Raw genomic sequence first — 143,041 nt, 5'->3', positions numbered from 1 at the left:
TTCCAATCAGAGCCAGTGAAGGGAAGCCGCTTTAAAGAACACAAAGAAAGAAGGGAGGGGGGAGGAGAGATTTACATAGTGGCATAATCTTGCCAGTAATTTGTTTTAATTACTATTAAAATCTGCTCTAATCATACAAGTGAGGTTTTATTAGCCTCCTTGCCAGAGCTAAGTGACTGCGGCGCAGTTAGCGGCACAGACGACTTGTTAGGAGAAAATAGAGTCTGGGGTTTAAGGTCGCCCCAGAACCCGTTTGGAATGTCAAATCTTCGCCCCAGAACCCAGGCAGGAAATATAATGGAAATAAAGTTTCTGTTGTACAGAGAGAAGCTTCAAAATGTTGGGGTGGGATCAATGGTGGCGGCCTTTTTGTTTGTTTGTTTGTTTGTTTGTTTCCTTATAGAGAGGTAAAAATATGCCAGGCTGTGAGCCAACTTGAGGGCAGGCTGCAGCCTACCCACAGTACATGAAGCTCACACCTATGGGTTGCCAACCTCCAGGTAGGGAGCTGATGATCTCCAGACTACAGCAATAAGCTCTTCTGGAGAAATGGCAGCTTTGGAAGGTGGACCGTATGGCTTCACATCCCTGCTGAGCTGCCTCCCCAAACTCCATCCCTCCCCCGGCTCCACCCCCAAATCTCCAGGAATTTCTCAGCTCAGAGTTGGCAACTCTACAATGCTCGCTATTTCTTGTCTTGTGGCGGAACATGAGCAGGGATAATTAGGTTCCGTGGTAGAACAGGAGTCTTGCCATAAACTATACCCAATAAACATGTATTTGTTTACTTAATTTATATCCCACCTTTCTCTCCCAATGGGGACCCAAAGCGGCTTACATCGTTCTCCTCTCCTCGCAACAACCCTGTGAGGTAGGTCAGGCTGAGAGTGTGTGACTGGCCCAAGGTCAGCCAGCAAGCTTCCACGGCAGAGTGGGAATTTGAACCTGGCCTTCCCAGGTCCTAGTCTGACACTCTAACCACTACACCACACTGGCTCTTTTAGACTACACTCTTTGCTAAAAGAGGAAGGGTTGGGTACTTCATTCTTTAAAAGAGCAATTCTGGAACTCTGCTCAGACCCTGTGACCTGGGCAGCCCTGCTTTTTAATTCTTAATCCATGGGAACAAGTTGCCATCACCACTGGAGAGAGAAAAGCTCTCCGCGCACGTTCAGAGGTTCTTTTAATACTTTATAGCTGAAGAACAGGCCTAGCCACAGAGGAAAGGACAGTATTAGTACTCTATTTCTGCTAAAACCACTGCTTTTACCCATAACATGGGAGAACTGTAGAACTTGTCCCCATATCTTAGAGGAAGTTGTTCTGGGCTAGAGGGTGTGAATTCCAAGCAGTTTGAACCAGTTCATAATAAACCTCTGTCCTTTGCAATGAACAGAAGAGAATAAATCATTCTATAGGTCTCAGATCTGGCTGAAATAATTTGCCTTACCTATTCCCTGCTGCACAGACAGGAAAGTCAGACACCACTTTGGAAATGAAGTACACTTTAAAAAGAAAGGTCTTTTGAAGCTGGGGAGGCGAAAGGAATCATCTGAGAGCGTGCGAAGCCTCAGTGCGCATGCATGCACTATTGACAGCCCATGGGTGCATTTGAACTCACTGCACAGATAAAATTATTAGGGAATCTTGGGTGTAGGAGCATGGCTCAGTGGTGAAGCCCTTGTTTGGCACATCAAAGTCCCAGCTGCTGGGAGCCAGCGTGGTGTAGTGGTTAAGAGTGATGGACTCTAATCTGGTGAACCGGGTTGATTTCCCCACTCCTCCACATGAAGCCAGCTTGGTGACCTTGGGCTAGTCACAGTTCTCTTTGAGCTCTCTCAGCCTCACCTACCTCACAAGGTGTCTGTTGTGGGGAGGGGAAAGGAAGGTGATTGTAAGCAGGTTTGATTCTTCCTTAAGTGGTAGCGAAAGTCGGGGTAACCAACTCCTCCTCCTCCTCCTCTTCCTCTTCTTCTTCTTCATCTTCTTCCTCTTCCTCCTCCATCACCACCACCACCACCGGTGTCTCCAGGTATTAAGATCTCAGGCAGCAGCTCTGGGGAAAAGATCTATTGCCACTAAAGTGGACAACCCTGAGCTAGAGGGACCACGGATCTGACTGCTTCCCACATGGTGACTTGCACGTGTGAATGAACTATCACAGACAGACCCAGGAGTCCAACAGCACCTTAAAGCCCAATAAGGTTTCCAGGGTATAAGCTGTGGAGAGTCCAAGCTACCTTTGTGTGATATCTGAGGAAGGGAGTTTTGACTCTCAACAGCTTATGTCCCGGAAATCTTGTTGGTCTCTTAAGGCGCTACTGGACTTGGATCTAACTGTCCTACAAACACCTTTCACAGTAACTGAAGTACTGTTCTTTTCAAAGGTTGCTTTTCCCACATTCAACTGAGAATCCTCAAGTAACAGCTGAGGAATCCAACAATATGGTCCAAAAGATTTATACACTGTGTGAACGTATCCTTCAAGATTGCTTTGCTGCGATTTGCTTTCTGGAGAGGAAATCCCATTGAACTCAAGGGTGCTTACACCTGAGCAAACAGATATGGGATCACAGAGCAAACAACCGGCATTTTCAGCTAGCTCCAGGTTATTTGAGGTTTCACACTTGCATATTTTTACAGCTGCTTGCTGGATTTAATGCTTTCATTTAGCTTGTTATTTTGCTGCTGTTTTTAGGACCAGTGGGTGCTAGGCAGTCACAAAATTCAGACCTTACAAATAAGTAAGCATTCACTTTTTTAAATCCCTTCCTTCCTTCCACGGGAATTAGGGAAAAGTACAACTTTCTCCCTTCCTCCATTTTATAGTAAACCAAGAGAGAGGTCAAGCGAATGGCCCAAGGTCACCCAGTGAGCAAGTGGGGACTCGCTCCCAGGGCTCTCTGATCTCAGCCCCACATCCTAACCGCTACACCACATTGTCTGCCTTGTTAACCTTAGTGTCAAATGTGGGTTTGCATGTGTGAACGAGCCCTCAGCAAAGACCGGACTCTCTTTTTTTTAACAGGGGCATTCAGTGGAGAGAGCATCCCATCCCCTGATCAAGGGGTAAGGTATCCCGGGAGATATCCGCATTTCTGAACTATCCCTCAAAGGATCCAGGTCAGCTACTGGCCTCCTTCATGTTTGTTCACACCTGAAAACAAGCCAATTTACTCATCCGTTGATTAGTGAGCGAAGCATATGGCACACGATTCCATTCGTCCGCTGCGTAACTTCCCCGGCAGTCCTCCTTGTGCCGACTGAAAGCGATCTTCAGAATTAAACACACCCTCCAATCTGAATGAGCGGCAGGCATAGGAAAGAAAAGGCACTTTTGATCTGTTTAGAGCGTGTCTACACAGGGGGCTTAACGCAGATTAACAAAAACCACATTAAATTCACCCATTCAATACAGGTTAATTAACCTGCTTACAAACCTCACATGCACCAGGCCGTGATCAATCGAACCATACAAAGCTTCTACACCGTCACTTTCCTTGGTTAAATGTAACTAGTTTTGCTCACATGGGCCAAACACCAGCCTCAACGCTCTGTGGCGAAGCACGCACCCCCATCCATTCCCACCAAGGCAATGCGATAGGTTCCTTCATTTTGTGCGTGCGGCAGGGAAGGGAATCCCCAAGGGCTACACAGGCCCAAGGGTGTGTGTGCATACTACATATAGGAATGTAATGCGCACCCCTTCACAATTGGTCTTTTCATATTTTCCTCCATTCCCATGAGGACAAGAAACATTCTCTGTTTATTAAGGGAAAGAATCTTTGAGCTGAAGTGATTAGATTTTGCACTGATAACCATAATGCATGGTTTGAAATCAAGTGGATTCCTTGCCCCTGCTTAGTTCTTATCTGTGGATCTTCAAGATGTTGGTCATATGTGAGTTTGGGACATTCCCTGAGCCACGGAAGTTCTACACTTCCCTGCCTTGCCACAAGAGTGTCGTGGCACCTCCAGTTTGGGGTTTTTTGCTCCTAAACTACTGGATGTGCCTCAAGTTATCTGGCAGCCCTGGCAAAAATCTGTCCCATGAAAGGATGCTCTTTGCATCAGAGGTAACCATTTCAAATACCAAGACCCTTGCTTTAGGGAGATCTTAAGAAGAGCCTCACTGGATCAGACCATCAAGTCCTGCATTCTGCTTATGCAGGGGCCAAACCAACGGCCTCTAGGAAGTCCACAAGCAGGGTGACTGCACTAGCAACCTCCTGCCCATGCTCCCTAGCAACGACAAACAGGCCCACTGCCTCTGGTACTGGAGGTAGTAGGTACTGTAGTCATTGAAAGCCCTCCATGAATTTGCCCACTCCCCTTCTAAAGCCCTCCAAGTTTGCAGCCATCACAACATCCTGTGACAGTGAGTTCCACGGTTCAACTATGTGCCGTGTGGGGTTGACAACTTCCAGGTGGCAGCTGGAGAACTCCTGCTATTACAACTGATCTCCAGGTGACAGAGATCAGTTCACCTGGAGAAAATGGCCGCTTTGGAAGGTGGACTCCATGGCATTATACCCCATTGAAGTCCCCCACCCCAAACCCCTCCCACTTCAGGCTCCACCCCCAAAATCTCCAGGTATTTTTCAACCTGGAGTTGGCAACCCTAGCACCATATGAAAACTCACTTTGTTTTGTCTGTCCTGAATCTCTCACCCTTCAGCTTCAGTGGATGCCTCCAGGTTCTAGTATTATGAGAGAAGGAGAAAACCTTCTTCCTGTCTACTTTCTCCACACCATGCATAATTTGAGAGCCAGTGTGGTCCAGTGGTTAAGAGCGGTGGACTCTAATCTGGAGAACTGGGTTGGTTTCTCCATTCCTGCACTTTGGGCTAGTCACAATTCTCTCCGAACTCTCTTAGCCCCACCTACCTCACAGGGTGTCTGTTTCAGGGAGAGGAAGGCAAGGCAAGTGTAGGCCAGTTTGAGACTCTTTAAAGGCAGAGAAAATCGGGATATAAAAACCAACTCCTCCTCCTCCTTTTTCTTCACCTCTATCATGTCGCTTTTTCTCTCTAAGCTAAGCAGCCCTGTTTTAACTAGGGTTGCCAGGTCTCTCTTTGCCACTGGTGCAAGGTTTGGGGGGCGGACCCTGACGAGGGGGTTTGGGGAGGGGAGGGACTTCAGTGCCCTAGAGTCCAATTGCCAAAGCAGCCATTTTCTCCAGGGGAACTGATCTCTATCGGCCGGAGATCACTTGTAATAGCAGGAGATCTACGGTTAGTACATGGAGATTGGCAACCCTAGTTTTAACCAATCCTAATGGCAGTTGCTCCCTGGATAATTTTTGGTTGCTCTTTTCTGCACATTTTCAAGCTTTACAACATCCCTTTGCAGGTGCAGTGAGCAGAACGGCACACGATATTCCAAGTGGGGTCTCACCATCGATTTGCATAAAGGCCATATAATAGAGACAGTTTTTTTCCTCTATTTATGTTCTAATTATGGCCAGCATGGAATGTGCCTTTTTCCGTACCAGCTCAGCCCCCTGTACAGATATCCTTGGGGGCCACACCTCCCTTAGCTTTCACGAGGGTTTTGCACCAGTGACAACTTATTCAGCAGTACGTCCACTCCAATAAAGACAGCCAAACTCTGTCCCAATCTCTTGCCAGTTCTCCCACAACTCCATCCAGGTACCAGATTTTTTTTAATGAACTTTAGCGCCATATCTTATCTTTTCTGTGCTCCAAGTGAGCTCTCAATTCTACCTTCACAGCATATGCACAATGGCCAAAAAGGCAGCTGCAAGAGAGAGACAGTGACTCGGCTAAGGTAACCTGGTGAGTTTGTGGCGGAGGCTAGAATTGAATTGGGACCCTCCAATGACACGGCTGATGCTCTTAGACAGTACACCAGGGGTCCCAAATGTATAGGGTTGCCAACCTCCAGGTGGTGGATGGAGATCTCCCACTATTACAACTGATCACCAGGCCAACAGAGATCAATTCACCAGGAGAAAACGGTTGCTTTTTAAGGTGGACTCTATGGCATTATACCCCATTTAAGTCCCTCCCTTCCCCAAACCCCCTCCCTCTTCAGGCTCCACTCCCCAAATTCCCAGATACTTCCCAACCTGGAGCTGGCCGCCCTACCAACGTCGATGCCTGCGAGCAGCTTTCCTGGCACCCACGGAGTGTTTTGAGAAAGTGGGTGCGGCCAGGTGGGGCTTTTGCCCAGCAAGGCTTCTGGTTAGCCATTGGAGATTTGATTGGTTGTGAAGATTTTGGCGGCAGCTGCCACTGCAACACAAGGATCTTACTGTGTGATTGAAGGGAAGCTGTGGCAGCCATTCTGTGGCTGAGCCTGCCACACTGTACCCGAATTCCAAAGTTGCCCGCAGGCTCAAAACAGTTGGGGACTGCCACACTGGACTATTCACTAGTAGCACTAAGTGGCCCATTGTGCTTTGCTGTGGTTGCAGAGACAATGAGAAGCCGTAACAGTGGCACTCTGCCTGATCAGCTGCCCTCACTAAGCCTCCAAGAATGCCCATACCTGTCTTTCCACCTACCGGTTCGAAAACACGCTTCATCATTCCATTCTGGAAAGAAAACGTACATAATTGAACGCCATTGGAATCTCAGTATATTACGCGATGCCCCGTCCAGACTGAGTCCCACGTGAAATGCCCCCATCACACCGTCCTAGTTATGAATAGTGAGGCTTAAGTCAAAACCCACTCCAAGTTGGGGGAAGCCAACAGCGTTGGGGACCAATCTAGTCCCTCATCTTAGAAGCCCCAGTCCTCATTCCCCAACCTGTTCCCTTCTCCCTCCCAACTCCACTCTTTTAATTAAGTATCTGTCTGGGTTAATTGATCATTTCTTCTATTAAACCTTCAGCTCCTGGAGTAGCTGTTTTAATTGCGACTGGGGAGGGACGTCCCTTTACCCGCAGGGCCCTGTCAGGAGTCGGCCTGGCCTCCTTCACTCCAGCCCCGGGGCTTTTCCTTCTATGACAGATCCCACCAGTCTTGGAACCTCATTTATCAGGGTCTCTCTCCTCCCCCCCCCGCCCCGCCCACCCACCCAGTTATCTGTACCTTGGCATCGTTTCACACGAAGAGCAGAGTGAGCCCGGCAGCTTAAACTTCAGAAACTGGGATGTGTGCTTATTTGGGGCTTTTATGTGGTCAACAGCACGAGGGGGGGGGTCATAGGGTTGCCAGCTCCAGGCTGAGAAATACCTGGAGATTTTGGGGGTGGAGCCTGAGGAGGGCGGAGTTTGGGGAGGGGAGGGACTTCAGTAGGTAGGGTTGCCAGCTCTGGGTTGGGAAATACCTGGAGATATTTGGGGCGGAGTCTGAGGAGGGCGGGGTTTGGGGAGCGGAGGGACTTCAATGCCCTAGCGTCCAATTACCAAAGCGGCCATTTTCTCCAGGGGAACGGAACTCTATTGGCTGGAGATCAGCTGTAATAGTGGGAGATCTCCAGCTAGTACCTGGAGGTTGGCAACCCTATCAATGGGGTATAATACCATAGAGGCCTCCTTCCAAAGCAGCCATTTTCTCCAGGGGAACTGATCTCTGTTGCCTAGAGAGCAGTTGTAATAGTGGGAGCTCTCCAGCTACCACCTGGAGATTGGCAACCCCAGGGGGTCACCACAGTTGCATGTGCAGAGATGGTGTGACCCGAACCTGGGATCTTGCGCAGGCAAAGCGTGTGTCCTGCCATTGGGCCCTTGACCTAAGGTGCTAGATGGGCCAAGAGTGTGCAGATGCAGGGGCCCTTCTTGGGCCTAAATATCATGCTCTGAAACCATGGTGCCTGAATGGCTCTGTTGTAGCCCCCCACATGGGAAAGACACCACAGAGGGGTTTTGGGGAGGGGCTACGGCTCAGTGGCAGAGCCTCTGCTTGGCATGCAGAAAGTCCTAGGTTCAATCCCCGGCATCTCCAGCTTAAAAGGGACCAGGCAGTAGGTGAAGGGGAAGACTTTTGCCCGAGATCTTGGAGGGCTGCTGCTAGTCTGAGTAGGCCTTTGATGGACTGAGGGTCTGATTCAGTATAAGGCAGCTTCATGTGTTCATGTGGACTGCATACAATTGTCATACAACTGTCTTCGTACCGCAAACCATGGGCTAGACAAGGGAAAAAATAAACCTGCCACCATAATTATGTTTCTCTCTGTGTGTAAAGTGCCTTCAAGTTGCAGCCTAAATTTAGGTTGAACAGGTCTAGTTGTTCTGTACCTTGATCTAAAAATTTTTGACTGGCTCTTCACAAATATGCTTCGACACTGTGCTTACAAGCAGGGTTGCCAACCTCCACGTACTAACTGGAGATCTGCTATTACAACTGATCTCCTGCCGATAGAGATCAGTTCATCTAGAGAAAATGGCCGCTTTGGCAATGGGACTCTATGGCACTGAAGTCCCTCCCCTCCCCAAATCCCGCCGTCCTCAGGTTCCACCCCAAAACCTCCCACTGGTGGCGAAGAGGGACCTGGCAACCCTACTTACAAGCCATGATATATTTTTAGTCTGGCTTGTTTCGGTTTCTTTTCATGCTGTATTCTAACAATATTGCTCTCTCACCAAACCATTTCACTTCTCACCTGTGCGCAAGGAAAATTACCCTCTTATGCAGTTTTAAGATTACAAAACCCATGGGTACAGGTGAAAACACATCCAGGGTCTCACTGAAAGGTGGGACAAGCAGATAAACAAGTGAATGGATGGAAGCCAAAGTAGAACCAGCAAATGGCTTTTCCCATGGAAATCAGTAGCTCCCGGCTGAGATAGAGGAGCAGAGATGGAAACCCACCTATCATTTTACACACACCTAGGAGGAAAGGTATCCCTCAACTTCAGTACCACCCACATTCTTATTTCTTCCACAGCCCCAAATCTTCCCCAGACTTTCACTCTGCATCATTGTCTTTATGATCTTTTATGCCCCCACAACTTACTTTCTCTCCCTTATACTGTTCTCAGGCCTTCCTCCCCACACACTCTCTCCCTCCATTTGCCTCTCCCCCCCCCGCACAAACGTCTCTCCACCTCTCCCACCAGCTCCCCAATCCACACACCCCCTCTGCTTCTCCACAGCCGAAAGTCCCAATCAATCAATGAGCCAAGGATGTTATCAATAACCCAGAAGATGGATAAAGCAGCATGTCTTGATTACAATCCCTGTCTGCCGCACTTTAATTAACACTTTAGTTAATTAGTTCGGGACCATTTACGAGTAAAATGTTTTTATTAGGGAATTTGCATGATGGCGCCATTTGATGAATTGATGTGTTACCCAAACTATCCGACTGTTCTTAATAGATAATAAACAGGAATCAATCAGCCAGCGCCGAGACGGAGCCTCCCACGACGGCGGCGCATCGTCTCCGCTCATTAAGGCAGGGTGGCGAAGAAAGTTTCCTTCCTACCCAGCTTGTGGCAAAGCCTCAGAACCTTCCATTCCGCGCGCCTAGAGAGGCTGGCCACAGGCCTGTCAAAACCCGTTCCCTCCCATCTGATCACGCAAAGCTTGTTCGCCAGCAACCCGGTGCTACAAAAGCCTCCAAAGAGCGACTCCAAAGGGCTGCCAGGATTGGTACTTTGTACAAGCTCACTACCATTCTGTTCCCAGCTGATAACCCAGCACCCAGCTAAGGTGTTTATGGATTTCAGGGCACTCAGCAGTTACGTTTGAGCATCAGCGCTCTTGTTCTGCGGTTGCCACACCCTGCCGGGTGGTCTTGCCTTGTGGGTGCCGGCAACTCTGTCAGTATAGCTTCTCCCACATGATGCTTTAGCCAGGCCCTTCTCCAGACATATCCAACTCAATTAAGGTTTGTATAGCGGAGCTGCCCCAGTTAGCGTTGCATCACCTTCATTGATACTCTGGTGCAACCCCACCCCAAGTGGTGGTGGTGGAAAGGTCAAGTCACAGCCAACATATGGAGACCCTGTAGGATTTTCAAGGCAAGAGATGCTGAGAGGTGGTTTGCCATTCCCTGCCTATGCGTAGCAACACTGGATTCCTTTGGTGGTCTCCCATCCACCAATTCCACTTCTGGGATGGACAATCAAGTAGGACCGTGCAAAAAAAAAAAATTTAAGTAAATTTTGGGTTTGGTTTTATTGTGCCCAATTCCCCCCCCCCCCCGATAAACCTGGAATAAGCCGAATTCCCATACTGGTATTTCTGAGTTTACCGAAAAAAATTGGGTCCATTATACTCTATGGGAATTTTTTTGAAGTTCCTATGGGGGCATTTTTGGAGGTAGAGTCAGCAAATTTGCAGCATCGCTGAAAGAGACTGTCCTTAGACAGACACTGAAGTTTGGTGGACATTGGGACAGAGATCCAATTTTATAGGCTTGCAAAGGTGTCACCCCCATCCTCCAGGCATTTGCAAGCCAAGCTGTCCATCAGCTTTCAGGTTCAGAAGTTCAGCGTTGCCGAGGACTGGCGGAAAGAGCCAATTGGCAGGCTGGCACTTCAAAGTCTGGGGCTCAATTCGTATCTGGGGCACATAGCATGATGTCCATGCAAATTAGCTTCCAAACTGAGGGAAATAGCTTAAATGCAAGAAAAATAAGTCATGGAAAACATTTCTTTTGGTGGCAAATGACATCCTGTGAACAGTCCTTTATTATAGTAATCAAAATCTGATTTCAAGAGATGGTCACGGTGTGGGGAAACGAAGCCTCTACTCGGGGCGACCTTCAGTTTGTGAGCAGGTTTTCAGGGGGGGGGTGATATTGGAGCCAGCCAAAGTCATGATCAAGGCAGCTCCTGTGAAGGAGATTGCTCATCCGCACAGGTGAACAGACTTCTTCAGAACTGAGGCCTGTTCAGCAGTTGTTGAAGCTGGTGCTTTTTAGTTGGAGGGTATATCCCTCTGGACGGGACTGGGTCAGCCCCATCTTTTAACTGGCCCTTCTGCCTCCACCCTATACAGATCACTCCACTGAATGGTGATGGATAGTTTGGTCAAACCAAGTTGCCTCCTATTACATGACCCCTAACAAAACCAAAAATGGGAGAAAGCACAGAGCTGTGTATCTGAGCAAAGGTGAATGTCTGAAACCCAAAAGAGCCGAATATCTATTTGGCTTTTTCAGGAATTGCCTATTTGGCTTCAGGTAGATCCCCAGGTTTTGGTATTCGGTTGACCCAAAACCCGAATATTGCCAAAACAGCTAATTTCAGGTTTGTTTTCAGTTCGGGTATATTGATATGCACATCCCTACAATCAAGACATCGTTTCTCCCAACAAGTAGCAACTCTAAGATCCCCTCCCCACCCTCAGGTAGGGTTGCCAGCTCTGGGTTGGGAAATTTCTGGATGTTTGGGGGCTGAGGCCTGGCAAGGCAGGGTTTGGGAAAGGAAGGGCATTATGCCTCGGTGGGGCACAGTGCCACAGAGTTCACCCTCCAAAGGAGCTATTGTCTCCAGGGGAACTGATCTCTGTTAGATGGAGATCAGTTGTAATTCTGGGAGGTCTCCAGTCTCGATCTGTAGGCTGGCAACCCTAGGGAGGGGGCCAATTCCAGCAAGACCAAAAGGTAATGAAGCCACATTCCTGTTTGCTCCACAATTGTCACATGATCCTTGCAGGGGCCTCTGATAGGATTTCCTGTTCAACAAAGGGAGGGGTGCCTGATGACAGTGGAGGAAGCCGAGCATTAGGCTTGCATGTACCTTCAGTAGGGTTGCCAGCTCCGGGCTGGGAAATACCTGGAGATTTTGGGAGCGGAGCCTGGGGGGGTGGTTGGAGAGGGGAGGGACTTCAATGTCATAGAGGCCAATTGTCAAAGCAGCCATTTTCTCCAGGGGAACTGATCTCTGTCACCTGGAGATCAGTTGTAGTAGAAGGAAATCTCCAGCCACCACCTAACATTTAGGTCACCTCAGCACTAGTCACCCCAAACAGCTGTGTTGTGCCATGAGCCCATGAGCACATCCTCTCAACTACCCATCCTCTTATCTTTCTTGTTCTGCCTCCCATAGGGTTGCCAACTCTGGGTTGGGAAATTCCTGACATTTGGGGGCAGAGCCTGGGGAGGGCACAGTTTGGGGAGGGAGCTCAGCAGGGTATAATGTCATTGAGTCCGCCTTCCAAAGCTGCCATTTTCTCCAGGGGAACAGAGGCCTGTAAAAGCGAGAGATCTCCAGGCCCCACCTGGAGGTTAGCAACCCAACTCAGCCGATGTTGCGTGTCTGTCCTCCTCGACACATGGAATGGTGATGTGCTGTAAGTTATTGGTTATAAGTTATATGGATATAACATAATATCTAGGTTATAATATTAGGATATTATAACATAGATATTAATGTATATTTCAAAAACATAGGCATGTTGGCATAAATTAAATGGATCGTTGCCTGATGCGGTTGTACATTATCAATGTATGTATGAACAAAATAATATTAATATCTATGTTATAATATCCTAATATTGTAATATATATCAAAGTGGTCCCTGAGAAAGGCCTAAAAGGTCGAAACAGGGTGATAACCGGACCCCTGTAAACTGCAAACTGCACCCCATCCTACAAGGGGAACATCGGAACCGCAAGTTACCGACGCTGAGAGCATTACCAAAACGCGGGATTTCAACACGTAACATTAAAGACTGCCCTCAAGCGAGTAGTTTACCGTGAATGTTAACAGTTTACTGTATTTGTTATTTTGTAACCTTGTTTGTACTTACAGTGGACAATTTTTGTAATTTGTCATGAATATCAAGGACATTCTATTTGGTAAAATTCTTTGTGGATAGTCACCACAAGGACTTAGTTTTTGGCTAATTGACTGCTGGTTTTGTTTGCAACCTCCAGCTGATGGCTGGAGATCTCCTAGGATTATAACTGATCTCCAGGTGACAGAGATCAGTTTCCCTGGAGAACATGGCTGCTTTACAGAATTAATCTCATTGGCATTACGCCACACTCAGGTCTCTCCCTGCCTAGGGTTGCCATCTCTGGGTTGAGGAATTACCTGGAGATCTTGTGGGTGGAAACAGAGGAGGGTGGGGTTTGGGGAGGGGAGGGGCTTCAAGGCAGTAAAACGCCATAGAGTTCACCTTCCAAAGCGGCCATTTTCTCCAGGTGGATTGATCTCTTGTCACCTGGAGATGAGCTGTAATAGTGGGAGATCTCCAGCCACCACCTGGAAGCTATATCAAAATAGACACCACCTGGAGGCTGGCAACCCTATCCCTGCCCTTCCCAGGCTCCACCCCCAAATCTCCAGGAATTTCTCAATCTAGAGTTGGCAAGCCTAACGAAATGGTTGGTTGGGGTGCCTGTCTGGACTGGAAGAGGGAAGCCTCCTACGTAGCTGAAAATGGGGAAGCGCAGGGGCCTGTCTGCCTGAAAAGGAAGCACCGTGCTTGTGCACGGGAAGAGGCATAGAAAGAGCGGCAGGTGAGACTTCCACCGAGTAGGGTTGCCAACATCCAAGTGGTGCCTGGAGATCTCCTGCTATTACAATTGGTCTCCAGATGACAGAGATCAGCTCCCCTGGAGAAAATGGCCGCTTTGAAGTTGGACTCCGCGACATTATACCCTATTGAAGTCCCTCCTCTCTCCAAGCCCCACCCTCCTCAGGCTCAACCCCCAAAATATCCAGATATTTCTCAACCCCTAGGTGGCAGCCCTGAGAGTTGGCAGAAGCTGGAGGGGCAGCCAAGCCAGCACTCCTGGGGGGTCGTGGAGTGGTTGGCCACAACAAGCAGCAGCCCCAGCGAGGGCAGCTTCCCCGTTGCCCAGAGGGTCGTAGAGTTTACCTGTCTGTGTGTGCTGTCGAGTCACAGACACCTCATGGCGACCCAGGAGAGTTTTCGAGGCAAGAGATGTTCAGAGGTGGTTTGCCATTGCCTGCCTCTGCATAACAACTCTGGACTTCCTTGGTGGTCTCCCATCCAAGTACTAACCAGGGATGACTGTGGACTTGGGACTTTTCTCTACCTTTATGGAGTCTCAAACTGGCTTACAATCGCCTTCCCTTCCCCTCCCCACAACAGGCACCTTGTGAGGTAGGTGGGGCTGAGAGAGTTCTGGGAGAACTATGACTGGCCCAAGGTCGCCCGGCAGGCTTCATGTGGAGGAGTGGGGAATCGAACACAGTTCTCCAGATTAAAGTCCGCCGCTCTTAACCACTACACCATGCTGGCTCTAAGGCATCCAAAATCCTTGTGTTGGCCCAGCTAGCCTGTAGATGTGCCTCTACCTGTACTCCAAAAGATGTCATTAAGTCATTAAGTCACTCTCCTCCTCTCCAACCCAGCTAAGTGCAACCCCAGGGATTTCTCTCAGCTCAGAGAAATGGGGGTACACATTCCCCCTGTGGAACTGGCAAAGAGGAGAGTTGGTAAGTCCTCTGTCTTTAACTGGCCCTCCACATTGTGAATCCTACTAAGCTCTGCCATGCTCTTTTATGCACCATCCCAAGTAGAATCCCTCTTTTGCCCTACAGAAGAAAGGAGCAGAGAATGGTCAATAGGACAGAGGCTGGTGGGGTGAGCGGAGCAGGAGAGGCAGGGGCTACATCACCCTTCATGTCTGGGAGGAGGTTACAGAGACAGGATGGACACCCCACTGTTGGGATCAGTACTCTTCTCTCTCAAACACGCGCCCCCTAACCTTTGTTGAACGTAACTCTAAAGGCCTGACACGTACAGGAATGACTGGTGGCAGCTTGACGAGGGGGAACCCAGAAAGTAGGACAGGAACCAATGGTTTGAAATTAAATCAACAGAGTTTTCGGCTAAACATTAGGAAGAACATCCTGACAGTTAGAGCGGTTCCCCAGTGGAACAGGCTTCCTCGGGAGGTGATGGGCTCTCCTTCCCTGGAGGTTTTGAAGCAGAGGCTAGATGGCCATCTGTCAGCAAGGCTGTGAACTTAGGCAGATCATGAGAGGGAGGGCAGGAAGGGATGAGCCAGTACTCGAATCTCATGTCCCTCTCTTACATTCCCAGGGAAATGCCGATCGCCACTTTGGCAGTAGGACTCTATGGCATTCTACCCTACTGAAGTCCCTCCCCTCCCCAAACCCCACCATCCTCAGGCTCCACCCCCAAATTCTCCAGGTATTTCCCAACCTGGAGCTGGCAACCCTACTTTGGGCATAGAGCAGAGGTCACTGGGGGAGTGGGAGGGTAGTTGGGAATTACCTGCACTGTGCAGGGGGTTGGACTAGATGGCCTTTGTGGTCCCTTCCAACTCTATGTTTCCTGACACTTTTCATACAGACAAGAGAGACTGCTCCTGCCACACACACACACACACACACACACACACACACAAATTACCTGCTGATTTCTGCAGTGCATAGGAGCAGGTCTGTCAGGTCCTCAAGCCAACCTAGGTCGTCTCAAAAAGTCACTCGCTCAGACAGGCATGTCAGAAGCAGGTAAATGTTTATTGAGAGCATCTAGTAAGCATGGATACACTGCAGCTTCAAAGCTGTCAATTCAGGCCTGGGCTGCAAAGCCTAACTTAAAGCATGGTTACACGATTACATCACAGGTGCAAGATCAAACAGCCTGGGAAACAGCGAGATAGCGGAGCACAGGGGAAGGGAGGGAAGAAGGAGTGAAACAGGAGTCTAAACACGGCCTGGTCATTAGCTACTCAAGGTCAGGACTTGGGAGGGGTGAGGAACAGGGAGTGGGAATCACAGAGCAACTGAAAAGCAAAGACAGGCCTAAAACATGTCAAGAGCCTGAACCAGGATCTGACCGCTTGTCTGGGCCAGACCCAACAGCAGAGTGTAATGAGACAATTCAGCAGACGTCCTCACATTCTGCCCCCCTTAAGCCCCCCCCCCCCGAGTCCGCGAACGGTTGTGGCTTCTGGGGGTAGGAAGCATGGAACTCACGGACCAGACAGGGGGCTGCTACATGTGGGGCCGCCACCCACTCGTCCTGGGCCGGACCCAGATGCTTCCACCGGACCAAATAGAGCAACTTCCCCTTTCTCAGTTTAGAATCCAGAATTTTAGAGACTTCCAGGTGCACTTCCCCTACCACCACAGTGGGCACCTACAGTTTGGGCTCCGGGTGGAAGTGAGGGGCTGCGGTATACGGTTTGAGCAGGCTGATGTGGAACACGGGGTGAACTCCTCGAAGCGCCTTGGGCAGAGCTAGTTCCACAGTCACCTCATTGATCACCCTGGTGATGGGGTAAGGACCCACATACTTATCGCTGAGCTTTCTGCATGGACGCAAGGTCTTGGTGGACAGATATACCTGATCCCCCACCTTCAACTCCCACCCCGGGAACGATGTTTATCTGCTTGCTCCTTATATTTGCGTTTGGCACGGTCCAGGTTTTTCTGAAGCCAGGGCCATGTAGTCTGAACCACCTGAATCCACTCATCAACATCAGCAGTAGCTCCCATGTCCTGGGAAAGAGCAGCATTTCCAAAAAGACCAAAGTCCCTGCCATTAACCACCCGGAACGGACTGAAACCTGTGGAGGAATGGGGGGCATTATTGTAAGCGTACTCCGCAAAAGGCAAAAGATCTACCCAATTGTCCTGAAGGTAATTCACATAGCAACGCAAATATTATTCTAGCACAGCATTAACTTGTTCAGTTTGTCCATCCGTTTGGGGGTGATGTGCAGACGATAGCCCCTGTTCTACCCCCATGATTTCTAAAAAGGCTTTCCAGAATTTAGCCACAAATTGGGAACCTCTGTCGGAAATTATCTTGCATGGAAAGGAATGATATTTCATCACGTGTGTAACAAACATGCGTGCCAGCTTCTGGGCGGTAGGCAAACCAGCACAGGGAATAAAATGTACTTGCTTGGAAAACAAGTCAGTTACAACCCACAACACTGTTTTTCCCCGACTGGGAGGCAGATCAGTAATAAAGTCCATGGCAATAACCTCCCAGGGGACTGATGGGGTTTCTAAAGGCTTAAGAAGTCCCGGAGCTTTCCCCATGAGTTTTTTCGAAGTTGCGCATGTGGGACAACTGCGCACAAAGAGCTCAGCATCCGCTCTCATTCCCGGCCACCAAAACTGACGCCGCAACAAGTGTAAAGACTTGACAAAACCAAAATGTCCTGCAGTTTTGGCACCATGCACCATAGCCAACACCTCCCTCCGAACACTTTCAGGTACATAGAGCTTGTCGCCATGGAACCACAAGTCCCCGCAGCGAGTGAGGGCTTGGGGGAAAGTTTGCCCCCCCCTCCTCCTGCAGGGTGGCCTCGGATAGCTTTACTTGGAAGGCTTCCGGCAGCCCGCTGACCGAGGCGGGGACCTCCGCCCGGCTTTGAGCCCGAGTGATCACAGCCAGACCGGACACCTCCCCCCGTTGTTCCGGGGTGAAGAGGGACTCGACAGGACGGTCAATGGGACCGCAATATTGGGGGAGTTGGGACAATGCATCAGCTAGACAGTTGTCTTTCCCCGGGACGTGCTTCAAGACGAAACGAAACTTGGCAAAGAATTGTGCCCAACGAACTTGTTTGGCTCATAGCTTCCTAGAACCTTTGAGCGCCTCAAGGTTCTTGTGATCGGTCCAGACCTCAAAGGGCTCCTCCACCCCCTCCAGGAAATGCCTCCAGATCGAGAGAGCATGTTTAACAGCCGCCACCTCCTTTTCCCAGATAGCCCAGTTGAGTTCGGCCTGGGAGAACTTTTTGGAGAAGAAGGCGCACGGCTTTAATTGGCCGTTCTCATCCCTTTGCATGAGGGCCCACCCCATCACCGGGACTTGAAGGTGACTTTCGATGGGTCAAGCGACCTACTGTCTTATTTTCTGGTCCAAGTGGATATTTTTATGCGGGAGCAAGGCGAGACCTTCGCCTCGGAAGAGAGCCGGGTGCACTTTTTGAGGTCAGGCCTATCTTTCCAGCCCCTGACAACCTCACTCTCCCCCTTGGTGAGCAGAAACCACATCTAAGCGATCAAACAAGAAGGCCATACAAACCTGGTGTGTGGACGTTTCTTTCCAGGTCAAGAGTGACTAGCATCGAGGCATACAAGAGCAAAGAAGCCGGGAAACGTTTTCACAGGCAAGTCCATTTTAGTGGTCTGCTTTGGTGGAAGGATCCTAAATAAGAACACCAGCCTGCCAGAGAGCCCCGCAGGCTGGTAGATACCCAGTTGCCTGTGGCACCCTCAAATTCTTCTGCTTTGATTCTTCTGTTTATTTATTTAATTAAAAATAATTCTGTCGTGCCTTCTTCCTCAGATTCAAGGTAATGGATGTTAAGTAACAAGTCGCAATTTTTTCTTTAAAGTGTATTAAAAATGCCACCCAAAATGTACCTTAAAAAACAATTACAAGATAACTTTAACAGTAATTTATCCTCTAGGTAGGGTTTGCCAGCTCCAGGGTTATTTGAAATCCTAGTATGGGAAAAGGTAGGCATCCCTACTGAAAGAGCACACCTGGGCATGGTCTACTCCAGGGGTCCCCAACCTTTGTGAGCCTGTGTGAACATTTGGAATTCTGACGCAGCACGGTGGGTGCAGCAACAAAACGGCTGACACAAAATGGCTGCTGCAGGAGGCGGAGCCAACCATGAAATGACTGCCTCAGCTTAACTTCGGTAACACTGTGAACAGGCTTCCTTGGGAGGTGGTAAGCGCTCCTTCCCTGGAGGTTTTTAAGAAGAGGTTAGATGGCCATCTGTCAGCAATGCTGATTCTATGACCTTAAGAAGATGATGAGAGGGAGGGCATCTTGGCCATCTTCTGGGCATGGAGTAGGGGTCATTGGGGGTGTGGGGGGGGGGAGGTAGTTGTGAATTTCCTGCATTGTGCAGGGTGTTGGACTTGATGGCCCTGGTGGTCCCTTCCAACTCTATGATTCTAACTGCAGAATCCCAGTATCACAGGAGGTTAAGGTTGCCACCCTCCAGGTACTAGCTGGAGATCTCCTGCTATTACAACTGATCTCCAGCCAATAGAGATCAGTTCCCCTGGAGAAAATGGCCACTTTGGCAACTGGACTCTATGGCATTGAAGTCCCTCCCCTCCCCAAGCCCCGCCCTCCTCAGGCTCCACCCAAAAAACCTCCCGCCAGTGATGAAGAGGGACCTGGCACCCCTACATGGAGGTTTACCTCTTTGCTGTTCCTAAGTCTTTGCTGCTGCTTCACATGTGCATGGAAAACTCACTTTCATTTCTCACAAACATGTGAAGTGGCCTCAGACTGAGTCAGCCCATTAATCTCGCAAGGTCAGCCTTTAGGGTCATCAACCTCCAGTGTTGTCAACTTATGGCGACCCTGTAGGGTTTTCCAGGCAAGAGACGTTCAGAGGTGGTTTTGCCATCGGCTGCCTCTGCATAGTGACCCTGGGTGGCCTCCAATAGCTTGGGCTACCCAGGTCAGGGTAAAAACAAGACAGAAGTATTTAAGTAAATAAGTAGACATTGCCACATACCATTTACAAAAACAAAACAGACATTTCACAAAAGACAAATAAAATGCAGAAGACACCAGTGAAAGGCCTTAGCTGAATGTAAAGCACTTTGAAATAAAGCTTTTCACATGCTGCACATGAGCCAACAGAGAGGACATTAAGTGACCTTACCTGAGGACAGAGTTCCATTGGTGGGGTATAAAACCAGCATGGGCGGCTTCAAACACTCACACAAACCCTTTCCCCCATATTGATATAAATGATAGGTAGTCTCAACCAATATGCTAACAATTATGGAAAACAAAAAAGGAGATGTCAAAGACTGCAGCAACTATCAAACCATAGCATCACAAAGCTGTTAACGATAGGAATTTTGAAGGTAATTAATTCATAGGTGGAGGGAAGGAGTCATGGTATATAGCCTGATCTTGTCAGATCTTGGAAGCTATGCAGGATCCTTACTTGGAAGGGAGACCTCCAAGGAAGGCAATGGCAAACCACCTCTGCTTCTCCCTTGCCTTGAAAGCCCCTTGCTGGGGCTGCTGTAAGTCAGCTGTGACTTGACAGCACTTTACACACACACAGAATCTCAACCATTTCCTGTTCTACATGACAGATAAAGGCACAGGTTCCTTTGCTACTAGTCATGCCAATTATTCAACCATCCACTGTTACTGTGCAGTTACAGAGTGGTTTAATGTACAGACCTTAGCAAATGAAGATGCCCCCTCCACAATGAGAGAAGCTGTGCCTGCTGGTTTCCTGTGTATCAAGGTAACTGTTCAGAGCACAAGAGCAGGCCCTGCCTGGTTTCTAGTCAGTTGGCAACCTATTAGTAAATTAGGGTTGCCAGCTCTGGGTGAGAAATACCTGGAGATATTAGGGGTGGAGCCTGAGGAAGGCAGGTTTTGGGGAGGGGAGGGACTTCAATGGGATATAATGCCATAGAGTCCACCTTCCGAAGTGTCCATTTTTCTCCAGGTGAACTGATCTCTGTCGCCTGGAGATCAACTGTAATAGCAGGAGATCTCCAGCCACCACTTGGAGGCTGGCAAACCTATAGTAAACTGATCCTCTTTGAATAAAGCCCATATTGAACTTACAAGCCTAGGCCTCGCTCCTACCAGCTGCTGCGGGCTACTGCTTTTTTGGGGACATGGCGAGGGCATCTCTGTAATCACAATAGGAATTAGGACCATGGAATAAGTAGGCATCTATACTGATCCAGCAGGCCTTTGATATTCCTAGGGTTGCCAATGCCAACTGGCCAGGAAATCCCCATCCCAATCTAATCTATTCCTTTAGCAGAAGTCCAAACTGCAGATATCAGTAGGTGAAGCTGTTAGCAGAAGGGAGAGTTGTAGTTACCACCTGGTAGCTGCTGCAGATGAAACCCCTGTTAAATGGAGAGCCACGGGGGCCGGTTCAAAAGCTGGCAACCCAACTTGCTCCAGAGACATAGGAACCCTGGTTCCCTTTGTTTCCTTTCCACCTACAAAGCCAGCATTTCTACAGGAATGGAAAGTGGCATGAATCCAGCCCAGTTTTTAGCTGCCCTCGCTTGTCCTGCCAGGAGCTTTTGCTATTGATACTCATGAGAGGAGTGCCACCAAGTGGCCACTGTGAGTCATTACGCAAGGGATAACTAACAGCTTTCTGTTCCCTCAGGGACCTTCCCCTAAACTGCATTCAACCCACATTCGCGTCACAAAACATAGGCCTGCTGTCGCTTTTCAGTGCAACTCTGCTTTAAACCTCAGTTTCACCTAGGTGAGGCTTCCCCTAGCCCAGGGGCTTTGAACTCATTTGTTATGAGGGCTGGATATGACATAAATGTCACTTGGTTGGCCATGCCTTGCCAGCCCAGATTGGGGATGTGGGGGTGGCTGCCTCGACTGACTTGCGAGCCGGATAAGACCTCTCAAGGGGCTGTATATGGCCTGCAGGCCTTATGTTTGACACCCCTGCCCTAGCCTTTAATCCATGCCAGAGGAAGTAATTAGGAGCAAAATATATAGATCAGGGTTTCTTAAAAACTACTGTTGGAAACCCCATCTTGAAAGGTGCGACCTGACCAGGAAAGGTATCAGACTTTTGAGGAAGGTGTTGTTCAGTGGCATGAACCCAAGCATCTCTAGGCAGAAATCCAATGGGGTTCGGGGGCCAGATAAGTGCGCTTAGGTTTGCAGCTGATGCCACGTTGCTCGGATTTAGGCCTGGCTGCCACATAAGCTTCAACTATGAAAAAAGATGGGCCTCGAGAGCCCTGCAAGTCCCACTCCCCTGACGTGTAAAACATGAGGGCTGGATGGAGTCACACACAGGGAAGGGTGAAAACATCATGTGAATTACCAGAGCATCCTTTGGTCGCATCATTATGCCTGTTTCATGTTCTGAGTATGATCACCAACCTTTTAAATTCTGTTTCCCCTTTACCAACTGTACAATAAACACAGTTTAAGCAAATGGGGGTTAAAAAAACATGGTGATGACAGAAAAGGAGTATTCTTCTCAGACATCTGCTAAACACTTAAGAGTTCTGCCCAGAAACAGGTCGGCAATCTTCATTTTATTATTGAATTGCGGGGGCTGATCCTGATAGCTTGCGACATACATGGTGTCCCAAAGGTGAAAGTACTGCTTACAGCCCAAAAGGAACCAGCACGGTGGAGAAGAAGAAGAGCAGCAGCAGCAACAACAGTTCTCTAACTTTAAGGAGTCTCAAACCGGCTTATAATCACCTTCCCTTCCTCTCCTTGTGAAGTAGGTTGAACTGAGAGAGTTCAGAGAGACTAGCCCAAGGTCACCCAGCAGGCTTCATGTGTAGGAGTGGTGAAACCAACCCAGTTCTCCAGATTAGAGTCTGCTGCTCATATGGAGGAGTGGGGAATCAAACTCAGTTCTCCAGATTAGAGACCACCGCTCATATGGAAACACGGGGGAATCAAACCCAGTTCACCAGATTACAGTCTGCTGCTCAAGTGGAGGAGTAGGGAATCAAACTTGGTTCTCCAGATTAGAGTCCACCGCTCTTAACCACGACACCATGCTGACTCACATCCAGCCTATTTATTATTATTTAGGCCCATTTTTTGTCCCTGTCTGGCATTTGGGGTGGATGTTGTTGCTGCAGGGCTGTTGGTCGGCCTTCTATGCAAGGTGGAGCTGCCACATTTCTAGACGGGGTGTCAAGGAAATGATTGGGATGTATCAGTGATTTCCTCATAACGGAGAGCTGTAGTGTCCATGCTTCCAAGCCCCAGTGTACCTTTTAGCATCCAGAAACAGCACCAACAGAATGAATTCAAATTTGTTAAAGTTCAGAGGTTTCAATCTACATATGATTAAAACTTTCCTCTAAACAAAAACTTTCTTAAATATTCCTTCTTGTGGAAGAAGGACCTAGTCTTGCTCAGTTAAAGTAGTTAAAGGACAGTGTTTTTGAGGCTCACTAAATCATGGACGGGATGTGGAATGGTATAGTCTAGTCTGATCTTGTCAGATCTCAGAAGCTAAGCTGGGTCAGCACTTGGGAGACCTCCAAGGAAGACTCTGCAGAGGAAGGCAACAGCAAACCATCTCTTCTTAATCACTTGCCTTGAAAACCCCACTAGGGGCTGAGAGCTAGTGTGGTATAGTGGTTAAGAGCAGTGGAGTCTGATCTGGAGAACCAGGTTTGATTCCCCACTCCTCCATATGAGCGGCGGACACTAATCCGGAGAACCGGGTTGGTTTCCCCACTCCTACACATGAAGCCTGCTGGGTGACCTTGGGCTAGTCACAGTTCTCTCTGAACTCTCTCAGCTCCATCTACCTCACAAGGTGCTTGTTGTGGGGAGGGGAAGGGAAAGTGATTGTAAGCCATTTTAAGACTCTTTTTAGTAGAGAAAAGCAGGGTATAAAACCAACCTCCTATAAGTTGGCTGTGACTTGAAGGCACTTTACATACACACATCATAGACAGGGGGACAGGGATCTTGAAAAGCCCACCCAGACCCAAAAAAGAGTGGGTTTTAGCTTTCTGGAGAATTGAGCATTACTACTTGAGGGAGGAGAAGGAGCCCCAATCCCCAAGAACTTTAAAAATATTCATATTCTAAAAAGAGATCATCATCTTTTAAATGGTGGCGATTCCTATTAATGAGAACCAGCACGGCATAGTTAGACTGCCAGACTAATTTCTGGGAAACCCAGGTTTGAATCCCCCCTTTGCCATGGAAGCTCGCTGGGTGACCTTGGGCCAGGCACACCCTCTCACAAGGTTGTTGTGAGGATAAAGTGGGGAAGGGGTCAATGATGTAAGCTGCTTTGGGTCCCCATTGGGAAGGAAGTAAATACATAAATAAGTCAGTGACCCAAACTAACAAGCCTGTGGTGGTGGTGGTTTTTAAAATTCTTAGATGGGGTGAATCTGTGCTCCAGGTGGGAGCGGTGCATGCCCCAGCCCCTCCCTTGCCGTGGCCCTATGCCACTTCTTTCTGATCCGCAGGGGAAACAAACAAGTCAGCGTGGTGTAGTGGTTAAGAGCAGTGGTGGGTGACCTTGGGCTACTCACAGTTCTCTCCAAACTCTCTCAGCCCCACCTATTTCACAAGGTGTCTGTTGTGGGGAGGGGAAGGTGTTTTTAAGCTGCTTTGAGACTCCTTAAAGGTAGAGAAAAGCAGGGTATAAAAACCAACTCTTCTTCTTCTTCTTCTTCTCTTTGCCTCTCTGCTACCTTGGTGGGCACTGCAGTTGTCTGCAAGTGAGCCTCTGCTGCTGCTCGCCAGCCTCATCTCCCTGACCCCCACCCTATCCCCAGGGACAACCTCCCTCTCCACCATCGGCTACTAGACTGATGCATCTCGACACCTTTATTCCCTGTTTCAGCCAGGATCAAACCCATGCATTTCGCAGAACGTGCGTTCGATCCTGGCTGAAACAGGGAATAAAGGAGGCTAAAGCGACCGTGCGTTTTCGCCCTTGGATAGATTGATGATCCTATGTAATGAGCGAATTCTGAGTCGCTTTCTCTCATCTGGAGAGGTCCGCCAGCCCCTAGTGGTCAATTGTCACAGCAGCACCAACTGAAACAAGGGAGACAGGAAGACAGGCGTTTTAAGTAAGGTTGTCAACTCCAGGTTGGGAAATACCTGGAAATTTGTGGGGAGGAGAGAGAACAGGGCGGAGTTTTGAGAGGGGAGGGACTTCAATGCCATAGAGTCCAATTGCCAAAGCGGCCATTTTCTCAAAGGGAACTGATCTTTGTCTCCTGAAGATCACTTGTAATAGCGGGAGATTTCCAGCCATCACCTGGAGGTTGGTAACCCTAGTTTTAAGATTGCCAACTTACACACACACCTGCTCATGTGCCTTTAACTGCAGCATGGCACACAGACATTGGACACCTTCACCTTTATTAGGGTTGAGCAGAAATAGATTTTTTGGTAATTCTATTGTTAGGTTGCTAACTTCCAGGTACTGGCTGGAGATCTTCTGCTATTACAACTGATCTCCAGCCGACAGAAATTAGTTCACCTGGAGAAAATGGCCGCTTTGGCAATTGGACTCTATGTCATTGAAGTCCAACCCCTCCCCAAACCCTGCCCTCCTCAGGCTCCACGCCAAAAACCTCCCACCGGTGGCGAAGAGGGACCTGGCAACCCTAGCCTTTATCTGTATGGTTTCTGTACCTCAGACTGCCATTTAAGATATAGCAGTCAGGCCCGGAAAAAAACTGGCAACGCAAAAATACCTAAACTTGAAATACTTAGCTTATCAAATATCCTGACAGCCATGCAGATAGGGTTGCCAGCTCTAAGTTGGTTGGGAAATATCTGGAGATTTTGGGGGTGGAGCCTGAGGAGCGTGGGGCTTGGGGAGGGACTTCAATGGGGTATAAGGCCATAGAGTTCACCTTCCAAAGCAGGCATTTTCTCCAGGTGAACTGATCTCTGTCACTTGGAGATCAGTTGTAATCCCAGATCTCCAGCCGGAAGCTGATAACCCTACTTGTAGAAGAAGAGTTGCAACTGGTTGGGGGGGAGCACCTTTATTCTTGTGCCTTTAAGAGCAGTGTGATCTTCTGCTATCTGCAGGAGGGAATTGGGCAAAAACCACTTACCACCATCTGCAGAGCAAACTGTTCTTAAAGGCACCAACCCTATCAAAAGTTGACAACCTCAAGTAAAGGTTTCCTTAAACTTCTGCATGTGCTTATATTCATGGGCTGGCCAAGGGGCTGTGGTTTTCCTTTCAGCTCCTCAGCAAGTAAATTATTTATTTAGTCATTTATTGCCCACCTTTCTCAAGGCAGATCACATGATATAGAATAATGCAGTCAAATAACACGCCATAAGGGGATATCTAATAAACAGCTCGATAGAATGGGGGAAATGTATCAGATGTAGGGTTGCAGCTCTGGGTTGGGAAATACCTGAATATTTTGGGGGTGGAGACTAAGGAGGGTGGGGTTTGGAGAGGAGAGGGACTTGAATGGAGTATAATGCCATCGAGTCTACCGTCCAAAGCAGCTATTTTCTCCAGGTGAACTGATCTCTGTCACCTGGAGATAAGTTGTAATAGCGAGAGATCTCCAGCCACCACCTGGAGGTTGGAAACCCTAATCAGATGTGATATGTCAAAGGTTGCAGAGAAGGGAAGTACAAAACGAGGACACAATGCAGTAAGGGCAGGATTGTACATTAGGATTGCCAACATTCAGGTGGAGCCTGGAGATCTCCCAGAATTACAACTGATCTCCAGACTATAGAAGTTGGCTCCCTTGCTGAGATCCCTCCTCTTCCCAAACCTTGCCCTCCCTAGGATCTACCTCTCAGAATCTCTAGGCATTTCCCAGTAATACTTACTCTCTCTCTCTCTCTCTGTGTGTGTGTGTGTGTAAAGTGCCGGCAAGTCACAGTTCACTTACAGTGATGCCTGGTGGAGTTTTCAAGGCAAGTGATTGAGCAGAGGAGGTTTGCTGTTGCCTGGCTTTGCAGAGTCTTTCTTGGAGGTCTCCCTTCCATGTACCGACCCAGCTTAGCTTCCGAGATCTGACGAGATCAGGCTAAACTATACCATTCCACACCCCAAATGCTTACACACAGTGGCACATACTACAGTCTGGTTCCCTTCCTGAGCCATGATGTTATAGTGTTGTACATTCTCATTGTTGAAATGGTTTTGTTTAAAAGCGTATTTGAATACATTAGTTGGGTTGCTAACTGACCCTTAGCCTGTTCTTGTGCCTTCAAACTCAGCAAAAATCAAGGTGCAGAGACCAGGTTTTTTTTAAGTTGGCAACTTTAATTAGGCCAAAAAGCCCTCTGTGCACTTTCACACATGCTAAATAATGCACTTTCAATCCACTTTAACAATCATTTCACACAGTAAAATCCATCTGCAAAGTGGATTGAAAGTGCCTTGTTTGGTATGTGTGAAAGCGCAGAGAATAAAAACACGGTTTTTATGCTACTTTTTCGTACCCAGCACTGGGCCAGCACTCAGTTTTCTGTTCCTGGTACTTGGACAAAATGAATGTATTTGATGGGTTTGATTTGATTTTTTGCAACAGTATTTTTAATCTTATGCTACAGTAACAAGTGGACCTCCCAGAAGCACAAAGGGTAATAGCATTAGCAACCACCCTTGGCATTCATGAAACGTTTTCAATATTTTGAGCATCTCCATACAGAAACTGCTCTGATCCTTACAACATCCCTTTAAAGTAGGCCAGTTTCCCCATCTGCAATAGGGAGAAGGGGCTGAGAGGCTGAGAGGGAGTGAATCGCCTGAAGCCACTGAGTGAGTATGTGGCAGAGGTGAAATTTGAACCTGGGACCACACCTCATGCTTGTAATTCCTGTGCTGTACTGTTCAAAGCTGTCTATGCTAGCAGGGTGGTGACTTGGGAGGGCAGCCCAGAATGTTTGGAGGCGGAACCAGGAAAGCAACTAACATTTGACGCTAGGTTTTGGAGGCAGACCTTTCTGCTTGTTTGTTTTTTGGCTGACCCAGTGACTGATCAGAAAAACTTCTACAAAAATGGCAGAGGAATTGAAAAAGAGGCATTTGCCCCCTTGGTTTTCTGGCATCTAGCCTCAAAGCAAAAGATTTCCACCCGGCTGGCTTTCTTCTTTCCGCTTGGCTGGCAACCCTAGCAGAATTTCTTTCCGTGGCTTACGAAGGAATCTGCGTCTAGCCTCTCAGCGCTGGAGGGGAACTGCTGGTTCTGTTGTGGTTTTCTTCTTCTTCAAAAGCCTTGTTATTATATATGTTTTTTTCCAGAGGTTTAGATAAAATAGATGATAGAAGTGAGTTGTAAAACCAGCTCGGGCCCGGGGGCTTTTCTTTTTAGCATGCTGATTTCTGGGCAGCTGTACCTGCTTGATCTTCTGAAACAGACTTCCCTCCTTCTTGCACACCCCAGTTGGGAGACAGATCCCTAGAAGTTGTTTGTTCATATCCTGCCCGATTTTATTCAGGGCTGAAGTTTGAGAGGAGTCTGGTTGCAGCTTCCTGCCCAGTGACCAGTGTTTAAGTACATGTTTTAGACCTGCATTCAGACCTGAGTGCATGAGCTCAGAGCTAATAAGAGAAAATAGCAGAGAGGGTCTCTGAGCATATGTGAAGTGCATGTCTCTCACTGCCATTATTCACAAAGTAGGGGTTGAAGGTAGAGTCCTAGATTAAAGGGTATGAGCACATACCCTGCACTTAAAACACGCACACAAGAAAAATTAATTCTGCAGTCATACATAGTGCCTCGTGTTTCTTAAAATGCATAATTTATTCTGCCAGTTTTAGTATTATGCATAACGTATACTGTTGTTGTCAGTCATGGAGAAGACCAAAGAACAACCCAAGGCCCTTTGCCCATCTGGCTTCTGAAATTTCACAGGCATTTCCATACCCAGCCATAAAGACTAGCAACTTACTTTAAAAAAATAAAAGACTTGGATTCTTAGAGACCTGGATTCTGTGCCCCATACTATATTTTGCACTCTTCTTGAACGTGGTCAATATACAGTGCAAATGAGCTTGAGTTTCAACTTCAACACAGGTTCAAAACTGAGCTTTCAGCAAAGGTTGGATGGGTGTTCAAATTCCTGCAGTCAAATCTCAGGTCTCCTGATAGAGTACTGGATAGTGGTTAGAGCAGATAGCTGCAGCCAAATCTCCCTGGATTGATTTCCTTGGATTGATTTCTCCCTGGAGCTCTTGGGGGGGGGTGAGGAAGTCTACTGGTGACGGTGGAAAGCTGGGACTCAGACCACATGGGCTCCATTCCTAGGGTTGCCAACCATATTCTTAGAAATTTGAGGGTGGAGGCTGGGGAGGGGAGGGTTCAGGAAGGGGAGGGACCTCAGTGGGGTATAATGTGATACAGTTTACCCTCCAAAGCAGCCATTTTCTCAAAGGGAACTGATCTCTCTTGTATGGAGATCAGTTGTAATTCTGGGAGATCTCCAGACTCCACCTGGAGGTTGGCAGCCCTACCAACACTGCCACTGTATAAGATCGTTTTAATGCCTCAGTGTCCACCCCCCCCCCTTTAAGAGGCATTTTTGTGCCCTGCCAACTTCCCAACCACTCTCTTTCTTGGTTTCCTTTCCCTCTCAAGTTGCTGTCTGCTTGACAGGGCCTGGCCCTGCTCCCCTTTCCACAGAATTGTAGTGGGTGAAGTTTTTCCTGGCAGAGGGGACCAGTTTCACGCCCTGCAAGATTTCTGAGCACCAGACTACCATTGAGAGCCGAGGATGGCAAAACGGCAACCCTCCTCCAGGCTTCTGCCTGGACAGTATGCCATGTTGGAAGAGCACAGTGCAAGAAAGGGAAATTTAGAAAGACACCTGGAAGAAAAATGGCTGGTTGTTCTTGCAGCAAGGGGGGGTGGGGGGAGAGGGATGATGGAGGAGGGAACAAGGACCGGGGACATCTGGTACATTACAGGGCCTGCTCAAAGGCCCATCCGTTTCTCTGATCCTGGCAGGATTTGAGGGATGGATGGAGAATTGAAGGGGGAGCAAATGGCTAGCAATAAGCCATTGATCTGCCAAAGGCGCCTTTGCAGACAGATTCCAAAAGGAGGGGGGGAAGTGGGGAGAGGCTGTCCTGGCAGAGGAAGGAGAGAAATCTAAAAGGTGTGTGGGGATGGGCAAGAACCAGCTGTTTGCATAAGGAGTTGGACTCCAGGTTGGGAAATACCTGGAGATATTTGGGGGGGTGGAGCCTAAGGAGGGGGGGTTGGGGAGGGGAGAGACTTCAGTGGGGTATAGTGCCATAGAGTCCACCTTCCAAAATGGCAATTTTCTCCAGGGGAACTGAACTCTGTCACCTGGAGATAGGGTTGCCAACCTCCAGGTGGTGGCTAGAGATCTCCTGATATTACAACTGATCTCCAGGGGATAGAAATCAGTTCCCCTGGAGAAAATGGCTGCTTTGGCAATTGGACTCTATGGCATTAAAGCCCCTGCCATCTCCAAACCCCGCCCTCCTCAGACTCCACCCCCAAAATCTCCAGTTATTTCCCTACCTGGAGATCAGTTGTAACAGCGGGAGATCTCCAGACACCATCTGGAGGTTGGCAACCCTAAGTTGGACTGAAGCTACCCCCCCCCGGGCCCTGGCAGGTCTACAGTAACAGGCCAGGAGCATATACGGAGCCCCCCTGGCTGTGTGATCCAGTCCCTGAATGTGATTGAGATTAGGACCAAGACTTTCGGTTCCAAAGGTATAATTTCCAGAAAGCCCCTCCTAAACCCCCTGCTTTTAAAAACTAAACTCCATCATAGATCCTGAGCCCACAAACTCCAAAGTTCTTGGCTTTCTTTAGACTTCTTTCTTCTCAGCTCTTGGGGAAGGAGGATGGAGAAGCAGAGAGGGTGACTCAAAAGTCCCCTTAGGAATGCCAACCAGTCATATCAGCCTGTTTCTATGTGCACACAGAGCCAGGATAGTATTCTGCCTAATTAGGATCTGGGAGACCTGTGTTCAGATTTTCACACTGTCCTGAAGCTCCCTAGGTGTCCATGGTAGGGATGCCAGACTCCAGGTGGGACCTGGGGATCCCCTGGCATTACAGCTCATCTCCAGACTATAGAGATCAGTTCCCCTGGAGAAAATGGATGCTTTGGAGGGTGGGCTGTATGGCATTGTGCCCCACTGAGGTCCCTGTCCCCCCCAGGCTCCATCCCCAAATCTCCAGGAGTTTCCCAGGCTGGAGATGGAAATCCTACCCCCACATCCCATAGGATAAATGGGGGGATAAACGGGGAGGGAGAATAACATACACTACCCAGAGTTTCTTGAAAAGGAAGAGTGGGATTAAAATATTTGAGACAGGCAAGATAGGCAGCTGGCTAGTGCTGAGAACACCCCAGTCTTCAACACAGCCACCAGCAAGGCAAAGGGAGTCTTGGGGGGGCTCTTGACCTCAGCCAGCAGTGTCCAGTTACTACCCACCTTACCTCCTGGCCTAGAGTTGCCTGCCTGTAATAAACAGGGGGGGTATGCTTTATGCCCTTTCCTCTGGTGTGGTTATTATGTCCAGGGATTCTCTGCTCAGCATTCGAAAACATGACATGCACCCACACCATTCCTCCCCGCTGTCCCATAGGGGACAGTCCAGAATTAAATTGCAGAATCCCCCTTTTAAAATCACCCCCCCCAATGGCCCCCTTGCTACATCCACTGACAGCAAGTGCCACCATTTCATTATTGTTCAAGTAAAAAATATGTTCTTTCTCCAGTCCTGATTCTAAGCTCTCACTCTGCTGAAAATGCAGACCAGACCAGAAGTCCCTTTGGGGTCAGAACAGCTGGGGGGGGGTGGATTTGGATCAGGGCTATGGCAGTGTGAGAGAGGGACAAAATCAGCCCCTTTCCCCTTTGATGTCATTGGCCAAGGAGGTACAGTTTGGGCAGCCATAACTAGTGTTGGCATCTGCCAGGTGAGGCCTGGAAATCTCCCGGAATTATAAGGGATCTCTGGAAATCTTCCGGAATTACAATGGATCTCCAGGCTACAGAGATCAGCTCCCCTGGAGGAAAAATGGTAGCTTTGGAGGTATACCATAGAGTCAAAGAGAAATGAAAGTCCCTCTCCAGGAACTACCTTCAGACCTCCAAGAATTTCCCAACCCAGAGTCAGCAACCCTACATGGCCAGGCCAAGACTTTCCTTCCACCATGCCATAAGAAATGGGGGGCTTTGAGCCCCCAGGCCGCTTGCCCAAGCCTCCTGCGCACCATCACTCTGCAAAAAAAAAAAAAAAAACCACACATGCAACTTGGACCCCCAAGCCTCCTCCTCCTATAGGATTGCCAGCCTCCAGGTGGTGACTGAAGATCTCTCGCTATTACAACTGATCTCCAGGCGACAGAGATCAGTTCCCCTGGAGAAAATGGCCGCTTTGGCAATTGGACCCTATGGCATTGAAGTCCCTCCCCTCCCCTCCCCAAACCTCAACCCTCCTCAGGCTCCACTCCCCAAATCTCCAGGTATTCCCCAACCTGGAGCTGGCAACCCCCTCCTGCTAGCATCAGCATCCCCTGAGGTGGGGCAGGATTTATGGTGGGGCCACTGTTGATGACCTTCACCCGCGCACCCCCACTGCCATGAGGGCTGGCCACCTCCGGGTTGGAAAATACCTGAAGATTTTGGGGGTGGAGCCTGAGGAAGGTGGGGTTTGGGAAGGGGGAGGGACTTCAATAGGGTACAATGCCATAGAGTCCACTTGCCAGCGTGGCCCTTTTCTCCAGGGGAACTGATCATGGAATTCAGTTGTAATAGTGGGAGATCTCCAGCCACTACTTGGAGGTTGGCAACCCTACTTGCCACCTGACTGCACCTGTGCCCTAACTGCCCAGTGTCATTGAGGAAAGGCATTTGGGTTGTACACAGTGGTGGATCTCCTGGTGGCCACGGCTGTCCCGCCCTCAGCTGCACACACTGGCCAGGGCTTTTGGGGAAAGGGGGGTGGCTGCAGATGGTGCAGGGAACCGAGCCTGGATAGTAGGACAGCTGAAAAGTGGGAGGAAGAGGCACGTGCAGGGGCAGGGGTGGAAAGGAGGGCATGAAGATAGGGTTGCCAGGTCTGGGCTGGGAAATACCTGGAGATTTGGGGGGTGGAGCCTGGGAGGGTGAGGTTTGGGTAGGGTTGCCAACCTCCAGGTGGTAGCTGGAGATCTCCTGCTATTACAACTGATCTTCAGGCGACAGAGATCAGTTCCCCTGGAGAAAATGGCTGCTTTGGCAATTGGATTCTATGGCATTATACCCCACTGACGTCCCTGTTCCAGTCATCCCCAACAGATTTCTGAGTCTCCATCCCTCCTGGCCTGCCATCCTTGCCCTCTGTTTTGAGACCCCCTCCTCTCTCTCTCTCTCTTTATTTCCTTCTCTCCTCTCCTTTCTAAACACTTCCTCCCTCCTTTCAGGAGAGCCACAGACTCCCCCGAGCGTTATGACTTCATCCCGGCGCGGGCTGCAGGCAAGGAGAAATAAATCTTCATAAAGGCTGGGTTGTGATTAATCCATGGGCCAAGGCTCGAGAGCGGGACCTTTCCCATTAGTGGATAATGGGAAGATGGAAAGCTCCTGTCGCCGGCACTAGCTGCCCGTCATTTGTTCCACTTTGCAGTCCATTTGGCGGGGAGAGTACAAGGCACTCCATCAAAAATATTTTCAGAGTTAATTTCCGTCCCTTAATCTGCTTGATTCTTATTTTGTATCGAATGGCAGAATCGATTTTCGTGGCGACTAAATTAAATAAGGGCTCTTTTCATGCATGGGGGAGCCCGGGAGCTAAGGGGAGAGGCGGGGAGCGAGGGAGGAAGAATTAGAAAAAGAGGAGAAAAGGGGAGAAGAAGAAGAGGGGGGGAGAGATGTGCAGGCACACCGGTGGATAAATAGATGGAACCTAGGGAGGAGATGGGGAAGATGGCTTCAACCCCACAAACCACCTTTTCCCATTGGCCAGCATTCACACACAACGGCAGGCCCCAGCCAAGTGCGTTCACATGTGCACCTAACCTCACCTACAACTTGTGGGGGCGGGAAGGAAGACTCATCTCTGTTTTTAAGAACTCAACATTTCTTGGGTTATAAACCACAAGATTTTTTTTAATCGTCATGCCTAGCTGTGTGGCCCCCCTTTTATAAACTCACTTTGCTCCTGTGCCAGCAGCAAATGGAGCTGGCAAAACCTCCCCAGCTCTGTGCCAATAAGAACTCGCTGAGGTCCCTCCCCTCCCCAAACCTAGGGTTGCCAGCACTGGGTTGGGAAATACCTGGAGATTTGGGGGTGGGGTGGAGCTTGAGGAGGGCTGGGCCTGGGGAGGGAAGGAACTTCAGTGGGGTATAATGCCATACAGTCCAATTGCCAAAGCAGCCATTTTCTCCAGGGGAACTGATCTCTGTCGCCTGAAGATCAGTTGTAATAGCAGGAGATCTCCAGCTACCACCTGGAGGTTGGCAACCCTACCCAAACCTCAGCCTCCCAGGCTCCACCCCCCAAATCTCCAGGTATTTCCCAGCCCAGACCTGGCAACCCTATCTTCATGCCCTACTTTCCACCCCTGCCCGTGCCTCTTCTGCTTTTCAGCTGTCCTACTGTCCAGGCTCGGTTCCCTGCACCATCTGCAGCCACCCCCCTTTCCCCAAAAGCTCTGGCCAGTGTGTGCAGCTGAGGGCGGGACAGCCATGGCCACCAGGAGATCCACCACTGTGTACAACCCAAATGCCATTCCTCAATGACACTGGGCAGTTGGGGCACAGGTGCAGTCAGGTGGCAAGTAGGGTTGCCAACCTCCAGGTAGTGGCTGGAGATCTCCCACTATTACAACTGAATTCCATGATCAGTTCCCCTGGAGAAAAGGGCCACGCTGGCAAGTGGACTCTATGGCATTGTACCCTATTGAAGTCCCTCCCCCTTCCCAAACCCCACCCTCCTCAGGCTCCACCCCCAAAATCTTCAGGTATTTTCCAACCCGGAGCTGGCCAGCCCTCGTGGCAGTGGGGGTGCGCGGGCGAAGGTCATCAACAGCGGCCCCACCATAAATCCTGCCCCACCTCAGGGGATGCTGATGCTAGCAGGAGGGGGTTGCCAGCTCCGGGTTGGGGAATACTTGGAGATTTGGGGAGTGGAGCCTGAGGAGGGTTGAGGTTTGGGGAGGGGAGGGACTTCAATGCCATAGGGTCCAATTTCTGCACATCCAACCAGCTTTTTAAGACGATATGTGTGTGTTTGTGTGTGTGTAGCAAGCCTTTGGCTGTAAGTGATAACCAGATGGACGTTCCTCATTGGAAAATTCCCGGATAAATGAGTGGGGGACGTGCAGGCAAATTTTTCTGCAATACTATCATTCATACAGCCCTGATAGATGTGGGGAGGGGAGAGATGGTCCACATCCCAGGATTCGTGCAACGGGAAAAGAGAGACACCAGAGTCTTGCAAAAAGAAAAGAAGCCCGCTGGCACATACAAAACAGACGCATGCAACCGCTGCCCTCGGTGTAAGTAGCAGGTTCAACCGCCACTTGGTGTCCCCCTCCATCAGAGCTTTCCATGTTCATTTGATGCGCCATTCTTCTTCTTCCCTTGTCAGATTGGCTCAGATCCCCCTCCCTACCCACACTGTGGCCCCATGGGGGGGGGACATGGAGGGGGGTGTTGCTTTCTCTTTCTCTCTGGATCATATAACCTCGTGGCCTAGCAAAAAGAGAAAGAGAGAGAGTTCATTTATTCACGCTGAGCCCAGTGATTCATTTATCTCTTTTTGCGTCTCTTGACAGTTTGACATGCCTCTGGTTGCTGCCAATAGCGCCCCTCCCCCCCCCGTCTGCACCCCTCCCTCTTCATTTGCTGTCCCCTCCAACAAAGCAGGACATCTAATGGGGCCTTTTGAGAACAGCCCGGCTTCTGAGTCTCCTCCTTAGGGAATAGCTGGCTTCTCCAAATATTTAACTTTCCTGACTTCCCATTTTCTGCTAGCAATGCCACTAAGAAATTCCAGAGGGATAGCCGATGTTGACCTTTCATGGGGGGGGGGGGGAGCATCTAAGATACAAGCCGCAGCTTTGGATTTCCTGCATCGCATCGAGCACAGGATGAGATCAGACGGTCTTCCAACTCTAGGCCTCTATATATTGGGCATTAAAAGCTTTTGTGGCCCTGAATCGACTTCATCAGGTGCATGCATTAATTTACGTCTTTAAAACATTTATATCCCACCTTTCCTCAGGACTCAAAGCAGCTTACAATAAAACAGTAGTGGTTTTCTAAGTTAGTAGCTACTTGTGGTTACTCCGGGGGTGGAGGTGGTAGTAAACAAAGCCCAAAAGCCTCGCAGCTCAAAAGAGAACAGTAATCAGGTTGCCAGCTGACCAGTATGGCATCGCCCGGCCTCTTCCTGTGCCTTCAAATGCAGTATTGGTCTGCAGAAAGGAGCAAGTGAAGTTATACACAGCGCGGAAATCAGCAGCTGTCACTTGGCAATGTACCAAGCTGCCCATATCCAACAGCACAGGAGTAGTTTGTAAAAGCTGGCAACCCTAGACTGAGTACAGCATCCTTGAACAACAGTGTGGGAAAACATGTTTTACTTGGGAGGTTTGGACTGCACCAAAACCTTCATCCTCAGTTTGACAAACTTTTTTTGTCTCGTAGCAGAGAACAAGCAAGAGGGGGGAAGCCCAGCCAGCATGGTGTGGTGGTTAAGAGCAGCGGACTCTAATCTGGTGAACCAGGTTTGATGCCCCACTCCTCCACATGAAGCCTGCTGGGTGACCTTGGGCTAGTCACAGTTCTCCCCAAACTCTCTCAGCCCCACCTACCTCACAAGCAGTGGCGGACTGGCCAGAGTGTCAGCTTGCCAAATGGCAAGTGGGCCCTGTGGGCCCCTGATGACGTGGGGGGCCCTTAAACATTAGACAATATGTTAAAAATGTTAATGACCTTTTAGTAGCTTGAAAATATAATAGATTTATTTTAAATTATTTATTTGAAATTAACAAAAATAATTTAAAAATTCAATTATAACAATCTGTATTTACATTTAGTATCTACTGTATACTGCCAGTAATATGTACAATATATATGTACACTGTAATTACTAAAAAATAAATACACTGATTTCGCAAAAAACTTAATTGTACCTTTTTCCCACTTATGTATTTTTTGAAAATTTTATTTATTTCTTATAAAAATTAAATGATAGCCTTGTAGCTGTGGGTGGTCCCCCTTTGTCTCCTGGCAACTAATATTTTTAGACTCAGTCCGCTACTGCTCACAAGGTTGTGGGGAGAGGAAGAGAAGGTGATTGTAAGCCGGTCTGAGATTCCTTAAAGGTAGAGAAAATCGGGGTATAAAAACCAACTCTTCTTCTTCATCCAGCCCAATGCTTCAGAAATGCTAATGGCCTCCCTGGCCAGACTCAATGAAATAGTCAGCTCACATCTCCAGCTAGAAGGTGACACTTGCTAAATATAAGAAAACAGCACAATATATAGGCTCAATATATAAAATCTATTAGATCTATGAATACAAAAACAACATGATAATTATAAACAAAATTCCACAAAATACATGCCAATCATACAATTACCGTCATGACGTATCGAATCCAATAACTGATAGTCCATCAAACATCCAGCAGTACACGTTAACCAAGGTGACGCCTAGCAGGGAAAAGAGACTGGGATGCTTAAGATGCTAGAAGGTCTCTTCCAGGAGATTTCAGGAAAGGCTTCTTTGACCCCAGGGGGTGGACAAACAGAGATGATAAAACAGAGGGGAAAGCCCTCTTTGACTGCTTCCTTCTCGGCAGAGGGAGCTCTTGCACCTGGGCTCCTGCTGAAGGCCACCATTGCCATATGGAGGGCTGCAGGCCTGAACAAGCCCATCGAGTGAATAGGACGCTTTTAGAGTATTGTAATTTCTAAGTTAAAGTGAAAGCTCTGTGGCACAGAGTGGTAAACTGCAGTAATGCAGTCAAAGGTCTGCTCACGACCTAAATTCAATCCCAAAGGAAGTCGGTTTTAGGTAGCCAACTCAAGGTAGACTCAGCCTTCCATCCTTCCAAGGTCAGGAAAATGAATGTCCAGCTTGTCGGGGGTAAAGTGTAGATGACTGGGGAAGGCAATGGCAAACCACCTGTGAGGGTCTCTGTCTTTGTGTCTCTGCTTTCCATCACCTGCGGTGTTATCAGTGAACTCGTAAAAGCAGTTCACACCTTCTGGTCTCAGGCGCCAGGCCTGATGGCCCATGTATCTTCCCCCCCGCTGTTCTTCCTGCCAGTACTCCCTCAGGCCGGTGCGGCCTTGGAAGTGTGATAGCCGCACCAGACTTCCTGGGATCCGTCTGATGTTTTGTATTATGCCAAGCTTGTAACTTCCCATAACAATAAGTGTGAACCCCAGTGCCCCAGTGCCCTGGAGTCAATATATTCTGTAAACCCGTATAGCCCCTCACTTGCAACTTTCTACCTGTGCCTGTCTCATCTCCTGAAGGCTTCAATAAATCTATTGTTTCTGTATCAACGTCTGAGCAACTGATTTGGAGAAGCAAACTCAGAGAGGGGGATCTCTCACATTAAGTTGCAAGTGCTTGCCTCTCGGACTGCAGCTGTACCGCTTTGGACAGAATGTCAGCCGACGAGGACACCACCCCTAACCCCGATGCCCCCAAGGAACCGGACGAGCCGGAGAAGCCGGACCCGAAGGAGGAGGGAGCCAAGCCAAAGGAACCGAAGGGTCGCGCACCCGACCAAGATCGGGACGGACGTCCCCGGGGGCTTACTTATTGGCTGGACTCTCCCAAGGGCTGGTCGCTCTCGCGGACTGCGGCGAAGGATCGCCGGTTGGCCTTCCCCAGCACGGGACTCGAAGGGGACCCGGCCCGCAAAGAGGCCCTCATGGAGGAAGAACGAAAGCAGTGGCAGGAAGACCGCCGGGCTATGCAGGAGCAGATGGAGATCATGCAACGCGTAATGGGTGAGATGGCCACGACCCTAGATGCGCTGAAGTTGCAACCTCCAGCCGGTGCTCCCCCAGACGGGGCGCCGGTAGTTCCGCCCGCAACCCCTGCCCCCCCGGCCCGTCGGGACCTGAAAGTCACGTATGACGGGTCGGGAGACCAGTTGACCTTTTTTATGGTCCAAGTAGACATTTTTATGCGGGAACAAGGCCGAACCTTCGTTTCTGAGGAGTCCCGGGTGCAGTACGTGGCTTCCTTACTGCAAGGGGAGGCGGCTGCCTGGATGGTGTTGCAGTATGAACTCCGCTCGCCGGTGCTGCGAACCCTGGACGAGTTCATGGTAGCACTCCGAAACCGTTTTGAGGACCCGACTCTGGGTGAGCGGGCTAAAGCCTCCCTGATGCAACTGCGCCAAGGGACTAAGTCGGTGGCGCAGTATGCAAGTGAGTTCCAGTCACTGGCTAGCCGAATTCTGGACTGGAGTGAAGCTACTTTGGTACAATGTTTCAGGGAGGGTCTCAACCCAGACCTCCAACATTGGGCCTTCATGCAAGGGAACCCCCCGGATGTGGAAGGTTGGGTTCGCCATGCTGCTGACATCGAGAATCGCAAACAACTCCTGAACTTGTCCAAGCAACGGCTTGGGCGAGACCCCAGGCCCCGAGGTGACCGTGGCCGGGAACTCCGGCAAGGGGGTGGCGGGGGTCTCTCGGCCGCGGAACGCCGCAAGCGGTTCGAGGCCGGCGTCTGCCTGATCTGCGGGGGAAAGGGTCACTTTGCATCGCAATGCCCCTCTCGCTCAGGCCGTCCGACCCCCCCCCGCCAAACCCAGGCCGAGCCGACGAAACCGGCCGCCGACAGCCAGCCTCGCCGCAGAAGTGGACCACTGAGCCGGCGCTCCGGCGCACCCTCCGCTCTCCACGCGCGCCCCCAGGATGGGGCATCCGACTCTACGGTCCCATCGGGGTCCCGGATTACAAATACCGTCTTTGATTCGGACGGCTCCCCGGAAGCCACCACCCCGTCCCCCTCTTCCAGCGAGGAGGAAGAGTGGGAACAGCCGGCAAAAAACGCCGTCGGTCTGCTGTAGAGGGGGCTCCGCAGCAGACCGTCCCTATCGTTGTGCAAGGAGCTCCACCGATGGTAAGCGCCCAAGAGGACAATGTATTTGTGCGTGTTCATCTGTCCCTACCCAAAGGGGGTCCCCCGTTAGAGGTCCCCGCGTTGGTCGACTCGGGGTGTGCCCGCACCATGATAAATGAGGAAACTGCCAAGAAGTTGGGTGTCCGGCGCAAGCGGCTTCCGGGACCCCTCCGTTTTTCCCAAATGGACGGGAGTGACTTTAAACGGGGCCCTGTGACCCACAGAACTGCAGCCGTGATTATGTCCGTGGGGGAACATTGGGAACGGTTGTATTTCACCATCGCCCCTATTGTAACCCCTGTGGTGTTAGGGATGAACTGGTTAAGGGGACACAATCCCTCCATTGATTGGGTTAAACGGGTGCTTTCCTTCCCCGAAAACCCCTGTGGGTTGCATGACAAGGAACGGGTACTCAGAACTCCAGCCGCCGCACTGGTAGGGTCCCCCGCCCCAGTCTCTCCTCAATTACCCTCTGAGTACTCGCAGTTTACTGATGTTTTCGATGTTAGAGAGTGCGACGAACTGCCTCCCCACAGAGAAACGGACTGTGCCATCGAGATTGTAGGGGAAGGCAAACTGTCTAAGGGAAAGGTTTACCCCATGAGCCCTAGTGAAAAGACTGTATTGCGAGACTATCTGGATGTCAATCTGGCGAGGGGTTTCATACGCCCCTCCAAGGCTCCTTATTCAGCCCCAGCTTTCTTTGTAAAGAAAAAGACGGGAGATTTAAGACTGTGTATTGACTTTCGCAGACTGAACGCAGTCACCCAGTCTAATGCTTACCCCCTCCCTCTTATTCCTGACCTTCTAGCACAATTAAAGGAGGGCCGAATCTTCACCAAACTGGACTTGGTAGAAGCCTACCACCGCATTCGCATCAAAGAAGGAGACGAACCCAAAACGGCCTTTTCCAGTTGTTTTGGGATGTTTGAGTACCTGGTCATGCCGTTCGGACTTTCGGGGGCTCCGAGTGTCTTTATGCAATTAATTAATGAAGTTTTGCATGATTTACTGTTTCGGGGGGTGGTGGTATTTCTCGATGACATTCTTATTTACTCTGAGACCATGGAAGAACATGTGCGCCTAGTGCGAGAAGTGCTCCAGCGGCTGCGGGAGCACAAACTGTATGCTAAGGTGTCCAAGTGTGAATTCCACCAACCTTCTATTACATTTCTGGGGTATGTGATTTCCCACCAAGGGTTGGAAATGGACCCCGCCAAGGTCCAGGCGGTGCGGGACTGGGAAACCCCCACTACCCGCCGCCAACTTCAACAGTTTTTGGGGTTTGCCAACTTTTACCGGAATTTCATTCCCAACTTTGCCCAAGTTGCGCTTCCCCTCACTGCCCTGTTGCGTACCAAGGACAGGGGGGCTAGCGCCGCACTCCCCTCAGCCCGTCTGCAATGGTCTCCCCAGTGCCAGCAAGCTTTTGAACGTTTAAAGCTACTTTTTTCATCCGAACCCGTTTTGGCTCACCCGGATTGCACCAAGCCCTTCGTGGTGCAGGTGGATGCCTCGGATGTAGCCATGGGCGGGGCCCTATTGCAGAGGGATGAGGGGGGACGGTTGAGGCCATGCGCCTACTTCTCCAAGAAGTTTTCCCAGTCCGAAATCAACTGGGCCATTTGGGAGAAGGAGGCAGCAGCGGTCAAACATGCCCTTACCATATGGAGACACTTCTTAGAGGGGGCCGAGCTGCCGTTCGAAGTGTGCACAGATCACAAGAATCTTGAGGCTCTCAAGGGAGCTAGAAAACTCAATGCCAAACAAATTCGGTGGGCCCAATTTTTTGCAAAATTCCGGTTCACCCTCAAACATGTCCCTGGCAAAGAAAATGCCCTAGCTGATGCTTTGTCACGACTTCCCCAGTATCGCAACGATTTCGATCGCCCCGTCGACTCCCTGTTCACTCCCGAACAGCGAGGGGAAGTCCCTGGCTTGGCCGTCACCACCCGATCCCAAGCCCGCCAACCGGAGACCCCCCCTACGCTCAAAGGTATCCCGGAAGCATTCCAACAGCGACTCCGGGACGCCTCCTTACAGGAGGAGGAGCACCATCTCCTCCCCACTGGCTTGGAACGAACCAACACTTGGTGGGTGCAAGGGGGGAAACTATATGTCCCATCTTCCCTTCGCAAAGAAGTATTGGGACTTGTACATGGGGCCAGGCTAGCGGGTCATTTTGGTTTCATAAAAACGCTTCACCTGGTTCGAAGGCAATTCTGGTGGCCCGGTATGAGATCTGATGTAGAGTTGTATGTGCGCAGCTGCCCCACCTGCGCCACAGCCAAGAAACGGATGGGAAAACCCCCGGGGCTTCTCAAACCGCTTGAGAACCCCTCCCGTCCCTGGGAAGTCATCGCCATGGATTTTATCACCGACCTACCTCCAAGTCGGGGGAAAACGGTTCTCTGGGTTATCACAGACCTCTTTTCCAAACAGGTTCATTTCGTTCCATGTGCAGGTCTTCCTTCAGCCCAGGGCTTAGCTAAACTGTTCATCACGCACGTCCTCAGGCTACACTCGATCCCGAGGAAGGTCCTCTCCGACCGGGGGGTCCAGTTTGTTGCCAAATTCTGGCGGGCTTTCCTAAAGTTAATGGGAGTGGAGGAACAGGGCCTTTCTTCCGCCTATCACCCCCAAACGGATGGTCAAACGGAACGAGTAAATGCGGTAGTAGAATGTTATTTGCGTTGCTATGTAAATTTCCACCAGGACGACTGGGTCGACCTGCTGCCATTTGCCGAATATGCGTACAACAATGCGCCTCATTCCTCTACCGGCTTTAGTCCCTTCCAAGTTATATACGGGACGGATTTTGGCCCTTTCGGTTCTGCCCCCGTCTCGCCAGAGCTCCAGTCTACCCCTGATCTTCAGGAGTGGATTCAGGTGGTTAAATCCACCTGGCCATGGTTGCTCAAAAATCTGGAAAGGGCAAAAAGCAAGTACAAGGAACAAGCAGACAAACACCGGTCTCCGGGATGGGAACTCAAGGTGGGGGAGCAAGTCTATCTGTCCACCAAAAACCTCCGCTCTCTTCGCCCCTGCAAAAAACTGAGCGACCGTTATGTAGGACCTTTCCCCATTACCAGAGTAATCAACGAGGTTACCGTGGAACTGAGTCTCCCTAAGACTCTCAAGGGAGTTCATCCAGTCTTCCATATAAGCCTCCTCAAACCTTATGTAGCAGCTCCCCAGTTCCACCCCCCTCCCGCTCATGAGATTCCTACCGTAGTAGGAGGGGATACCCATTTGGAAATATCCAAGGTTTTAGATTCCAAATGGAAGAAAGGGAAACTGTTTTACTTTGTTCGCTGGAAAAACCTTGGCTCCGCTCATGACGAATGGGTGGCCGCACCCCACATGGCAGCTCCTCGCTTGGTCCGAGAATTCCACCTCGCTTATCCCGATAAGCCTCGTCCTCTCGGAGGGGGGCCTTAAGGGGGGCAGAATGTGAGGGTCTCTGTCTTTGTGTCTCTGCTTTCCATCACCTGCGGTGTTATCAGTGAACTCGTAAAAGCAGTTCACACCTTCTGGTCTCAGGCGCCAGGCCTGATGGCCCATGTATCTTCCCCCCCGCTGTTCTTCCTGCCAGTACTCCCTCAGGCCGGTGCGGCCTTGGAAGTGTGATAGCCGCACCAGACTTCCTGGGATCCGTCTGATGTTTTGTATTATGCCAAGCTTGTAACTTCCCATAACAATAAGTGTGAACCCCAGTGCCCCAGTGCCCTGGAGTCAATATATTCTGTAAACCCGTATAGCCCCTCACTTGCAACTTTCTACCTGTGCCTGTCTCATCTCCTGAAGGCTTCAATAAATCTATTGTTTCTGTATCAACGTCTGAGCAACTGATTTGGAGAAGCAAACTCAGAGAGGGGGATCTCTCACACCACCCCGTAAACACAGTCTGCCTAGTAAACATTGTGATGTGATATCACCCCATGGGTCAGTAGTGACCTGGTGCTTCCACAGAGGACTACATATACCTTTTTAAGTTAAAGAGTGTGCCTTAGAATAAGATCAGCTAGGGCATGTACTAAGGTAGCCAAGTTCCTCTTTGCCACCAGTGGGGGGAGGGTTGGGGCAGAGCCTGCAGAGGGTGGGGTTTGGTGAGGGGAGGAACTTCAATGCCATAGAGTCCAATTGCCCAAGTGGCCATTTTCTCCAGTTGAACTGATCTCTATTGGCCAGTTCCCGCAATTCAATTCCTATGGGTAGTGTATGGAAAAGATAATTTAATTTTGGAAGTGCTGCCATTTTTATGGTACTAGTTCTACCTATGATTGTCAGTTGTGTCTTTGTCCATCTTTTGATGTCTTTCTTTATTTGTCGGATATAAGTTTATTTGTTGTAGTTTATTTAGATTTTTTGTTATAGTTACTCCCAGATATTTGAATGATTTGGGAAATATTGGAATGTCTGTTTCGTTTTGAATTCCATATTGTATTTCAGGTTTGACATTTATATCCTTAGTCCTGCTACCGCTCCATAATTATAAATTTATCTCATTAGTGCCAGTAAGTATTGCTACGTCATCTGCAAACATATTGATTTTATGTGTTTGATTATTTACTTCTAATCCTTTTATTCATTCATTGGTTTTAATAGCCATTGCTAAGGGTTCTGACGAGAGGGCGAAGAGCAAAGGTGATAAGGGGCAGCCTTGTTTAGTTCCTTTAGTTAGAGGATAACTTCTAGAATTAAAGCCGTTAACTCTGACCCTAGCTTTCAATTTTTGATAAATTGATTCTATTGCATTCATAAAGGAATGCCCAATATTTAACTTTTTTAGGAACCCAAAAATGAAACTCCATTCCACGTGATCGAATGCCTTTTGTGCGTCAAGTGACAATATAGTTAGGGGTGATTCTTTCTTTTTGCTGATATAAATCGCATTTAATATTCTGCGTATTGGATCTGCTATTTGTCTTTGGGGTATAAATACCATTTGATTGGGAGAAACATAATTTTTAATTATACTGCTCAGTCTGGCTACAAGTACTGCTGCAAATAACTTGGCATCTTGATGCAATAGTGCTATTGGTCTATAGGAATCTAATTGGTCTGCTTGCTTACCAGCTTTTAAAATTACCATGATTCTTGCCTCTTCCCGGGAATGAAGTGATTGTTTATCTTTCAATATTTGGTTGAACAATATTGTCATAATTGGTAATAATAAATCCTTAAATTGTTTATAAAACTCTGTCCATATCCATCCATCCTTGGGAATTTTCCATTTTTTACCTTTTGAATTGCAGTCTCTATTTCCTTGCTCTCTATTGACAGTGGGTAGCCGTGTTAGTCTGTTTGCAGTAGCCAAAAAGGGCAAGAGTCCAGTAGCACCTTAAAGACTAACAAAAATATTTTCTGGTAGGGTATGAGCTTTCGTGAGCCACAGCTCACTTCTTCAGATACAGCTAGAATGTGAATCCATCGGTCTTTAAGTAGAGGAACAGTATGTAAATGTGAATAGCAGGCTTGATGGGATTAGGTGTGATATGCAGAAGAGTCTGTGATGTCCAGGGGAGAGATGGGTGTGGAGAAATCAGCATTGGTAATGGGCCATGAATGCAAGGTCTTTATTCAGCCCAGGTAAATGCATTTACTTTAGTTTGAATATCAACTGTAATTCAGCAGTTTCTCTTGCTCTCTATTGGTTTGTTTAAAATATCCCTGTGTTGACTCTTCAATTCAACAATATTCCATTTTTGAAAATACTCATTTATTTTCCCCCTAGATGGATTATCTGAGGAATATAATTTTTCAAAGAATTCAGCAAACTGTTCTGCTATTTGTTCAGTGTTATGTATTTTTTTTACTACCATGATTTATCATTGCTTTTATTTCTATTTTTAAGATCTCTCAAAATATTAGCTAGTAATTTGGAGCTTTTATTACTAAATTCATAGTAATTCTGTCTCATATACAATAATTATTTTGTGATAGAGTCTATTTCAATGATGACTAGTTCTTTCCTTTTATTTTCTAATTCATTAAGTATTTTTTTGATCCCAATTTTTTATGTTTCATTTCTAACTCCTTTATTTCTGCTTGTAGTCTCCTTTTTACACAGCTGGACTCTTTAATCTGGACATTTCTTGAATACATATCCCTCTTATTACCAATTTTAAAGCATCCCATATTATATGCACTGGCATTCCTTCTGTTATATTTTCTTTGAAGTGATTTTGTATTCCTTCTTGCAGTTTTTTCTTGGATTATAATTTAGTTAATAAAATAGCACTGAATTTCCATGAATAGGTGGTTGATTGTTGTCCTAATATATTTAAATCAGCTCATATCGGTGCATGATCTGATAATTTCTTAATTCCAATTCCTGCTTTCATTATTTAACTTTGCATTAAATTTGTTGACATAAGAATGAAATCTATCCTGGAGTATGTGTTGTGCCTATGTGAATAATATGTGAAATCCCTCTCCTGTGGATTGTCTATCCATGCATCATTGAGGTCATATTCCTGTAACACTTTTGCCAGTTCATTTTCCCCAATTTTTTTTGTATTTCCCCCCTTTTTTATCTGTACTGTCTATGTGAGTCCAATTTAGATCTCCCCCTATTATAAGTTCTCCTTGTTTATTTTTTTCTAACTTTTTAAGTGTATTAATTAAAAAAATGATTTGTTTTGTGTTTGGTGCATAAATGTAAATGTTTTATTGGCATATTGCCCTTTCACAAAGCCTTTGTGGATCTCTAACTAATTTCTTTTTTTGGAGTGGGAAAGAGGTGGAGAAAATAATTGCCACCCCTCTTGATTTCTCATTTCTGGCACTGAATAATGTTGTCCAAAATATTTATGTTTCAACAACCTGTCTTCTTTTTTAATATGATGTGTCTCCTAAAGCATTATGATTTTGGGGTGTGATTCTCTAATATAGCCTGCCAATCTTCTTCGTTGAATAGGATCCCCCATTTTTCTTGCATTAAATGTAAAGACTTTAACATCACCTTTCATTGCCATATCCAAAAAGGATTTTAATGTTTTTGTATTTACTCTGTACTCTTTTTTCTCTGTCTGTCTTCCAGCCCCTCTCCCATACTTTTAAATTGACCTGTGCAGATGCCATATACAGTGTCCCAATGGGACTGTCTAGCTCCTTTCCAGCCAGATCATGCTGAGGCTCCTTTAAGGGATTCATTCTCTCCCACCTTCTTCCTCTCCGCACCCACACCTGAACATAATTAGCCTCTCCTGTGCTTAACTTATTTATACTATATACTTGATAGCATATTAACAAAACATAATAACAATAAGCATATACTCAGTAGTAATCAAAACTTAATATACTTCTAGTATTTGAGTTTTAACTTTATGCTGATTACTTGCCGGTGCCTCTAAACAACTGATACTTATAATTCCAATTTCTGCATTGCTTGACATAGCATGACTGATACTTTTTGCGGTTTTCTAGTGTTTGTAATCCTAGTCCTATTATATTGATTATTAGATCTCTCATGCTATTCGATTACATTGTTTTAGATCGGGTAATCCACCTTGAGTCTCAGGTAGAGAACTGGTAAACAAATAGTGCAGCATTAATTTAAATAATAAAGAAAATAAACAGTACATCACTATACTTGGGGGGGGTACAGTGGTGTACAGTGGTGTACATTACACCACTGTACTCATTTGCTCCCCCCCCAAAAAAAAATTCTGGCTATGGGCCTGTCCCCAACCCCAACTATCTATTTCTTTGCAGAGTCTGCAGAGATCCTTCCACACATGGTCATGTCTCAGAGCTAGTGTGGTATAGTGATTAGTGATTAGAGTGTCAGACTAGGGTCTGGGAGCCCCAGGTTCGAATCCTCACTCTGCCATAGAAGCTCACTGGGAGACCTTGGGTAAGTCATGGACTCTCAGCGTAACCTACCTCACAGTGTAGTTGTAAGGAAAAAATGGGGGGGGGGAGAGAATGTTGTAAGCCGCATTGGATCCCCAATTGGGGAGAAAAGTGTGATATAAATGAAGCGTACGCAATCTTCTGTTGTTCTGTTGTTCTTCCTGTCCTGAAAACCTCCAGACTAACAAAGACAACAGTCAACAATAGCCATGAGGATTAGCTTTGGATTTCACACATTAACAGATCACTTCAGGATACAATGGTTCCATATTAACATACCACACCCTCATTAGCACATTATCTAGATACTTACAGGACAATGATTAGCACATTACTTTTGCAGGACAGTACTCACCTCAAACCCAACCTCTTTCTGACTATATGTTACTCTTCCTACACACTTGACACTGAGAGACCCTGTCCTTCAGTGTTACTACTCTGAAGATGCCTGCCACAGTTGCTGGCGAAACGTCAGGAAAGAAAATTCCAAGACCACGGTTACACAGCCCGGATAACCTACAAGAACCAATCTTCTGTTGTGTTCAAAGATCTACGGATCAGTCAGGACACAAATCCAACACTGGGTTTAGAAAGGAGAATATAGAAGAGGACATCTCTGATCATCACCCATAAAAACACACTCAGCTCTACAAATCTAATGGGAATAAATGAGGATCTCTGTGAAAATGTATTTAGCCTATCCATGTCTTGGCTTTGGAGGGGAAATGGTTCTACCTGCCTCAAAATCTTATCCTTCACTGGACATTTGTGTCCCTTTTCCAGGGGTCTTCCTTCCCTGTTTATCCCAAGCTTTATGGGGTTTTGAAAGCACCTTCTATTGGAGGGATATAGTAATTAATAAGTAATAAGCCCTGTGTTTTCTTGGAGAGGCAAATATTTGCCTCTGCAAGGCGGTCTCCTTTCCCTGTTGGACTTTGGACTCATGCAAATAGGAGGGAGGCTGAATCGGGCTTAGGGTGTTTCTCCAAATGATGGGGGGAAGAGTATTTTCTTCTTCCAGATATGTATCTTGAACAACAAAAATGTATCTCAATGTACGCTGACTCAAAAAGAAACCATGAGAGAACTTTACTTGTTGACCACCCTTCAGAGATGACCAGAGTAAGGAGATGGGAGAGAGCCATTAAGGAACATACCCCTTCACCTTTGCAAGAAGGGGTCAGTTTATTTGGGTAATGGGTTGGGGGGGATTAAACCTATTCTTTTTTCTTTCCTTAACTCCCACAAGCTTGGTAAATGTTATCGCAAAACCTACAATTACTAGATTTGCCAGCCTGGATTTCTCCCAGAATTACAACATCTCCAGACTACGGAGAGGAGTTCCCCTGGAGGAAATGGCAGCTTTGGAGGGTGGATTGTAAGGCAAGAAAAGAAACATTATTTATTAGGGACATTGTAGCCTACCTTTCTGTTACAAATATTACCCAAGATGCCATGTATCAAGCCAATTCCAAGCAAAATGCTAAAAATCACAATACACAAAAAATCTAAAAGCTATGCATCATTAAACCAACAATCAGATCTAAGGTCTTAATGCTGTTTCTGAAAGATGCACGGGAGCAGAATACACAGCAAGTCAAGTGCAGGTGGCAGGTTGAGAATTTCCTAGAGATTGTGGGGTGGGAGGCAGAGTTTTGGGGAGAGGAAAGGCCTCAGTAGGGTATAATGTCATAGAATCCATCCTCCTACGCCACCATTTTATCCAGGGGAACTGGTCTCAGTCATCTGGAAATCAGCTGTAATTTTGGGAGATCTACAGGCCCCACGTGCAGGTTGGCAAACCCTATCTCCAGGGAATGCCAAAGTTGAGGGGAAAGCACTGCATGGAGTTTCTGATAGACTGCTTCTGTTCACAAGATACGTTTAAAAAAAAACAAAAAAACCCAAGATTGCAAATCCACCTACTCGCATGAAAAATTTCTTCCCCAGTTTGCTGCCCACAACATTCATTTTTCAAACACCGATTCTGGGCCTAGGGGAAGCCCAGCTCTGAGAAAGGACTCTCTGCCACTTCCACGCCAGGCTCCGTCCCCTCCCCCAGCACTGGCCGCTGCTTCTCCGCCCTCCCAGCGGTGCATATAAGAGGCACCAGCTCAACCCCACCCAACCTGTTTCTTTATTGAAAGACGTCAACCCAGAACCTGAGGTTCCAGGAAAAAACCAGGTAAGAAAGGAATGCTTAGGCAGGGCTGTTAATCAGTCTTGGGGTGCGGTGGGGGAAAGGACCTATGGCGATTTGGCCAGTTCCATATTAACCTGCTCTATGCCCCTTACCAAACTTCTGCGCTTGCTCACATGTGGTAAATTGGCCCTCAGGGGTGCTGTGGCAGACAGGCAGGGGATGGAAATTCTCCCTAGCTCTGTTATTTTCCGACTTGTGGCTTACCCTGTCCAGATGCACCTTCAATCGAAGGAGCCCCCTAAATAAATCAAGAATGGTGGAGAGGCATGGATTTGTGGTTGTTCTGAGGGCAGAGTTGTTGTTTTAAGGTGGGCCACCACTGATCAGCCTAAAGAAGGGAACCCAAAGAGAATAAAAAGGTGTTTCCCAGATAAAGTTAGCTTGTGACTATCTCTGGGGACTAAGCCATCACTTTAAAAGTTTTGGCTGGCAAGGAGGCTGCATGATAGATTTGAGATGCAGTGGGTGTACTGAGACAGAGGGGGTGAAAACCATGGTGGTCCAGCTGCTGAACGGATGGATTTGAGATCTGAGTTCAAATCCCAGTTATTCCTGTACCTTCAATAGCAGACATCCACAGACTGAAGAAGGAAAGCTTTTCCTGGTGTGGAGAAACCATAACAGGGAAAGGTTTCCTTGCTGTGTTCGGCTGCCCTTAAAGACAGAGGAGCAGAGCTGTGGGGGGATGGGGAGAAGGTGGCAACCCAACCTGGACTTACCTGGCTTTTTCCTTGCCTCAATTCAAGGGTGGTATAGTGCTTCAAGTGTGGGGCTAGGATCTGGATTCAAATCCCCACTCTGCCATGGAAGTTTGCCTGCTGGGTGGCTTTGGGCCAGTCATATGCCCAGCCTAACCTACCTCACAAGGTTGTTCTGAGGATGAAGTGGAGGAGAAGGGAATGATGTCAGCTACCTTGGGTCCCCATTGGGGAGAATAGTGGGGTATAAAAATAAGTAAATAAATAAAAAAAACCTGTATTCGTAGAAGAGAAATGACCAGCATCGACTCTACATAGGGATGCCGGCAGCCTCCAGGTCGGGCCTGGAGATCCCCCGGAATTACAGCTTATCTCCAGACTACAGAGATCAGTTCTCCTGGAGAAAAGGGATGCTTTGGAGGGGGGGACTCTATGGCATTGTGCCCCACTGAGGTCCCTGACCTCCCCAGGCTCCCTCCCCAAATTTCCAGGAGTTTCCTTACCTGGATCTGGCAATCCTACTCTACACTGTTACGAAGGAAGGAAGGAAGGAAGGAAGGAAGGAAGGAAGGAAGGAAGGAAGGAAGGAAGGAAGGAAGAAAGAAAGAAAGAAAGAAAGAAAGAAAGAAAGAAAGAAAGAAAGAAAGAAAGAAAGAAAGAAAGAAAGAAAGAAAGAAAGAAAGAAAGAAATCATAAAACACCAAACATGCCACGAATGAGCAGCACAGAAAGGTAAAATGCTAGGTCTCCTGGTATGCTGTTCATATGGACTAGCCCCTTCAAGGCAAATTCCAGAGGTATGCTGGTCCATTCTATGCAGAAATCAGGATGCAGCTGAACTAAAACTGAGATTCTGTGCATACCTACTTGGAAGTAAGCTGCTCTGAAATCTACTGGGTTTACCTCCAAGTAAATGTGTTTTTCGGGGTATTTTTTAGGACTGGACTTTAAGCTCATCAATTTTGGTGGCATCAGAGCACAGTTAAGGGCTTAAAACCCATTGATCTTGGCAGGACTTGCTGCTCATTCCTCTGGCTGCTCGCTCCTTGGTTTGAAAGGTTTCTTCCTCCAGACCGGTCGGGGGGCAGCACCTTCAGGAAAACCCGTCTTTCAAAACACAGAACATCTGCCAAATGTCGGTAACTATCAGTGCAATCCTAAAGAGAGTTACTCCAGTCTAAGCCCATTCATTTCAATGGATTTAGACTGGAGTAACTCTGCCTAGGATTGTTGCACTGCATGTTGTCTGAAGGCAGGATGTGTGTGTCTTATTTGGCCATTCTTGAAAGAAGTCATTTTGGACGTAAAATACACATTTGTTTTCGGTGGGGACGTAAATATGTTCTCCCTAGGCCCGAAAAGCCTTCCGTTTGGGTCGGTGCTTCTTTGGAACACCCTTCTATGGGATCCTTGTTTGGAACCCAACTGCAAACGGAGCCAAACCAGGCTCCATGGAAGGGTGTTCCATTAATTTATCAGCATTGCATGGCCGAAACTGATAAGAACGAATGGAAAGGTACACATTCTGGGCTGTACGTGTCCCTTTGCATTCTGGGTTCCATCTAGTGTGGTTGATTACCCCTCTAGCGAGATGACAATGAACCCCCAACCAATGATTCCCCCCCCCTCCCGTAGGCCATCCTTTCACCCTGGGCTTTCCTTCCTGTCACCGTCTCCGCTTCATGAATTTCTCGGCAGAAAACATCCCCCCACCCCCACTCACACCGCAGACTTTATTTGCTCTGTGGGTGTGTGAGGTCCTGGTGGAACTCCAGATTTCTGTCCTCCTTAGTTAGACACACACCCCTATCCTCACACACATCTTAATGCAGAAACAAAAAAAAGCCTAGACTTGCCCTGGATTGTTTGGGAAAGGAGGGAGAGCTGGGTCCCTTGGGCCCGACCTAAGGTCCTCCCAGGGGCTGGGTGGAAATGTCACATCGCCTCGTGACTGCCCAGGGGAGGAAACCAAGGGCTGTTTCACAAGAACCCCTCTGTCAGGCGTTAAAGACTTGTTAATTAGAAGCAGTTGTGTGAATGCAGCTTTGCGCAAGTAGAGTGTGCCTGAGATAGAGATACATACACAAACGTGTAGCGGATTTTAATCCCGCCCTTTTCTCTAAAGAGCCACTGTACTCGCCTCCATTTTATCCTTGCAACGAGGGAGAGATTGGCCAATTTGACCAGGACTTTTCCCGGTGGGCTGATGGCTTCCCAGCCTGGTGGCAAAAAGAAGGGCACGCTCACCTGAGAGCGCTTTCCAGCCTACCTGAGAGCTCTTTCCCCCTCCTTCCTGGAGGTGGGCAGGCCGAGGGACATAGCCCTTTCCCAGAGCTGTTTTTCCCTCAGTCAGCCCTTGCTCACAACAACCCTTTAGGGGTTGCCAGGCTCAGCTGTGGCCGGGAGATCTCCTGGAACTACAACTGATTTCCGGGCTACAGAGATCAGTTGCCCTTAGGGTTGCCTCTAGCCATCAGCAGGGGAGTAGGGGGTAGGGTTGCAGGTTCCAGTTTGGGAAGCTTCTGGAGATTTGGAGATGGAGCCAGGGGAGGACAGGGACCTCAGTGGGGAACAATGCCATACAGCCCACCCTCCAAGGCATCCACTTTCTCCAGGGGAACTGATCTCTGTAGTCTGGAGGTGAGCAGTTATTCCAGAGGATCCCCAGGTCCCACCTGGAGGATGGCATCCCTAGTTCCCCTGAAGAAAATGGCTGGGTTGGAGGCTGGACTCTATGGCCTTATATCCAGCTGAAGTTCCTCCCTCCCCAAACTCTGCCCTCCCCAGGCTCCACCCTAGGGTTTCCAACCTCCAGGTGGGGGCTGGAGATCCCCCTCTTACAACTGATCCTCAGGCAGCAGAAATCAGTTCTGGAGAAAATGGCTGCTTTGGCAATTGGATTCTGTGGTATTGAAGTCCCTCCCCACCCTCCTCAGGCTCCACCCCCTCCAAATCTCCAGGAATTTCCCAATCCAGAGTTGGCAACCTTACCTGTGAGACAGGTTTGGCTGAGAGAGTGACTGGACCAATGTCCCTCAGGAAGTTTCATGGCAGAATGAGGATTCGAACCTGGGTCATCCAGTCCAACACACTAACCACAACCCCACACTTGTAGTTGTAATGATTAACAAATCATCTTTCAGCATAGAAGTCCTCATGGCCCATCCAGTGACATAAGCCTACATGCCCCCACCCCAGGAAGGGCAGAAAGGACCCCCTCCCACAAAACAAAGGGAGATGTTATGGCTGCCACCAAGGATGGCAGACAGATCGGACTCTGCAGCCACAAGCCATCAAGAGAGTCTCTTGAAATGAACTGGGGCTGTGGCACACTGGAAGAGCCTCTGCCTTGCATGCAGAAGGTCCCAGGTTCGATCCTCACCTCCCCAGTTGAAAGGACCAGGCAGGAGGTGATGGGAAAGACCTCCGCCTGAGACCCTGGAGAGCCCCTGCCAGTCTGAGTAGACAAGACTGACCTTGATGGACTGAGGGGCTGGTTCAGTAGAAGGCATCTTCCTGTGTGTTCAACTATGCAAGAGTCCAGGCATTCCTTTCAAGAAGGTTTGTGCGTGGGACCTTGCCGGTGGATTGTGCCCTCTTCTAAATAGTGTTTGTGTGGGGGGGTCTGATGCCAACTGACTTGGCACAAAAGCAGATTATCCCATCCTGGTGCCTTTCACATCAACTTGCTCTGCAGGCCTTAGCCAGCAAAGCTTTTCATGGGTTGGAAAGATGCAAGATTGGCCAGCTAGGGTTGCCAACCTCCAGGTGTGGTCTGGAGACCTCTTCGAATCACCACTGGTTGTCAGATGACAAAGAAGAGTTCCCCTGGAGAAAGCAGGTGCTTTGGAGGGTGGACTCTGTGACATTAGATCTTGCTGAGGTGCCTCCCCTCCCCAAATCTTCCCCTCCCCGAGCTCCACTCCTATATCTCCAGGAATTTCCCAACACGGGGCTGACAACCCTATTCACAACTGGCCAAGAGAAAACTGTCCTGTCCCTTGAATAGAGGGTTAATGTGTAGAAATGGGCCCTTGAAGATTTTCATGGGTGTGGAGCTAAGTACCATCACCTGATAAATGCTGTTGATCAAAGCTGATATTCAAGGGACAACCTCCACTCCCTGCTTATGTCAGCAGGTGGAACAGTCCACAGCTGGATGGACTGTTACCAGGTCCCCCTGAAATCCAGGTGCCAAGGGTTCCCCAAATCCTCTAAGTGGAGGACTGGCCTAATGGTGGTGGTGGGAAAAACTGACTGGCCTCATCCTGACCTCTCCCCTTTTCAGCAGCAAACATGGCTTATCAGACTGAGATGATCATAGACTCCCAGCCCCAGCCCATGGGTAACAGCTACACTTTTGGCAGCCAGGCGGCGTGGAATTCGGATCTGTGCGACTGCTGCTCTGACATGGGCATTTGTGAGTAACCAAGTCATGATGGGCACCCCTCCACCTCCCAGCCCCTGATACAGCCTTTGGGCTTTTCCACATTCTCTTTTTCTTCGCTTCTCAATTCCTGTTTCTTCGGGGGAGGGGTTCAGTTGTGCATGTGTTTTGCTCCCTCTAGTGGTCAATTCGATATCAAACAAGTTTATATCCAGCGAAACAACCGGCAGTTTAAATCTGCAGGGAGATACACTGGAATCAATCTTGTGTTATATTGAATTGACCACTAAAGGGAGGAAAATGTGTGCATAACTGGAAAAAAAAACCCTAAAGAAACAGAAGTGAGGAAAATGGTAATGAGGAAAAGAGCTTTGACCAGTAAAACCAGGTTATTTGTCTGTCTACCTGGCACAGTATTATCCTGCCCTTCTTCCAAGGAGTTCCAGGTGGCATACATGGTTCTCCCTTCCCTGTTTTATTTGTACAACAATCTTGTGAGGTAGGCCAAACTACAAAAGACTGACTTGCTCAACCTCACCTAGCAAGTCGCATGGCAAAGTAGGGACTGTAACTCCGAATCTTTCAGATCCTAGCTATTTCCCACTGAACCTGTTCTGCTGGGCACCTGGTACTGGGCTCTTCTGGAAAGCCAGCCAATTTGAGTTTTCACGAAGGCCTTTTCCGCACTAATGGTTTACAATGTTTCATGCCATCAAAAGCTACATTTTATTTTTTGATTTTCCCATCATTTTTCCTGTTGTTTTCCCAAGCACTTTTACCACTATGTTTTCCCCCTCACCGTTTCTATTTTTTTAAAAAAATTTATTGCTTTTATAATTAAACACAAAAATAAACAAAAAAGAAAAAAAATTAACAAAAAATACAAAATAAAACATAAAACATACAAAAACATATATAGAGCACTGTTACATCTATTACTAATACATTGTTTACTATCTTTTAAAAAGTATATAGTGCCCAAACCTCTACCACCCACCTCTGTGCCCTCCACCTTTGGACTTCCTGAGAGGTGTTATGACAGTATATAAAAACTTATTATTATAATCATTGTTTAAAAAACACAAATCTATAATTCATTAACTATACCTTTAAAATTCGTTTTTGCCAATTTATCCCAATATGCGGCGGCCTTTGACCATATTTGTTTAAATTCATCCATATCTTTACCATGTAAAGAATCTGTAATTTTGGCCATCCGCATATACATCCAAAGCTTTTCTCTCCACTCTTTGATTGAAGGTTTATTTATTTGCTTCCATTTCTTAGCAATTATAATCCTAGCCGCAGCAAAACTATATTGGCATATGACTCTATCAGCATAATCTATAGTCTTATCGGGAATACCCAATAAGCAAAAGGCAGGATCTTTTTTTATATTTGACTTAATCAAATTGTTAGTTTCCTTTAAAACTAATCGCCAAAATCTCTTGAGTTTTTTGCAGAACCACCAAACATGCATAAATGTACCAATCTCTGTTCCGCACTTCCAACAAAGACCCTCCTCCTCTTTTTTCATTTTACTTAATAGTACTGGACATTTTATATAAATTTTATATAAATTTTCTCTTATTTCATTAGTAATAGTAAATTTAAATTCCTTCTTCCACAAATTTTCCCATATTTCCAAATCTATATTATAACCTAGTTCCCTCATCCATTTCACCATCACTGGTTTAATCCTTTCCTGTTCTAGATTCATTTCTATCAATAGTTTATAAATCCGTCCTATCAATCCTTTATTTCCCTTAGTTAATATAATCTCAAATTTGGATTTAGTTTGATTAAAGCCCGTCTTATTATCTTTGTTGAATATATCACTTAATTTATAATACATAAACCAATCTTTAATTTGAAGCTCTTCTCTGGTTTTCAGCATCCATATCCCATCTCTATGTTCTATCAATTCTCTATATATATTGCTATCCAAATTTAGATGTACACCCCTTCTCATATAGGCTTCCATGGGATTAATCCAACCGGGAGTTTTATTTTCCAGGAAACCTTTATATTTGTTCCATGTTTGCAGTAAACTTTTCCTAATAATATGGGAATTAAAATCTTTATTCACTTTCTCCTTTTCATACCATAAATATGCATGCCACCCAAATCGTAAAATAAATCCCTCTGATTCCAATAATTTCGGATTCTCTAATAGCATCCAATTTTTTATCCAGGTGAAGCAAGCTGCTTGATAGTACATTCTCAAATCTGGTAATCCCAACCCTCCTGTTTCTTTCAATTCCACTAAATTATTATATGCTATCCTATGTCTTTCTTTACCCCAGGGAAAACTTAAAATATCTTTCTTCCAGTTTTTAAATATCTGTGCGCCTTTCACTATTGGTAGGTTTTGAAACAAAAAAAGCATTTTAGGTAATAACATCATTTTAATTACTGAAATTCGTCCCCACAACGATAATGGTATTTTTTCCCAACTTTTTAAATCTTTTTGCTATCTGTTGCCATTGAGTTACATAATTATTTTAAAATAAATTAAGATTATTATTTGATATCCATATACCTAAATATTTAACTTTATGTTCAATGCTAAATCCTGTCTTTTTAGTATTTGCTGTTGTGAAAGAGTCATATTTTAACCAATATCTTAGTTTTATTTTTATTAACTTTAAAACCTGAAAGCTGTCCATAAACCTCCAAAATTTTATTCCAACTATCGATTTGCTCAATCGGATCAATCAAAAAACATACTAAGTCGTCTGCGTATGCTTTAACTTTATGTTGATTTCTCCCAATTCTTACACCAACAACTTCATCGTTTTGTCTTAAATTTTTCAATAACAATTCTAATACCAAAATAAACAGCAAAGGAGAAAGAGGACATCCTTGTCTTGTTCCCCTTTGAATCTCAATCTTCGGTAATAACATTCCGTTTATCAGCAAATTAGCGGTTTGATGAGTATATATACTTTTAATGGCAGTTCTAAAATTCTCACCAAAATCCATAAATTCTAATATTTTAATCATAAACTGCCAGTTCACGTTGTCAAATGCTTTTTCCGCATGTAAAAATATCATAGCTATCGGGGTTGTATCTTGTTCCGCGTATTCTAAAAGATCTATTACCACCCTTACATTCTGACTAATTAATCTCCCTGGCAGAAACCCTGCTTGATCCTCATGTATTACTTGATTTAATACCCTTTTCAATCTCATAGCTAAAATTGCAACAAATAGTTTGTAATCATTATTTAATAGTGAAATCGGTCTGTAGTTTTTGACATCCGATATATCCAAGTTCACCTTAGGTATTAATGTTATATTTGCTTGTTTCCATGTTTGAGGAATAATGCCATTTATCAAACATAAGCTCATCACATCTAGTAGATAAGGGATTAGCTGGTCTTTAAATACTTTATAGTAAAATGCGGTAAATCCATCTGGTCCTGGTGATTTATTTAGTTTACTTTTATTTATTACCTCTTCTAGTTCTGCTCTAATTATTGGAGAATCCAGTAATTCTTTGTTTTCTTGGGTTATTTCCCCCCAATCAGATTTAATGAGATATGCATTCATATCTTTCTCTAAAACTAGATTCTTTCTATATAAATTTGTATAATATTCCACAAATGTTTCTATTATCTCACCTTTATCTTGTGTTATCTTACCCTTCCTTTTAATTTGGATTATTGGTACTTTTTTCTCTTTATGCTTGAGTTGCCAAGCTAACATTTTACCCGGCTTATTAGCATGTTCAAAGAATCTTTGTTTATTAAAGATGATTTTCCATTCAATTTCATCCGCTATTAAAAATTCATACTGATGTTGCCATGTTCTAATCTTGTCAAGCTGGTCCTGTTTAAATATTTTATCTTGAGATTTTCTAAGCTGTCGTTCCCCTTGTCTTATTTCATCCAAAATATGTTTTTTCTTTGCCTCCCTTTCCTTAAACCATCTTGTATTCTGTTGAATTAATACTCCTCTAATCACCGCCTTGCCGGCATCCCAAACTATATCCTCCCAAATGCCTTTGTCTATATTTTCATTACAATAATTCTGTACATCCACCTTCAGTTTATCCACTATTTTAGTATTTTTTAAAAGAACATTTATTATCCAAGGTTCTGTCTTCTATGTCCTACATTAATTTTTACTGTTACCGCATTATGGTCTGATAATACCTTAGGTAAAATCTCCGGATTCTCTGATCTGTTTATCAACCCTTTCGAAAGCCATAACATATCTATCCTGGAGTGTGTAAGATGTCTTAATGAAAAATAAGTATATCCCTTCTTATTACCATTTGTCAATCTCCAGATATCAAACATATCCCATTGATCTGTAAGATCGTCAAAAATTCCAGGTAATTTGCCTTCATTTTTTGCCTTTTTCTTTTTACCAGATCTATCTAACGTAGGTACCATTACTCCATTAAAGTCCCCCATCCATATCATTTTTTCTGTAGCATGTTCAGCTAATATTATTGCTAAGTTATCGTAAAACATTCTTTGATTGTTGTTAGGCGCATATACTCCAACCAATAATATCTTCTGGAACCCACAAATTATTTCCACCAACAGTATTCTTCCTTCTACATCTTGATAGATAATTTTCAGTTCTAGTGACAAGGGTAGATACATAGCTATTCCATTAGTTTTTTTTCTTTTCATTACATGACGTAAAAAGTTTGCCCAACCTTAAATGTTCCAATCTAAATACATCTTTTGGGAGTATATGCGTCTCCTGTAAGCAAATAACATTAGCTTTAGACTTTTGTAAATGGTAAAATATTTTCCTCCTTTTGTTGGGAGAATTCAAACCATTGACGTTCCAAGAAAGAACCTGTAACATATTAAAATTCAGTTAGATCCATTATCTCCTTCCAAAGCCAAAATTATCATCCATATCCCATAACCTGTCCCCTTCTCCCTCCCCCATAATATTAATTTTTTCTCTGTTCAGCCTTCCTTATCATCAGTCGGAGACTCCTCTGCAAAGGAAGATTAGTGATGTAATGCTGGATCACTGGTTTGTCTGCTGGAGTTTATAGTGTTTGGAGAGTTTGTCCAGCTCTTTAAAGGGGGAAAAATCCCAAACCCCAGCAAGAAATAAATGTTATCACTTTGGGGTTGGAGCAGGGCTTTTTAACAATCCCGTGAACTTCTGGAATAATGGGTGGGAAGTGGGGATCTTGGATTCCCCCCCCCCCAGACTTACGGGATCACCTTGTACATGCTTACTTGGAAGTAGGTCTCCTGGGGTAACCACCTCCATTTGACACAGAGAGACTTACTTCCAAGTAAACATGCACAGGCTCTACACCACACTGAGTTTCCCCCTTAATTTTTTTTTAAACAAAGAGATAAGCAATCTAACACTGGTTCAATAGTTCAATGGTGCATGATTGCAAAGCAGACAAACTCACTGAGCCTCTAGTTGTTGTTGGGGGGTTCAAATGTGCCATGGTGGGTTGTAGTTCAATTTGGGGCATCTTTTTTGAGCGAAAATGAGAGGCTCAGTGCGATCGACTGCTTTGCTTTGCAATCATGCTCCATCGAACTATCGAACCAGTGTTAGATCGCTTATCTCATTGTAAAATATGCTTTAAAAAATTAGGAACTCAGTGTGGTGTGAAGCCTGTGCACATTTATTCAGAAGTAAGTCTCTCTGTGTCAAATGGAGATGGTTACCCCAGGGGATCTTCTTTCAAGTAAGCATGTACAAGGTGATCTCGTAATGCCACCCATTATTCCAGAAGTTCTCAGGATTGTTTAAAAGCCTGTTTATTCCTGTGGACTTGCAAACACCCTCTTTGCAGCTAAATGTGCATCTGTGCATCTGGCGAGCCCAGGGAGAATTTCAAAGGGCAGCGGGGGGGGGGGGCAGATATGCCTAATGGTGTGCTTCGGTTTGGGGCATCCATTTTGAATGCAAACTTTTAGAAATGCATCGTGTTTTCCCAGCTAATGGTGGGGCGCATAAGTGCTAGAGTGCATGTGCAAAAACAGCAAAAAATTAGGGGGAAGTGAGGGACAGTCCATCCAGTATGGTTATCCACGACATCACGTATCATGTGACACACACACACACCACTAGAAAACATCACTTTTGGCGGAAAGCAGTGCAGACAGGATAAAACTGATTTTGAAAGAAAAAACAACATTGCAATATGAGGCATGCATACAAAAATCGTGAAATGCAATTCCAAGCCTCGCAGATCAACCACGTGGGAAATCTGGAGTAAGTGATGCATGTGGAAAAGGCCTCTGCTGCATGGCTCAGGATCCGATACGTTCTGGTTTGCTTCTGGTCACACATGCTTCCCCTTCCACATCATCCCTCCAGTCTCCAGTCCTGACCTGAGAGGATCTGCCCCAATATTGCCTCCTTTGTCCAGAAGGTTGTTCTAAGTTGGCAGTTTGAGGGCTGAGAGGGTGATATAACCCAGCAGGGAGCATTTAGAACTTAAATAATTTAGTTGTGGTGTCAGCCTCGGGGTTGAGAGGTGCCACGATCCAGCAAGGACCATTGAGCACTTCAATAATTTAGCTCCTGTGTCAGGTTCTCACGGCACTGAACAAGGAAGACCAAATAATTACAACCGATAAGACTTGATGCCTTATGGGTAGAGACACAGAGTGCTAGTGGCAGTAAGGTGGGTAGGGGGGGGACGTTGCCTAATAATTGGCTGTTACCAGACCTGGACACTAGGGCTGTTGGGAAAAAAATTCAGTAAAATTTGGATTTGGCAAAATTCGGCCCATTTTTATTTGGGAAATGCCGAAGTCCGAACTCCCCCTATTCGGATCCGTGGAATTCGGCATGAAATTCGACGTTCACAAATCAATTCAGCCATTTAAAGCCATTAAAAACACATTTGCAGCTTTCCGTGGCTCCGGGGGGGGCATTTTTTGAGGTAGAGGTCCCAAACTTTCAGGGTAGCTTGGAGGGACCCTACTTGCAAGAACCCACAAGTTTGGTTAAGATTGGGTGAGGGGGTCCCGAGTTATGGGGTCTGGAAGGGGTCCCCCCATCCTCCCATTGGAATGAATGGGAGCAGGCAATCCTTAATGTGCATCTAGAGAGTGGCAAATCCAAGGCAAAACCTCCCATTGTTTCTCGTTGGTTATTTATGCATGGGAAGTTTTGCTTTGGATTTTCCGCTTTCTAGATGCACACTTCCCCCATCTGAATTTTCAAAACTCTGCAGGGGGGGTTATTGTTGAGATTTGGAAATTTGGATGGGGGGAATGTGCATCTAGAGAGCGGCAAATCCAAGGCAAAACCTCCCATTGTTGCGGACTGATAAAAGGTGGCATTGTTTACAATTCGCTCCGCTTTACCTTGGGAGCAAAGCCCCACTGCGGCTCTTACTTCTGAGTAAGCAGGCCGGAGGATCAGGACTGCCCGCCCTTTCCTCTACATTTCGCTTCCTCCTGTCACCGCTTCCTCAGCCCCGGGGGCACCCAAAAACAACGAAGATCGGGGTGGGGGGGAGTTGAGGGAGGAGACAACGTGGCTGAGCTGTCACTGTCAGGGAAAAGGAGAAATCCTGAGCAGGGACACCCGCGGGGGGCTGGGGAGGGGAGGAATAAGCAGGATGCTGCATTGGTTATTTATGCATGGGAGGTTTTGCTTTGGATTTGCTGCTCTCTAGATGCACATTTCCCCCATCTGAATTCTCAAAACTCTGCAGGGGGGCTTATTGTTGAGATTTGGAAATTTGGATGGGGAAAATGTACATCTAGAGAGCAGCAAATCCAGGGCAAAACCTCCCATTGTTTCTGGGGCAGCCAGAGAGAGACTCACCGACCAACACTGACCTCCTGGCGAAGGTGGCAACCAGTGAAAACAGCAACAATCACATTCACAAAGAGGAGATCAAGCTGTCCCCCCACCAGGACAGGTCACCCCCCCCTTTGGCTCCCCCCCCCACACACACACAGTAGAAGCCAGTCCGTGGCTTCTAAGAGCCGATGTAACTATGCCGAAAGTGCATCCAGCGTAACTAGCATGGATAGCATCTTTTCATTTCAACACAGCCAAAGCGCATCGTATAACGCTACTAGCGTAAGTGTGACCTGCGCAAATTCTGTATCTTCAGTATTGATAGATTTCATGCTGCTGGATTCAAATCTTCCACAGCAACAGCAACAATCACACTCGTAAAGAGGCAATCAGCCCCCCCCCCGAACAGGTAACCTCCCCCAAATCACACTCCACAGAGGCAATCAAGCCCCCCCAGCAGAACAACCCCCCCCAACCAGAAGATGCAAATTCCAAACGAAGAAGAAGAACGGGCCAGCCAGAGAGACTCACTAACATGGGATGTACCAAAACGAATGACAGGCTAGCCCATTAGAAACAACAGGAGCGGCTGCACAGCCCATTGGAAACAACAGGAGCCAGCCAGAGAGAGACTCATTGACCCACAGTTAACTCCACATGAAGTTGGCAACCGGTGAAAACAGCAGAAAGCACAGTCCCACACAGAGGCAATCAAGCCCACCCCCCAGCAGAACAGGTAAACCCACCCCCTTTGGCTTCCCCCCTCACACACACACACAGAATCTGCTTTTCCCACACACACACACACACAGGAAAAAAGTTATAGAGAAAAGCCCCCAAATGGGTCAAACTGTGGATGTCTTCTCTTCCAGCAAAAACAGGGGTCAGGAGGAATAATCCATACTGATTCCAGCAAGCAGCAGCAGGTCACCTCAGCTCAGGATCTCTCACGATCAGCACAGGATCAGCACAGGAGCTGCAGCAATGGAAGGAATACAGACTCACACACACACAAACTCTCTGGCCATTTATGCATGGGAGGTTTTGCCTTGGATTTGCCGCTCTCTAGATGCACATTTTCCCCGTCCAGATTCTCAAAACTCTGCATGGGAGCTTATTGTTGAGTTTTGAGAATTTGGATGGAAAAAATGTGCATCTAGAGAGCGGCAAATCCAAGGCAAAACCTCCAGTGCATAAAAGGCCTCTCCCCCCCCCCCCCGGGCTGCACAGCAACCCAGGACCACGCACACACACACACACGTGGATCTCTCACACACACACAGATGCTCTTTCTTTCTCTCCCCGGGCCGCACATCCGCAACTGATCGGCCAGAAGAAGACCCGGCTTGGCCATCTATTGGCCGCGGGAGAATGCTGATTCGGGGGCGCCGAAGTTGTATGAATTTATCCAGCGTCCGCCCAAACTTGCCGAGTTTGGCTCATTGTTTTCCCGCCTTTTTTTACTTCGGTTCTATCCGAACTAGAAACTGCCGAATCGGGGAAAATTCGTCTGTTTTTCATGTCGGATGGAACCGAATCAACAGTCCTACTGGAAACAATCCTATAGGCCCCAGGTACTGGACATCACAGGCACTGTCCTATATCCCTCCTTCTCTTAGGTCTTTAAGGCCAACAAAGCATCTATGAGCAGAATTCTATTCACGGAAGGCAGAAAGAGCTGGAAACTGGCTCAGTGGTTGAGACATATTTTGGCTAAAGGGTGCCTTTAGGAGCAGCAATGGAGGAAAGAGGTCTGTAGTCACCCATATGGAGCATACAGATGGCCCCTCTTTTATCATCAAGTCGCAACCAGCATGTCGACCCTGTAGGGTTTTCAAGGTAAGATACAAACAGAGGTGGTTTGCCATTGCCTGCCTCTGAGTAACAACCTTGGACTTCCTTGGTAGTTTCCCATCCAAGTATTAACCAGGGCTGACCCTGCTTAGCTTCTGAGATTAGGCCAGCCTGGCCTATCCAGGACAGGGCACAGATACCCTAGCGGAGAAAAATACCGGGCATGTGTCTTTGGCGCCCATGCACAGAATTGACTACATTCTGAAAAGTTTCCAGCCTTTAGCACCGGAGAGCCTGGGAATTTTTTTTTAATGTAACTCCATTCTTTTAAAAAAGAACCTCATTAAAAAGGGGAATCCAGGAAACTGAATGAAAGATATAAAGCTAAGCACGCTTCTGCAAAAAACAAACAAACAAACAAAAAACCACACCAAAAACACAACATTCATTTCTGTGGTTTAATACCCATGATTGCAGAATTTGGCCTCCTAACTGTGGGGACAGGGAATTGGAGTGGAGGAACAGGCATATCCTGCCATGGAGGGCTTCCTTAGCTATACAAGCACACATGCTAGGTTGCCAACCTCCAGGTGGGGCCTGGAGGCCTCCTGGACTTACACCTGAGCTCCAGACAACAGAGATCAGTTCCTCTGGAGAAAAGGGCTGCTTTGGAGAGTGGATGGTATGGCATTATATCTGCTGAGCTCCCTCCCCTCTGCAACCTCCACCATCCCCAGGCTCCACCCCCTAAATCGCCAGGTGTTTCCCAAACCAGAGCTGGCAACCCTGACACATGCTGAGTCTCCTACAGAATCCATAATAGGGGTGGTACAAAGGAGAATTGGATAGAGGTGAATATTGAGGAGCATAGAAGGGAGAGGGGACCAGGACGGTCTTCTGAGATTCTCTGATTGAATGCCATGTTCTCCTCTGCCGTCCCACAGGTCTTTGTGCCACTTTTGTGCCCTGCATCCTTGCTTGCCGGGTGGCAGAGCAAGCCGGCGAGTGTTTCTGCCTCCCTTTTCTGCCCGGCACTCTGATCGCCCTGCGCACTGGTGTGCGTGAGAAATACCACATTGAGGTGAAACATGGGAACTGTGAAATGTTGTGGGGGCGCGGGGGAGACAGCACGTGTTAATTACACATGGGTTTGCCGTGCCAGTCTGAGAGAGGCTCGAGAGTTCTGGTGATTTTTCTATAGGCTCGGAAGTCATCAGTGAAAATTTTTTGTGGCATGTGAAATAGGATGGGAGGCTGCTCCTGTTGAATTTCTGCCTATTGCACAGTTGTTCATTGTTAAAGGAAAGGGGGGGGAGTCAGCCTCATAGGGGAGTTTTCCTGTCATATTTGAAAACAAATCAGGTTTGCCGATTTACATGACAGCTGTAATAGCTGCATCTTTCCCAGTGTCCTAATGTGTAGACAGCAACAGGCGATAATGCTTTTCTCCAAGCTGTGAATAGCTTCACCTTTCGGCTTCTGCACATTATAGTGTTAAAGGGGAAAGAGCTGGCTGGATTCCTGTTTTTCCAGCCAACTGGCAAACCCAGGTGCTGATTCACACGGGCATGCCTGATGCGGGATGGTTCCAGGGACAGGCATTGCGCATGAACTGATATCCGTTTATGAAAGTTCCGCCTGTAGTTATGAGTCTGTGATGAACTGCATGTATGGCTGAGGCCAGTGATGCTGGAGTGAGTGAAGGAACAAACATGAAACAATACTGAAGCTGAAAGCCCAAGGGCCGGCCAGCTTAAACTGATCATTAAATAGGAATTTCAGTCCTTGTCTTCAAATTCCAAAGGGATTTGTGACAATCTGTTGCAGCAAAACCAAAAAGTAGTATTGTGGGTACCTTTTATTTTAAAAAATCGCATCTAGCATAAACTTCCACTGGCTAGCCACTGCCACAGTTAATCTGCTAGCCTTTAAGGAATCACGAAACTCCTTTGCTGGTCCTCACCTTATACATTAAAGGCAGTTCTCTATCCTCTGGCCCACGCTGTCTTACTTGCCCTCACTTTTGTTTCCACCCAGGGCACTATTTGTGAAGACTGGGTGGTCATGTCTTGCTGTCCACTCTGCGGTCTCTGCCAACTTTCACGAGAACTGAGCAACAGAAATTGAAATGGACGGAGCTCTTCACATGAGCTAGATGGGGGAAGCTATTTTGGAACAGCACCAGTGCATTCTTAGACCAGAGAGACCTTTCATCCTTGCGGGAGGGACCATGTAGGAATAGGGACCCTACCTCTGTTTAGGACCCCCATGATAACCCCACCACAAAAACTGTATCCTAATAAAACAATGTTGTGATCCTCATCCAAAATGGGTATGAATTTGTTCAGAATTCTTAGTCCCAGAGTGGACACACAAAGTGGGGCAGCCAAGAAAGTGACCCATTGGACAGAGTTGGGGCCTGTCTACATAACAAAACAAACTAGTTTGATTGGTCGTGGCTTTCTACCCCAAAAGGATCCTGGGAACTGTGGTTTTGTGAGGGCTCTGAAACCAGTTTGTATTGTGGATATGTGCTTAGACTTGGCTAAAAGGTTTGGCTTGAAGAAACCTGGCTTCATCTGCTCTGTGTTTATTTGGCCATTGGAGCTGAAAAGATACCACGGTCAAGCGCCTACCTTGAAAGGTTATGCGTAAAGATTTTAAAGAGGGCTACAACATTTCATCGAACCATTAAATGAATCAATTAAAAACTTATTGGTTAAAAATGTGATTTCAATTGATCAGACAATAGGGTTTTTTAAAAATACGTTAACTGTTTTAGCACCAGATTGGTCAACACAGCAGGTGCCATCGTAGAAGATGCATTCTCCCTTCCTCTGTTAAATTTGTGGGAATACCTCTCCTAAAGAGGCATCACAAGCATCCATCACCTAAACACAAAGTATGATTTCTCTGAGTTTTCATTCTCATTCTTCCATAAATATGTGCCAGTGTCATCAATTAAAACACAAACTGTTGATCAAGATTTCTGGAATGTTGCAACAGCCCCGAGTGTATAGCACCTTGTGAAGAAAAGCTGCCCTCCAGATTTAAAATCTTTCTCTCTCGTGATTTCCCCAAGCAGTTCTGTGAACTATAACTTGATAAGCCAGCAGTGATAAACTAGGAATATAAACAACCTTTGTAAAAACGACATTTCCCAGAATTCCTAGCATGAGCACCAGAAGAAACCCATTTTAAAACCAATTGAAATGTGTCCCCTTGAAGGGCTTTATAAATGATTGGTACGTAATGCTGTCGATGTGTTGGGGCAGACTTAAGGTGATAAATCATCTCTTTGGGTATATATTTTGTTACAGTTTTTATGTCAGACTATGGAATACTGAACTGTAGAGCAAAACAAAAAGCCATGTGCCGGTGAGAAAAATGGCTAGAGCAAATGGAGAGATAACTAAGGCTTGCCTGCACTGTGGATTAGCCCTGGTTTTAATCACACATCTCAATTAATCTGCATTTTCTCCAAAAATTCACAAGAATGGAAATCCTGTTCAGTCACTGGCCATTTTTAGTATTGTTAAAATTTTGAAAGGCCCACCGCCTACACTGTAAAAATCAGGCAGCAGCTTTTGATAAAAATGTACCATTAACTAGGGTTGCCAACTCTGGGTTGGGAAATTCCTGGCGATTTGGGGGTGGAGCCTGCAGAGGGCAGGGTTTGGGGAGGGACCTCGGTGGGGTATAATGCCATTAAGTCCACCATTCAAAACTGCCATTTTCTCCAGGGGAACTGATCTCTGTTGTGTGGAGATTAGTTGTAATTCCAGAAAACCTCTAGGCCCTGCTTTTTTTTCCTGGCCACCAAGTCACAAATGACCTATGGTGACCCTGTGGGCTGTTCAAAGCAAGAGACATTCATAGGTGGTTTACCACTGCTTGACTCCGCATCACACCCCTGGTATTTCTTGGAGGTCTTCCATCCAATTACTAGCCAGGATCAGGGCTGAGAGCGTGTGAATGGCTCAAGGTCACCCACCAAGCTTCCATGGCATGAGTGGGGATTTGAACCTGGGTTTCCCAAGTCCTACACTTTAACCACTACACCGTGCTGGCTCTGCCAGGCCCTGTCTAGAGGTTGGCAGCCCTACCTAACCCCAAACCCAAGTAAATCTCCCTTTGGTTCTTGTAGGTTATCCGGGCTGTGTAACCGTGGTCTTGGAATTTTCTTTCCTGACGTTTCGCCAGCAACTGTGGCAGGCATCTCCAGAGTAGTAACACTGAAGGACAGTGTCTCTCAGTGTCAAGGGTGTAGGAAGAGTAATATATATAGTCAGAAAGGGGTTGGGTTTGAGCTGAGTATTGTCCTGCAAAAGTAATGTGCTAATCATTGTCCTGTAAGTATCAAGATAATGTGCTAATGAGGGTATGGTATGTTAATATGGAACCATTGTATCCTGAAGTGATCTGTTAATGTGTGTAATCCAAAACTAATCTGCATGGCTATTGTTGAATGTTGTCTTTGTTAGTCTGGAGGTTTTCAGAACAGGAAGCCAAGCCTTATTCATTCTTAAACTCTCCTCTTTTCTGTTAAAGTTGTGCTGATGTTTATGAATTTCAATGGCTTCTCTGTATATATTACTCTTCCTACACCCTTGACACTGAGAGACACTGTCCTTCAGTGTTACTCCTCTGAAGATGCCTGCCACAGTTGCTGGCGAAACGTCAGGAAAGAAAATTCCAAGACCACGGTTACACAGCCCGGATAACCTACAAGAACCAATGAACTCTGACCGTGAAAGCCTTTGACAAAATCTCCCTTTATTGCTGTTTCTCTGGGCCCAGATCCAAATTGTAAGCCCCTTGCTTCTGATCTCGTACAGACAATCCTATAAATAATGGATTTGCAAAGTAAGGTGTACTTGTTCTGTGCCCACCCCCAGGCTGTTCTTACCACCCCCTTTTAGGCTGAGCTGAGGCTTACAAAGCAAAGTCTATATTAGGACTCACAGCGAGTAATGATGGACTGGGTCGGTAAGCTTGTGTTTCAAGCAGAGATTCTACACATGCTACATATGCATCAATGACCAACATGAACATGCCTTCCACAGTGGGTCTTTCAAGTCGGTGTTCTCCGACCGGCAGAAGCTCTACAAAGCCTCCGCTCAAGGCCTTTCATATCACCTGCTACCTGATCTTTTTAACAGGAGGTGCCAGGGACTGAACCTGGGATCTTCCACACACAAAACAGATGCTCTGCTCCTCCACACATGCAAAATGGAGACACAGGTTTCATGGATACTAGAGCCACTACTTCCCACCCCCAGGATCTCATGCATAGTTCTTCCTCCTCCATCTTACTTTCACAACAACCCTGTGAGGTAGGTTAGGCTGGCAGAGAAATGACTAGGTGCCAGTGAACTTCATAGCATGGTTGTGAGAGATCCCCTCTCTCTGAGTTCTCGCATAAAAATGTCCACTTGGACCATGGAAAAGGTCAACTGGTCCCCTGAACCGTCATATGTGACTTTCAGGTCCCGACGGGACGGGAGGCTAGGAGGCGCGGGAGGGGCTGCCGGTGTTCCGTCCGGGGGGTTGCCGGCAGGCGGTTGCACTTTCAGCGCGTCCAGGGCCGCTGCCATCTCACCCATCACAAGCCGCATGGACTCCATCTGCTCCTGCATGGCTTGGCGATCCTCCAGCCACTGCCTGCGTTCCTCTTCCATCAGGGCCTCCTTGCGCGCCGGGTCCCCCTCAAGTCCCGTGCTGGGGAAGGCCAAACGGCGATCCTTCGCCGCGGTTCGGGAGAGAGACCAACCCTTGGGGGAGTCCAGCCAATTGTTAAAAAGTCCTCGGCCTTGGTCGGGGATGGGACCCCTAGGCTTCTTTGGCTTGGCACCCTCCTCCTTGGGGTCCGGTTTCTCCGGTACCACCGGTCCGTCCGGTGCGTCAGGGGTAGTAGGGGTGTTTTCCTCGTCGCCTGACATTCTGTCCCAAAAGGTACAGCAGCAGTTCGAGAGGCAAAGACTTGCAACTTAATGGTAAGGATTGGAAACCGGACCTCACTCACCAGACTTAGTCCAACACTACGCTGCACCACGTAGGATACATTGTGTGTGTGTGTGAAGTGCCGTCAAGTTGCAGCCAACTTATGGAGACCACTTTTGGGGGTTTTCATGGCAAGTGACTAGCAGAGGTGGTTTGCCAGTACCTGGCTCAGCGTCACAACCCTGGTGTTCCTTGGTGGTCTCCCATCCAAATACTAACCAGAGCTGACCCTGCTTCGCTTCTGAGATCCGACGAGACCAGGCTAGCCTGGGCCGTCCAGGTCAGGGCGTATTATATACTGGGGCCTATGAAATAGCTGCCTTTGGGGCGGGGAATCATGACCCTAAACCGATGTAATCGCGGAAGGAAAGCAGCGATTCTCTCGGACCAACTAGACAAGGTTGAATCCGCTGCTTCCGTATTAAACTTCGCAAGAACTCTGATGCGGATGGCGTCCAACTGCACGGGGTCATTGATATCAAACACGCGCGCAGTTGCAGGGAGTCTGCAAAAAGCCCCTTGCTGCCGCCCGTTCCTTTGCTGCGGGAGCTGCCAAGACTACATTCCCCAGCAGCCATCGCGCCCACCGAGGTAAACATCCGTCTTCCTGCCCCGCCTCCTTGCCACGCACCCCGCGCTTCCGGCGAGGCTCTCCTGGACTAGGTTCCAAAGGCGGCAGGTGAGCGGTGGGGGTTCCGTTGCTAGGGGCAACCCTGGATGCAGGGGGAGCGTTGTCCGCAGCGCCTGCTGAGCATCTTTCGCTCCGGGCTGCAGTCTCTGGGAGGGGAGGGGGCAGAGGCTTCAGGGGGAGGCTTTTTTTTACCCCACCCTGAGCGAGCGAGCAAGCAAGCCAAGAGATGCTAAGATACGGGAGGCAGGCACTCCTAGGTCCCTTTGGGCCTTAGCCGGGGCGATCCCACCCTACATGCCATCCCTGATCTAGTGGTGAGTATTTAGGGGCGGGGCAAATTAAGGTTTGCCAACCTCCAGGTGGAGCCAGAAGTACAGTTGATCTCCAGATGACAGAGACCTGGAGAAAATGGCTGCTTTGGAAGGTGGGCTCTATGGTTTTATACCCCACTGAGGTCCCTTCCCAAGTCCCACCCTTCCTAGCCTTCACCCCCAAATCTCCAGGAATTTCCCATCCTGGAGTTGGCAACCCAAGCTTCTCTCTTCTCCCTGGCATATTGCCTGAAAGTTCAAACCTAACCCAGCGCCCTGTTTCTAGCAGTGGCCAGCCACACTGCTGAGAGTGGTCACAGGCAAATATTCTCTGTAACTCCGTCCCACCCCATCCAGGCTCAAACAGCCTATAAAAGGAACCCACATGACTTGCCCAGCAAGACTTCTCTCCCCCTTGGCCTGCCCTCTTTGCAGACCTGTAGTTATAATTTTTGTGCAGGGAGGGAGCATCCTTTTCATGAAAATGTAGGTGTCTTGCCTCCCCACTGGTCTCTGTGTGTGTCAGGTTTTATCCATCACGCTTCTATCCCACACTTCTGTGGGAGCTCAGAGTCGAGTGAGTGAACCAGCTCCAAATAGTTGCTGAAGTGAAATCCATCTAAGATAGAAGTCTTGTGGCTAGGTTGGGGCAGACCAGTGGTGGGGTGCTGGCTCCTGGTTCTTGACAGCGTGCAGCTGACATCTGTACCGGCCTTTAAGAGCTGGGTGTGATCCTTGATGCCTCCTTATCAATGGAGGCTCAGGTCACAGCCGCAGCCAAGGTGGCTTTTTACCATCTCCACCAGGCTAGGTAGCTGGTGCTCCAATCTAGCCACAGTGATCCATGCGACAGTCACCGCCAGGCTAGCTTACTGTAACTTGCTCTATGTATGCCCTTGAGACTGATCCGAAAACTCCAGCTGGTTGAAAATGCTGCAGCGGGGGTACTTACTGGGACCCCACTAAGAGCTCATGTTCCGCCAGTGCTCCAACAACTGCACTGGCTCCAGTTGGAGTACCAGATCAGGTTCCAAGTTCTGGTGGTAACATTTAAAGCCCTAAATGGTCTGGGACCATCATATCTATGAGACCGTCTCTCCAGGTGTGCCCCCAAGAGAGCATTATACTTGCAAATAACAACTTATTGGTGATCCCTGGCCCAAAGAGTGTCTGGCTGACCTCAATGAGGGACAGGGCTTTTTTGGCCTTGAACCTGGCTGGTGGAACTCCCTCTCTAGCAAGACTATGGCCCTGCAGGGTTTGACACGGTTCCATAGGCCTGTAAGACTAAGATGCTTATCCAGGCCTATGGTTGAGGGCAGCAACAATGTGTTATCATAGCTGGCCTCCCTCCCCCCACCCTTGCTTCTTCTGTTCCATCTTATTGAATTTAAGTGGGGTCCCAATTGCCTCCCCGTGCTCATTGTGAACCTGTGTTCAAATAATAGACACAAATTGGTCATTGTTAATTTTTCAACTGAGTTTTACCAAACTTTTTATGCTATGTGTTGATCGTATTCTAGTGGATATGAGCCACTCTGAGCCCAACCTTGGTCAAGACTGAAAGTGGGGTATAAATTTAATTTAAAAAAATAAAGCAATGACCCTGTGAAGCAGGTTAGGCCAAAAGATGTCACTTGCTCAAAGCCACCAAAGAAATGTCATGAGCAAGCAAGGATTTGAACTTTGGCTTCTACACAATTTGTACCAGGGCCACGGTGATTTTTATTATAGAAACATGTCAGGATTCCCCCACGTCGGGATCCTCTTCTGATTTGCTCAGTAATACCTGGAACTGGGTGTTTGTCCCAGGATCTAATTGTTTGCAGAACTGGAGAAGGAAATCTCTCTGCCAGGATTTGGTTTTTAAAAAAGCAGTTGCTGGCTAGAATAAAGCAAACATATTTCTCACCTGTAAAGTAAAATAGGTCAGATGTTGCCACTGAACAGATTTTACAGGTAAGGCAGAGAAACGTGCAAAAGCCAACAAAAAGGTTACTAGAAACCAGCAGGGCAGTTCTTGGATTGTGGTTGTGCAGTTTACGGAGAGTGGGACCCTGCTGAAGGGGGTGGGGGGGAGCTACAACCCATAATTCTTCTGGGTGGTGCTGACCCCTCTGGAGGAGTGAGTGAGGTTTATGTTCCCATTCACACATTTTCCGTTTTTTTTTTTTAAAAAAGGATACACCTTAAAATGTAAAGTGTGCACTATGGTGCTGGTGTTAGCTTTTTATATACCCTGTAAAGAATGTGCAAAATCCTAAATTAACAATTTTTTTAAAAGAATGTATGTGTGGCCATGCTAAACACATCATGCAGCTATATTTATTTAATTCAATTAATTTAGTTATTATGTTCATTTGACCCCTATCTTTCTTCTAAATGGGAATCCAAAGCGGCTTATTTAATTATCCAGTCCTCCGTTTTATCCTCACAACAACCCTGTGAGGTGGGCTAGGCTGAGAGAGTGTGAGTAGCCCAAGGTCACCAAGCAAGCTTCCATGGCAGAGCGGGGATTTGAACCTGGGTCTTCTAGATACTAGTACAACTCTCTTAACTTCAACTGTTCTCACTTATCTATCTATCAGGGAGTCCCAATTAACCACAGCTCCCAGCAGAATGTTACTAAATTGCCTCTGCATAATGTGCAAAATCACCTTTGCTTCTGTATCTGCAAATGAAGGACCTTGTGGGATCAGCCTCTTGCAATGGCCTGGCCCTTCACAGCTGTTTCCTTCAAGCCACCCAAAGGTGTGTCTTGACTGCTCCAGCTCTCTGTGAGCCAGTGTGGTATAGTGGTTAAGAGCGGCAGACTAATCTGGTGAAGTGGGGTGGTTTCCCCACTCCTCCACATGAAGCCTGCTGGATGACCTAGGGCTAGTCAAAGTTTTCTCCAAACTCTCTCAGCCCCACCTACCTCAAAAGGTGCCTGTTGTGGAGAGAGGAAGGGAAGGAGATTGTAAGCCCGTTTGATTCTCCTTTAAAAAGGTAGAGAAAGTTGGCATAATAGAAATCAACTCTTCTTCTTCCTCCCTTCCCATCTCTCTGTAGCTCCTTAGCCTGGCATCATCCGGAGCGCAATGGCTAGCAAAATAGGACCAGAGCATCTCTTCAACCCAGGGACCGAAGTGGAGGCAGCGGGAACTCTGCTGGGTACCAAGTAAGACGCCCAGGAGGGAGGCCATGGTGATGGGCGGAGGGGCAAGGCCTTTGGAAGGATGTGGGGCACCGGGATCGATCTGTTGTGACTTCCAGCTCTCTAAAGCCCTCCCTGCCTTCCCTCTCTTCTCCCCATGCTGCCCTCATACAGGATGTCCATCCCAGCTCTCTTGCCCCAAGGCCCTGCCAAGGAATGGCTGGAGCAGCGGAAAGCCACCATCCGGCCCTGGGCCAACTTTGTCGACCAGCGGCGCTTTGGGAAGCCCCGGAATTTCGGGGAGCTGTGCAAGCGGCTTGTGCGCAACGTGGAGTATTTCCAGAGCAACTACGTCTTCGTTTTCTTGGGGCTCATTGTCTATTGCCTGTGAGTAGCAGAAGTGGAGAGGGGAGGGGCTCCTGATTTGAGCGTCCCGCTGTCAGATTGCCAAGCAGTAACAGAATCAGGAGTCAGGAAAAAAAAGATGGCATCGTGAGATTCACTGCTTCCAAATGAAAATCCAAGTTTCTAGCCCTTACAGCTGGAAATATTTGTCCCACCTTGATTTTACAACAGAGAGCCAGCATGGTGTAGTTAAGAGTGGCTGGCTCTAATCTGGAGAACCAGGTTGGTTTCCCCACTTCTCCACATGAAACCAGCTGGGTGACCTTGGGCTAGTCACAGTTGTCTTAGAGCTCTCTCAGTCCCACCTACCTCAGAGGGTGTCTGTTGTGGAGAGAGGAAGGGAAGGTGATCATAAACCTCAGAACATAAAAACCAGCTCTTCTTGTTGATAGAGAAATTCCTGAAAGAGTCTAAAAAGCTGTATATTAAATAAAAAATAAAATAAAAAATAAATATTTTGCCCGGATGAAGGAAACGAACACAGATGAGCTTGTTGAGAAAGGGAGAAAGCAACCTAAAACAGACATGTTGATTTGGAACCATGTGGGAGGGGGAAATGATTTATTTTTGCATGGGAGAACTTGATTTCCCCACCTGCAGCATGATATGGTACAGATTTATCCCACAGAGCTTCTCTTTGCCCGTTTTAGCAATCAGAGTTCTTGCTGCAGAAAGTTTGCTTAGTGTTAACAGACTGTAATGGGCTGTAGGACTTGAACCATGTTATATTTGGGAATCTGCCATTTTTCATTGATTTGCACCTGTTCTGAAGTGTCCCAAGGCTCACAGCAGCCCTTGATCTTTTTTTGTTTGGAATCCATGACATGGGAGGACCACTACACTGATTCTTCATAATGGGTAGCCGTGTTAATTTATCTGTTGTAGTAGAAAAGAGCAAGAATCTAGTAGCACCTTAAAGACTAACATAATTCCTGGCAGGGCATAAGCTTTCATGAATCACAGCTGAAGAAGTGAGCTGTGATTCACAAAAGCTTATACCCTACCAAAAACTTAATCTTTAAGGTGCTACTTTAAGGTGCTACTGGATCTCGCTCTTTTCAACTACACTGATTCTTGTTGTGTATGAAACTAACTTCCATTGATTCCAGCCACTGGCCCATACCGGATGTATCCTTGAACTGGCGATGCCAAGAATCAAACCTTGAACTTCCTTGCATACCAAATGTGTTTTCTGCCACTGAACCGCAACTCCTCCCTTGCCCTGGTGTCTAACCTCCTTGCCTGCCTCTCTCCCCACAGCATCACATCCCCTCTACTCCTGATTGCACTCGCCGTCTTCTTTGGGGCCTGTTACATCATCTACCTGAAGACTCAGCAGTCACAGCTCGTCGTGTTTGGTAAGCAGAAGGTGGCTCTGATTCTCAGGGGACAAGTCTGATGGGTGTCATTCATACCCGTTCTTAATCTCAGTAAATGATGTCCCACCCTAGCTGGTGAAGCAGAACAACCACCCCACAAAACAGACTCAGCACCATCCTAGATGTTCACATGTGGCGCAGCTCTCTGGGGATGGTCCCATTTGCATGTTTAAATTCTTAACATTCCACTGAAAAAAGAAAATCTCCTAACATACAAAAAAAACACATCAGGGAAAAACCGGAGTCAGAACATTGATGTTCCGGCTATCCTTACAGAGGGAACTAGTTTTTGGCATGACAAAGGCTGTTACTGCACTAGGTATTCCCAGCGATGTATCAGGAGTTTGGAAATGTTATAAAAAACATCACTTTAAAAGGGTTTTTGGATGCCACGGTTAAAAAATGGTTGGAAGACGTCTTCACAGCTAAAGGGGCCAAACAAAGTGCGAACAGTATTTTTTATAAGTTTCAAACTCTTAATACATCGGTGGGAATACACAGAAAGTGCGAACAGTATTTTTTTATAACATTTCCAAACTCTTAATACATCACTGGGAATACCTAGTGCGGTAACAGCCAAAGTGTTTAATTATGCAGCCTCCTGCTTGCATTCTGGGACTGGACAATGTACTTTTCTTGGCCAAGATATTCACTCTCAGACTGCAGGGCCATAAGCTAAAACGGCTATACACAGTATGTGGGGGAACCCACACCATGTCTTTATGCTGGGACAGAAGGGAGATTCTTTTGCATTCTTTCCCCAAGGCAGGAGAGTCTCCCAAACCTTCCTTCTTGCTTCTACACACAGGCAGTCTTTTTCTGTTTGGGACGGTGTTTTCCTCCCAATGCACATAAATCTCCCTCTCCTTTGGGGATGGCCCCGTTTTGTTACCTTTGCAGTCTGCACCAGGCCACCCTGTTGAAGTTAGAAAAAATTAAATTGTGGCAAAGGGCTCAAATCCAGCAGCATCCTGGATTCCTACAGTTCTCTTCTCAGAATTATTTGACCGTGAGAAGTGCCACACTGAAGCAGGCTCTCACCAAATGCCAAAATCTGGGAACTGCCAGCTGGAGGCTTGAAAAAAGATGAAAGCAGAGATTGTATGTGAGAATGAGATTACCCAATCCAGTCTGAGAGAGAGACTGCAAAATATGGCATTGCCATGTCACCACTGGCAGATGGGATGAAGAGTAGGATGTTGTATGTCATGAAAGGGAAGGTAGTAGCTCTCCCCTTTCCCTGTTCTTTATATTTGTCCTTCATATGTGTTGGGCAAGCCTTGTGATGTTTTCTTGGTTTTAATCTGTTTTTGGATGTTGCAGTTTCCAAAGTGGCCATCAGGTGGTGATGTGTCAACAAAAATGAGCACGGTTCCCTGGCAGAGTCCTCTCTTCTCCTGGCCTTAGAGCACTGGTTCCCAACCGGGGGTCTGTGGACCCCCAGGGGTCCGCGAGAACTAAATTAAGGTCCGCGAAACAAAGTTATAAACCCATAATAAATTAATATTTTCAATTAAAAGTTCTCTATTATAAAAATATATATTCAAATATTATTCTAAGTTTAATGTTTAACTAACAGTTATGATTAAAGTTTATTTTCAAATTGTCGGAATTTTTATTTTGAACCTTGGGGTCCCTGCACCGAACAAAAAAGTCCTAGTGGTCCCTGGTGAAAAAAAGGTTGGGAGCCACTGAGGCTTAGAGAGAAGCTCTGACTTGCAATTTGTAAACCATATAAAAGGCAAAAATTCTTGTGTTCCTTTGCACGGGAAGCTGGGTCTCGGGGCTGCCAGCTGTTTTAGTAAAAGAAAAAGACAACACCACTAAACCCCTGAATGTAATAAATTATATAATTTTCCAAAAAGATAATTTATAATTTTAAATATTTATAATTTCCAAAACACTTCTGTCAAAACAAAGCAAACTATACAAGGTTTTGTGATTTATCCTTGTTTCGCAAGTCAGCTTCATCAGAAGTCTGTTGCTCTATATCTTGCTATACAGGATAATCTTGACTGCTCTGTATAGCAGAATCTCTCTGATTCAAATCCTGTTACTTTAAAACACAAATACACTTATAAAACAACATTTCCAACATAAGTATACTTAGCCTATACTTTCACACCTGTATGTTTAAACACAGAACATAACAAAATTTACCCAAGCAGATTATCCTGTTAGAACTGGCAGACCACGCTGTCTGGGCATCGCCTCTCTTTCACCAAACACCATTCTCTAGATTCCGATAAATCTGTTACAAATTGATTATCCATAGCTGTCAGTATTCCAAAGGTATCTGCCAGTTACCTTACCATTGGAGTCGTAACTGATTAATTGCAGCTGTTACTTTGAAGCTGATATGCGAAACAAGGATAATGTCAGATAGGCTCTCCACCGGCCCCGGATAGAAACAAGATGGTTTCCCCCACGGACAAAATGGAGTCCTTTTGCACTCCATCGTCCCTCTCCGTTTGCACCTGGTCTCCTGCCCAAGATCTGCAGCTCAATGGAGACCCGCCCCGGTAATGGCTGATCTGATACCGGGTCCCGCAGAACAATACTGGGAGCCCGGGAAGATCAGCCACTTAACGCACGCATTTTACTCTGAATACTTTTGCTCAAGTCTTTACCGGTAGTTTGCTTCGGTATTGTGTCTTTGTTTCCAATAATCCAATCAACCCCATTGTATCCACCCTGTTTATGTTTCAATATTCCCCATACCTGTATGCTAGCCTTAAGTCTTTTGACCTGCTGAAAGCGCTGTTCTTCTGAAATAAACTTTTTACTTGCTGTATCGTCTGGAGGAAAGTAATTGCCTGGAACGCATCGACTTGCTGAGGCCTGACAGATAAATTGTCAAACCTTGTATCGTTTGCTTTGTTTTGACAGAAATGTTTTGGAAATTATAAGTTGATATTTAAAATTATAAATTACCTTTTTGGAAAATTATATAATTTATTACGTTCAGGTGTATAGTGGTATTTTTTCTCTCTCTTTGTATATATGTGCTTTGGGTACCACTCCCCTATTGATTATTTTGCATTGTAGCTGTTTTAGTAAGGCAGCCGAAGCTTCTGAGTAGGCCAGAAGGAGCTCTGAAGTCAGAAGACAGGCCCTGCAGATTCCCGCCTTAGAGGGGGGAATAAAAATATAAACAAAGTGGAGCCTGCTGACACCTTCAAAAAAGTGGTTGGTCCTCTTTACGGTCTCCTCTCTGCATTTTCACCCCATCTCTTTCTCCTCTAGGCCGGGAACTCAGCACAGCCCATCAATACGGCCTGGCCGGAGGCATTTCTTTTCCCTTCTTCTGGCTGGCAGGAGCCGGATCTGCTGTTTTCTGGGTGCTGGGTGAGTCATTTGTGCATTAACCCTATTCAAGCTGTGAGGCGCAAGCGCTGTTCCTTCTCCCTGGACCGCTGAATAGCTTTTCTCCCCTCCAACCTCAGATCTCGTTTTTTGGCATGTTCGTACAACCAAGAGCAAACAATGTTAAGCCTCACTGACGTTTCTATCCTGCCGTTCTCTCAAGGAGCTCGGGCAGCACACATGGTTCTGACCTTTTCAGTTTTTATCCTCACAACAGCCTTGCCAGGTAGGCTAGGCTAACCTCAGGCCACACAGTGAGCTTTGTGACTGAAAAGGCCTAACCAGTGCACCGTACAGCCTCCTACAAGAGCCATTCAAGTGACAGTACCTCCTGACTCATGGCCAGAAATGTTTCACTGAGGAGGCACTAGGGTCGGTAGGTCCCTGCCATAATAAATCCTGGTACTCATTGGGTAGGGCCATATTCATTGTTGAGTAAAATGCACTCTGCACATGTTCAGTGGCATGCATTCCTTTATGCAGGCACTTTATGGCAAGTTAACTTGCAATTAGTGATGAAAACCTGATACTAGGCCATGGGGAATGGCGAATTCATTTTTCTGCTCCACCCTCATGGGCCTGCATGCTCCTGAGGCAAACTTCCCATTGCTAACAGAGGAGCCAAGCCCCATACATAACAACACTGGGAAACTTAACGTGGGGGAGTGGAATATAACAAACACTTAGCCTCACCTTTTCCTGGTCCCCATCCATCTAGGCCCAGAAGCATCCCAGCCTGGTTCTGAATAGCCAAGACACTCGGCCTGGTTAGCCTGTTAAAGAGGGAGTGGCACAACAGAACCAAACAGGAAAGAAGCACAGGGCCCAGGGAGAAAAGGTGATGAGGCAAAGCAAATGAGAACCAGTTTAGTCAGGAGGGGGTTAACTGAGCCAGCTGCAGTTGGGTGGCAGCTTCCTCTCCTTCCCAGGCACTCAGGATGAAAAAAACTTCCTGCACGTTTTCTGTTATATCTCTGCAGCGGAAAGGGCTAGAGACTTGTTTTTATAAAAATATTAAGCTGGAAGGTCAGTAATGGGGCATAAAATATTTGGGGGGGGGGTATATTGCCCCCTGAATGTCTCCCCATAGCTACAGGCTTTAATACCTCACCGTTCTACTGAAGTCTTGCACATACACTCTCAGATAGTTTGGCAATCTTGTCCTGAGAGCACTTGCAGTTCTTTCAGTGGAAGCTAGGTGGTACTGTGCATTAAAAACAATCCCTAAATTATTCAGGATTTAAAAAGGCTAAATGCATATATACATTGCACATTAGCCATAAACCTTTGCTTCTTCCACATTCCGCTTTTTGTTATTCCTGGAGAGAACCAAGGAGCTGTGCTAGCTCTCTCTGCATATCCATCCTCTCTTTTTTTAAATCACTGGAAAATCTTTTTCAGCATTTTGCTGGCTCTGAAGTCTACCTCCTATTGTCCCCACAGTTCTAAACCTGCATTTACAATCAAAAAGATTCAGAGGAGGGAAATTAATGCAAAATTTGATTTTCAGGGTACAGGACTCAGTGCCCTATTCCACCATTGTTTTTTACCCTCCTTTGTGCGTGAAGTCACGAAATACTCCAAGCTTGATCAATCATTGGTGTCCATAGGAATTTTTTATTTGCTCACAAGTGAGTTTTTTTCAGTCCCCTTCCCCCTCCCTAAAATAAAAACCCTCTCCAAGCAAAGAGGGCAGCATTCAGCCCAACAGCCCTTCAAGAACCTCTGTTAGAATTTCTCGGCGCACTCTTCTGGCTTCTCCAAGATGGCAAAATTCAGATGAGTCTGCCGCTCCTAACCCGACCACAGCACTCATTTTGGGGGGGGGGGGGCACTTGGCCTGCTGTCCTCCCATTCAGTATCACGACCCATTTTAGTCTTTAGGTACCCCAGCAGCCACCATCACCTGTACCTGACTATCCGAAAGCCTTGGCACAATGTAGCTTGCCTTTCTGCCCTGGTGCGACACTGTTCCTTGAAACCGCCTGCCGGTTCCAGCACTTTGGTGCAATGGTCCAGATCCCCCTTTGCCTCATGCAAGTGGACTACGGGCAAAGGAGAACAAGAGAGCCTCCCGGCATGTTTCCTCCGAGTAACGATGGTAGCTCTCACTTTGCTCCCATCCACTTGGGGGAACAGAAATGGAACCATTCGAGCTTTTTGTCCTACTTTGTGCGAGACCCACGCTTTCTCTCTGCTGCCTCTAAGGCACCAAAATTGTCCCTGAGATCTGCAAGGACCAGGTTCAGGACAGGGAGGAGGAGGAGAGATTCCATCATCACAGATGCAAGGGGGCTGTGAGGGGTCATCCTTCCTCTGTCGCCCCCTGCAGGTGCCACTTTGGTTGTCATCGGTTCCCACGCTGCCTTTCATGAGCTGGAATCTGGAGAGGGCGATGAACTGCAGATGGAGCCAGTGTGAAGAGCCCAGCAGATGCCGGTCGCCTCCTTTACATCCCCAGCGCTTTCTCTGCCTCACTTTTCCATTGCCTCTGTATATATGGCTGATGTTCTGTTGAGTTTTTTACCCTCCACAAGAGCCTGATTTGCAGTTCCCTTCTGGTCCTCTCATCCGCCACCATTCTCCTTAGTCATGTCCTTTCAAGGCTGACCCCCCCACCCTATTTCTAGCCCCTTCCCCTTCCCCAAACTCTTAGCCCTCTCATGGGTTTTCCTGTCTGGGACATGCAGTAAAGCTGCCCTCACTTCCTTTCCCGTACCGTGAGTTCATCACCCATTAACTCGTTCCATAACAGTCAAGCCTTGGAGGTTTCTGACCAGAGTCTGAGTCCAGCCTCCCTGTTTCCATCTTGCCAGTAACATTAAAGAAAGAAACCAGGTATTGGATTGTCTTTCAGGTGTTTTAATCTGTGACATGACAAAGATTATCTCCATGCACTGGGTTACGTCTGCTTCAGATTAAGAGCCCAGCTGCCCTGGTTCCTTGTGGCCGACTCTGCAGGGCTGGCCACAGTCTCTAGGAAGAGCAAGATTCGAGTCCAGCAGCGCCTTAAGGACCAACCAGATTTCCAGGGAATAAACTGTCCAGATTCAAAGAGAGCTCTGACTCTCGAAAGCTTATGTCCTCCAAATCTTGTTGGTCTTCAAGGGACGGCCAGCCTCAAAACTTGCTCCACTGTTGCAGACCAACGCAGCTACCCACCCGAAACAATCTCTCGGAAGTAATCCTCAGCCTCTTAAGTTGCTCCCGTGACTGCTCCTCTCGGCAAAGGCATTTTCCCAGCCTTACAAAATCACCCAGATCCTTGACCTCCCCCCACCAAATGAAATGCTCCCTATTTGCCTCAAAAGTAAAAATTCCCAAATTGTTTGATCTAGCCAACATCCAACGTAATTCCATTTGTGTTGCTTGATTATGGGATTTGGGATCCTTTGCCCCACCAGACTCCCAGCCTGCCTGCGCCTTCTTCTGCAGGGGCATTCTTGACTCGCCCGGGAGCCACCAGATTCTGCTCGTAGGCCTGTAATATCTATGGCTATGAAATCACGGTTAGGGTAAATCAAAAGAGCTGAATATCCAGTGCTGTTCAGGGCGACCGGCTGCACGGGATTCTTAAGATCTTGCTACAGATAGGGCTGAACGTCAAGTCTTTTGGCTTGCGGGCGCAAGACGGCAACAGTGATTTCCACCTCAGTAAGAATCCCCTTGCTTCTTCCAAGCCTTTTGCGTGGGCGTTTTGCTGAGAAACCGGTACAGGCTATACTATTCTGAAAAAGGGGTGGGGATCCAGATTTTGCGAGAACATTTCCAGTGTGATGTGGTGAAAGGTGAGCAAATGCCTATAACCTTCAATAGAGAAGGAAATGTCAGCAGCAGGGGCCAAGAAAATCTCTTGGCTGTCTGGACATTAACACCAGTGTGGTGTAGTGGTTAGGAGTGGTGGACTCTAATCTGGATCTCCAGATTTGATTCCCCTCTCCTGCACATGAAGCCTGCTGGGTGACTTTGGGCCAGTCACTGTTCTCTCTGAACTCTCAGCCCCACCTACCTCACAAGGTGTCCGTTGTGGGGAGAAGAAGGGAAGGAGATTGTAAGACGGTTTGATATGAAAGGAAGAGGCTGATGCAGTGGGGGATTCATACTGGAAATGGGCAGCAGGGGGGCAATAGTTAATACTGCAGACTGCACTTGTTGCAGGCAAATGCTCTGCAATGCAGGTTCCCAGATTGACACATGAAGCTGCCTTATACTGAATCAGACCTTTGGTCCATCCGTGTCAAGTACTGTCTACTCAGACCGGCAGCGGCTCTCCAGGGTCTCAGGCGGAGAAAGTCTTTTCCATCACCTACTTGCCCGGTCCCTTGACCTGGGGATGCCGGGGATTGAACCTGGGGCCTTCTGCCTGCCAAGCAGAGGCTCTGCCCCTGAGCCAAAGCCCCAGGTTCAATCTGCGAGCTCTCTGGTTACTGAGAGACAGTGTGGCATAGTGGTTAGTGTGGCAGGGGAGGCCGGAGTTCAAATCCCCACTCTTGTCAGGGTAGCTGCTTAGAGGAGGGGCTGAATAAAAAGGCCTCAGAGAGACACGGTGGGAAAGAAGCCTTGCAGGGCGGCGGCGGCTGGTGGGGGGGGGGGGGAACTGCTGCGCCAGATTTGCCAGCCCCCGTGTTCCAGGCGGCTTCACGTGTCTGTGCCTCGGGGGGGGGGGGAAGGAAGGTGTCGTTGACGCCCGCAGCCTTCTGGCCAGAGCGCCCTGGGTGTCAGGAGGGCCCTTCCTAGAGCCCCCGGCTGGGCTCCCTGCGGGGCCGCCGTTTCCGGGCGGGGCGGGGGGGGAGTGCGAGGGGCGGGGGGGGGCTCTTCCGGCCGGCCGGGATGGGACTCCGCACAGGCTGCCCGGAGCCGGCAGCGCTGGAGCCCGCGCGGGGCGGGGGGGCGAAGGGGAGGGCCCCCGCCTGCCCTCCCTCCCGTGCTGCCGGGGGGGGGCCCGTCTCCAGCGAAGCGCTGCTCTGCCGCCTTTCCCCGGAGGCTTGGAGCGAAGCGGCGCCGCCCCGCCTCTCCTGGCGACGAGCGCCCTCCTCCCTGGAGGCCCCTGTGGCCGCAGCCGGGGCCTCGCCCCCCCCTTCCCCCCCACGGCAGCCGGATGGAACGGGCAATCCGATTGGAGGAGCCGCATCAGGCGGCGTCTCTGACGCAGAAGGACGCCGCGCCACACTGGGGGGGGAGAGACGTCGGGGGGCCGCTTCAGGTCAAACCCCCCCCCACACACACACACACCGGCCGCTGGCGCCACGCTCCCCCTTGTGGCCAAGCGCGGAAGCACACGGGAGCCCGCGCGGCGGTCGGGGGCGGCAGACTCTGGTCTGGAGACCCGGGTGTGACTCCCCCGCCCCTCCGGCACGGGAGCAGCAGATTCTAACTGGTGAACCGGGTGGGTTTCCTCCCCCCACCGCATGAAGCCTGTCTGGGCTAGTCACAGGTCTTTCCAAACTCTCTCGGCCCCACCGACCTCACAGGGTGCCTGTTGTGGGCAGGGGGAGGCAATCGCCAGCCACTTCGGGACTCCTTCAGGGTAGAGGAGAGCGGGGTGTGAAAACCAACCCCTCTTCTTCTTCTTCAAGAGCACACTGGGCTGGTGGCAGAAAGTCCCGTCCAGTGGCAGCCGACTTAGGGCGACCCTGTAGGGTCTTCAAGGAAGGGGTGGTTTGCTATTGCCAGCCGCCACAGAGCAACTCTGGACTTCCTTGGCGGGCTCTGATCCTAGTGCCAACCAGGTCCAACCCTGCTTAACAGATGAGCTGGGCCATCCGGGCGAGGGCACCCTAGGCGACCTCTAGCCAAATCCGCATTGCAGGCTCCTTTGTCATCCGAAGTAATAGCACAGGCAGGCAGGCAGGCAGGCAGCCCATTCCTCACTGCAAAGGACACACAGGCAATTTTGGTTTTTAAGGAGCGCAGTTCTCCAACAATAGACACTTTTAGGATGCTGGCTGAATTCTACTAAATTTGAAGCCTTCCTCCAGCTTCAGTGGTTCTTCCACCAGTGGAAGAGCCACTTAGGTGGGCGGAGAGTCCCCAAGTGGGAGAGCTGGCTTCACATTTTGCTGTCTGGGAAGAAACAGGGTTGGTCCCCCCCCCCCCCAGCGCCCCCATGACTTTCACATTTGACCCTTATGAGTTTTAAAAATCACGGCTACAGTGAGATTCATCCTGGCTCACTGCTCACTCTCTTAACTACTATGCCAACTACTATACTAGACTTATTCCACTGGGAATGAGGTGGGGAAGATTCCAATTTGTACCACTTAAAACTGCAGCTGGGGGGAAATGTTTTGATTGCCTCTCCATGTTTTTTTAACCCATGCTTTCTGCACGTAGTGAATTAGCACATTTTTGCTAAACTTTTCCATGTGCTACTTAAATACACCCAGGGAGGGTCGTTTTTTTTAAATGAGAGAACATTCTAAATTATGACAATGATGCCCTCCTCCGGACATCTATATTGACAGAGTCTAGAATTTTACAGTCTCAGTTTACCACTTTGTTCTGTGTAATGGGTACGTTGGCCTCTTTGTACACCGCTTTTAATCCAGCTGACCATTTTTCCCCCTCTGGAAGCAGACATGCATATATTGCAGGTAATGAGATGGCCACAGCTCTCGTATTAAATATTCCACTTCTGGTTTTTATTTGTTAAATTGTTTTTTTCCTTGTTTTGGTTGGTTCACACGACAACACTATCCCGAAGTGGGAAGAGGAAGGTGGGACAGGACAGTATACTTCTCCCCTCCAAACGTGGGCCCCTCCTGTCCCCCTTCCTCACCCCTACAACACAAAGAAAATAAGAGGGTATGTTGGAGGGGGAGAAGAAACAGGGTGATGCAGGCCACCTCACCCAGTCAGGAGACAGAGAGCCCCCCCTGTCCTCCCCCCCAAGACAGACGAGGAAGAGCAAACTCCCCTGGGGAGAGGGCTATGGCTGTGGTCCCCTCTGCTCTGGGCCAGCTGGCAAGACAGGGGCACCGGGAAAATGGTCACGGGGGGGGGAGAAGACGGTGTTGAGCACCAGCGGGGCATCCCTTTCCCCTCCATGGGTTCTTTTGGAATAAGATGACGACGACTCCCCCCCATACAGACACAGGGAGGGAGGAAATGGGAGAAAGTGGCTGCCTTGGTCCTAAAAGAGAAACTTTGTGCATGCACAGAGGAATCTGGACTCCTGGGTTTCATTTACACGTCTAGCAGGAGTCAGAGTCGGTGGGGGGGAGACGGGGGGCATGGAATCCTGGTGCTTTTTATTCTCGTTGGTTTCTTCCCCCCTCCCTTTGTGCTCAGCACCCAACACAACAGGTCCCGGAAAATTGTGAATAGGGGGAGGCCGGGGAAGCTTCATAGGGCATGGGGGGGGGTTAATCCATATTTGGCCTCCAATCCCCCCACAAACTCTCGCACACACACACACACCTCCCTCCCCCAAGGTTGAGATGACCGACTAGGAGAAGGGGGGGGGTTAAAGTCTCTACTACTGCTAACCTGATAACAGTAACCCTGTCACATTTGGCTCACAGAGGCATTTTTTTCTGGGCTGCCGCTGGTCCCAGGTTCAATCCCAGCTAGGGAAGGGTATTTTAAAGGGGGGGGGAGGTGCGTGCTGCAAAATGAGTGTTTTGTGGAGGTAAATTCATTTTGTTTGGATCTCCCCCATTTGTCTGTGGCACGCACAACCCTCTTCCCAGGTTGTTCACCAAAACAAAAAGAAGAAGAGGGCAGAGAGCAGAGGAAGGGGCTGGGGGGTATCCCTCCCCCTCACCTCCTGCCTGGGACATGCAGGCAGGATGAGACAGGACACAACCCCCATCTCAGCCACCCAAAGTTGGAGAAACGGGGTCGGGCTCGGTCTGTTGTTTTGGCGTCCGAGAAGATGGTCCTGGCCTTAAGCTCATAATCGGAGGGGTAGGTGGAATTTTGGAGGGGGGGAATGCCCCCCCTTGCAGGGGAGACGCCAGCAATGGACCAAGGAAGAGGCTCAATAGTAGGTTTCCTTCTCCACCCATCCTGTAAGAGACAAATCAACAGAGGGGGTTGTTAGTGTCGAGCCTATTTCTATACCTCTCATTTTCCTAAACACCTCTCCCACCAGCTTCACACACCCCCCTTTATGCTGCCACTCAAAATAATTTCCAGCACCCTGGATTCAAACCTAGGCACTGATCCTTATTCCCATTATGACAGCACCCATTCTTGCTCCATGTTCCTGTTCTGGATTTTCCCGTAATGTTGAGGCTAACCAGAAAAGATTTTCAGGCCAAAATGTGTGCGTGCGATGGGGGGTGTTTCCTGTCATCTCAACTGCACCACAGCTAGGATATGGTTATTTTACAACTAGTTAAAGGCCTGCCTGGGCAGGCAGGGTGCAGAGAGAGCTTGGACCAAGGCCCAAGGGTGGGACCGGGACCACTGAGTTATTACCATCTTAGGGGCTCAGTTAAACCTTTATTTACGGCCACTTTCCATATTTAGCCCTTTTCTCAAGTTTTGTGAGCAGCAATCAGCAGAAATGTTTAGAAAATTAAATTGCAGTTTATTTTAATCATGTACCTAGTACGTGCCGTCATGTCACAACCGACTTATGACGACCCCAGCAAGAGGCTTTCAAGGTACATGAGTAGCAGAGGTGGTCTGCAGAGCCTCCCTCGGTGGTCTCCCTTCCAAGTACTGACCCTGCTTAGCTTTCAAGATCTGACAAGATCAGGCTGCACTGTGCCACCTTCCTTCCGTATTTTAATCACACACATCCTTAGACTGCTGAGCTCATTGGCTCGACACATATTTCTGGTTACATAAGAAAAGCCCTGCTGGATCAGACCACGGCCCATCAAGTCCGGCAGTCTGTTCACACAGCAGCCAACCAGGTGCCTCTAGGAAGCCCACAAACAAGTCGACTGCAGCAGCACCATCCTGCCTGTGTTCCACAGCACCTAATAATAGGGATGCTCCTCTGATACTGGAGAGAATAGGTATGCATCATGACTAGTACTCATTTTGACTAGTAGCCATGGATAGCCCTGTCCACTCCCCTCTTAAAGCCTTCCAAGTTAGCAGCCATCACCACATCTTGGGGCAGGGAGTTCCACAATTTAACTAGGCATGTGAAGAAATACTTCCTTTTATCTGTTTTGAATTTCTCAACCTCCAGCTTCAGCAGATAACCCCACGTTCTGGTATTATGAGAGAGGAAAAAAAGCTTCTCCTTGTCCACTCTTGCCATCATTTTATAGACTTCTATCATATCTCCCCTAAACTGCCTTCTTTCTAAGCCAAACAGCCCTAAGCATTTTAACTTCTCCTCATAGGGCAGTTCTTTCAACTGATCATTTTGGTTGCTCTTTTCTGTACCTTCTCAAACTCTGCAATATCCTTTTTTAGGAGTGGTGACCAGAACTGTACACAGTTTTCCAAGTGTGGCCAAAGTGTAGTTTTGTGCTTGGGGTACACTGTTCTATTCTGGACAGTAGTGGCTTCTTATCTGTGGAGGGGGGAGAAATCTCCTTTCTTCTGGTGTCAGAGTTCTTTTGCATCCGCACACTGTTGGATATGCATTCTAGCTGTACTATAGCAATCATTTGCAAACAGGTGGTGCCTTGGCCACCCGGGAAAATCCAGTTCTGAACAACCGCTACAGGAAGGTGACAGAGCAATAGCCAACGACGCACGGATACAGCCCTGGACAGCTCCTCTTTTCATTAAGCACCCCGCCCAAAGGTTGTCGTACCTGCCCAATTCCTGTGCATGCATGCGCATACACACCCTCGCCTCTTCACAACCCACTCACCTCCTGGGTTACGGCGCAGTATGAGTTTACGGATTTCATCGTACAGAAAAATGAGGAAGCTGTATGGGAAGGCGCAGAACCACCAGCTAGGCCTGAGAAGGAAAGGAGATCGGCGTGAGAGGGGACCGAGGGTGGGGCAGGCCTTCCAGAGGCTGAAGCGAAAATTCCTCCAGAAAACGTCTTGCCCGAGATGGAAAGCCCTTCTCCATCCTGTTTGGCAGGCCAGAGTTGACCTAGACTCACTTCAGGGGATACATTCTCAGTGCCACGTCCATTCCGGGACAGTATGACAGGAAAGCCGCCAGGGCAGTCTCCTCAAAGAGACCAAAAATAAGGATCTTGTTTCTGAGGGGGGAAAGAGAGAAAGAAAGTGGGACTAAAAATCTTCACAGGTCTCCTTCATGCCTTACCCACTCAAAAGAACCACATCCCCTCCGCTTTAAGGATTTCCACGGCCACCTTTGTTTTCTGACATTCACCTATTTGTGCACTGAGGGAACATGTGGAAACACAATGGGGAAACCTGTGTTGCTACCAACACGCACCAACAACCCACAGCCAATCACAATACCCCAGCATGTCCATTGCAGGATCTCAAGAGTGATGCCTCATCTCCTCACCCTTAAGACATTCATCAAGGGAAGCGAGAAATTCAGCCATTCCTCTAAGCACAAAGGACTCCCTTTTTCAATATTTTGAAAAATCTGACTGTTTCCCAGTGCAATCAGATGCAGAGTTACACCCTTCGAAGCCTAGTTGACCAACTGACTGGGAAGACTGTAACTCCGTTTAGGATGGCACTGAGAATGCTCTGAATGTACCCATTAAGGCAGGGTTCCCCAACCCTTATGAGCCTGCGGGCACATTTGGAATTCTGACATAGCCTGGTGGGCGTAGCAACAAAATGGCTGCTGCAGGAGGCAGAGCCAGCAACGAAATGATGGCCACGGCTTAACTTCAGTAACACAGTGCAGATTGTTGTGCTGTGGTGGCAGCTGCTGCCAAAGCAACATTTTCAAACATCTGCACAGCCGATCAAATCTCCAGCAGTCAATCTTGCCCACTTCCTAAAAACCCTTGGCAGGCACCACAAAATGTTTCAGCGGGTGCCATGTGGCCCACAGGCGCCACGTTGGGGATCTCTGTCTTATGGTTTCATATGCATTATTCCTCACCCTCCCCTGCAACCTTTCTATAATCCATTTTTCTGGGTGCAAAACTGCAATGGTTGGTATATATTTTTAAATCCCCAGCAATCTCACCTCATGCCCTGCTGGAAGACTGAATTCCTTCTAGTTTTGCAGATAATCACGTCAGCCCACTGTACCACCACAATGCTGACAAAGAAAGCTGTGTGGCAGGTGAATTCCACAACTTTACGCTGCTCGTAGGTCTAGGGAGAGGCAGAGGAGGATAAAATCAATACCCCCCCAAATCCCTGTTTCTCTGAACCTCAAGCCCAATTCATGCTCTACATGAGTTACAGTTATATAACTTAAGGCAGGGCCCTGCAACCTTTTTGATCTTGCGGGTACCTTTGGAATTCTGATGCAGGGCGGTGGGCACAATCACAAAACGGCTGCCCCAGGAGTCACAGCCAAGCACAAAATGTCAGGGAGTGAGGTCATGCATAACTCTAATAGTTAACTTTTCAACATTTCAGGCAAATGCTCTGTTTAATAGGCCTTTTAATGTACACAGCCAATCAGAAGACCTGCTGGGCAAAAAGACCCACCCAGTCCTGCCCAATTTCTAAACACACTTGGTGGGCACCTTATGGGGGACCCCTGCCCTAAGGGAACAGGGTTGAGATCACCCTGTACCTTCCTCCCCTAGGGACTGATCCCCAGTATCCCACAACAGCTGGGTTTAAGATTTCACACTCCCCGTAAATACTGGTAGAGCTGGAAATTGTCAAAGGTCAGTGCTCAGTTCCATTACCGTCTTGCTGGCATTTCTATCATAAAATCGATAGCAGTGCCCATTCAAGCAGCCAGTGCCGGGCAAATCTTTAAGACGTCACCCCTGCCCATCTCCTGCACACGTATGTGCCTCTCCACAACCTGGGGGCACGCCTAGGGTTGCCAGCTCTGGGTTGGGAAATACCTGGAGATTTTGGGGGGGGGGGAGTCTGAGGAGGGTGGGGTTTGGGGAGGGGAGAGACTTCAATGCCATAGAGTCCAATTGCCAAAGCGGCCATTTTCTCCAGGTGAACCGACCTCTATCAGCTGGAGATCAGTTGTAATAGGGGGAGATCTCCAGCCACCACCTGAAGGTTGGCTACCCTAGGCAGGCCACATTGCTACATGTCGAACGATCCACCGCCTTTTAAGGTGGCACAGTGGCAAACCACACACCATGCAATACAGGACTTGGGGTAGACCCCTGGCATCTCCGGGGAGGAGGAGTTTGGAATGACCTTTCTCGACCTTAGGGAACTGCTGCTATTCAGAGTAGACAATACTGAACCTGAGGGACCAGGGGTCTGACGTCCCAAGGCCCCCGTATCATTCATATACGGTCCAGCCCCACATACTGTCTGCTAGCAAAACAAGCGGAAACCAGTTCAGATAAATTCTGCAACTGCCGATCAGGAATCCAGGGGGTACGGCACTCCCTAGAAGCACACAGGGATCCCGCCATAGGGCTGCAGGACCAGTGCGACTCCCTCCATGTTTACTGTGGCCTGGCCCTTAGATGCTGCTTTCCGGTGCTGGAAATTCAGGCCGGTGTGGAGGACAGAAAGGGCCACCTCTCACCCTTGGTCTTCTCATGCTACATGTCCCCTGCCCTATGTACAGGGGAAATTCTCATGCAGGCCGCTATTCCTCCCCTGAATCTAGTCTAGTACCAGATAGGGCATAGTAGAATTTCCCCTGGCGCTGTTTTATCCCCTAAATAAACAAGGGTACATCAACAAGAGAAAGCCACACAAAGCTTCTAATCCACTGCCCAGGGGTTGCAACCAATCCCCAGGCCCACGTTGGTCACAGTGCCTCTCACTTCATGTTTACAACATAAGAACATAAGAAAAGCCCTGCTGGATCAGACCACGGCCCATCAAGTCCAGCAGGCTGTTCCCACAGTGGCCAACCAGGTGCCTCCAGGAAGCCCAAAAACAAGATGACTGCAGCAGCACCATCCTGCCTGTGTTCCACAGCACCTAATAGAATAGGCATGCTCCTCTGATTCTGGAGAGAATAGGTATGCATCATAACTAGTATTCATTTAGACTAGTAGCCATGAACATCCCTCTCCTCCATGAACATGTCCACTCCCCTCTTAAACCTTCCAAGTTGGCAGCCATCACCACAACCTGGGGCAGGGAGTTCCACAATTTAACTATGGGTTGTGTAAAGAAATACTTCCTTGTATCTGTTTTGAATCTCTCACCCTCCAGCTTCAGCAGATGTTCTAGTATTATATGAGAGGGAGAAAAGCTTCTCCCTGTCCACTCTCTCCATACCATGCATAATTTTATAGACCTCTACCCTATCTCCCCTTAACCGCCTTCTTTCTAAGCTAAACAGCCATAAGTGTTTTAACCACTCCTCATAGGTTTCCTTCTAAGGGGAACAGGGAACAAAATTCCAGGGATCCAGTTTGCCCTGGCAGCCAGATACCAGCACAATTCTAACCGTACATCTTGTCTGCGTGCTGCTGAATGTGAGACAGGCTTCTCTGAAGCATGACCCTTTTAAATCCTCATGGCAAAAAAATCTTAGATGAGAAACTGCCATTGTTGGGCTTCTCGCAGGATATGTTATTAGATCTTGGGAAAACTGAAGGTTTCACCAAAATTAAAAAGCGCATTAAAGAGCTTGATTATAACAGCACTATTTTCATGCTCGCCGCATTTGTTCATCCCAGTTCTTCGGAATACCACCACCACCACATGGTTTGCCTGCTTATACATATTATTTGACAACTCCTTGTCTTTCTAGAGCTTTCTGTTTAGCTAGATTGAATGCTAACCCCTCTATGGTTATGCAGGGCAGGATTTTGAATATACCATATCCAGACGGACCTCTCCTTGCTCTTCTGGCTCTATCGATTCACTAGCTCATGCCCTTTTGGAATGCCGCTTTTACGAGGTACTTCAATCACATTATATCTCCCCCCTTTTAACATACACATCTAATGCCTCTGTGTCTGACATAATGCCTTTTCTACTAAGCGATAGGGATCCCAAGGCTACATTGTCAGTGGCAAGATTTGTTTCAGTCCTTATATCCCTCAAACCCTAGATATATGCTGCTCAAGATCAATGGATCAAGGAGTTCTAAGGGATAAACGGAAAGGAATGTGAGATGGTACGACTCTTTGTCTAGGAGCCCAAGATGGTTCTTGGCACTTTGATGGGACAGGCATCTTTTAAGATGGGGGGGTCTACACCCTTTTTGGGCTCGTGGGCACCTTTGGAATTCTGACACTGGTACAACTACAAAATGGCAGCCCCAAGAGGCGGAGCCAACCCCAACATCTCATGGAGGGAGATCATATATAACTGTAATATAACTGTAATAGCGACTCTTCAACATTTCAGTCAGAAGTTCTGTTTAACAAGATGACTTTTAACATGTTTAGAAATATTTTCTTGCATACACACAGCTTTTCTTCAGTCATGCAGTGAAGATCCTTGTGCTGTGGTGTCTGCTGCAGCAACCTTTAAAAGATCTGCGCAGCCCAATCAGATCTCTGATGGCCAATAAGCAGCCTTGCTGGGCAAAAGCCCCCCTTAGCCCGACCCACCTTCTAAAAATGCTTGGTGGGCACCAGGAAATGTGTCTGTGGGTGCTATGGTGTCCACAGGCACCACGTTGGGAGACCCTGTTTTAGGAAGCGTTCATGCAGAGTTTTATGAGGAAACACAGCTTCAGGGTTCAAAGAAATGGTCTTGGTTCCAAACACACATATACCAAAATGCACCTTGTTTTTCTTTCTCCAGAATGCCCTCTGTCCAACCACTTTAGTATAAAAGCCTACAATTAATTCACGATCTTTTGGAATTCTGGCAAAGATCATGGATTAGATGCATCACAGATTCTGCAGTTGGGACTCGAGGGCAGGTAACCAGAGAGCCCAGTGAAGGGAAGAAAGGCTTTCCCAGTTCCATGCTCCTGGATTTTTTTCCTCTTCAGAGAGGCAACGCCCACTATTCTAATCTTGAATAATTTCCATACAATTGTTTTCTAAATGCTTTGCAAGATGACCTCAACGCTCTATTAAGAAGGACTCTCTTATTATTTCCATTTCACAGAAGGGGAACTGAGGCTGAAAGGGAGGGGGGAGTTACCAAAGACCTCCCAGTGAGTTCAAGCAGGATTTGAAGCCAGTTCCCTTGGGTCTAAGTCCCTCACCCTGGCTCTTAGACTCGTTATCCTAGGGCTAACCTCAGGCATTATGGTGCCGTCGGCAAAATAAAATAAAATAAAAAGAAAGCATTTTGTATTTTTCAATACTGCATTGCAGTATTTAGCAAAATAGACTACTGCAAACTTGAAGACAAATTTAGAAGTATAACAGTCTAATTATTCCAAACAGAATGCATTGTGACCAATAATGGCTAAACTTTTGAACTGATACATTTCCATGTTTGGCACCAGACTAAAAACTGTTCACAGTTCCCATTTCCATCAGGTCTTCCTCTATCACTCCCAAGAAGTTGGGTATTCAGTTTCTATTTCAATATTTAGGAGTCCAGTGGCACTCTAACGACTAACAACATTTATTCCAGCTATGAGCTTTCATGAGACAGAGCTCACTTCCTCAGATACAAGGGCAAGAGAGAAACTCCTTTACCTCAATAAAGAGAAAAGTACAGAAATTATACGAAAGCGCATACTGTGATAAATGTTATCCATCTTGAAGAAAAGTTGGTTTGCATATTCCCACTTTCTCTACCTTTTAAGGAGAATCAAACCGTCCCTTTCCCTCCCCACAACAGACACCTTGTGAGGTAGGTGGGGCTGAGAGAGTTCTGAAAGAGCTGTGACTAGCCCAAGGTCACCCAGCAGGCTTCATGTGGTAGAGTGGGGAAACCAACTCCGTTCACCAAATTAGAGTCCACAGCTCTTAACCACTATACCACGCTAGTACCACTGCAGAAGTCCAGAAGTTTTTTTTGGTTCAATAGATTACAAGAGCTACTCCATTGATATTTCGATATGTCAATTTCACTGAATAGCCAGCCTTACGCCACTACATAACAGAGACAATCTCTCTCCCTCTGCTTACCCACTGCTGGCCATAAGAATCCTCCAGGTCATTGACTGTCCGGTCATCCCAGTTCAGACGGATGCCAACCAACACAGAAGGAAGAAACCCATTCTCGGCCAGGATCACAAAGTAGGAGAAGAAACCACCCAGCGCCTGAATCATTCCTGAAAGACAATGTTTGAATTTGGAGACATCCATTTCTCCATTCCCTTCCATCGCAACTAGGTTTGCCAGTTCTGGATTGGGAAATTCCTGGAGATTTAGGAGCGGAGCCTGGGGACAGCTGGGATTTGGGGAGGGAACTCAGTGGGGATGCGATGCCATTTCCTCAGGGGGAAGGGATCTTTGCAGCCTGGAGATCAATTGTAATTCCAGGGGAGCGCCAGCTGCCACCTGGAGTTTGGCAAACAGAATTGCTCTTGAACTTCCTGCTCTCCTAACACCGCCGATGCTCCTACCACATCCATTCCATGGTTTGGTCTTGCAGGTAAATCTATAAAAGCCACTAAATGCCTGCCCACCTACCTGTCACTTGTATTACAATACAATCCTATGCAGAATTACTTCAGTCTAGAGCAATAACTCTGCGCTGGAGAGTGCTGTTAGGGTATAATCCTAAACAGGTCAACTCAGGTCTTTTATGCATGGGCGTTTCACTCAGATGGCAGCTTCCGCAGCAGCCTGGCAGGCATGGAGCCAGGCGGGGGTCACAGGGGCACTCCCCCTGGCCGCGGGGCATCACAGGCAGATCCACCAGACATCGGTCCCACTAACGCGGTTGTGACTTAAAGCCCCTTTTGCCCCTCGTCTGCGCTCCCAAGATGACCGTCATGCTCTCTTATCGAGGCCGGCAATCCGGTGTCAAGAGCACAGCTGCGGTGTCAGGGTGCTCAGATCATCCAGCCTCCGGCCTCCCCGCCCATCGAGAGCGTTCTCTCTGTAGGGGACCTTGGGCAGGCTGGTCAGGAGCTGAGCTTTCAGGAATTGGGCCTCGGCTCCTACACACCGGTGGGCGTTTCACTTGCTGGAACTTGTTGGAGTTCCAGAAATTGTTCAAGAACTTGCCCAGAACTTGTTGGAGTTCCTCCACATGGGCGTTTTACTCGCCATCACCGCTTTGACGACTTTGGGTCTTTGGATTATGCAGGCCCTTTCTGACCGTCAGAGGTAGCCTTGCTCTCCCCCTGTGTTTCCCTGCGTTTCACCCACGTGTTCAGAGGCCTGTTTTATCTCAAATTTGAAAATGCGGGCAAAACACTGGGAAACGCAGGGGGAGAGCGAGGCGACCTCTGACGGTCGGAAACCGCCTGCAAAATCAACACAACAACCCAAAGTCGTCGGAGGTGTGACGGCGAGTGAAATGCCCATGCATAAAAGACCTCTGACCTAAGGCCCATATTATTCAATGGGGCTTACACCCCCACCCAGAACAAGTTCTCAGGCTTGCAGCCGTATGGCCTAACAGTGCAACCCTAAGGAGAGTTACTCCAGGCTCAGCCCACTCATTTCAATGGGCTGAGGCTGAAGTAACTTTCCTTAGGATTGCACTGTAAAGGAAATTATTGTTGTGCAGGGCCCATGGCTAATTTCCTGGCTGGCTTGCTCACTCGCCAAAAGCAAAACAGGCTAGATTCTTTTTTCAAAATTATATTGTACCAGAAACAAGGAATCTGGCACAGACACATCCCGTGAATCTGGGGGCTCTGAGTTTCTCAAGCTTACAGAAAGGTCTTTAGAGCAGTCTTGCCTAGTTTCAAAGTGATTCTAAATCTGTTCACCACTGCCACAGCCACAAGTGTCTGCCAAACTATGATAGATACCCAACTCCAGCTTAGGAAATTCCTGGAGAATTGGGAGCAGAGCCTGCGAAGGGTGGGGTTTGGGGAGGGAGCTCGGCAGGGATGTGACGCCGCAGACAGGCCAAACCTCCAAAGCTGCTGCCATTTTCTCCAGAACACTGATCTCTGGTCACCTGGAGATCAGTCATAATAACTCCAGCCTCCCCCACCTGGAGGTTGGCAACCCTAATGATAGCGAACTCCTCCTATACCAAGAACTCAGATGCGGCCCTAATATTAACAACAGTAGCTCACGATGGGTAGCCGGTGTTAGTCTGGGTGTTAGTCTGTCACTAGCAGTAGAAAAGAGCAGGAGTCCAGTAGCACCTTCAAGACTAACACAATTTCTGGCAGGTTGTGAGCTTTCGTGAGCCACAGCTTACTTCTTCAGATATCATTCAGATGGCATCTGAATAACTGACCTGTGGCTCACGAAAGCTCCTACCCTGCCAGAAATTGTGTTAGTCTAGAAGGTGCTACTGGACTCCTGCTCTTTTCTACTGCTATTAACAGTGTATTTGATACAAAGGGTATATTAAAGACAACCTATCTGTTTAGAAACAGCCTGTTTTTATCTATATAGAAAAAGGGAAACAAAAACACTTTCCGCATTTCGTCTCTGGACTATTAATTTTGCAGTATGAGACGGATGCGTCAGGCAGATCTCTTACAAAAACACAGCCTGCCTGTGGGGTACCGTATTTCGTAAGGCCCCAACACAGGATTTTATACATCCTTAGGACATTTTTAAGAGAGATTTTGCACTCTCTACTGACAGACTATGTGGTGGTGGTGGAAAGTGCCACTAAGTTGCTGCTGCCTCATGGAGATTTTTCAAGGCAAGAGATGTTCGAAGGTGGCTTTGCCCTTGCCTGCCTCTGCGTAGTGACCCCTGGGGGTCTCCCATCCAAATACTAATCAGGGTTGACCCTGCTTAGCTTCCAAGATCTGATGAGATCAGGCTAGCCTGGGCCACACTTGTACCTACTAAAAATTTTTTTAATAAGAAGCTTAACTGGCCTGTTTGTAAAACAGTTGCAAATTTGTGGGTGAAATTCCATGAAGCTAATTTGATCAGTCGTTTGGGAAAACGATGTCTTGTTCTATGTATATTTTACTGTGTATATTTTATTTAACTATTTTACCATATTTTTACCTGTTTATGAAGGTGGGGACATTGTAGAGCTGTCTTCGTATTAAACATATGCATGGTTTTGTGTAATGCTGTTGTGGCTGTGGATAATGCAATACAATTTTTAATTATGTGCCTATTTATACCATGTTTTGAAATTATAAAAGATCAGGATGACATTAAATGGTTTGTGGGGCCGCTCCAGAGGACCTAACTCATTACACCTTATTCTGTCCTCTTTATACAGAGCCCAGACTTAAATTCCTCAGAGCGATTCTAAAGGGCCTAAATCTTTCTCCAGATCCCGAGAAGCTGTTCTTTCTCCTATCAGACGCCAATCCTGATGTTTCCTACAAAGTGTCACTCTTTGCTTTAGCAGCTAAGAAAATTGGAGCTAAAGCTGTTTTTAATCAGGGATCTTAACATATTTAAATATTAGTTTCTTGTGGGTCAGACTGTTTTAAAGTTATTTTAATGTTATTTTATGATATTTTTATGTTATTTTAATATTTTGTATGGGTGATTGTGATGGCCTTCAGCTGCAGACAATAAACTTTATCACATTAAATGGTTTGTATTACTCTCCAGGATCTGACAAGGTGAAGGAGGTGCTAAAATTTATTCCCGGTGAATATAGAGAAATTACAGCCATCAGTCGAGCTGGATTCGAGTCCAGGAGCACCTCAGAGACCAACAAGGTTTTCAGGGCATGAGCCTTCGCGAGTCAAGGGCTCTCGTGGTTTGTCGCTCTCTCAGGCGCTGCAGGCCTCAAATTTAGCTCTTCTACTGCAGACCGATACGGCGGCCATCCTGAAACTATATCCGTTAGTTGTAGAGTTGCCAAACTCCAGGTAGGGCTTGGAGATCTCCTGCTTTTACAACTGATCTCCACATGACAGAGATCAGTTCCCCTGGAAAAAAAGGGCTGCTTTGGAGGGTGGACTTTATGGCACTGTACCCTGCTGAGGTCCCTCCCCACCCCAAACCTCACCTTCTCCAGGCTTTACCCCCAAAATCTCCCAACCCAGAGCTGGCAACCCTAATTACTTGTGATTAACAACGCATTAGCAGTTTCCATGCTCCAATGTGGATTATATTTTGTGACCTTTGTGTTTTTTACAAGCACCTTTGAAACAAAGGAAAATGGGTTGGGGTTTCAGGTGTCCAGGCCAGGGGCCTTGAGTGGGCCTGCCAGGGGTGGGCGTCCTCTTGTACCTCTTCCATGGCTGCTATGTCCTCAGCCCTGCCTCTCCGGCCCCCCTATCTCCACCCCTTTCCTTCCTTTCCTTCCTTCTGTCTGTGCAAAAAAGAACGAAATCCAAGTTCTGCAAATAAATGAATTTGGGGAAGGAAAATATATTGCAGAAAAATTAGCAGAGATATACCTGCATTGTTTGCATCATATTCCTCTAAGTTAGGAAGTTCAAGATAACTTAATGCATACTGCGTGGGGCTTTTGTTATAATATAATCCAAAGTCAACTGGTTTTAAGGCCCTAGTTATATTTTCCCTGGAACCTCATGGCTGGTTCAATTCCTCTCTATAGTTGCCAACCTCCAGGTGGTGCCCGAAGATCTCCCAGAATTACAACTGCTTTCCAGACTATAGAGATCAGTACCCCTGGAAAAAAATGGCTGCTCTGGAGGGTAGCATTATACCCCACTGAGGTTCATCTAGGGTTGCCAGCTCTGGGTTGGGAAATACCTGGAGATTTTGGGGTACAGCCTGAGGAGGGCAGGGTTTAGCAAGGGGGTGGACTTCAGAGGGATACAATGCCACAGAGTCCACCTTCCAAAGCAGCCATTTTCTCCAGGGGAACTGATCTGTCGCCTGGAGATCAGCTGTAATAATGCAAAATCTCCAGTCACCACATGGAGGTTGGCAACCCTACTTTCTTCCCCTCTCCAAACCCTGCCCTTCACAGAACCTACCCCCAAATCTCCAAGAATTTCCCAACCTGGAGTTGGCAACCATATTCCTCTCCCAGCCATTTTTCTATTTTTGGCCCACAGAATGTACCTAAACTGCCGTCTTCCTACAGCCGAAAGCCAGATCTCGAGCAAACAACCTGGCTTTCTGTACCTTTCCAAATGACCACCCTCTCTGTCCCCAGCCCCACGGGTGCATGCTCTCCCCAGTTCTGTGGGAAAGGTGCACGGCCTTTCCTCGTTCCCCACTCACCAATCTGTCCGTAAGCCATGCTGATGAGCCGCTCGTTCACCAGCTTGTCAGTTCTGGGGTTTCGTGGCTGACGCTTCATGATATCGCTTTCGGCTGCTTCGTAAGCCAAGGAGATGGCAGGCACCTACGGGTAGAAGAGGCAGAACAGTGAGAAGGAAAGGCCTTTCCAGCTATCCTGGGTTTTTATTTGGGGGGGGGGGGGTCCGGATAGTCCAAAACATTTCTATCATTGTTATTTTCAGAACTTGGGGAGATAACTTTCCAGCCCTACTGAACGGCTCCTCTTTTCAGAAGCTCCAGAATGACTATCAGTGTTCGTTGCTATGAGAGTTGGATGCTCAGAGGCAGACATTTTGTTAAACTAGTACCACAAGGCATTCAGCCTCTGCCTCCGTGCAAATACAGTAAAAATGTTTGAAGGCTGTGCTTAATATTCACTCTAACAACTGGCTTAACCTACAGATGTCAACCAGTTTCCCCTAAAAAAAAAAAAAGAAAACCCCTATGGAATTACAGTTCTGTGCTTCAATAAGAGAATTTTCCTCTCCTTGTAAGAAATATATGTTTGCAGGTAAAAACTAGTTTTGCTATGAAAAACTCTGTATGTTGAAATCTAGTTGTGAGGGAGAGTAGGATCTAGATTAGCCTTCTCGCGGGTACGCTTTTTAAATGCAGGGATTTTTATTTTCAATAGCGTATATGTGGATGGATTCAGTCATGTTGTCCCCTACCTGATTGGTACAGTCCAAGAACTAGGTTTGCCAACCTCCAGGGGTGACCTGGAGATCTCCCAGAATTATACCTGATCTCCAGACCACAGAGGCCAGTTCCCCTGGAGAGAATGGCCGCTTTGGAGGGTGACATTACACCTTGCTGAAGCCCATTCCTTCCCCAAACCCTGACTTCCCCAAGCTCTAACCCCAAATCTCCAGGAATTCCCATCCTGGAGTTGGCAACCCTACCAAGAACAGTTTCTACCCCATCTGTTTGTGTGGAGGGACTGTGGCTCAGTGGCAGAGCCTCTGCTTGGCATGCAGAAGGTCCCAGATTCAATCCCCGGCATCTCCAGTTAAAGGGACCAAGCAAGCAGGTGATGTGAAAGACCCCTGCCTGAGACCCTGGACAGCAGCTGCTGGTCTGAGTAGACAAGTCTGACTTTGATGGACCAAGGGTCAGTATAAGGCAGCTTCATGGGTTCATGTGATCAGACTTCAACACCAAAATAAGCCAAGGTTTCATTGGCATAAACTGCAGCGAAGAAGCCAGGGCACAAGATGTTGGGAATATCCAGGTAGGGAAGTTGGACAAACAGAGGCCTGGGGGGATGACTCACCATGTCAGTTCCCAAATCGATGCAGAGGATGGTGATGGTCCCCAGGGGTAGTGGGATGTTTGCCATGATGAACAGCAAGAAGGGGGTGATCTCCGGGATGTTGCTGGTCAAGGTGTAGGCGATGGATTTCTTCAGATTGTCAAAGATCAGCCGTCCTAGCAGGAGGGAGACACATGGGCATAAAGGGGAGAGACGGGGGGCACAACTGGGGGGCAGGGAAAGCAGGATTCCCAAAAGTCAGAGCCAGGCAGGTCTCTGCATCCCCTGGCATGGTTTCGGGAGCTCTCCCTCTCTATATGCTGGGTTCTGCCCCCCACCTGTCCTCTCCCACCTGCCCCCTGCCTGCCCTTTTTTTTTGGGGGGGGGAAGATGGGGTGAATACTGGCTGCCCCCTCCCCTATGCAATGCAGAGAGCAGTTTGTGTAGCCAGTTCACCGAGGGCAGGACAAAAACTCAGTGGATTTTTCTATAGGACCTATGCTGAATTGTCAGAAGAACTTTATAGAAGTGGTTTCTAGCAATGGGAGAAGCTACTCAAAAGAGACAGTAAGTGGGGCATATCGATACAACAGTCTGACAATGAATTCGTCGCAATCTCCTCCTCCCAGGGAAACGTAGGAGTGACATCATCTGGCAATTTCTAAGAGAGATTTCTTAGTGCCATCAGCAAACTACATCTCCCAGGATCCTTCAGGAGAAGTCACAGCCATTAAATGGCTGCCAAACAGATGTATTTTTGTAGTTTAGACATGCCCATAGAATTGGGGCTTAAATGTGATCATTTTAATATATTTATTTTACTTTTTACATATTCATAGCCCGCCCTCATTCCCAGTCCAATCGGGCTCTGGGTGGGTAACAACTTTTAAAATCATATAAAATCATAAAACATCAATTAAAATCCAACAATTATAACAACTATAAAACAAAATGGCATTAAAATAACATAGCAGCCACCGTGGACCGGACAAGCAGATGAGCCCCCACCGATGATAGTAGTGGGGAGAGATGGGAGGAAATGGGGAAGCCAGCAATGACGGACATCTTGCGGCTGCCCTCAGCTGTAGGCCTGGCAGAATAGCTCCTTGCGGAACTCCTTAAGGTCCTGCAGGGCCCTGATGTCACTTGGAAGACTATTCCACCAGGCCGGGGCCGGGGCTGAAAAGGCCCTGGCTCTTGTCAAGGACAGCCGCACACTCTTTGGTCTGGGGACCACCAGTAAGTTGTTGTTCGTAGAGCGTAAAGCTCTCTGGGGGGCATACCAGGAGAGGTGGCCCCGCAGGTACGAAGGTCCTAGACCGTGTAAGGCTTTACAGGTCAAAACCAGCACCTTGAACCTGATCCGGTACTCCAGCTGGAGCCAGTGCAGCTGCTTTAGCGCTGGAGTCATATGATCTCGCAGCCAGGACCCAGTAAGGAGCCTCGCTGCGGCATTCTGCACCAGCTGGAGCTTCCGGATCAGTCTTGAGGGCAGCCCTACGTAGAGCAAATTACAGTAATGCTAAAGTCCTTCTCAGTGTTATGGCTGTGCAATCTTTCCCTCGGAAACTTACTACCTCTGTCTACCACCTGGGTGGATTCCCTGGCCTGGATGGCCTAACTAGCCCAATCTCATCAGATCTTGGAAGCGAAGCAGGGTAGACCCTGGTTAATATTTGGATGGGAGCTAACCAAGGAAGTCCACGTTGCTACGCAAAGGCAGGCAATGGCAAACCACCACAGCTCACCTCTTGCCTAGAAAACCCTACGGGGTCGCCATAACTTGGGTGCGACTTGACAGCACTTTCCACCACCGAATGCCTACTACCCTAGACCCCTGATTATACCCTCCCATAACGGACCCTGCCCTGGATCCACCCCTTCGATGCTTACCCTCTTCCACTCCAGTGACGATGGACGCAAAATTGTCATCCAACAAGATCATGTCAGCCGCCTGCTTGGAAACGTCAGAGCCGGCAATGCCCATGGCCACTCCAATGTCAGCTTTTTTCAGGGCTGGGGAGTCGTTTACCCCATCCCCTGTGACAGCCACAATTGCACCCTGTGTGGGAAAGAAGGAACACGTGCTGCCGTTCACGTTCTCTACCCCCACAGAAATGAATCCTAGACAGGTGGCCCTGAGCATCCCACAGCTTGGAGAAAGGCAATTTTAACAGGGGTTACCCACTGGGGGAGATGTGAGCTGGAGATAGGGTCTTGGGAACAGGTGGTGGCTGGTGATCTCCCCCTATTACAATTGATCTCCAGGCAACAGAGAACAGTTCACCTGGAGCAAATGGCCACTTTGGAAGGTGGACTCTTTGGAGGTGAAGACCCTCCCCTCCCCAAACCCCACCCTCCTCAGGCTCCACCCCCAATACCTTCAGGTATTTTACAACCCAGAGCTGGCAACCCTACTTGGGGAACCTACCATGTGGTGTGGAAGTGGGGTTCCTTCCTACCTGCCTCTGGCAACCCTCCACAATGATGAGTTTTTGTTGCGGGGAGGTGCGGGCGAAGACGATCTCAGTGTGGTTCTGCAGGATCTCATCAATCTGATCCGTGGGCATGTCCTTCAAATCTGTGCCATGGATCACGCAGGCTTTGGCATCCCTGGGTGGGCAAGAGATGGTGAGAAACACCCCTCCATGCCCAGGCACGGGGAATCCTGGGTGATAGCCTAAGATAGCTGTTTGGGAAGGGTGCCACTTCAACGGCAGGAACTTCAGCGGTTCCTTCCCTATGCCAGCTTGGTGTTCCTGTTTCTCAAGAACTATGGGGGGGGTGCAGAAGAGAACCCTCTCCTGATCATCACAAGCAGATGAAAAATGGTGCTCAAAGCCCCAGGGGCTGGGTACGATGCATGGGAAGGCAATACTCCACTGAAAAATGGAGACTATAAATATGGTCAGACTACTCTGCATGACTTCAGCAACCCAGGTAGGGTTGTCAACCTCCATTTGGGGGGGGCGCAGATCTGGAATTACAACTGATCTTCAGACCACAAAGATCAGTTTTCCCTGGAGAAAACGGCAGCGGTGGAGGGTGGACTCTATGGCATTATACCCCGGTGAGGTCCCTCCCCTCCTTACACCCCACCTTCCCCAGGCTCCACGCCAAATCTCCATGAATTTTCCAGCCAGGAGATGGCAACTCAAAACACAGGTGGGGTGAGTGAAGGACAGTGACACACTCTTGTAGGGTGCCAGCCTCCACGTGGGATCTGGGGATCCGCCCAGAGTTACTGCACATGTTCAAACTACAGACGTCAGTTCCCCTGGAGAAAATGGGTGCTCTGGAGGGTGGACTCTGCAGCACTGTACCCCACTAAAGTCCCTGTCCTCTCCAGGCTCCACCCCCAAATCTCCAGGCGTTTCCCAGCCTGGATATGGCAACCCTGACCCCATCTCTGGCCAGTGGCCAGGGGGCACCTGGCAGCCCTACAGTCTTGTGAAGGGTGGGGTGGCATTTTAGCTTTGCTGGCTGCGCTTCTAGTCCATTTTTCCTCTGAGACCGCTCAGAGGGTGCCTTTACATCACAAGGTTAACAGACATCCCTCTTCCCTGGGAATTGTAGTCCCTGTGAGGACTACAATTCCCAGAGGCTTTTGTGGATAGACTGGGAGCCGAGGCCAGGACATCATTATAGGCTGACAGTGTGGGTAGCCATACCCAGATTCACACTCCTGGGGGCTCCCATGCTCTCCTAGCCAGGCCCAGACCTCCTTACTTCACAGATAGGGTTGCCAGGTCCCTCTTCAGTACCGGCGGCTGTTTTCTCCAGGTCAACGGATCTCTACCAGCTGGAGATCAGTTGTAATAGCAGGAGATCTCCAGCTAGTACCTGGAGGTTACAACCAAAAAACAAACCAAAGGTGCTGAATTAGGAAATGAACAGCACACAAGCTCAATATATCACAATACTCTTATAATTGTTGTGCAATGGATACTTTTCATTGTTTGTTAGAAAGCTGGGCTGATGAAGCCGATTGGCGAAATTGTTTCCGGATAGAAAGTTACTTTCTATCTCCAGAGCGCGGCTCTCTCCGGCCGTGCCGGGACCTCCCGGTCTCCCGACCTCGCCTCGCGGTGAGAGGCGAAGAGTTCTAGCAGCCTTTGTGCGCATTCAGGACGCCGTTGTGATCTTCATTGACGCGGCCGCTCTCGCCTTAGCGTCCTGGTTTGAACTCATACTTACCAACTCGCTTTGGGATCTTTATATCATGGTCTCCTTGTCTTTATTGGTATCGTCAAAGCCTGAGAAACTGTTTGTTTGTGTATTATAAAGCATACTTAAGTGAGAATTTACACTGCATTAAGAAATTTGTCAAACAATTATAAGAGTATTGTGATATATTGAGCTTGTGTGCTGTTCATTTCCTAAGTACCTGGAGGTTGGAAACCCTATTCACAGAGGGAATGTGGCCTGATGCTGTTAGGCTGTGCTTATTTAACTGAGGGTGGTAAACTGACCAAGCGTCTTTCTTCCGCTCCTCCGCCCCCCCCCATATAGGGTTGCCAACCTCCAGGTGGGGCCTGGAGATCTCCCAGAATTACAACTTACCCCCAGGCTACAGAGATCTGTTCCCCTGGAGGAAACGGCTGATTTGGAAGGTGGACTCGATGGCAGGGATCCCCAGTGTGTTGCCCATGGGCATCACAGCGCTCATCAACATCTTTCCTGGAGCCCACCACTTGTTTTAAACCCATTCACAATAATGGGTTTAAATTGCAGGTGGAAAGGTACCAGCTGGATAGTAGGGAAAAAAGTTTTTACAGTAAGAGTTGTTCAGCGGTGGAATCAGCTTCCTAGGGAGGTGTTGAGCTCCCCGCTCCCTGGCAGTCTTTAAGCAGAGGCTGGACAAGCACTTGTCGGGAATGCTCTAGGCCAGGGGTCGGCAAACTCATTAGTCAAAAGAGCCAAATATCAACAGTACAACGATTGAGATTTCTTTTGAGAGCCAAATTTCTTAAACTTAAACTATATAGATAGACTGTTTATTAACTTAATAAATTTTACTTAAAGTTTTAAGTCTTAATTAAACTATAGGTAAACTGAATAAAATTTGATATCATACTTAATAGTGATCTTATTTATTGACAAAAATTAAATTGTAAGTCCTGCCATTTCCCCCTCCCCGTCCGGAGTCCTTATCTGGAGGCCTGGTCTACCGCCATTAAAGCCTATTGGTAGACTTGGCCTCCGGCTGAGTCCCATTGGGAGGCCAGGTCTACCCATTGGCTTTCTTGGCAGTAGACCTGGCCTCCAGAGGCCCATAGAAGCCAATTGGTTGACCTGGCCTCTGAAGGGAGACTTCCCCCTCCTCGGAGTCCAGGTCTACCGCCAAGAAAGCCAGTGGGTAGACATGGCCTCCCAATGGGACTCAGCCAGAGGCCAGGTCTACCAAAGGAAGCCCGCCCCGCCCAACAGCTGATAGGCGGGCGGGGCTGGCCAGGAACCGCTGAGCCGCCCGCCCAGCAATCGCGTGGCTAGAGGGGAGGGGAGGCTTTAGCCTCCCAACCATTGAGGGCAAGGGCAAGGGGGACCTGGGCATTCTCCATGGCGGGGGGGGAGACAGCGCACCCGCTCGCCTGCTCGCTCTCGCTCTCTCTCAGGCGTGCTGGCTCCGCAGCCCGGCTGCCGGCAGAGCAGGCGTGAGAGCAGGGGCTCTGAACCAAGTTCGGAGAGCCGCACTCAACGGGCCAAAGAGCCGCATGCGGCTCGGGAGCCGCATTTTGCTGACCCCTGCTCTAGGCTGATCCTGCATTGAGCAGGGGGTTGGACTAGATGGCCTGTAGGGCCCCCTCCAACTCTATGAGTCTAGTGTTGGTTTTATTCTCTCTCACTCTTTCATTTCCCAATGTATTTTTAAAAATTACTCTTCTTCTCCCCTGCAGTTGGGCTTCCTCTGTTTGGGTGATGGTGCCCATTTTGTGGCCCACTCCCCACAGCAGCCATTTTGGTGGTAGCGCCCACCATCCCATATCAGAATTCCAAAGGTTTCCACAGGCTCAAAAAGGCTGGGGACCCCTTGCTCTATGGCATTATTCCCCAACTAAGTCCACCCCTTCCCCAAAACCTGCCTAACCTAGGCTTCACCTCCCAAATCTCCAGGAATTTCCCAACCCAGAATTCTTTGCTTCCCCTTCCCCCCTCTGCAGCCCCATCTTTGGCACCCCCCTCTCCCTGCCCCTTCTCCAGCCTGCTCCCCCCTCACCTGGGGTTGACCTGGCTGACAGGGATGTTCAGACGGGCGGCAATGTCTTCCACCGTCTCATTACCCTCCGAGATGATGCCCACACCTTTGGCAATGGCCTTCGCTGTGATTGGGTGGTCACCTGTTACCATGATCACCTGGTGGAGGAGAGAGACGGGGGACCAAAGGTCAGCCAGTGAGAGAAAGGAGGCCAGAATGACCATCCAGAAAACCATCCTGGGCTCCCTTTCAAGAACTAGAAAGTTCCAGAGGAGGCTCAAATGGCCCAAAAGGCAAACATTTCCTAGGGAAGACATATGCTGCTTACCAACACATAACATAAGATTTCTTTCTACCAATAAAAATCAGTGTGCATTTCCACAACTCCTGGCAATCTATGAATCAATGTCCTTCAAAACATCCTATCTTTAACAGCCTTGCTCAGGTCTTGCAAACTGAGGGCCGTGGCTTCCTTTATAGCAGTGGTTCTCAACCTGGGGGTCGGGACCCCCAAGGGGGTCGCGAAGTGTTTTCTGGGGGGTCGCCGCCACTGTCCTGGGACAGCCCCCATCCCGGGCTGTCCAGGACTAACCCAGACGCCCTGTAACCCTGATCCGTCCGCAAGGGCAGGGAAGACCCCAAGCAGAGAGGTGAGGAACTGGCCGACCGACAGCCAGAAGGAGCCAGGCTGCAGAGACGGTGCGGCGTGCCGCCGCACACCAGCTGTAGCCCCGCTGCCCAGCTGAGAGGTGGGCGGGCCAGCCCTGGGCGCGGTCGCACCTGCGCCAGGCGGATGATGCGGCAGGATGTGTGGGAGGCCGAGGAAGCTCCCCTGGCTCGGCCAGTTCAGGTCTCGGAGGAGAAGAGGGCGGTCCCCCTTGAGGCAGCTACAGCCACGTTGTTTTTACTTTTAGCCGCGCTCGGGTGGGGCGGGAGCTTCAGCCTGGAATCCAAGTGCACATGTCTAGTGTGGCTTCGCTTTTCTGCCCTGAGTCATCAGTTTCGCTCTGGAAAGGCCAAGGAGGAGAGAGTCGAGGTGCATGCGCAGTTCGGGATTTCCCCCTCAAGCGCGCAGGTTCGGTGAGGCGCAGAAGGAGCGGTGACTGGCGGAGGGGAGAAAAAGGCACGAAAAGTCCGAGCGGGATAAGTGGCCCTCAGCTCTTTCCTGGCCCTTCGCTCTCGTGAGGTGATTAAACGGAGCTCCGCTTTGAGGGATAACTGCAGTTCTGTGCACAAGCAGTGTCCCAGTCACAAGAGAGGGGGTTTCCTCGCGAGAGCCCCGGCCTGCTTGGAAGAGTTTTTGGGGAGAGAGGGGAGGACAAGGAACACAGTGCATGCTCAGAGGCACTCTTTCCTCCGTGCCAGGAAAGGTTGTCGCGCCACACAGTCACAGCCGCTGCGCAACAGGTGGTAGTACCGTTTGCTTGTTTGTTTTAAACTTTAAAATTTAAAGTAATTATATATATGGATACGCTGGACTGCCAAAAAAACAAATGTGTTTTCTTTATCCTATTGAAAATGTCATTTATGCAAATTTATGCAAATGTGACGAGGGTCACAGGTTACTTGGCAATTGTAAAAGGGGGTCGCGACTCGAAAAAGGTTGAGAACCACTGCTTTATAGAGTCAATCCATCTCACATTCGGTCTTCCTCTTTTCCTGCTGCCCTCAACTTTTCCTAGCACGATTGTCTTTTCCAGTGACTCTTGTCTTCTCATAACGTGGCCAAAGTATGATAGCCTCAAAATATTGTCGAAGGCTTTCACGGTCAGAGTTCATTGGTTCCTGTAGGTTATCCGGGCTGTGTAACCGTAGTCTTGGAATTTTCTTTCCTGACGTTTCGCCAGCAGCTGTGGCAGGCATCTTCAGAGTAGTAACACTGAAGGACAGTCAGTGTCCTTCAGTGTTACTACTCTGAAGATGCCTGCCACAGCTGCTGGCAAAACGTCAGGAAAGAAAATTCCAAGACCACGGTTACACAGCCCGGATAACCTACAAGAACATATGATAGCCTCAGTTTAGTCATTTTAGCTTCTAGGGTCAGTTCAGGCTTGATTTGATCTACAACCCACGGATGTTTTTTGGCAGTCCAAAAATGGTTCTAGAGATAGAACGCTGTCCTCCAATACCACATTTCAAAGGAATCTACTTTCTTTCTATCAGCTTTCTTCACTGTCCAGCTTTTACACCCATACTAAACTGATGCAAGCTGATATTTATTCAAGAGCCCCCTAGTGCATCTGGGGCCAGAATTCTTTCCAGGGAAGTACCTTTCACATAGACACAGACCAGCTATCCAGACATGGGAATTCTACTGAGAGAGCAGAAAAATGCTGTGAGTTTGTCTATCACAATGACTGTCCTGAAAAAGAGCCCAAAGGTGCCACAGCTCCTCAACTGCCATTGGCTCAGCTACTCTGATGTCATAGAAGGCTTGGCCAAACAGCTGTCTTGAAGCAAAGGAATTCCTGCTTTCAGTTCTGCACGACAATGGGCAACCCTGGGATTAACTGAAATGCACTAGAATGTGTGTCTGCTAGATTTCTGGATGACTGTATAGGAAGAGCTTCAGAGACTTTGGCCATATGCAGGATTCTCCTTCTGCAAAGACAGATGCACCGAGGAAAAGATCTCCTAGTACCGTACCAGCACCACATCCTGTGGCAGACACATCTCAGCTCCAGGCAAAGCGCATCTCTATAAAGAAGCTGACCAGCTTTGCTCAGGTGTGGGGGCACAGGATTTTAGCACCAGTGGTTTGGCTTCCAGACAAACTGGGCCTCCTTACCTTGATGCCAGCACTTCGGCATTTACCAACGGCATCAGGCACGGCCGCTCGGGGTGGGTCAATCATGGACATGAGCCCCACGAAGCAGAGGTTCTCGGTGGTGAAGTTGACATCGTCACAGTCAAAGGCGAAACCTTTGGGGTATTGCTCCTCAGGTAAGTAGTAATGGCAGAAACCTGGACGTGGAGAAGACAGAAGTCTTGGGAGCCTCTTCCAAACTGGAATGGCCGGGTGCTAATCCAGAGATCATGCCTATCTCTTTAAGAACTTGGAACTGCTCCACACACACATGTAAGGGTGCAAAAATACAGGCAAGCCCTCTTTAAAAACCTCACCCCTGAGTTGCTACAAACATCAGCTTTTCTCTTAAGGAAAAAAAAAGTTTCTTTTCCTCTCCAAAAAGATAGCTTCAGAGTAGGGTTGCCAACCTCCAGGTGGGGCCTGGAAATCACCAAGAATTAGAACTGATTTCCAGACAATGGAGATCAGTTCCCCTGGAGAAAATGGCTGCTTTGGAAAATGGACTCTGTGGCTTTATCCAACCCGAGGTCCCTCCCCTCCTGAAACCCTGCCCTTCCCAGGCTCTACCCCCAATCTCCAGGAATCTCCCAACCCAGAGCTGGCAACCCTATTTCAGAGGGTTGCTGTGTCGGTCTGAAATGGAACAGGGTGAGGTTTTTAAAGAGGGCTTGCCTGTGTTTTTGCACCCTTACATGTGTGTGTGTCCACTAGCACTTTAGAGGCCAACAAAATTGGGGGGGGGGGGAATGAGCTTTTGAGAGCAAAAGCTATTTGACTAAGGGAGCTTTGACTCTCCAAAGCTTATACCCCCCCCCCCAAAAAAATCGTGTTGGTCTCTAAGGTACTACTGGTCTTGAATCTAGTTGTTCTTCCTTTCTGAGGAATAGGGAAAATCTCCTATAAAAACCTTGCGGGTGAAACATAATGCATCATCTCTGCCGATGTGCACCGCCCTTCCCCTGCCTCCCCCAGACTCTCTGGCTCCTCTTCCCAGGTGTCTCCCTACCCAGCACACGCTCGCCAAGTCCTCCCAGCTCCAGGTAGGCGTTTTGGAATGCTTCTTTCATCTCCTCATCAAGCGGCTGCTCTTTGCCCTGGAGTATGATGGTGGAGCATCGGTCCAAGATGCGCTCAGGTGCTCCCTTCATCACCAACAGGTAGCGATTGTCATTGGGGTCCTCCGTCTCGTGAATGGAGAGCTGTGGGGGGAAAAGGAACACCCTCCGAAGTCAAGCAGGATTTCTGCACCCAGAAATCATGGAGCTCAAAGCAGGCGATGGGGAGAAGTGTTATCTTTTTAATGAACCCCCATGTAAAACAACAACAACACCTTGTTTGCAGTAAGCTACCCCATCAGGAAAAGGACTATGCTGAACCTCTCTTCCCTAAGTACTATATTTTCTACATGCAATACAAGACATGAAGTGTTGTGTTTGTCTTTCCTCTCTCATGCTGATCCAAAGGGGAGAGATGTACGCTCCCCCATGAAGAGGGAGAATGCACAGCCCTTTTAACCATACCTAGGTGAGGGGCACCCCCCTTCTGTGGCACTTCAGCTGCAGCTCTGAACGTAATATATATAAACCTTCCCTCACTGACAAGCATCCTTTTGCCGCTCTTAGCCAGTGTCCAAAGGGCACAAGGGGAACACACTATTTTCTGTTGGAATGCAGAGACCTGACAATCCCACACTGGCTCATACCCGAATGGCTGGCCACTGTGTCTGAAGTTGCATATAAAGAGGCAGTGGGGATGAGTGAGGTCTAGCTGTGCTTCCACAGACCCGAGCAAAAAGCACTCAGTACATACCCAGAGGCACTCTTGCTTACAAGAGCTCCTTGAGTTCCAAAGCTGACATTGGTATAAAGGTATAATGGTATAATGATGCCTCTTAAAGGTTTAATGAGATAAGCAAAACAGTTACCACCTTCCAGGTACAAACCAGTGGCCAAACTAGGTGTGGCAGGGAGATTCACCAGTGACCACCAGTTCACATCAAAAGTAGGGGCAGCACTTTATTGTTGAATGAAAACACGGGCAAGGGGAGATAAATCTTGCCCCTTCCCATGCCCAGCTTCACTGCACTTATTTGCTTTTTGCAATTTTCTCCCAGCCCAGAAAAACTCAAAGGTGCCCAGGAGGGCACCAGGTTTCGTTCCCCTCACCCACATGCTCCATTTTCATTACAAAACTAGATACCCACACCTTTGGCGTCAGTGGGTGGATTCCCCCATCACATCTAGTTCAACGCTAAAGCTAGCTAGAGCCAGTGTGGTATAGTGGTTAGAGGGCCAGAACAGGATCTGGGAGACCCAGGTTCAAATCCCCACTGACTCTGGGCTAGTCACCCCCTCTCAGCTTATTCTATCTCACAGGGTTGTTGTTGTGAGGAAAAAATGGGAGAGAGGAGAATGAGTTTGGGTCCCCATTAGGGGAAAAAGGAAGAGTATAAATGAACCAGTGAGTGAGTAAATAAATAAAATATGGTTAGTGTGTGTGTTTCTGGGGGATCTGTTACATTATTTGTACTATACCTCTACACATAGCCAAGATGACTCCCTTCTGTCAGTTTTACATTTCACTGCAAATTGGGTTTCAGCTTCAAAAATTTTTTATTTTAAATTTATATTTATCAGATGCTAGTCTGGAGGCAGCAACAAGGCCAATTTCCAGATAGCAGGATTCTGTTACTGACTCAGAATCACATTGTTACGCAGCACACAATTTGGACTGCATGCGGTAATCGAGGGCTTGGCCTGAGGGAAGACCGTGCTTCTGGAAAGACCCCCTCAAGGGCCTGACCGGCAGCAGTAATTGATATGAAATACAGCCAAAGGGGGTTACCGCACTTTGTATTCCCAGCAATGTATTAAGAGTTTGAAAATGTTGTAAAAAACATCGCTTTAAAAGGGTTTTTGGATACCACGGCTTATAAATGGTTGGAAGACGTCTTCACAGCTAAAGGGGCCAAACAAAGTGCAAACAGTATTTTTAATAACATTTTCAAACTCTTAAATACATCGCTGGGAATACAAGTGCAGTAACCTCCCTAGTCTCTGGCGGTGCTTCGTTTCTGTACCAGTGAAAACATGAGCGTTTTTACACCTCGCTAAAACGTGGTCTGGCCATCGGAGGTCAGACAGAGTTACCCATGGGGCCAGGTGGCTAAATGGCCATTTCCAATCTAAATTATAGAGACTAACTGCCTTTCTTTCGTTCTACAGCTAGATTTTTTAAAAATGACAAATACATGTGGAAATATGGGGTCACTTAGAAAGGGGGGGGCGACGCAAGCTATCTGTGAGGTACACTGGCATTGAACTCCCTCCGGCTTTCATTTTTATTGTTTGCGGAAGCCGTTGGGGGGGGGGGGGCTTCGGTTTTAACTGGCTGTTTTTCATTTGCTTGTTGTGACGGTTTATGGCTAAGTTAACAAAACTAGGAAATCTGGACTCAAACGAAACACCGCCCGTGTCGCGCCCACAGTGGCCGAGGAGGGGTGGAGGCGGCGCGCAGTGTCCTTCGGAGCAGGCGTGGTTTTGGCCGGCCGACAGAGCCCCCTCGTGCCCCTTTTCTGGCACCGTCCATCAAGGCCGATCGTTCCAGACTGCTGCCCATCAGGAATCCTGTCTAATCCTCCCCAGCTGTCGTGGACAAGGACAGGATTAAGGCTGACAGGCCTGAGAATCTGGGAGCGGGGAGTTGTGTTGGGATCATGCCGTCCTCTCCATGGGAACAGCGAAGTTCAGAGCCCTGCCGGGCTGGGATCCCCAACCACAAAGGTTTCCAAGAGGGCCGTCCTGGGCCTTTCCCATCTCAGGGCGGGGAGGGAGTTCCTGCTCTACTGCCAGCAAAGTTAAGGACGGAAGTCGACAGGAAGCCAGATCACTTAAAAAAAAAAATGGGGCCCTTTCAAAATGGCAGGATGCAACATAAGGGCAATCAGTTCTGTTTTATTGGCAGGCAGTTCAGGAAGATCTTCCTCACACAATGCATAACTAAGGCGAGGACGAGAAGGGTTGCCAACTCTGAATTGAAAAATGCTTAAGAGATTTGGGGGGTGGAACCTGGGGAAGGGCGGGTTTGGGGCCTCAGCAGGGTATAATGCTATAGAGTCCACCCTCCAAGCAGACATTTTCTCCAGGGGAGCTGGTCTCTGTTGTCTGAAAATCAGTTGTAATTCTGGGAGATCTCCAAACCCCAACTAGAGTTTGGCAACCCTAAGGGCGACCCCTAGTTTAAATTATTTTGACAAAAGCATCTGACTCCTTTGTGCAGGGGTACTCTATCAATAGCTAACACTCATGACAGCCAAATGGAACTTCCACGGTCAGGAACCCTGAGCGGGGGGGGACTGGGGGGGCGTCACTCTCTTGAGATTTTCTTTAGAGGCAGTGGGAAGTTTGGCATCCTATATCAGAGATAACAACATTTTGTATTTGGGTAGGACTTCAGAGAACTTCATATATACTACTATACTTGCAAAAGCCCTGTAAGGTAGGCTAACATCAGCATCCCTCCGCCACATTGTAGATGGGAAAGAGAGGGTGGTGTTCCCAATACCATGCAATGAGTTTGCCACCGAAGTGGGCTTTGAACTGGTGACCTGATAGAATCAGAGTTGGAAGGGACCACCAGGGTCACCTAGTCCAACTCCCTGCAAAATGCAGGAAATTCACAACTACCTCCCCTCCACACCCTCGGTGACCCCTACTCCATGCCCAGAAGATGGCCAAGATGCCCTCCCTCTCATCTTCTGCCTAAGATTATAGAATCAGCATTGCTGACAGATGGCCATACCTCTATGGAAGGAGAGCTTACCACCTACCGAGGTTGCCTGTTCCACTGAGGAACCGCTCCAACTGTTAGAAAATTCTTCCTAATGTCTAGACAGAAACTCTGTTGATTTAATTTCAGCCCATTGGTTCTGGTCCGACCTTCTGGGGCAACAGAAAACAACTCGGCACCATCCTCTCTATGACAGTACTTGAAGGCGGTTATCATATCCCCTCTCAGTCTTCTCCTCTTCAGGCTAAACATACCCAGCTCCTTCAACCTTTCCTCATAGGACTTGGTCTCCAGACCCCTCACCATCTTTGTTGCCCTTCTCTGGACACGTTCCAGCTTGTCTACATCTTTCTTAAATTGTGGTGCCCAAAACTGAACACAGTACTCTAGGTGAGGTCTAACCAGAGGAGAAAAGCGATACCATCACTTCGCGTGATCTGGACACTATACTTCTGTTGATACAGCCCAATATCGCATTTGCCTTTTAAGCTAATGCATCACACTGCTGAACCACAACCACTAGGATATGCAGCTGAGAAAAAAGATTGATAATAATTTTCCAAGGCTACTCTAACCATTTATTTAATTCATTCATTTGTATCCTGCCTTTCTCCCCAAAGGGGATGTAAAATGGCTTTCATCATTCTCCTCTCCTCCATTTTATCCTCACAACAACCCTGTGAGGTAGGTTAGGATGACAGACTGACTGGGCCAAGGTCACCCAGCAAATTTCCTTGGCATGAGTGGGGATTTGAGCCCCCAGATACTAGTCTGACATTCTTAACCACTACACCACACTGACAGTGGGAAAGTTGAAAGAGATATTTATGGGGTACTTCTTGGTCTTTTATGCATGGCTGTTTACCTCATGGTCACGCCTCTGATGAGTTCAGGTCTTTGTTTAGATTATACATGCCATTTCTGACCATCAGAGGTCGCGTCACTCTCCCCTGCGTTTCCCCGCCTTTTGCCCGCGTTTTCAAATCCGAGATAAAACAGGTCTTTGAAAACGCGGCCAAACACAGGGAAACAGCCATGCATAAAAGGCCCTTGGCTAAGTGGAATGCAATGGAAGGGTCTAGAAGGGCAAGAGGCCATTTGTATGCACATGGATGGCATTTCTTCAAGGATGTAGTGAATACTTTGCAGGAGAAAGCAACAGTTCCAGTAGTCAGGACAGGTCTGGTTGGTTCCTAGAAGGGGCTGGAGAACCGGAAGTAGAGATGCCAACCTCCAGGTGGGACCTGGGGGTCCCCTGAAATCTCCAGACTACATAAATCAGTTCCACTAGAGAAAATGGCTGCTTTGAAGGGTGGACTCTGGCATCGTACCCCACTGAGGTCCCTGTCCTCCCAAGCTCCACCCCAAATCTCCAGGAGTCTCCCAACCTCGAGCTGGCAACCCTACCCCCCACCCCCTGCCAGTGGCAAGGAAGGACCTGGCAACCCTACTAGGAAGGTTACAGATCTGACTTAGAGGGGCCCTGGAAGTTCTTGTCCAGGGAATAGTTGGGTTGCCACCTCTGGGTTGGGAAATACCTGGAGATTTTTGGGGCGGAGCCTGAGGAGGGTGGGGTTTGGGGAGGGGAGGGACTTCAATGACATAGAGTCCAGTTGCCAAAGCGGCCATTTTCTCCAGGTGAACTGATCTCTATCGGCTGGAGATCAGTTGTAATAGTAGAAGATCTCCAGCTAGTACACGAACAACAACCTGGGCAGCGTTCCAACTTTCCCCTCTGGCTACGGAGACTTCTTTTTGAAGCCATATTTCTGTGAATATAGCCTTTGTGGCTGGTATAAGTAAATCAGAACTTTAGTCATCTAGAGCTGCTTTGCGCACACGAATTGTCATTGTACATAGAAATCATATGGAGTGTGATTGTTATTTGTTTGTATTGTCATCATTGCACTGTCACCTTTGGTGTATGGACACATTATTCACTATGTCTTTTGTATAGTTGATTTTGTAATATAGAATTTGCAATTATCTTTGAGCCTTGTGCTAGTGTTTTTCATTACCTTATTAGTATAGCATAGCTGTTAATTTCTCTCCAGTACCTGGAGGCTGGCAACCCTAGGAATAGGCCCAGGACTCAGGAAGACACAGTGACTTTATGGAGGTCTCAGCCTGCTTGGTTGAGCCACGAAATCTGCTCTGAGTTTCTTGGAGAAACACCAAGGTTCAAAGGGGTCAATGCATGAAGTTCTGGGATGATAACAAAGAGTGGGCTCCGTATCCCTGCAGGGAAAGGCTTGAAACAAGAGCTCTTTCTGGCTTCTAAAAAGTGTGTGGAATCAATACATGGCGGTGCTGGTGGGGGAGTCAACCCTCAGCGCCATGCATCGATTGCTAAGCTGTGCCTACGCACACGCAAGATATGCACCCTCGTGCAGACCATGTGCCCTGACAATCAGGCGCATGGAGGGTCAGGGCAGGCAGGGCCTGCTGCTGTGATCCTAAACCCCCCTCTTCTGTGTGTCGATTCTACCAGTTTGGGATCTGAAACGGGCTAAGGAGGTTCCTCCTATAGAACAACATGAGAAAGGGTCGGAATCGTTGTTATCACAACAATGAAGGATGACTCTGCTCAAAAAGGAGGCCTGAGAGGGCTGCGGCAGTAAGGAGGCGCTAGGGATGCCAGCAGCCTCCAGTTGGGACCTGGGGATCCCCAGGAATTACATCTAGGGCTGTTGATTCGGTTCGGTCCGAACCGAAAAACAGCCGAATTTCTCGCAATTCGGCGGTTTTTTGGTTTGGACGAACCGAACTCAAAAAGGGGGGAAACCGGGGAGCCGAATTCGCCGAGTTCGGGGTGTTCCCGAATAAATTCTGCAAATTCGGCCCCTTTAAACAGATCTGTTTCCCCCCCGCCGTGCCTCCAGGGAGCTTCCCTGGAGGCGCTCGGCGGGAACCTTAAATACATCTGTGCCTCCCAGCCGGGAGGCACAGATCTATTTAAAGCCCCCCCCCCCAGCCCTGCCGGGACTCCCGGCAGGGCTGGAAGGGGGGGTCTGGGGAGGTCTGGTCTTGCCAGCCCCCCGCCAGCCCTGCCGGGAGTCCCGGCAGGGCTGGGGGGGGAGCCTTTAAATAGATCTGCGCCTCCCGACTGGGAGGCACAGATCTATTTAAAGGGCCCGCCGCGCGCCTCCAGGGAAGCTTCATGTGTTCAAGGTCCCTGTCCTTCCCAGGCTCCACCCCCAAATCTCCAGGAGTTCCCCAACCTGGATCTGGCAACCCTACCCGCGACCTCCCGCCAGCGGCCGTGGGGAGCCTGGCAACCCTAGCAGGAGCCCAAATTATATTTGCCACCTGGGTCCTTTATGCAACCACTTTACTGAAGACAAAGGGCCAAACCTCTTCCTCATAGAGGTGTCTAAATATGGCCTGAGCGCATCAATATCCATATGAATGGGTCACACTTGGCCAAGGCCCCAGCACACAGAAGAAACTTCTAGAGAAGGGGCCTTCAAGAGAGTTGAAGGGAACATACGGCGGCCATTTTGAGCAAAGGGAAAAGTTACATGAAGGAAGATTCTGGAAGTGGGGGAGAAAATGCTGTAGTATTACGTATAGGTGAATGTGAAGAGAATAGTAAGGCCTGTTAGAGATAATGTTGTAGTGTTGTGCCTGAGTAATCACTCCTGCATCACTCTTCAGACATACACGCAAGCTACACGCATCAGCTGCTTACAAGCAAAACCGCAGAAGCCGCTTCCCAGTGCCCCCCGCTTTCCTTTAGCACCAAGCACGTGGGCACACACACACGCATCCCAAAGGCCGGAAACTTTCCCCTCGCCTAAGGGACGGATCCGACAGCCTCCCTCCCGCCTATTCCTCCTTTTTGATACTTTCGCTTCACCCTGCAAGGGAACGCTCTGAACTGCTTAATAAAATAGGCTCCATTCATTAATGTAGCGAGGCTCACGCAGGCGCTGTAGAAACTAATGACGTTGCATTGACAAGCTAAAATCGGATGTTAAGAGAATTGTATCATTGTTGTATTGGAATGTCAAACGTCTATAAAACCTCTTGCATCTGCCCTGCCTCGGGGTGACAGGATCGCGGAGCTGTTTGTCTGGATCCTGGCTCACCCGGTTATGAGTTCTTGGCCAATAAAGCAAGCTGTAGTTCAACCAACCTCCTTCCCTCATTGCTCTCATTGGACTCTGCAAAATCACATAGTGAAACTTAGATGGGAGTGGCAGGAAGTTTGTTAAAGCAGCTGTACCTCATCCTGCATATCTGCGTACAGGCTGTAGAGCTGCCAGCTCCGGGTTGGGAAATTCCTGAGGAGGGGAGAGTTTGGGAAAGGGAATGAGCTCAACAGGGATGGGATGCAATAGCATCCACCCTCTGAAGCTGCCATATTCTCCAGGGGACTGATCTTTGCAGCCTGGAGACCAGTTGCAACTCCAAGAGAACTGGAGGCCCCATCTGTAGTTGGCAGCACCCACCAGCAGTACCCCCCATAAATGTGCATACAGCGCCACATCAGCATACCGTCTACAGTACATACAAACTGTGTACACATAGGCTGCACCCACACATTGGAGGATGTAGCTTTTCAAGGGTACCCAATTGCGTGGATAGACTCTGCAACTTCATGAGGGGACATGATAGAGATTTATAAAATTATACATGGGGCAGACAGAGTGGATCCAGAGAACTTTTTCTGCCTCTTCCCAAATACTAGAACTTGAGGGCACCCAATGAAGCTGACAGACAGTCAATTCAGAATGGACAAAAGGAAGCACTTCTTTAGTCAGCAAGTGATTAACATGTGGAACTTGTTGGAAGTAGAAATGTCTACAGTGCAAAAGAATTGAGAAGACCACCCAACAGGGGATGGGCAAGTGGTCAGCTTAGATAGGGCTGTAAGGCTAGTGACCGTTCCACTCTTTCCACCCTTCTTGTCTGTCCTTAGACTGATATTCTTAGGTCTAATTTCCTGCTTTTTCTTGGAAGTCATTCTACCTTCTCTGTCCCTCCTTAGCTGGTTAGACAACTATAGGCTCTGTCTCTCAGCTTTCCTATCCAAAATGTAGTTCCTTAATAAAGAGCAGCCTTATCTTTAATCAGCGAGTCCGGCACTTCTCTGCATGCTTAACATATCTGCCACCAACTTGCTGCCAGAGGATGTAAGACACCGACAGCTTTAAAAGGGGATTAGACAGATTCGTTGAGGTTAGCTCTATCAGCGGCTACAAGCCATGGTGAATAAAGGGAACCTCCACATTCAGAGGCAGTATACCTCTGGACACCAGTGCCAGGAGGCAACATCAGGGGAAGGCCTCGGCCGCTATGCCCTGCTTGTTGGCCCTCTAGGGCAACCGGTTGGCTACTGTATGAGACAGGATGCTGGACAAGATGGACCACTGGTCCAACCTAGCAGGGCTCTTCTTATGTTCATTTTGAGGGCCAGCCAAACAGCCGGAGAGGCCATACCTGGTATTTGTTGGTGGAGTTGAAGGGGATCTCAGCCACTTTTTTGCTTTTCTCCCTCATGAGTTTGACAGATCCAGACGACAGCTCAATGCATTTCAAAAGGGCCGACTCAGAAGCATCTCCTGCCACATCTCGCTGTGGGACGAATGGGAAAAGCATTTTAAACATGGGCCTCAGATAGGATTCCCCTCACTCACCACATACTTTTGCTTGGCTGTAAGGCATGGTAATCTTACAGCTTCCCCAGCCCCAAGTTGCCAACCTCCATATTATTTTTTGCTTGAAAAGAAGATGAGAGAAATTGAAGCAGGTTTCCTTACACCTTACTTTCCCTCAAAGAACACGGCAAAGCTGACTCTTTTTTTTTTTTGCAGCATGTCGCCATACCCCACTTTCCCTTCTTCCAGCTATCTACATACTTTCTCATAGAAGTCTGTGTATTTTGCTCTTACCTTAAGGATCGGCACATTTTCCTGACCTCCTTTGAACACTGCTCGGTTGCAAAGACCCGCAATTTGGGCTAAGGCCACCCAGGTGGCAGAGCTCTTATCAAAGGCCGTGCCTACAGGGAAGAGAAAGGGAAATTAAAAAGTCTAAGGGAGGAGAAAGACAGTGGAGTGTGGATGCTCAGGAAAGCAAACGAACCCAGACGATCCTAAAGGTGAAAGAGGCACTCCTTTGCCTAAGAAGAAGCAAGATCTTCCCTCGAAAGGCTACCTATTCCCCCCCATGGCCCTCACCAGACTGGTCCTCAGTGGTATCGGCTTCATGGATCTGGTTGTCAAACCACATGTGGGCGACCGTCATGCGGTTCTGGGTCAAGGTCCCCGTCTTGTCTGAGCAGATGGTGGAGGTGGAGCCCAGGGTCTCCACAGCTTCCAAGTTCTTCACCAAGCAGTTCTTGCGTGCCATGCGCTTGGCAGTCAGGGTGAGACACACCTGGTAGGAGGGCAGAAGTCAGTGAGGAGGCAGACTGCAGGAAAGCATCCAAATTAGGACTGGCAAGGGCAGACAGAATTTACAAAACTGGACAACTCCCCGCCTGCACAACCTTCTGTTCTTTGGATAGTCAACCCAATAGAGGAGGGGCTGTCGCTTAGTGGTAGAGCATCTGCTTGGTATGCAGAAGGTCCCAGTTTCAACCCCCATGTCTCCAGTTAAAAGGACCAGCCAGTAGGTGATGTGAAAGACCTCTGCCTGAGACCCTGGAGAACCACTGCCAGTCTGAGTAGACAGTACTAACCTTAATGGACCAAGGGTCTGATTCAGTAGAAGGCAGCTTCATGTGTTCAATATCAGAACCCAGGTCCCTCAGAGATATTTCAGACCCCTTCCCTGAATCTCAAGCTTACATTAAAAATAAAAAACCCTGGTTATCTCTAGGCCTGATACTTATATGGGAAAGTGTGAGGTAACATTCTACCCAGTTCCCATCTCCCAGGTATCCAGTTTCAGGACAGTTAGTTGCCTGAAAAACACTTAGGCACCTAAAGAAACACCTTTAAACCTATTATGCAACTTGAGTTCAGGATTTTGCTTTAAAGGGTAGCTGTTTTGGCCTGCAGTACAAGAGCTAGATTCAAATCCAATAGCACCTCAGAGACCAAAAAGGTTTTCAAGGTATAAGCTTTTGAGATTCAAAGCTCCCTTGGTCAGGTCTGACAAAGGGAGATTTAATATCAAAAGCTTATACCTTGAAAATCATGTTGGTCTCCGAGGTGCTACTGGACTTGAATCTAGCTCAGGGGTTTGCTGTTATGGTAGCTCCTGTTCCCAGTTCCAGTGCAAAATGAGCACCTGTGTGCAAATGGGCATTTAGGTGTAATGATTATAACTTTCAGCATATCTTCAAAGTGACTATTAAATAATAAACTACAGACAGAGTAACAGCCTTATTTTACCAGACAGCAGATAGATTAAATTATAGTCATGAGAACAGACAGGAAAGCGTGAAATCAATGGAGTAATAAAAGATCTTATAAAAGAATATAAATAACTGAATAAAAAATGGGTGTTTCTGTCTTTGCCTTTCCACACGGGCAGACTCTGTTCGATCAAGGAATCTGCCAAATAATTCATTGAAGGGTAAGGCATTATGTCTGGCCAAGAAGAAAAGTCTTCAAAAGGTTGGAATGGTTAAGAATTCTAGATAATCTGGGAGCACTGGAAAAGATGGGGTGCTCTGAACTCAGAAGGAGGGTGCGCATTTCCTTTTGGCATCACCACATATTTCATGATGGTCCTTCTTCGTTCTAAATCTGTGAGTATCTTATTCATTACTAAAGGGCGGTCTGACGGAAAACTTGATAGGAAATCTTTAACCTTGAAAGTCTTTCATCTACGGTCTTTGTCCAAAAAGACACAAAAGGGTCAAGCTCAGTTCATTTTAAAAGGTCAGGAAGAAAATCCTGATCTAATAGGGAAAATCTGAATTTCACTACAGCTTTCCATGCTTGTTCTCTCACCTCCAAATCCATGGTAATGTGACTAGAGTAGACAAAAAACAGCAATTGGTGCAAGGGGAAAGTATTTAATAATTAAATTGCCCCTACGCATTTCGCATACACTTCCTCAGCGGGCTCTTCCTTAGCTCGAACATCCCAAGCAAGCAATGAAACAATCATGAATCCATGAAGTCATGATTGTTCCATTGCTTGCTTGGGACGTTTGCGTTAAGAAAGATCCCCCTGAGGAAGCGTATGCAAAACTCATAGGGGCGATTTAATTATTAAATACTTTCCCCTTGCACCAATTGCTGTTTGGTTTGGTGCGGCTCTCTTTTCTTTTGCTATGTGACTAGAGTGCCCATTCTGCAGGCACACCTACAGTTTGCAGTACTTACGGTGACCGTAGCCAGAAGGCCCTCAGGGACATTGGCCACAATGATGCCGATGAGAAAGATGACCGCTTCCAGCCAGGAGTAGCCAAGGATCAGGGAGAGGATGAAGAAGGAGACCCCCAGAAAGACGGCCACGCCAGTGATGAGCTGGATGAAGTGTTCGATCTCGCGGGCAATGGGAGTCTTGCCGACCTCCAGGCCCGAGGCCAGGGTAGCAATTCGGCCCATCACTGTGCGGTCACCGGTGGAGATGACGACCCCACGTGCCGTGCCTGGGAGGACGAAAGGACAGCTCTGCAGGAATCTCTGCACTACAAACTTTCATTTATTTATTTAATTCACTTCCACCCTGTTGTTCTCCCCAACGGGGACCTCAAGTGGCTTATATCATTCTCCTCCATTTTATCCTCACAACAACCTTGTGGGGTAGATTAGGCTAAGAGAGGGTGACTGGCCCAAGGTCACCCAGTGAGCTTCCATCACATGAGTGGGGATTCGAAATTAAGTCTCCCAGATACTAGCCCAGGGGTGTCAAACATATGGCCCCTTGAGAGCTCTTATCTGCCCTGTGAGCCAGCCAACTCCCTCTCCCCCAGTCTTGATCTGGGCTGGCGAGCCTGCTGTGGGCTTGCCAGCCGAGACAGCATCTGCCCAGTCTCAATCTGGGCTAGCGAGGCATGGCCCGGCCCGACCAAGTGATGTTTATGTCATATCTGGCCCTTGTAACAAATGAGTTCGACACCCCTGTACTAGCCCAACACTCTAACCACTACACCACACTGACTCTCTTACCGGTATGTTGGTTTCATGCTCATTTACTATACATAGTATCATGATCTCTCCCAAAGAACCCTGGGAATTGTATTTCAGGAAGAATGAGAATTATCTGTTAGAGACTCCTACCTTTTCCAGAGTTCCCCAGGAAACAGAATGGCTATTAATGCCATTTAGGTCTGTAATACTAACAGGCCCCAAGGAATTAGACCTAATATATGATGCTCCCACCCGCACCCTGGTAGACTGTCCTCAACTCTACCTAGACAATTTCCATCAACCTATAGCCTGCATCTCCCTTATAGGCTCTGGTCATACCTTCTACACAGTTGGTCGAGAAAAAAGTAATATTCCTGGTTTCCAAGGGGTTGTCGTGGGTGCAATCAGGAGACCGTGTTTGTGGCTCTGATTCACCAGTCAAGGAGGAATTATCCACCTGGGCAGAACGAGAACCACACATGTAGTTAAACACTGCTCTAGACTGGAACCAATTTGTCATAAAGCTTTCCACTCAAACTGTCTCATTTTAAATTTTGATGCAGAATTTACATTGCAGATTTTCAAATCGTGCAAGTACTAGGAAATCCAAGGGTCTCTGAATTCTACATTCAAATTTACCATTTCTACAGGGGGGAAAGCAGTATATGATTATTTGAATAAATGAATAACAAATAAATTTGAATTTTGGGTTCTGAACTGGAATCGTTTGACATGTTACAAAATTCCTGCAGGTGAGATACAATTATACAGGAGAACTTCCTGATATCTTGTGCAATTAAAATAATTATTTGATTCTTATACATTAAAATGTTCTCAGCTCCTCCTTACTAATAAGGAAGAGACAGAAGTATCTTCAGAGCAGAAAATTCTGCCCAAGAATGCCTGAAGCAGCCACCGTGATGCTAATTTGAATCATCTCACTTGACACCCAACAAACTGTGGACATTCGGTCTCCAAAGGTGGTAGCGTGAGCTCCTCTCTCTGTTAGGTTTGGTTAAGAAAGGGGGAGAACCCTTCGTAAATCTCACAGCGCTGGTCCCAAGTGTTTCATGCTTCAGGAAGTCCTTTGGGGGGAATACACAAACTCAGGGGCCTCACCTTGCATCCATGGGCTGAGATGATCCTCAGATCAGCTGGGACTCTGTCTCCACCTTTCACTTCCACCAGGTCCCCAACCACCACGTCTTCGGCATTGAGTTGCATCTTCTCCCCTTCCCTGATGACCAGGGCTTGCTAAAGGATGAGAGTGGCAGGCGTGGGGAAGTGGGTACAAATTCTGGGATTCTCAGCTACTGGGACCCTAAAAACACACTGCCCTAGTGTACTGTCTCCAAGAGGGATGAAAGTCATGGGGCTGCAATTTCTGCTGTTGTTTGCTTCGCACTGCCAGCATGCAAAGGCCTCACAGTACCAAATGGCAACCCCCACTTTATCAATTCATCACTCCTTAAAAAACAATCCTTTTGAGATAGTTTATTTCTGTTTCCATTTTGCAAATGTGGGAATTCAAAAATAGCGGTGTGCAAATGCTATCTACTGAGTTTGTATATGAGCCAGGATTTTAACCCACATCTAAAAACAACAGGAAGCCCCATGGCATACAGTGGTCACCTGCAGTACTGCAGTCAATGACCCGAGTTTGATCCTGACAGAAGTCGGTTTCAGGTAGCTGGCTCAAGGTTGACTCAGCCTTCCATCCTTCCAAGGTTGATAAAATGAGTACCCAGCTTGCTGGGGGTAAAGTGTAGATGACTGGGGAAGGCAATTGCAAACCACCCTGCAAACACAGTCTGCCTAGTAAACGTCGTGATATGACGTCACCCCATGGGTCAGTAATGAGCTGGTGCTTGCTACCTTTAAAAGCAACACGGTCCACTTAGACTTAGACTTTGTTGGATTTCTGGAGCATTGTTTGGTACATAAGAAAGGCCCTGCTGGATCAGACCAAGGTTCATCAAGTTCAGCAGTCTGTTCACACAGTGGCCAACCAGGTGCCTCTAGGTGCCTCAGACATCTGTGTTTTCCTCTATCATGACTGTCATAAAAGAGGTGGTTTAAAAGGTTTCCAAATTAAAATTCTGTTCTTTCAAGGCTCCAATGTGGTTTTACCGGAGGCATGAAAGGGAAGTATTCCCAGGTAGTGGGTAAGTTTACCCTGTAACAATGCACAATCCCTAACCTTCTTGACTTTTATTTTGGTTTTATTTTCCCTGCATGCTTTGGGGAACTGTGTTATGTTCCTCTCGTTTTTGGCAAAACCCCAGACTGATCAAAAGTCAATGGTATTATTTATTTATTTATTTATTTAAATCATTTATACCCCGCCTTTGTCCCCAGTGGGGACGCAAAGTGGCCTACATCATTCTCCTCTCCTCCATTTTATCTTACCTGTTGGAGTAGGTTAGGCTGAAAGTTTGACTGGCCCAAGTCACCCAGAGAGCATTCACGGCAGAGTGGGGAATCTGGGTCTCCCAAATTCTAGTCTAGCACTCTAAGCACTAAACCGCACTGCCTCTCAACAGTGTTATGCCACAGTTCGAGAATTAACCAGCTAGCCCACACTGTTCATGACAATACTGCGACATGTTGATCTCTAGGACACCAAGGCTGACTTCAAGAAGTGTGTTGGGAAGCGATCAGAGGTTTGGGGCTGATCTCCTTTCTCGGATCACTTGTACCATTCATATGCAGCGTTACAAACTTTAGACTGCAAAAATATCGATTGCCAACCAAGAACAAAGCACAACACCTGATCAGAACTTTGCAATCAAAAACAGAGCAATGGACAAACTGGATTTATCAGGGGTGGAGCCAAAATGTAATTTGGGGAGGGATGCCAGGGGAGAAACCAGATTAGAATTTGAAGACATTTGGGGTGGAGCCAGTCTAGAATCCAGAGGCATTAGGGGTGGAGCCACACTAGAATCTGGAGGAATTGGGGAAGAGCTAGGCTAGAATCCAGAGGAATTAGGGGAGGCAGTTTATGCATGGTAAAGGTAAGGTAAAGGTCCCCTGTGCAAGCATCAGGTCATTCCTGACCCATGGGGTGATGTCACATCCCAACGTTTACTAGGCAGACTTTGTTTGTGGGGTGGTTTGCCAGTGCCTTTCCCAGTCGTCTCCCCTTTACCCCCAGCAAGCTGGGTACTCATTTTACCGACCTTGGAAGGATGGAAGGCTGAGTCAACCTTGAGCCGGCTACCTGAAATCAACTTCCATCAGGATCGAACTCGGGTCATGAGCTTGGACTGCAGTACTGCAGCTTACCATTCTGCGCCACAGGGCTCCTATGCATGGAGCCTGGAATCATTTGGTGAGATCACGGACTGCCAGGCAGAATTTTGAGACTGTTGCCTTTGCAGACCCTAATATTGGGTACCAGATAAAACTCTGCTGGTCTAACTAGTGAAACCAAGTTCTACCCACTGCATATGGCTAGTAGCCCTATCAGTACACTCTTTATTTGCAGTTCATACCTGAGGCACCATGTTCTTGAAGGACTCCATGATCTTAGAGCTCTTGGCTTCTTGGTAGTAGGAGAAACAGCCAGTGATGATGACCACAGCAGCCAAGACAATACCGAGGTACAGCTGTAGAAGGGTGGGAGCAGATACAGGAAGCTGGAATCTTGGAAGCCCCGTGGGATTCCCTCGTTTTACCCCATTTCCTCTTTCCCCCTCCCGGGCATCCCTAACCCACTGCAGAAGGGCTCTTTCCCAGGACTTACATTGTCCCCTGCCGGGTCATCCTCGGTGCCCGCTTGGATGCCATAGGCCAAGAAGCAGAGGATGGCCCCGATCCACAAGAGGATGGAGAACCCTCCAAAGAGCTGGCGGCAAAATTTCACCCATTCGGGAGTGGTGGGTGGTGGGGTAAGGGCGTTGGGGCCATCGCGAGCCAGGATCTCTTGGGCTTTGCTGTGGGTCAGACCCTGGTAGGGAGACAGAGAAGCTCATTCTTTTATGAGCCTGCAATGGAGCCGCCCCTGTTGGACCCCCTCCCCCTCACCTGTGCTTTCATTCCTTCACCCCTCCAAGGATTTCTCTGCACAATATAATTCTCACACCTTCCTCTACTCAAAAGAGGCACCAAGACAACTTGAATTTCGCCTCAGGAAATACACCGCATTCCAGGCCTCGGCATCGAGGAACCTGACGCATAAATTCTTACTTCCAAATGTCGCACGGAGATGGCAGTCAGAACATGGTACCCTCTTAGGGATCTGCTGCATAGCTTCACTGAGCTGAGTTGCTTCTTTATGGAGAATGTTTATGACTACTTTCTTTCCAAGGCAATGCGCAAAAATGTCCCTGGTAAGGTTGGCCCAGGCAACCACTTTGTTTTCCTTTTCCTTTTGACCCTCATCCTGTATAAACAGATTTCTCAAACTAGTTTGTCAAATCCTGTTTTGGAGGTTCAAGCTTCTTGTGGATTTTATAGCCATCTGTCAAGCACCCAATACTGGCCAATTCATTCCCCACCCCCAATTCTCTCCAGAAGATACTACTACTATCACACAGCACTGCTATTCTCCCCAAACCATCCCCGGTCCTTGAGGAGGGAGACTCTAGCACCCCAGTATGGAGGGGGGGGGGCAGAAAAACCCTGCTGCCTGGGTTTCATTGTGTGTGTAAAGTGCTGTCAAGTTGCAGCCAACTTATGGCACCTCAGCAGGGTTTTCAAGGTAAGAGACATTCAGAGGTGGTTTGCCATTGGCTGCCTCTGCGTAGCAATCCTGGACTTCCTTGGTGGTCTCCCATCCAAGTACTAGTCAGGGCTGACCCGGCTTAGTTTCTGAAATCTGATGAGGTCAGACTAGCCTGGGCTATCCAGGTCAGGGCTGCGTTTTATTACCTGCACACAATCGGTATTGTATTTTCGGCACACCTCCTCGATGGACATTTTGTGCTCAGTCTGGAAAAGTGCAAAATAGAGTGAGAATTAAGAGGCCGTCCTGCTCTCTCCTTCAGTTCCTCCCTCCCACTCTACAGTCTACCACTGCCAGATTGATCTGAAGCAGAGTTACTCCAATCTAAATTCACTGATTTCACGGAGTTTAAGCTGGAGTCAGTCCACATCAGGTCACACAGTAAATGACCTGGGAGTGAAGCCCAACAGCCACTTGCTAGTAAAAGTCTAGCACACACACCCCTGATGCCGGCAGCCCCTTTCTCACTCACCAACGCCACTTCCTTCTTAAGATCGTCCATGTCTCGGGCTTTCTGTGCTTTGCCCTTTTTGGCCGAGTCCTTCTCATCGTTTTTGTCTTGCGTGGTCGCCACACGGTAGCTGTCTGAGCGGCCGTACTGCGTAGAAAGAGGAGAAAAAAAGAGATCAAGGCATGGAAGAGGGGTTCACAATTTCTTCCTTTGAGCATCTCCCAAACATCTGCATCTTTGGCATGTAAATTCCCTGTAGAAGCGTCTTCTTGGGGATATGATAGACCTGATCTATCCCAAACATGAAACTCTCATTTCCCAGAATTTGTTTGGAGAAACAAATTTTGGACAATATATCTTCTGTGGCATACCCCCACCCCCGATACCAGCATAATTCGCAGCAATCCAAGAATGCAGCTCTCTTAACACCCATGGGCAAATTACAGACCACAGGCACCTCTGTTCCATCACAATCAGGAATATCAACCAAGAACCTCTTCTTGGTTATCCAATTTTGCATGCTGAACCCATGCAAACACAGGTCATTTTTTGGTGGGATTCCCAGCGCTGTAAGATTCCATTCACACGGAGCCTGACCAAAGCCCGACTGTTTCCCATAAGTGCCAGAAGGTCACCTCATTCACACAGAGCATAATTCACTGATGGAAAACTGTGACAGAAAAATGTCACTTGGAAGGGTTGTTATTTGAAATATTTTAGAGTTTTGATAGCGTTTCTCAGCCTTGGAAGGAAACCCAAGATATCTGCACTCTATGGATCCAATGAAAACAGACAGTACAAAAGATGTAGGAAAAAGAATGACAAGTCATGGGATAATGATCTACCCTAGGTAGGGATTATGAAATACCTGGAAATATTGAAGATGGAGCCTGAAGAGGGCAGGGTTTGGAGAGGGGAGGGACTTTGATGAGATATAATGCCATAGAGTCCACCTTCTAAAGCGGCCATTTTCTCCAGGCGAACTGATCTGCCGCCTGGAGGTCAGTTGTAATAGCAGGAGATCCACAGCCACCACCTGGAGGTTGGCAACCATAACCCTGGGTATTGTTTTTAATTCCTTAAAGGATAAGAGTGAGTTTCTGAAACCAAAGGCTATATTTTCGTTTTCTTGAAAAGAAGGGCAAGGTGGGATTTCAAACACAGAAAGACGGATGATGGGGGAACCTGCTTGAGCTAACTAATCCATGCTTGTCAATCCTATGATGCCATTCTATTTGAATAAGATTTAGGACATTTTGCCCCGAACTCCAATTTTTCCCTGTCAGAATATACGCTCTATGAATCTAGCCAACATGGTTATCCTTTGAAACTGCTCTACAAAGAGGGTTTCCTCTTCTGACTGGGAAGGCCTATATGCCAGGCTGTTTCACTCGCTGTCACCCCTCTGACGACTTTGGGTCTTTGTGTCGATTGTGCAGGCCGTTTCTGACCGTCAGCGGTTGCCCCACGCTCTCCCTCTGTGTTTTGAGGGACCTGTTTTATTGCGAATTTGAAAACGCAGGCAAAACGCAGGGGGAGAGCCAGGCGACCTCGGACGGTCGGAAACCACATGCATAATCCAAACAAGACCTGAAGTGGTGACGGCGAGTGAAACAGCCATGCATAAAAGGCTTCAGGTACCTGGGCCTCAGTTTTTACTAGGCCCTTAGTCCCATGGAAGAGCCCCATGGCGCACAGTGGTTAACTGCAGTACTGCAGTCAAAAGCTCTGCTCACGACCGGAGTTCGATCCCGACAGGAGTCAATTTCAGGCTGACTCCGCCTTCCATCCTTCCGAGGTCGGTCAAATGAGGACCCAGCATGCTGGGGGTAAAGGGAAGACTGGGGAAGGCGCCCGCAAACCACCCCGTAAACATAGTCTGCCTAGGAAACGTCGGGATGTGACATCACCCCATGGGTCAGGAATGACTCAGTGCTTGCACAGGGGACTACCTTTACCTTAGTCCCACGTGCTGTAGCGATAGCCACAAGCTTAAGGGCTGTTTAATAGGATTCGTTCAATTCACAGAGGATGCCTATCAGTTTCTGTTAGCCGCAGTGACTAAACAGAACCTCCATGTTCAGAGGCACTATACCTCTGAATACCAGATGCCTTTTTATCGGGTTTCCTCCCAGCATCAGTTCATGTCTTGCTTGTGAGCTTCCAGAGGCGTCTTGCAGGCCGCTGCTAGGAACGGCACACTAGACTAAAGGAGGAAACTTGTTTTGGGGCCCATCATGGCAGTTCTCATGGGCATCAACAGGCTTTGAATTAATTCATGTTTTCGTTTCATTAGGCTTGTTTATCGGTTTGTCGTCATTCCTAAAGAATAAATGGATTAAAGAAAGCCATCTGTTTATTTCCTCGTGGACGTTGTGGCTTTCCCTTCAGTCAATGACAAAGAGGCACAACTTTGAGCATCCTGATTTTGTCCTAAGAAAGAGAATCCCTGCAAGATCCTCAGGGATAAGAGGGGGGCACAGAAAAGAGGGTTGCCTGCTAGGTAGCCAACGAGACCGTACGTCCGAGGGGAAGCACATACTCTTGTTGTGGGAGCCCCCACCCACCCCAAGTTTGATCTTTGGCATGTTTCCCATTTTGGGGACAGACCGTTGCCTGAGACAATGCTAGGCTAGATGTCGCGATGCTCTGGCCAAGCAGAAGGCATTTTCATACCTCCATCATTGCACCAGGAATGGGAAGCGATGGACGAGGATCACAAACTCCTCTCAGTCCACAAGCCCATGGGTGTCTCTGCCTATGCAAAGGCGTGCAAGCGCATCAGTGCCCCAGGAGCACAGACACTTCTGCACTGCAGGTGTGGTTTCCCATCCAGGTTCCAGAGCTGGGCTGGTTCCAGAGGCCACGGTCCACCTCCCTTTGGGACCTGTTGCACGCACACGTTCCTGGCCAGCATACAAGAGGAGCCAGCGTCCACTTGCCCCGCCCTTGGAGGGTAACAGGGCAGCATCTGCTTGCCCAACAAGCTAGGAAGAACTTGCAGGGTGGTCTTTGGCTAGCCATACACTTTCCATCCATTGTCCCTCATCAAGAATGGCTTACCTTATATATACGTACATGTCACCTTTGGAATCTGTGAAGCACAGGGTGCTCCTGAGCATGAACAAAGCACCTGTCCCTCACTTCAGGGAAATCATTAGAAGTATTGAATCTTTATCTGGCAATTGAAACTATACGTGACTCCCATACTAGAAAAGAGGCACCAAACTGAGCCCACCTGAGTCTTTGCCTGTCCATGACCTTGCCCAGTCCTAGATCAATCTCCATCTGGTCAGGGAAGTGTGCGCATGCAGAATTTTTTCAGAGACTTGAAGATGGTACGATCAAACCATCACTGCCAGCTGCAGAATGTTAATCTTCCCCAACCAAATCCTGCTATGGTCTCTAAGTCAAACAGGTATTGCAGGTTCTGGGAGCAATACATAAACCTGCAAAACCTATTTGACTATGCATACAAACAACAACAAAAGACCATGCACACCAAAAACAATGATTCCATCATACAACCTTCAAGTCTCTGAAAAACGACCATCTATATACGAACCACCTTGTCTTCTCCTTGTCCTTCTAGCCTCCTAGAAGGAGACTTGGGCAGGACTCAGTGGGGCGAGTGTTCATAAGGGGGGGGGGGGTCGATCCAATCTTTGCAGCCTGAAGGTACCAGATGTTGGTCCATCTGTGAAGCTACCCAGATTTGGCCTTGCCCATTACCTGAACGGAAGGAAAGATGGAATATAAAAGCAACAAATAAGCCTGTGTCTTAAGGCCCAAAGAATATTTCCATGACCTTGACTGACCTTGAGATGCCCTTCCGTTTCTCTTGATCAGAAGGCAAGAGGCCCCGTTGGGTGGAAAACGCTGCCCCCAGTGTGTGTCCGAGAGCTGGGATCCTCCTCCTCTGGGTCATTGTGGAGGGGAGCGCCGAGAGCTGCCCCACAACCACCCCTATTCACTATCCCCATAGCAAACAAGGCCTGTTACAGTAGTATCGCCTTGCCTGGAAGTCGTATACTTGAAAAGACTGGCACGGAGCCCTTATACTGAACGCACATTCGAAGGCACACAAACAGACAGAGGCATGCGAACAGGTGTCTACACCAAAGACAGATGCACGCAGGAGGAAAGAAAATAAGAAAACAAGTCCGTTGCACTGGTGCACACGCATCCACACACAAATGTGCTACCACACCCCCCCAACCATATGTACAACTGCTTCTCCCATACACTCCCAAATCCACCAGCATTTAATATTGCATCCACATGCAGATGCTTCCTTCCTTTGCATGCACACGTTTAGGAGCCCTCACACCCTCACCCCCGGCTGTCTCCATCAGTGATGTGCTGGATTCATCCCCTGCACCACATTTCCCCTTGCTTGGGGAGAAACTGCCCACTGGCAACTGTTTCCCCTCCCCTCCCCCAGAGCTGCAATCCAGGGCCTGGGAGGGAGGGAGGGACGGAGGGTCCCCACAGGCCATTGGCAGGGCGAGCCGGCTGCAGGGGGTCAAAGGCTCTTGGCCCTCCCCCGGGGGCTCCAGGGAGGGGGAAGCCCCGCGCTCCCTGCTGCAGACCGGGCAGGGCCGGGCCGGGCCCGCCCCCGGGAGGCGCATCGCGGAGGCGGGTGGCGCAGGGGCGGCAGGGCTACGGGGGGGGGGGGGACGGAGGGGGGGCAGCCCCGGACCCCACCAGGCGCTTGCCGGGCCTCCCCAGCCCAGCAGGGTCGTGCCTGCCCGCCTGCCCGCCTGCCACCCCCCCTCCTCCGCGGCGTTGCGACGGCGGGCAGAGCTGCCTGGCACCGGGCCAGCGCTGCAGCAGGCGCGCCAGCCGCAGAGACCCATAGGAGAGGAGGGGGCAGAGGAGGGCCGAGGGGGACCCCCGCCCCGCACCGCCCCGCACCGCCCCACGGGGCTCCCGGGGAGCAGACGAGGGCGAGCCGGCCCAGGGGTGACCCGTGCGCAGGACGCCCGGCCCCTCCGACCGCCCAGTCCGGGGGGGGGGGAGACTGGAGCCGGGGGGGGGAGACTGGGGCCGGGGGGGGGGGCCCGGGCCGGAGGTGCTCCAAGCAGGGATGCAGGGGTGGTGGGGACAGCATCGGGGGGGGGGGGCGTCAGAGGTCTCCTGGTGAGCTGCCCTCGCCCCCTCCGCAGGGAGGACACCTCTTATCATCTGCAGACACCAAACGGAAGGGGGGCGCTCAAAGGGGAACGAAAGGAGGGGGGGAGGAAAGTCACCCCTCCCCTTTTCCTCCCCCCCCCCGGTGCTTTTACTTCTGGGCAAGCGGCTGCCGAGGTGTTGGGGAGTCCTTCGGCTCTCCCCCCCCCCGAGAATCCCAACCCCCAGCTTGCCTTATATGCCCTTTGCCTCGCCTTTTCCTCCCCCCCCCCCCGCGCCCGGCTGGCTCTCGCTCTCTCTCTCCCCCCCCCTTCCTGATCTTCGCAAGGTTACAGCTGCTGCATCGATGCCGTCGCTTGGATGGGTCCCCCCTCCCCCCCTCCGCGGGAAGACAGGCGGATTAGCTGCTCCCTCCCGGGCCATATGCTCCCCTCCCCCCTCCCCCTCCCCGCAAGCCCCGTGCTGGTCTTTTTGCAAACCTTCCTTCTCCCCCCCCCCCATTTGTTCCTGCAACTTCTCTCCCCTCCCAAAGAAAACGATGCTTAATCCTAGGGTCCGCATCTCTCCCCCCCCCCCAAAATAAACCCTCCCTATGCTGGGGTTTTCTCCCTCCCTATACTGGGGGGGGGGGTCATCTCACTACGATTTCCCAAACCAGACATTCACCCCCCCCTCCAAATATATATGTATATATGCATTCCAGTCCCAGCACTTGGGAAAGCAGGGACTCCAGAAATCAAATGGGGTGTCTGGGACCCCTCCTTCTCTGTCCCCCTCCTCAACTTGGCAGCAGCTTCTCCAGCTTCCTGGGGGGCAGGAAAAAAAGATGGCCTTGGTATGGATCCATCTTCCCCTTCCACCACCCCACCCCCACCTTGGGTGTCCCAGGGTTGGTTTGGCTTCCACCTTCTCCTGCCGCAGCCCCCCAGAGGAGAAGACAGCCCCGGAATATCAATGAGGGGCAATCACAGCGCTGCACCCCCCTCCTTTCTCAGCACCATCTCTGGATCCTTTCTGGAGACCCCCTACCATGACTCTTGCCTCTCTTCTCTCCCCCCCCCCCCTTGTGTTCTCACTCTAGCCCAGTGACTCATCTTTCTTTCCCCAGCTTTCCATCCCTCCCCAACATTTTGTCAGCTATGGGGAGGGAGAGGTTTTTCTATCATTGCCCTGTTAACTCACCCCCCCAGGACAATCATTGTACTTCCTCCCCCCAAAGATGTTCAATTTGCAAAGACCCCCCCCCCCAATGTCTTCTAGGCACCGCAACATCCAAGAAAACCTCCCTCAAAACAACCTGAAAAGGGGGGGGGTGTCCAGTCCTTAAAACTATTTCACATCAACACACTAAAAATAAAGCAGTCCTGTTTGTGAACACTGGCATGACATCTCTGTGGTTCCCAGAACAGTACAGGGGCGATAAGGCTTTATCTGTGCCTAGCAGTTAAAAATATTTCCTGAGCATCAAGAAAGGGCAAATTAGGCAGGCCTAAGAAGCCCCACACACACACACCCCAAGGGCAAGGGTTACTTTGCCTGCGCATAAGAAACAGGCAGAGGGGAAAGGAAGGTTACTGGATGGGTGTGTGGGGGGGTGCCACATACGGGCACCGGCGCCTCGGTTGCATGCCATGCGCAAGCATCTATAGATCCGAATCACACGCCACAGACACGCAGGATCCACATGCCAGCACACATATTCCCCAACACGCAGAGCTGGGAAAGGTTCACACACGCACTATGTGGCACACAGAAATGCTTACAAATGTCTCTCTATGCAGATCTCACCTTGGGAGGGATATATGTGTGCCTGCGATGTGCAGACAGGTGAAATTTCTAGGATTAGAGATGCGGCAGGGTAGAGTCATGGGATAGACAGTGAGAGATGCACAGAAAGCACACAGGAACAGCAAAAAAGCACACACCCATACGCCAATAAATCTCTCTCCTGCACATGCAATCCCGGGGCAGACATGGCGACACTGCTAGAAGCGCATATGCGGCACAAGGACACATGGATGTCAAGGCGCAAGGTGCAATCTGGAATTTACAGATCCCCCCCAGGAGAGAATGATGTGGGGATGTCCGCAGAGTCCTTCCGTACGTGCACACACAGAGAGAGAGACTGCGTGGTACCTACCCCCATCTTGGTGGTTCTTCCGTCTCAGCCTGGACGATCTAGACTCTCCCGGGGTTGTCTAGCCGGCTCGCAAGCAAACAGGTGGACGGATGGACAGACTGATGGATGGGGAAACAGAGAGAGAGAGAGAGAGAACAAGACAGACAGAGGGGAAAGGAGGGAGCCACCTGGACCTCAGCCAGGGATGCTGTACCCACGGCTGCTAGGCGCGGAAGGACAGTCCCCGGCAGGCTCCTGCCTCTGCTGTGTGAGCCAGGGAGGGTGCAACAGCCAATCAGCTGTGGCTCCCCCCTACACACCAACCCACCAGTAAGACCCACCCCTTTTACTGCAGAATTCACCTTCTCCAAGGTGGGGGAGAAGGGGGCAGGGGATCCCCAAACCTCGCCGACACACATCTACCAGAGGGCCCCCAAATTATGCTCGAAGAGAGGCAGGTCCTGGCGTTGAATGCACCCTGATTTATAGATGTTACTGTGCCAAAGAACCATATTGCCGGAGCACTCAAAGAAAGAGCACCCAAAATTATTATCAAAGCACAGGCCTCGATACTCACATACTCCAGCCCACAGATTCAGACACCCCCTAGACACTAAATATCATAGGACACCTCAGAAGCATGACACATCTCCCTCCTCCCCAGGTACACAATGCTGACTCACAAAACACCCACAAGTCCCACCCTATCTCCCTCCCAAAGACTTTGCAAACACAGAAACACCTTCTGACTATATATTACTCTTCCTACACACTTGACACTGAAAGACAATGTCCTTCAGTGTGACTCCTCTGAAGATGCCTGCCACAGCTGCTGGCGAAACGTCAGGAAAGAAAATACCAAGACCACGGTCACACAGCCCGGATAGCCTACAAGAACTACAGAAATTATTGTTGTTAGAAATATATTCTAAGAGGGTCGGGGATCAGCCAACGGGTTTTTCCTCCTGAAACCAGCAATTTTAGCTCCTTAGGATCCAGCTTGGGGTTGCTGAGAGAGACCAGAGATCTTGAGCAAAACAGCAGCTTTGATTAATTACAAAAATAAAATACACTCTCTCACTCAGTGGCTGGTCTGGATGCTGACCGGTCAGGAGAAATTTATCCAGGGAAAGGTCTGCCTGACCCCCTGGGGAAGCCTTTGGGGTTTATACAGGATGTGCCCACTAACCTAAAATGGCTGGCGAAGCCTGAAGTGTTGATGCTGTCTGGTTAGGAGATAACATCTTTGGGGGGAACATTCTTTCCCACCTCAGGCATCTTGGGATTTTGTAATCCATTCTTCCTTCTCTCCACCTTTGCTTTCTTGTCAGGGGAGTCTTGCCACTTAGGGTCATCTTGGCACCCATCGTTTCAGGTCCCATGGTGGTGGGTGGTCTTGACCTATGACCTGGAGACCTGGCGGGGTGATCTGGACTCACAGATCTTCTGGAGCTTTTACTGACATGCCGCCATTCCAGGTCTTCTTTCTAGCCTTGGCTTCCAACCCACACGCGTACACTCAAAAGGTCTCTCATTCACTTGGCTGTTGTCCACACCTGGACAGATTGCATCCATGTAGGTTTATTTATGGACTATGGGTTGCACCGCCTTGATCTGGATGGCTCAGGCTAGCCTGATCTCTGCAGATCTTGGTTACTAAGCAGGGTCAGCCCTGGTTAGTTCTTGGATGGGAGGCCACCGAGGTAGTCCAGGGTTGCTACGCAGAGGCAGGTAATGGATAACCATCTCTGTTCATCTCTTGCATTGGAAACCATACAGGGTCACCATAAGTGGGCTGCAACTTGTTGTAACTTTCCACCACCACCATATATGTCCAGACCTGGGTGGCCCAGGCTAGCCCAATCGTGGAAGCTAAGCAGAGTTTGCCCTCATTAGTACTTAGACATTGAAATTGTACAAGACTTTCTATTCCTTGGCTCCACCATCAACCAAAAGGGAGACTGCAGCCAAGAAATTAGAAGGAGATTGAGACTGGGAAGGGCAGCCATGAAGGAGCTAGAAAAGATTTTGAAGTGTAAGGATGTGACTCTGGCCACCAAGACTAGATTAATTCATGCCATCATATTCCCTATTACTATGTATGGGTGTGAAAGCTGGACAATGAAGAAAGCTGATAGGAAGAAAATAGATTCCTTTGAAATGTGGTGTTGGAGGAGAGTGTTACAGATTCCGTGGACTGCCAAAAAAACAAATCAGTGGGTTATAGATCAAATCAAGCCTGAACTGACCCTAGAAGCTAAAATGACTAAACTGAGGCTGTCGTATTTTGGTCACGTCATGAGACGACAAGAGTCACTGGAAAAGACCGTCATGATAGGAAAAGTTGAGGGCAGCAGGAAAAGAGGAAGACCCAACAAGAGATGGATTGACTCAATAAAGGAAGCCACAGCCTTCAATTTGCAAGATCTGAGCAAGGCTGTCAAAGATAGGACATTTTGGAGGACTTTCATTCATAGGGTCGCCATGAGTCGGAAGCGACTTGACGGCACTTAACACACACACAGTACTTAGACAGTAAACCACCTAGGGCCAGGATTCCAGGATTGCTTTGAAGAGGCAGGCTATGGCAAACCACCTCAGTATGTTTCTTGCCTTGAAAACTCTATGGGGTTGCCATAAGTTGGCTGCTACTTGATGGCCCTTTCTACCACCACCATCATAGGTTGCACAAACAAACACAGCTACATGAGTTAATTTTCAAGCTGCCAGCTTCACACTTCCATTTAAAGCCCTAAACAGTCTGGACTGTAGAACCTGCTGGACCGCCTCTCCCAATACACACCCCAGAGAGCGCTTTGATCAACTGGTGAAAATCTATTGGTGATCCCCAATCCAAAGATTATCCAGCTGTCCTCAACCAGGGCCAGTGGAACGCTATGCCCAGAGAAATTCGGGCCCTGCAAGACTTAAAGCAATTTCGCAAGACCTGTAAAACTGAGCAGTTCCACCAGGTTTACTGTTGAGGACAGCGATGGTTTTCCATCTAGCGGTCCTCCCCTCCTCCTCCTCACTCTGCCTCTGCAATACCAACTGGTATAAGTATTGTTGCTGATTTTAGTATTTTTTACAGATATACTGTGCTGCTATAGTGAAGGCTCCTGGTTTTATTATTGTAAATGCTATTTACAATAATAAAGTAATTCATTGATTGTTTTTTAAAATTGTTTTAAAACGTTGTGAGCTGCTCTGACCCTGGCCTTGGTCAAGAAAGGGCAGCCTATAAATCAAATAAATAATAATAAAATAATAATATTTTGCTGTGAAATTTTCTGTCTCCTCAAAAGCAACCATACAATTGGCAAACTTACACTCCCAACTTCTGCTTTTATGTGCTCCACAGTTTTTGGCCCGTAAAGTACTTCCAAGCTTTAACATTTGTTAGCTAAATGTTATTTAAAAACCCCATAGATCTAAAATTTTATCTCTGACATTGTCCCCAATATTTGTTCAAGCTGCCCCCTAAATCCAGGCCTCCCTGACCCACAAACAGCATCAACTGTACATTGTACTCCAAACCTGCAATGCACACGCCTCTGACTACATTGGTTGTGCCCCATTGACCCAACTCCACATGCAGACACACCCAAGTCCTGTGTCGTAAGAACACAGTCAGGTCTCCGAACTGCTGGACTTCCACTCCCAAAGTAATCTCAAGGCAATCAATTAATTCCAAAGATAACTTTACGAAAAGGGGCACTGGAGACAGAGGGAATCCTCACACACACACTGCAACCCTTGAAAATACAAAGCTCACTACACCTAACTTAGGCCAGGAGTGGGCCCTGGGTCAAATCCGGCTCATACAACTGCTGATTGAAAGTGGGAAAGTGGGGCGAATTATCTGCACTACATGCTCAAACCAGTTTAAAGCCACCAACCCCCCCCCCCATCTCTCTTCTGCAAAGGGTTTAGGAGATCTCTTAAGATAATTCTCAGCACCCTTTCCTGTGCAACAAATCCCAGAATTCTTTTCAGGAAAAGCATAATTATAAAACTGGTTTCAAACTGATTTCAAACCAACACAAACGGGAAGGGCAGATCTGCTTTGGAATTTGCACACCGTTTTCCTGCGGCACCAGGAGATCTCCAAGTGAGCATAATAAAGCCTTCCCACCCATGCACCAGCCTTCCTCTTGTGCCCCTCCCAACTTGCTGCATTCTAATGTATGCAGCCTCCCATTTAACGGTGCATTTCCCTACACCAGTAGCTCCCTTCTTGCTTTGAAAAACATTCTGTGTGAGCCTGACTGCCAGGAACACGTTATTAGGATTGCACCCCCAACCTCCTTCAGTGCAGAATCACTCCATAAAGGCCCAGTTAGGACACGCATGTTCACCAAGGGACAACTTGTACATGTGAATGAGCTTTGACAGATTTAGAATCATAGAGTTGGAAGGAACCACCCCCTGCACAATGCAGGAAATTCACAACCACCTCCTCCCGCCACACCCCCAGTGACCAGAAGATGGCCAAGATGCCCTCCCTCTCATCATTTGCCTAAGGTCACAGAATCAGCATTGCTGACAGATGGCCATCTAACCTCTTCTTAAAAACCTCCAGGGAAGGAGAGCTTACCACCTCCCGAGGAAGCCTGTTCCACTGAGGAACCACTCTAACTGTTAGAAAATTCTTCCTAATGTCTAGACGGAAACCCTTTTGATTTAATTTCAACCCGTTGGTACTGGTCCGACCTTCTTGAGCAACAGAAAACAACTTGGCACCCTCCTCTATATGACAGCCCTTCAAGTACTTGAACATGGTTATCATATCCCCTCTCAGCCTTCTCCTCTTCAGGCTAAACATACCCAGCTCCTTCAACCTTTCCTCATAGGACTTGGTCTCCAGACCCCTCACCATCTTTGTTGCCCTTCTCTGGACACGTTCCAGCTTGTCTACATCTTTCTTAAATTGTGGTGCCCAAAATGGAATACTGTACTCTAGTTGAGGTCTAACCAGAACAGAGTAAAGCGATACCATCACTTCGCGTGATCTGGACACTATACTTCTGTTGATGCAGAACAAGACTGCATTTGCCTTTTTAGTTACAGCATCACACTGCTGACTCATGTTCAGTGTTTAGTCTACTAAGACCCCAAGATCCTTTTCACACACACTACTGCTCAAACAAGTCTCCCCCATCCTATAATTATGCATTTGATTTTTCCTACCTAAATGCAGAACTTTACATTTGTCTTTGTTGAAGTGCATTTTATTAGTTCTAGCCCATTTCTCCAGCCTGTCAAGATCATCCTGCATCTTGGCTCTGTCTTCCACCGTATTTGCTACCCCTCCCAATTTAGTAACATCTGCAAATTTAATAAGCATCCCCTCTATTCCTTCATCCAAATCATTTATAAAGATGTTGAACAACACAGGGCCCAGCACAGATCCCTGAGGAACTCCACTAGTCACTTCTCTCCAAGTGGACGAGGAACCATTAACTAGCACTCTTTGGGTACGATCTGTCAACCAGTTGCAGATCCATCTAACAATAGTAGGATCTAACCCACATTTTCCCAATTTGTCAATTAGAATACTATGTGGAACCTTATCAAAAGCCTTACTGAAATCTAGATAAACTATGTCTACAGCATTCCCCTGATCCAGCAAGGTAGTCACTTTCTCAAAAAAGGATATAAGATTAGTCTGACATGACTTATTCTTGAGAAACCCGTGCTGGCTCTGAGTGATCAGATCCATCCTTTCTAAATGCTCTAGGATGTTTGATGATTTGTTCGAACACTTTTCCTGGTATAGAAGTCAAACTGATGAGTCGATAGTTACCTGGATCCTCCTTTTTCCCCTTCTTGAAGATGGGGACAACATTTGCCCGCCTCCAATCTTCTGGCACCTCACCTGTTTGCCAAGACTTTTCAAAAATAATGGACAGAGG

The 143,041-nt window shown here is 48.2% G+C and overlaps 3 protein-coding genes across 3 annotated transcripts; 2 read left to right on the top strand and 1 right to left on the bottom strand.

Annotated features, from left to right (window-relative positions):
- Window positions 1-54,507: 54,507 nt before the first annotated feature.
- Window positions 54,508-66,302, top strand: LOC130475690 (cornifelin homolog A-like). The gene is made up of 3 exons (XM_056847522.1): window positions 54,508-54,636; window positions 65,109-65,245; window positions 66,202-66,302. The coding sequence occupies exons 1-3, from the start codon at window positions 54,513-54,515 to the stop codon at window positions 66,289-66,291; spliced, it is 351 nt and encodes a 116-aa protein (XP_056703500.1). The 5' UTR covers window positions 54,508-54,512; the 3' UTR covers window positions 66,292-66,302.
- A 7,871-nt stretch (window positions 66,303-74,173) lies between these two features.
- Window positions 74,174-81,862, top strand: RABAC1 (Rab acceptor 1). Its single transcript, XM_056847521.1, has 5 exons — window positions 74,174-74,269; window positions 74,420-74,632; window positions 75,911-76,008; window positions 79,276-79,377; window positions 81,728-81,862. The coding sequence occupies exons 1-5, from the start codon at window positions 74,190-74,192 to the stop codon at window positions 81,814-81,816; spliced, it is 582 nt and encodes a 193-aa protein (XP_056703499.1). The 5' UTR covers window positions 74,174-74,189; the 3' UTR covers window positions 81,817-81,862.
- Window positions 81,863-87,250: 5,388 nt separating this feature from the next.
- Window positions 87,251-137,256, bottom strand: ATP1A3 (ATPase Na+/K+ transporting subunit alpha 3). Its single transcript, XM_056847512.1, has 23 exons — window positions 137,148-137,256; window positions 129,896-130,021; window positions 129,570-129,629; window positions 128,443-128,646; window positions 128,192-128,305; window positions 125,814-125,948; window positions 125,034-125,151; window positions 123,945-124,213; window positions 121,843-122,041; window positions 121,555-121,664; window positions 121,103-121,237; window positions 111,876-112,068; window positions 110,849-111,024; window positions 108,082-108,218; window positions 104,327-104,477; window positions 103,758-103,926; window positions 101,886-102,040; window positions 100,553-100,676; window positions 95,420-95,565; window positions 90,445-90,575; window positions 89,426-89,527; window positions 89,183-89,274; window positions 87,251-87,405 (listed from the first exon to the last, which is right to left on the bottom strand). The coding sequence occupies exons 1-23, from the start codon at window positions 137,151-137,153 to the stop codon at window positions 87,377-87,379; spliced, it is 3,081 nt and encodes a 1,026-aa protein (XP_056703490.1). The 5' UTR covers window positions 137,154-137,256; the 3' UTR covers window positions 87,251-87,376.
- Window positions 137,257-143,041: the final 5,785 nt, after the last annotated feature.

Source organism: Euleptes europaea, chromosome 3 (assembly GCF_029931775.1).
Source record: "Euleptes europaea isolate rEulEur1 chromosome 3, rEulEur1.hap1, whole genome shotgun sequence".
Classification (NCBI taxonomy): Eukaryota; Metazoa; Chordata; class Lepidosauria; order Squamata; family Sphaerodactylidae; genus Euleptes; species Euleptes europaea.
Note: the sequence above shows the minus strand (reverse complement) of the source record. Positions and strands in the feature narration are given on the sequence as shown.

What these genes read in the sequence shown, in the direction of transcription:
- LOC130475690 (XM_056847522.1), top strand. Translation starts at nt 54,513, where the DNA reads ATGGCTTATCAGACTGAGATGATCATAGACTCCCAGCCCCAGCCCATG. An exon ending in CTGCTCTGACATGGGCATTT is followed by an intron (nt 54,637 to 65,108) that starts GTGAGTAACCAA and finishes GCCGTCCCACAG; the next exon opens with GTCTTTGTGCCACTTTTGTG. An exon ending in GTGAGAAATACCACATTGAG is followed by an intron (nt 65,246 to 66,201) that starts GTGAAACATGGG and finishes GTTTCCACCCAG; the next exon opens with GGCACTATTTGTGAAGACTG.
- RABAC1 (XM_056847521.1), top strand. Translation starts at nt 74,190, where the DNA reads ATGGCTAGCAAAATAGGACCAGAGCATCTCTTCAACCCAGGGACCGAA. An exon ending in GGAACTCTGCTGGGTACCAA is followed by an intron (nt 74,270 to 74,419) that starts GTAAGACGCCCA and finishes GCCCTCATACAG; the next exon opens with GATGTCCATCCCAGCTCTCT. An exon ending in GTCACAGCTCGTCGTGTTTG is followed by an intron (nt 76,009 to 79,275) that starts GTAAGCAGAAGG and finishes TTTCTCCTCTAG; the next exon opens with GCCGGGAACTCAGCACAGCC.
- ATP1A3 (XM_056847512.1), bottom strand. An exon ending in TACCACTGAGGACCAGTCTG is followed by an intron (nt 121,665 to 121,842) that starts GTGAGGGCCATG and finishes TCTTCCCTGTAG; the next exon opens with GCACGGCCTTTGATAAGAGC. An exon ending in GTCTTCCAGCAGGGCATGAG is followed by an intron (nt 89,528 to 90,444) that starts GTGAGATTGCTG and finishes TTCCCCCCTCAG; the next exon opens with AAACAAGATCCTTATTTTTG.